Source organism: Sarcophilus harrisii, chromosome 1 (genome assembly GCF_902635505.1).
Source record: "Sarcophilus harrisii chromosome 1, mSarHar1.11, whole genome shotgun sequence".
NCBI lineage: Eukaryota > Metazoa > Chordata > Mammalia > Dasyuromorphia > Dasyuridae > Sarcophilus > Sarcophilus harrisii.
In genome coordinates this window covers 329,560,148-329,704,326 of record NC_045426.1, presented here as the reverse complement: position 1 = coordinate 329,704,326, position 144,179 = coordinate 329,560,148, and the positions used below count along the sequence as shown (strand labels likewise).

At 34.4% G+C, this 144,179-nt stretch overlaps 1 protein-coding gene and 1 long non-coding RNA gene across 2 annotated transcripts; one reads left to right on the top strand and one right to left on the bottom strand.

The window, feature by feature from the left end:
- Nucleotides 1–37,021: 37,021 nt before the first annotated feature.
- On the bottom strand, nucleotides 37,022–68,768 carry NR4A3 (nuclear receptor subfamily 4 group A member 3). The gene is given in 10 exon segments (XM_012543105.3): nucleotides 37,022–39,109; nucleotides 49,523–49,701; nucleotides 51,917–52,116; nucleotides 57,522–57,694; nucleotides 58,130–58,259; nucleotides 61,658–62,559; nucleotides 64,676–64,855; nucleotides 68,158–68,379; nucleotides 68,382–68,709; nucleotides 68,712–68,768. Coding segments are annotated over 10 exon segments (2,619 nt in total). The 5' UTR covers nucleotides 68,754–68,768; the 3' UTR covers nucleotides 37,022–38,846.
- Nucleotides 68,769–70,140: 1,372 nt separating this feature from the next.
- LOC116420469 lies at nucleotides 70,141–135,580 on the top strand. The gene is made up of 4 exons (XR_004230800.1): nucleotides 70,141–70,448; nucleotides 124,655–125,004; nucleotides 125,728–125,853; nucleotides 134,532–135,580. It is a non-coding gene; the product is annotated as an uncharacterized LOC116420469 (long non-coding RNA).
- Nucleotides 135,581–144,179: the final 8,599 nt, after the last annotated feature.

Genomic DNA, 144,179 nt, shown 5'->3' with positions numbered 1-144,179 from the left:
TTCCATCTTCAGTTTATGGAAACCCCTTATAGCTCACAAAACAGCCTTAATCTCCCACTGTTGAAATGATCAGGTCCATGTTATTTATACATCATAGGCACAGAGTTATTCATAACAAAAATTGCTTAAATTACAACATATTGTAGAAATTTTGGAATTTATAATGGAATGAAAGAAAGGAATACAGCAAGCTAAGGAAAGCAAAAGTTCAAAGTAGAAACAATAAGAAATCAAGAGCAAGAAAGAAGAGTGTGATTGAGGGATGAAGCCTCTGGCCCATGTTTCTTCCCTAACTAATCAAAATTGTTCAACTCTCCTGACACAGGTCAAGTATTAGGCAGTTCTGAGTTCAATTATTGCTATACTCTCTAAGCAACCAACTTGCAAAGCACAATTTCCTGTTTTCCTTTTGGGACTCATCTGATGTAGAGTAAATTTTGATCCAGCCTTTTACAGTAATGTACATGTTTACTTTTTAGATAAATTTCTTATCAACAATAATTATAGGAGACCCTATTTTTCAAGGAGCTCCTGGAGAGTCAGTTACCCATTTTCATATTGAAACTCTGGGGTTAGATATGATTCTAATATATTAGATGTCAAAACTATCCTTTTAGGGATCTCATAAAAATTCCATTGAAATTATTAAAGCTTAAAAACTGCCTGGTAACCTTGTATAGTAAAAAAAAAAAAAAAAAAAAAAAAAAGAAGAATACTGTTAACAAGTATTTTATAAAATAGAAACCTTTAGCAATCAGGCATTAAGAAATTATCTAATACACATCTTTTATTTTGTCATTAATGCTGCTTCTAATTTTTTCTTAAATTGTGAGCAGATTACCATGTTGTAAATAACAAAATATTAAAACTGAGCATGTATAAAGTTTAGTGTTGTGATCAAATGAAATTTATAACAAAATCAGATAATTATTTGGTGATGTGATCATTATTCTAATTAAGTCGTTGGAATTACTTTAATATTCAAACCAGGAACTTATAAGGCTATTTGGGGATGGGGATGGGCAGAAAAATGAGAGCACTAAATTGAAGAAAAATTTTCTCTGAGCCACTCTTTCTCTAAATTTAACATTCTGTTACCAAAAGGGATAGAGATAGCCAAGTATATACTGAGGATCAGGTGCAAGTCAGGATAGAGAGCCTGCTTACTCCTTGAATTTTGCTTCCATTAAGTAAGACTATTACATTCCCCTCTATTATCAGCACTTTCCTCACTCTATTGATGATAAAGACTAGCCTTTATAAAGAAAGCTGATAGGCTATAGACAAGAGAAGTAAAAAGCGTTTTATAAATGTTAATTGCTGTTGTAACTTCTTCCTCCAATGATGTATGGAGTGGAGGATCAGGAGAATCCTGCGATGATAGAAAAAGAGAATTTGTAAGTACTGATTTTTAATCTTACAAAATGGATAGGATTGGGATCTGTAAATTTTCTTTTTCTTTTGTCTTTTCTAGGGCTGCACTTATATAGTGGAATAAGCTGAGTGGCATAAAGCAAGGGAATGCTTGCTTGCTGCACTGAAATCTTTCCTGCATAATATTGACATTTCACCAATTAGAATAATCTAGATTAACATGTTAGCAATCTTGAAGGGTTAGGGAGTGTCATTTAATCACACAAAACTATAATTTGAAAAGAGCTTTAGATTTGGAAAATCCTAAACTGTTCCTTGACACAAAAGTCATCTTTTTAATACTAATATTTTTTCCTGTAGTGCTGGCTACAAACCATGAGACAAAATAATCTCCAAAAGAACCAGAATTTCAGGTGATCTTGATGTGGTATAGTTCCCAAGGAGGATGGAGCAAAAGCCTAAAGCTTCGGTAGTTCCACAAACATAACTGGCTGTTGGTCAACGATAACAAAGTTTCTGAGACAATAATGAGGTGCATACCAGACCACTCCTCAATTCCACCTTTAAGACCTCTCCTCAGTTCGATGCCACAAAATTAGCCTATCGGTGACATGAAGCACCTGATTTTTCTAACTTTTCTTATAAATAAATAATAAATATAAATCTTCTTGCTCCTGGTTTTTTGCTAACTTCTTTTGGAACTTAGCCCACTATTAGCAACATAATAAATCTTTGCCCCTTAACTTGGAAACAAACTGAGTTTGTGAATTCTTTTGCCATATCTGTGAAATCATCTTGAGGACCTAACATTGTTGGAGTGTCTCACATCTCAACATTAAGTGTAATTTGAAAAGAGCTTTAGATTTGAAAAATGCTAAGCTGCTCCCTGGAAACAAAAATCATCTTTTTAACACTGATATTTTCCCCTGTGATGCTGGCTACAAATCATGAAACAATATAATCTCCAGAGAACCAGAATTTTAGGTGACCTGAAGGACAATGAATGCATGGAGGTGTAACTTATAACCAATGAGGATTTTCATACAAAAAGTAGTCTAAAAGATATATAGAAAATAATTTTTGGAAAAGATAGGCTAAAGATATAATAAGAATGAAGGATAATGATGGGCATAAAAGTTTTGAATTTCTTTTGCACCCATGAAGTATTAAAAGACCTAGAAGAAGGTCTTTAGTACATTGGGTGATATTTTATGGGGTATTTATGGAAGGACTTGAATAAACTAATAGGAGAGATTGATGGCTACACCATTGCAGAAGTGCCCATATTGTGAAATTTTAGATCTGTTAAAGTACTGAGTGATTGAAATATTGGATTTGTATACTCGGGTGACATGAATTCAGATCTTAAATCTATCACCATGAGCCTGTGTTTTCATTTTTCTGGTCTCAGTTTCCTTTTTTGTAAAATGAGAGCACTTGAACTAGATGATCTCTAAGTTCTTTCTCATCCTGAATCTGTGGTCCTATGGTCTTTATCAAATTTGTAACAGCTAGCAGAGAACAAGAATAGTATTTTTGACTGATGTGGGGTAAAGGGGAGCAGGAGATGGTAGGGGAAAAAGGAGGTAACTTATAGGAGTGGTTCCTTGAGGGCAAGAACTATTCATTTTGTACATTTGTATTGCCACAGCTATTGCAGTCCCCATCATAGAATAGGTGATTAAATGTTTATTGATTAAATTTGGGAGCATGGATACCAGAGGGGCAAGATTAAGCTCAATGAAGTAGTCCAGTGGAAGGGCTATCAGTGGCCAAGATGTTTTACATGGGCCTTAGGGAAAAGAAGAAAATATCAGGACAAGAAAGCGGAGAAACAGAAAAAAAGGAGTTTGGTCTTTTAAACTTGATCTTTTGCCTAGAGCCAATTTTGTCCCCTTTCATTTTCTCAGAATTTCCTGTTCCCTGTCTACCCCCCTCCCTCCAAGTCATTTCATTTTTCTTGCTATCTTTCAATACTTGCTAATTCATGGCAAAGTGTCCCTAAATCCCCTCTCCTGGTCTGCCTGGAGATGTTGAAACAAAGGTCTAAAATCCTTGTACATGACCTTTCTCTCACTCTCAAAATTGAGGGAGAATCTTCATTCTTTATATACCCAAGATGTATTACTTGACCCCATTTAAGTTCTTTCACTTCTTTTCTCCATTTTGTAGCTACTACATTGAGTCATTTTTTTGGGTTTCAATTCAAAGCATTTAAAAAATTGCTTTTTATTTTTAACTTAAACACCAAAAAAGAGAGATCATTTCCATTTAAAAGTAGCACAGAAAGAGATTATATGTAAAACTATAAATTCTATGGCTTACTTAAAAAAAAACTAATAAATTCAACATGGCTCATACTTTCAAAGCTGTCCTATTTGTCTTTGTCCCCTTCTTTTATATACACTTAAATGCTTCAAGGACTTTTTTTCCTTTTCTTTTTTTTTGGGGCAGTACCATTGCTAATTTTATTTTCCTCTGTAAATTTCTCTTGTCTCCTCCCCACCCACACACACCAGCAACCATCCTGTAACAAGCATAGTCAAGCAAAACAATGCATACATTTGTTATATTCAAAAAATGTTAGAAGTTGTTAGAATCAATGTATTAAAATCATACCTGACCCCAAAATTTCAACGTGAAAATAACTGATTCTCCAGGAGCTCATCTCATTTTTCATCTTAAGGCCAGCATCTTTCTGTTAGGAGATAGATACCATGCTTTATCAATTATCCCTTTAAAGTCATGGTTGATCATTGCATTATTCAGAGTTCTTAAGTTTTTCAAACCAAATATATTTTAAGTAATAGGCACTGGGGTTGCAAAAGCAAAAGGAAATAGTTACTGCTTTTGTGGACCTTACATTCTTCTAATTAACCTGCTTAAAGAGTAACATGAAATGAATCCTTGTCAAGAGAGAATTTGTAGAACTCAAAAAAGAATTTAAAAATCAAATGAGAGACAATAGGGAAAAATTAAAAAAAAACTATCCAAGAAAAACAAGATTATAAAAAAAGTTAACCAACTAGAAAAGGTGATACAGAGTCTCAGAGATGAAAATAATTGTTTGAAAATTAGAATTGGGCAGGGGGAAGCCAGTGAAGCTATGAGAGACTAAGAAATTATAAAACAGATAATAAAGAATGAAAAAAATAGAACAGAATGTGAAACATTCTTATAAGAAAAATGATAGATCTGAAGAATAGATCAAGAAGAAAAAATATAAGAATATTTGGACTGCCTGAAATTTTTGATAAAAAAAAAAAAGAACCTTGACACAGTAATTCAAGAAAATTGTCTTAGAGTGATAGAATATGAGGGGAAAGTAGAAATAGAAAAAATCTACTGATCACCACCTCAATGAGATCCTTTATGGAAAACACATAGGAATATTTCCAAATTTTGAAATCCCTAGATCAAAGAGAAAAATTTTCAAGAAACAAGGAAAAAAAAAAACAAAACATTTCAAGTACATTGGAGCTACAATTAGACTTGTGCAACACTTAGCAACAACCTCAAAAAAAGCCTATAAGTCCTATAGTCTATCTACCAACAATCAAAAGAATCAGACCTGTGGCCAGAAATATCATATCCAGCAAGTTTATCTATGACATTGAATAAGAAAAATTGGACATTCAATGAACTTGCCTATTTTCAAGATTTTCTAGCAACTAAACCCAAAGTTAAAAGAAAATTTAACATATAAGTGCCAATATCAAAGATCAGTTTCAAAGAACTCAATATAGACATTCTTTATTTTTTTTAAACATGGGAAATGTATACTATAGATTTAAGATTAACCTCAACAATAGAGCAGCTCAAAAGAAAGACTTGGGGCTGAGTTATGGTAAGAATAATAATTATGCTATAAAAATGAAGTACAGAGGAAGAATAAATCCGGTGGCTTTAGAAGGAGGAGGAAGAGTCATAATTTTCTAAAAAGCTACTCACATAGGGAATGAGGTTTTAAGTTAAAAAAAATTATAGGTTCAAGATTATGGACAACCAGAGGGTATGTATACATTTGTGTTTAGATAATTAGAAGAAAGATATTCATATAAAGGGACCCTAGAGTGGCCTAGCCCAAACTCCATGCTGAATGCATAAGTATAAATTAATGAAACTCTATTAGTCACTTGAACAATGTATTCCACTGTATATTTTAAGTAAAGGATAATAAAATTTAAAATAGAAGTTATTTCTGATAACTTCAGGATAAAAAGAAAGAAGGGAAAAATCTTGCCTTAAAACTTCTTACAGGTAGCAGAAAATATCAGGAATCTATAGTAAAGGGAAGACATTTAAAAAATAAACCCTGATTAACATCATAAGAAGTGAAAAGCCATTACCTACAGCTTCAGGCTTTAAAGTTACCAAAGTAGACATTTAAATCTGAACACAGCATCTCAGATGTGATTTGTCTAGTGAAAGACTACAATGTTGCTGTTATAATTGCTACTGAACAATATTGGTATGACATCTGAGAAAGGGCTCATAACATTGTTCAGATCTCTGCCTAGTCATCATTCTGACTTTGTCCTAAGCAACTGAAATTTAGAGGGTACAAAACTTTAACATGTTCATTCCTTCAGCAACAAACAAGGTATGGCATCATAGTAATTATGATTAAGGTTAAAGAAAGTATTTATAATTTATTTAGTATTTTTAGCATATGTATTAGTTTATATATTTAGTAATTTTAAATAAGTTTGGGGAAAGAAACAACCCCAAAATCTAAGGGCATACTGAAGATCATTATACAATGCTGTTTAGGTATATAGCTATAAATGGATATTTTTGCCTTGTGGCACTTCTTCACTATATGTGACTGAAAGTGTTTTCAGGAAAACATTTCTTTTCATATCCAACCTATTCCTTTCTTTATCTGTAAAATGAGTGGGTAGAATTTAAGGATCTTCTAGTTCTAAAGATCATCATTTCTCTAAATCTTTTCCCATTTAAAGTAATATTGAGCTTTTTGAATTAAAGAGACCAGGCAAGATGGCCAAATTACTTTCTCTCCCATGGAAACTGGAAGGAAAGACATTTATTGCAGGAAAATATCATATGATGATTGTTATTCTTTTATTTTTAAAACCATTTAAATAAGCCTTGAGGTTGTCTCTTTTAGATAAAGCTAGTGTAGGTGCATCTGATCATGACCACACATGTATGAAATGTTTTCAACGTATATTGGTTAGACACTAAGTAAAAATCTGTAGAGATTTAAGGCACTAAGGGATCCTTCACTTTCTAGATGAGTAATTTTCAGTGCATTATGAATGTAATGTGGTTGAAAGATTATTGCCCTTTAGAAAACTGAATATGATTCTCCCTTTCATATCTGGGAGTGCATGTCACACAAACAAGCAGGAAAGAAATCCCTTTTTCTGAATTCTGCTGTGAGGTCTATAATAGGCTATACTTTGCAGAAGAAACATTGACCTGTAGCTTTGCTTGGCTAAACATGGCCGCTGAATTGGACAATTCCCATGATATTTCTCAGAATTTCAAAGGAAAATGACCTGGCACGGGGTTAGAATGGTTTCCTACTCTTTGGGAAATACACAGGAGTACACCAGGCTCTCTTTAGCCAGTGGGAAGTGAGAGTAGAGCATCCCTATGGAGGAAGGAGATAATCCATCTCCCTCCTCCTGAGTGATCCTTACCTGACCCAACATGAATTCCATCCATGGGTTTCTCTCCTCAGGCTGATGATAGCCCTGCCTTCATCTTGCCAGCTGGAGAATCAGATAGCTCGATATGTGCTAAATATACCCAATTAATTTGGGAGCTTCTTAGGCTTTGTGTAACTGATTGACATGAATGTTTTTCTCTGGAATTCTTCCCTAGTTTATACCCTTCACTACAGTGAAAGCAGCTGTAACTCCAGGGGTAAACTTCAGGTCATTGTTTGCAACTTCAAAAATAGAAATCATTAGTTGTAAAGGCATTGATAACTATGGACACACAGTGGGTAACAGCAAGCCCACGACTGTTGTATATCTTGAATGAATCAATGGGAACCAAATTCTTAATAAAAGGGACAGTCGTGGTCTTTGTTAGGAGATCCTCAAATAAATTCAACTATCACATATAATCTTAGCTAACAGTGTAAGTTAGCCACTATGTCACTTATTGGATTTAAAAAATACATTGACATTCCTTATATTAGGGACAAAGTTATGTATACCCAGAATAATTTCTTGTTTGTTACATAGGATTTTTGACTTGCTGATAGATCTGGGAAACTGTATCATTCTAGAAATATCGTCAGTGGCTTGTATCATATAATAATAAAACTGCTCAAATGAATTTGCAGATTTTCTTGTTTCCTGCAATCTTATAAGAAAACTGATGAGATTAAATTGGGGTGACCATTAATGTCTAAAGAGATGTACATGGCTAAACAAGAAATGTATTGTTTTCATTAATTATTTCTTTTCCTTTCTTTCCTAAATCTTTGACTTGGGCTAGGATCATATGGAGTAACAGAATTTGTATGAGGAATGAAAAAAAATTAATTCTAATTTAATGGAATACCTTTTAATGACAAATGAATGATAGAAAGAGTATATGTAGTTTGGCAATGTTGATGAACTTCAACAAATCTGACTGAGAAGTCTTTGGTCTAGTTCTTTTTATTAATATATAGGCACTAAGACTTTTGTGTCTTCCCAAGATGCAGTTAGGACTTGTTATATTGAAGTAGACAACTCATTATCTATCTTTTTTGGTGCTTAAAAGAATAAATTATCACATCAAATGCAAATAGGGATAATTTTGCTCTTTCTTTTCCAGGGCTTATTCCCTTAACTTCTTTTTTATGGTGTAATATTCCTACAATGAGCATTTTTAGTATTATCTTAAGTAAGAGTAGAGAAAGGGAGCATTCTTGCTTTAACCTCAATCTTAATGGGAAAGCAGCCAAGTATTCCCCACCCCCCCACGCCAATTATAAGTAGTACTAGCTATTTTTTTTTAATTAGGGGAATACTTTTCACCATGTTAAGAAAAAGCTCCATCAGGTTGACTCCAGTTAGTGTTTTTAACTTAAATGGATGCTGTATTTTGTTAAATATTTTCTAGTATCTGTTACAATCATATAGATTTTCTTGTTTTTATCAATAAAATTATTGATTTTGTTTATTTTTTATGTTGAAACATCCTTGCATGCATTCCTTATAAAATCTAGCATATTTTTAGGAACTAATTTTTGGATTCATTGTTGTAATTTACTGAAATTTTATTTAAAAGTTTTTGTACTTTAAAAAGTTTATTACATTAATGATACTCTTTGGAAGTGTCAAATCAATTGGAAAATGATTGAACAAATTGTTGTATATGATTGTGATGGAATAGTAGTGTGCTATAAGAAAGAAAGAGCAGGATGATCTTAGAAAAATCTGGAAAGACAGGGATTGATACAAAGTGGAATGAGCAGAATCAAGAGAACATTGTATATAGTAACAACAATATAGTATAATGATCAACTGTGAATGGTTTAGCTATTCTCATTAATACCGTGATCTAAGAAAATTGTTAGGGCTTGTGATAAAAAATGTTTTCCATCTCCAGAGGAAAAACTGATGAAGTTGAACTGAATGCAGATGAAAGCATATTTTTTTTCTTTGCTTTCTTTATTTTTGTTGTTGTTGGTCTGTGTTTTCTTTCACAACCTAACCAAGTAGAAATATATTTGACATGATTGCATATGTATAAGTTATTTCAAATCATTTGCCTTCTCAATGAAGGGAGAAACAAAGGGAGAGAGGAAGAGAATTTGAAATTCAAAATTAAAATTAAAAGGAATGTTAAAGATTTTTTCTGCATGTAACTGTGAGAAAACGTATGAAAAGAAAAAAAATTAAATTAAAATTAAACTTTCTCTTATTCTACCTCTTCTTTCTTCTTTCTCCCAGTGTATCCTTCTTTCTCACTCCTTCAATATTTTTGGAGGTCATTCCAACATAATCAATTCATATCCATACCATCTATCTATATCAAACTCCTTTAAACTGCCCTAACAATGATAAAGTTCTTAGGAGTTACATTATCATCTTTCCATATAGGAATGTAAACAGTTTAACTTTGTTGAGACCCTTATAATTTCTCTTATTTACCTTTTTATGATTCTTTTGAGTCTTTTATTTGAATGTCAAATGTTCTAGTTAGCTCTGGTCATTTCATTAGAAATGTCTGAAAGTCTTCTTTTCATTAAATATTTATTTTTTTTCTTTGAAGGATTATACCCAATTTTGATGGATGGGTTAATCTTGATTGTAATCCTAGCTCTTTTGATTTCTAGATTATCATATTACAAAATTTTAAATCCTCTAATGTGGAAGTCGTTAAATCTTGTATGATCCTGACTGAGGTTTCATATTTGAATTTCTAACTGGTACAGCATTTTCTTTTTGACTTGGGAATTTGGCTATAATATTCCTGGGAATTTTCATTTTGAGATCTCTTTCAAGAGGTGATCAGTAGATTCTTTTTTTCCTTACCTTTTCTTTTTTCGGCAGAGAAATAAGCCAGGAATATTTGCTTGGTTTGGAATGGAGAGAGGAAATAATTATCCTTTTCTGCCTTACGATACCAAATTAACATTTTTCCCTACAATTTTTCTTTCTCTTATTTTTGTAACAATTTGAAGATTAATAAAAGTCTTTCCCTTGACAAATCTCTTAAAGAAACACAATGTAGTGCATCTATTTTTTTTTTATTATTATAGCTTTTTATTTACAAGATATATGCATGGGTAATTTTTCAGTATTGACCCTTGCAAAACCTTCTGTTCCAACTTTTCCCCTCCTTCTCCCCAGACCCTCCCCCAGATGGCAGGTAGACCAATATATGTTAAATATGTTAAATACAATATACATATATTGTATTATACAATACAATATACATATACTTATCCATACATTTATTTTGCTGCACAAGAAGAATTGGACTTTGAAATAAGTTAAAATTAACCTGAGAAGGAAATCAAAAATGCAAGCAAGACAAAAACAGAGAGGTAGTGTAGAATAGTGGAAAAGACCTTGGACTTTGGAATCAAAGGACAAAGATTCGAATTCCAACCTCAGTCATTTACTATCTGTATAATTATATCATTAGTAAATCACTTAATCTCTCCTTATAGATAAGTTTCCTTATCTATAAAACGAGTGGATTGGACTAGATGGGATTTAAAGTCTCTCCAAATTTTAAATCTACAATCTTGATGTTTTAGATTTATCTAAAACATAATACATTTCATTCCAGGCCCTCATCTTCACTTTCTGTGTCTTTATGTTTTAGATTTACTTCTATATTCAAGAAACAATTCTGTTTTCCAATTCATTTTTCTATTTCCTCTTATTTTGGTCCTAAATTTAATCTGTTAACATCAATGATTATAATTGTCAAGTTTCTGTTTCCTCCTATTAGATTCTATAAGATTGATCAAAAAAAAAAATCAACATTTTGCCATTTACTTTATTTGCAACTATCTTATCCCATTCTTCTCCCACAATATCCATTCACTACCCAGATGGAGCCTCTTTGTCTATTTTTGTTTGCCTGTATTTCTCTTCATTTCTCTTTCCTTCTCTCCCTGCCTTTCTCTTTCTCTTCTCTTGCTTTTTTCTAGATTAGATCTTGCTTGCTATTTCTCAGTTTCTCCTAACATCAGTATCATTCTCAGAAACAACAATTCAGTTTTTCCCTTTTTTATTTTTTTTCCCTTTCCAACATTTTCTATGCTTTCACAGACTCTGCCCATACATTATGTGTTTTTTTTTAAATTCCCTTAATGACCCTCATACAAGATGAGAGTTGTAAATGGTAATAGCTTTGACTTATCTTTTACTTATGATGAGATTTTCAATGTTGGATGTAGTTAGCAAAGGACTTGATAAAAAATCAATCCCTGAGACAGGTAGGGAGAAGGCACTGATAGAGATCAGTTTAGTTCCATGGACCCACTCTCTGTGAAAATCCAAATTATGTGACACTTCTGAGACCAAATCTCTTTAAAGGTTTTGAGCAATCTCATCTTGCTATACCCTGTCAGAAATCCCATCATGTGCTGGAGGTTACATTTTCCCTATAAGATCTACTCATAGGCCATCCTATACCTGCTGCTTTCCTTTAGGTCAGCCTGCCATGGCACTTTGCCTCAGGTGTCTCTCCCCTTACCTTTTTCCCATGCCATGTTATATCTCCCCTAATTTCACTATACCTCCCAACCCCACTTCTCCTTATAGCTAACTAACTCTTTTAGAATGCTAAGATCCTTTCAGGATTTAGCTTTTTCCCAAGTTCATGGGGTGCTCCCTTTTTACTAGGTAATTGTTAGATCCACTGAGGAACGTGTCTTTCACATGCTCCCCACATTATTTCATATTTACTGTTCCCGGTGTCTATTGTATCCCTTCATTTTATTTGTAACCTCTTCCCTAAATAAACCTATCTTTTGCCAAAGAGAATGGCCATTGTGAATTCTTCACATGATCAAATCCCAACTTTTGATGCCTACTATCATCTATCTACATAATCCACATCATTTAGTCTATATAAGAATATGTGCTTGAATCTGCCCCCTTTTCTCCTACTTCTATTTTTTTTAAAGGAGATATTCATCTGTAGTACCTTATTCCCAGAAATATTAATTTATGGAGGTCAGTGTGGTATGGTGGAAGAAGTGTATCTTAGCCAGGTTCTAGTACCTTCAGTCATTTACCACCTACATGCCCCAAATGCAGGAAATGGGAGTGGTGGGGTTTGAACCAGACAAATACAAATTTTGTCCCTTTCTAAGGCAATGATAACTGCTACCTCTTTCCATTTCTCCATTCTCTTATAAAATTATTTTTGTTTTTCCTTCTGGGCTTTGCCCATAATATTCTCTCTTTTTTTCTCTTAACAATAACAAGGGGAGACTTCTAAATGATTGTAATCTTGTCTTCAGGATCAAAGATCTTGGACAGAATCTTAGAAATCTTCTACTCAAACCTCTTCATTTTATAGATGATAAAACTGTGATTCAGGGATGCCAGTGATTTGTTCAAGATTATACAAGTAATAAACATCAGAAGTGAGGTCCTCTGACTCCAGTCAGTGTGTTTTCTGGTAATATGCTGCTTAACACAGATAAGAATTATCTCAAAAATTCCCTCACTTCTTTCCATATTTTTGTTTATTTATTTAAATAATCTTTCTCTTGGTGCTGCTTTCTGGGAAATATTTCATTTTCTTAACTTCTCAACTCCTTCCCTCATCTAAAGTAGTTTTATTTGACACCTCTTTATAGGTTTTGGTCAGAAAATTCTTCCTTTATATTCTCAATGGGCATCAGATAAGTTGAAATTTCTAAAAGAAATTAGTTTTGTCTTCTTGTAGAATATAAACTTGTTTTATTACTCAGTGTAGATAGGTGATCTTTTGTTTGATAAATTTTAATATCAAAGGAAATGCCTAGATGACTTTTGGTTTTTAATAATACCATACAAAATTACAGATTTAGAGCTTGAAGGGGTTAGAGGTTATTTGCCTAATTCCCTCATTTTACATATGAGAAAACTGAAACCCTAAGAGATTATTGATTAACTGGAGGTCACATAGCTAGAAAGGCAGGGATTGAACCCAGATCTTTCTGACACCAAGACCAGTGCTCTATATCTCTATATACATATAATACACACACACACACACACACACACACACACACACACACACATATGACTTTTGGGAGGCTGGGGGCAGGGAGAACAGATATGATTTTATTGTTTTAGGGGACTTCTTGATGTGGAATTCAGTTCCCAATTTAGATAGATATCTGTCTCATAATTTATACTCTTAGCTATTTGGGGGCCCTAAGAGACTAAATCACTTGCCTAAGTTGACACAACTAGTTTATTTCACTTTAAAGCTAGCAAAACACCATATAAAAATTGTCTCATGGGATTATTTTTAGCAGGTATTATTCAAATTACATCTTCCTGATGAAAATCAATCTTTTTCATTGATTAAGTTAGCTTTTAAGGTATTATTTTGTGGGCACAAACCAATTTGCTTTTCAGAATATTATATTCTAGCTTTTTCTTTCATTTTTTAGTCAATAGTCAACCTTGCATAACTAAGACTGTCTTTTGTTCATTTGTCAAGGGCCTCCTTATGGCTATATTTAACATTTATTTTTTTTTTAGAATTCAAGTTTTAAAGTTTGGTATCTATATTTCTGTGTTAGTTGGAGATGAGTTTCTTTCTCATGATATTTTGCCATCTAACTGAATACTGATGAGTAGAAGAACTTATAGATTATCTTCAAGTATCTGCAACAAAACATGATCCAGAACAAGTAGAGCACCCTGTGGTCAGGACAAGAACTTTGATAAACACAATAACAAATCAAACTTTTTCCCCCTTCCTTTTCCTCCTCTCCTCTTACCTTTCCCTTCTTTCTCTCTTCTATCCTCTTCATTTTCCTCTCTCCTCCCTCCCTTCTTCCCTCCCTCCTTTTCTCTTCTTTTTTTTTTTAAATTTGGAGAGAAATTGGGGGGAGCAGAGGGAAGTAAGTACTATATACTTAGAAGGAAAAGTATGCTATATGTAACAGTCTTACAGTTTTATGTAAATCTTTTCTACTCTATTTTGTATATAGAAATGTTCATATTATTTGGTTAGATTTAAACATTTAAGTTTATATAATTAAATATACTATTTAAATTTAAAATATACTGTTTAAAAAGATGTATTAATCCTGTTCTCACAATGACGTCTTCTTTATGAAGAAAGTAGGTATGCTAGAAAAATAACATAGGCAGTTGGCATATATAGAAAGACTCATGTTCAAGTTTGATCTCAGATACTTACTAGCTGTGTGATCTTGAGAGAGTCATGTAATCTCTATTTGCTTCAGTTTCCTCATTTGTAAAATGGGGATAATAATAGCACTTACTTCCTAGGGATCCTATGAGGATCAAATGAGATATTTGTTACACTTAACATGAATAAAGGCTTGTTCTTCCTGAGACTTCTTAGTAGATAGTGTGCCAGGTCTGGAGTTAGGAAGACCTGAATTCAAATATGATCTCAGATACTTACTAGCTGTGTTATCTTGGGCAAGGCACTTAATCCCCATTTACCTCAGTAGCTCATTTGTAAAACAAGGACAAAAATAGCATCTACCTTCTAAGGTTGTAAATATCAAATGAGATCATAATTGTAAAGTGCTTAGCCCAGTGCCTGGTTTTAGTAAGCTCTATATAAATGTTAGCTATTATTTTTATTATTACTTTTCATTGTCTTCCCCTACAATCAACTTGGAAGTCACAGAGTAGAAGAGCATATGTCATTTTGATTGACAAATTTGACAAATCCTTGTCAAATTCTTCATAGAATTTCTCTATCTTTTTCCCCCTGTAGTTGTTGTTGTACAGGTTCCAGTTTTATTCATTAGATTCTATAAATTTTGAAGTTTCCAAAGCTTCATTCAGTGAAAATATATTTAATCTATTTTAAGGAGTTAAGTTTTGACCCTCTCATGGAGGAAGGACTGAGGAATATAATCTACATGCTTTTTGTTGGCTTGGGAAACCTATCTGTTCCTGTCTTTTCTTCATTGAAAAGCTTCTTAGAGGAAGTAATATTTTATCAGTCAGTTGATAAGCATTTATTAAACATCTGTTATTTATTGGGTACTATTCTAAATGATGGGGATACAAAGAAATACAAAAGACTGTCTCAAGGAGTTTAAATGATAATGGGAGAAACAACAAATAATAGGTGCTAGGGCATTCAAAGCCAGAGGATTTAGTATTTGATCGTGGAGTTTAGAGGGACCTTCTAGAATTTATTATGTAGGGGGCAGGTATGATACGGTCAGACTTGTGCTTTAGGAATATAATTTTAAAAGCATCTTAAAGGAAGAGAGAGACCCTACAGGATGCCTCTGTCTTTAACGACTGTTGGAAACCTGTTCCTCTTCTTCTCTTTATTATGTGAATTCTATGTCTCCTGCTCAGGGTCCACGACTCTAGTAGTTTACTTAGGACAGGATAATATTCTCCTCATTCCTCGTACAACAGCATCTTATTTCTATCAGGGAGATTCTAGTTTATGTGTGCTGTGACCTATCAGCATAAATGATATTGGGGGAAGGAGGAGGAGTCTGTAAATGTGGAGTTCCTGACATGTCAGGCAAGTCATTAAACTCTGATTGCCTTAATTTCCTCAACTGTAAAATGGAGCTAGTAATAGTAACTGTTTCACAGGGTTGTGATGATTAAATGAGTTAATATTTGTTTTAAAAAATTAGCAATTCTTGGCAAAGAGTAGGTACTTAATAAATGCTTATTCCCTTCCCTCCCACTTTTATTTTCTCTGCCCTGTTTACTTGGTACTGATGGGAGAAGTTACAAACTAGAGAAACCAAATCACTATGGCTCTCACTCGAATTGTTTTATTAATGTTGGTCTTTCTCCCCAATGAGGTAATAGTCTTTGAGGGTAGATGGAGATTGTATTTTATATAAATGAAGTGGTACTTAGTAAATACTTGCTGGTTGATTGATAAAGATAATTCCAGATTTCTTGGTTCCTTTGGGAACTATCTTATCTTTTTCTTAAAAATCAGGAAAAAAATTTCACTAATTATTTTTTTTTTCCTTTTTGTTTTTTGCTGAGGCAATTGGGGTTAAGTGATTTGCACAGGGTCACACAGCTAGGAAGTGTTAAGTATCTGAGACTGGATTTAAACTCAGGTCCTCCTGACTTCAGGGCTGGTTCTCTATCCACTGCACCATCTAGCTGCCCCTACTAATTGCTTCTTAATAAAAAAATAGAGATTAATTTTACACATTATGTATAATATTTATACATCCATATATATGTATATATATGTATATATTTTTTCCTTTTTAAATTTTTGACCAAAAGCTTATACCTTATCTCCTAAGTGTGAATTTTCATTCCCATGGTACTATTCTCAACCTGTCCATGCTGTCTTATTCTGTGTAAATTACCTAATGTCCTCTAGTAAAATTCTCCACAAGAGGTCAGCCAAATGTGCTGATAGTTTTCTTCTAGGTCTCTTGACATTATGTGAGCACCCAAAACACTAAGGACTAAATGTTTTTTAAGAAGAGTTTGATTTCCACTTTTTATAGCAAAATTTTTTGGTGTATGAGCTCTGACTTCATTACAGTTTTCATATGAAAAATAGTTGCACTTTCAGTTTATCACACATTGACTTCTATATTGGTGATTTATACTGAAGGATGTCATATAATTCTCCAAACTTATTTCATATAAATTTATGTTACAAACTTAACTGGACTTTCATTGCTATAGTTATACTTTTTATCTTTCCATGACTGATTATTCATATTCCCCAAGTCACTGATCCACGACTTCTTGGCTATTCTCAAAGTATTTCTGTGCCCTTCTTCTCCTTTTTAGCAGACTACATACACTACCATGGTTCCTACTTTTCTGGGAAAAAAAAAGAGGCTATCTCTATTATCTTATTTTTCGCTCTAATTTTGTATCTCAAAAACCTCTCATTATTATGCTCATTATCTCTTCCTTTGCTCCAGTTTTTGAGGAATAGGTGACCTTTTCTTCTTGGCCAACCCCTCTACTTGTGCTCTTGATTTCATTTCCTCTTGCCTTCTCCACCAGCTTGCCCTATCAATAGAAATAATAATAATAATAGTTTATATTTATATAGTCTTTCAAAGTTTGTAAAATGCTTTAAAAATATTTCACTTTATCCTCACAGCAATACTAGGAGCTTCTATTATTATTGTCTCTATATTACAGATGAAGAAACTGAGACAGACAGACTTGTTTATCCTGATTCCAATGCTCTATCTATTTTACCACTTAGCTGCCTCTAATTCATCATATCTTTCCTGTAATTTTTTTTTTTTTTTGGCTGAGGCAATTGGGGTTAAGTGTCTTGCCCAGGGTCACACAGCCAGGAAGTGTTAAGTGTCTGAGACCAGATTTGAATTTAGGTCCTCCTGACTTCAGGGCTGGTGTTCTATCCACTACACCAACTAACTGGCTGCCCCTCTTTCCTGTAATCATTAATCTCTCAATCTACTAGTTTATTTCAAACTGACTATTAACATGACCAAGTCTCTATATGTATGTATGTATATATATATATATATATATGCATGTGTGTGTATGTATATACACATATACTTTCCCTTGACTATCCTTTCAAACTAGAATTCTAAAGTTCTATCCAAATTTTACAGACAATTTGCTAGAAATATATTTTCTGTTTGTATTCAGGACTATATGGTAATTGATGTAAGCTATATGGCACCGTACCATATAGCTTACACCAATTACCATATGGTCCTCTCACAGAGTATGTCCCTCATTACCTTTTCCTCTCCTTCCTCACCTCTCCCTCTCCCCACTCAGCTTATAGTAATTTTTCATCTTCATTTGAAATGATAGAGAAGAGAGAATTCATTAGCCTGTGCCTTTTTATGTCTAATCAATTCCAGCTTAGGAGCTAATTAAGAGATTTTTCATCACCATATAGTAAAGAAGTTCAGCAAAACTAATCAACATATTGGAAAGTATTTGAAATTGTAAGCATTGTTTCATACCCATTGTCCCCTATCCCTGTAGAGAAATGAAAGTAAATGTCTCCTTATATCTCATTTTTGAGTCCAAACATTCATTATAATTTAGCAGCATTCAGTTTAGATTGTTATTCTTTCCATTCCTATTGTGATTGTATATATTGTTTTCCTGATTCTGATTAATTCATTTTGCATCAGTTCTTTTGTTCTTCTGGATCTTTCCTGAAGCATTACAATTGAATTATAAGCTTGTTTGGCCATTTCTCAATTGATAGGTGTCTCTTTTGTTTTCAGTTCTTTGTTATTACCAAAAGTGCTGCAATAAATATTTTTGTGTATATTAGGACTTTCTTTTTGTCATTTATATCTTTGAAAGCATATGTTTGGCGTCTCAAACTCTTCTTAACTCTTTGCAATCTGGCTTCTCATTACATCAACTTAAATTGAAAGTGCTTCCTTCAAGGGTATCAACTATTTTATAATTTTTATAATTTCTAAATACAATGGCTGTTTCTTAATAATAGCTAACGTTTGAATAGTACTTGAGGGCATACAAAGAAATCTACAAATATTACCTCATTTTATCTTCACATAAATGAAGAAATTGAGACTGAGAGAATTTAATGAGTATGTAAGGTTACATAACTTATAAATGTTTGAGTTAGGATTTGAACTCAGGTCTTCCTGACTTGAGGCCCAACACTCTATCCAATGTGCCACTGTCCACTAGTACTTATCTTTCTTGATGTCTCTGAAGTTCTGAACACTCTTAACTATCCTCTCCTCCTGGATACTCTCTCCTTCAGTTTTCATGACATTGATCTCTCCTCATTGTCATCCTCTTTTTTTTGACTCTAACTTTACTTGCCTTCACTGACTTTAAGGATTATCAATCATGTGGAACACTTTTATCTCACATACCATAGTTGTACTCCAAGAATCCATCCTGAACCTTCTATTTTTTTAATTAATTTTTTGATAGTTTTTTATTTTTTCAAATATATATGCAAAGATAGTTTTCAACATTCATCTTTGCAAAAACTTGTGTTCTAAATTTTTCTCTCTCCCTTCCTCTCTCCTTTGCCCCTTTCCAACACAGCAAGCAATCTGATATAGATTAAGCTTGTATATAGATTAAACACATATAATTCTTCTAAACATATTTCCATATTCACATCCTGGATCTTCTTCTGTTCTTATCTAATCAATTTTCATGGGTTCAGTTATCATTGAAATCAGAAAATATCCCTTGTCTATGTGTCCAATACTTATATCTTGAGTGCCACTTTGCTGCCTACTGGATATCTTTGTTTGCCTGGAGGTCTTTTAGTTACCTCCAAACCCAACACCAAACCCATCTTTCCTACCTTCTTTATTTTTGTAAAAACTTACAGATTTTCAAATTCAGATTAATTCCTATTTCTACATTCTTCCTTCCTCACTTCTTTCCATTCTATAGGCAATAAATTGCCAAATTTCATCAAGGACACATTGCTGTGGCACCTCTCACATCCAATCCTGCCTTATCTTCACATGCTATTGTTCTTAGCCAGTCTCTTAGCCTCTCTTGCCTGTACTATTGCAATCTCTTTCTAATTAGTCTTCTTGTTCCTAGGCTCTTCTCTCTTCAGTCCTCTACAAATCTACTAAAATAATTATTATAAAACTATACTCATCTACTTGTTTATTCCCTATACATGTTGCAGGTTTTCCCCTGTGCTTAAAATAATCTTCCATTTTATGTCTGCTTCTTGGAATTCCTAGCTTCTTTCAAGGCTTTAGCTCAAGTACTACATCCCATGAGATGATTTTCCAAATTCACCTAGTTGTTAATGTTCCCTGCAATTATTTTTCATTTAGTTTGTATATTTTATAATATCTGAATGTTGTAAATGCAATTATCTGAGAATTGGTAGGCTTGGTAGGATGGAAGCTTCTTGAAGAAAGAATTGTTTTGTTTTTGTCTTTTTCCAAGGTTTGACATAAGATCTTGTACATAGATTTTTTTTTTCCTGAGGCGATTGGGGTAAGTGACTTGCCTAGGATCACACACCTAGAACATGTTAAGTATGAGGTCAGATTTGAACTCAGTCAGGTCTTCCTGACTTCAGGGCTGGTACTCTATCCACTGCACCACCTACTGCCCCTGTACATAGATTTTTGAACTGAGCTGAAGAAACATCTTAGCAATTAATTCAGTGTAACAGTTTAACTCTATGTTCAGTGAATAGTGGTGCGTACCAATAGTTTCTGCTTAGGGAAAAAGTAATTTAGAGTAAGTGATCAGTCTAAGGGCCAGAAAGCGATTGTTGCTGAAAACCACCTACAAAATTCTAATATGGACATTGTGACTGATAAAAAAAAAGAATAAATAAAGGGCATGATACATAATCCACTGATTTTCACTATAATCACATTAATCAACATGAATTAATTATATCTGAAAATTGATGCTGTATTTAAGTCCTTAGACAATCCTTTCACTAAGCTTATTTTTGAATGCACAGCCAACAACGCCCATGTTGCAAAAAGTATCAGCATGATTTGTGGCAACTTTTGATTTACTAATGAAACTGCATAAAACATTTTAAAAAGCAATTACAGTTACCATTTGACGTTGATGTAAAGAAATCTCGTCAGCATTGTCCCTTATGTGTCAACTGTCACAGTTTTCTAAAAATTTTGAGGAGAAAAATAGGCATGCTCCACTATTTGCTAGTCTTGATTAGGGTTAATTCGATGTGTGTCTGCAAATAATAGTGTTTAATGCAATCTCTCTAATTACAGATAAAATGCATTTTCAGTCATGCTCATCACTGACAGCATTTTGGGATAAGTTAAACTGACAGATGCTTTCTAAAAGAGAGGGAAAAAAACACATTTTTCCCCCTATTGAAGTTTGGAACAATATGAAACTTGCCATTTTGTTCTAGATGAAGAATTCTAAATATTCACATTGCCTCTCACAGAATAATTCATAAAGGCATAGAGTTATGAGGAAAGTGCTTTGCCAGTTTTAAATCACTACATATATGTTTAGTACTATTCATAGTTTCCATGGAAGTCTGTAGGAAAGAGCAGTGGTGGACTAATTTTCTAGATAAAGGGGAATTTCCTTTTAAAGTGAGAGATTTCTAGAAAAGAAAAAGAAGTTAGCAGGAAGGGACACTGAAAAATGAATCAACATAAAAGTGAATACAATTGCTACAGATGTTAAGAGGGCAAGAATTTATAGAAGATAGATGTGTTCAATGTTCGCTTGTATTCAACTCTCTGAGACCCCATTTGGGGTTTTCTTGGCAAAATACTGGAGTGGTTTGACATTTCCTTCTCCAGTTCATTTTACAGATGAGAAAGTTGAGTTAAATAGGGTTAAGCAACTTGCTCAGGGTCACATAGCTGAGAAGTGTCTGAAGGCAGATTTGAATTCAAGAAAATAAGTCTTCCTGACTTCTGGTCTGGCACTCTATCTACTGCACCATCTAGCTGCCCAATTAATTTTTAAAAACAATTATTTACTAAGGTGGTAGAGTAAGAACAGTTGATATAAACCATTTCCCTGTCCTGCCTCCCACCCCCAACCACCTTCTCACCTCACAAGTCCAAAGAGAGTCTTGGAAAGTGGGTTCCAATTTTGCACGCATGTGGCAAAGGATTTTTTACAATTTCCAATAAATTTGCAACTCCCAATTATCAGAAATCTTTTTCTCCTCTTTATGGGGTCCTTTGAAGTTCCCCTTAGGAATGGCATAGCTTTCTACTGGGATCCTTAAAGACTCTGAAAGTGACCCTTCCCTTAGTGTGTCTAGTTTGTTTTCCTCGTGATCTGAACAAACATTCTCTAGATATTGCAAGCATGCCTATGCCTCAATTCCCCCTTAAATAATTCCCTTAAAGGGGGGTTAGTTGAAATTGCTCTCTCTAGACTGATTCACATTGTAAAGCCCTTTTCAACAGCTTTTTAAAAATTTGTTTTTATTTTAGGCCTTCTGGCCATGGCTAACACCTCCACCAAGCCCAGTATCCTTCTTGTGTAACATCATTTTATTTCATCCCAAAGATAGAGCTATTTTGCTCTTTCCAAATTTATTTTTGTACACAGTTTAATGCCTTTAATTGTTGGGTTAAATGGAACCATTTTCACCTAATAAAGGTATCAGATAGGCAGCTAGATGGCATAGTGGCTAAAACCCTACCCCTGAAGTTGAGAACCTGAGTTCAAATTTGGTTGATCAGATGTTTAACACAGTTGTGTGACCCTGGGCAAGTCACTTAAACCCAATTACCTCAAAAAAAAAAAAAAGAAAAAAGAAAGAAAATGATTACAATAAAGGTATCAGGATATAGATCATGTTATAAGTGGAAGTAGAGAGATTGGTTTAATAGACTCCCACCCCTACATTTGTAAAGCACTTTATAAAACTCAAAGTATTATATAAATGTTAGCTTGTATTATTATTGTAAGGCCAAATTTTCTATCACTGTTATAAGAAGATTTAGAAAGTGAGTGTGTACAAGTATGTACATGCTCACACTAGAACAGAAGAGAAATTTGTATGTATGTGGGAAAAATTGCATGTAAAATTTTTTTCTTTTTTGTTAAAACATGTATGTTGGTTTTTCATCTTATATATTGGGTAACGTAGAACATTTAATTTCCAAAAGTGATTATGAATGTCAAGGAAAAAATGTTAGAGTGAAATGATGATTGAATAGTGATACCTCTAAAAAATGTATTAGGATAATTAAACAGATATTTATGTACAAGATACTATGCTAAGCAGTGGGGACATATATGAAATTGCCCCTACCTTCAAAGAAAGAATTCACATTCTATTGAGGGAATATGAGATACATACAAGATAATTAAATATAATGTTATAAAAAAGAAAGGTTTTTAGACTGGAGTTGAGGGAGAGAATGATACTATTAATGGAATGAGGGTGAAGTGGGGTGAGAATGGTGGTTGTGAATAAGACAGGCTTCCTATGAGAAACTGGACCTGAGGTTGGTCTTTAAACAATTTAGGAATTCCAAGAAGTAGAAATGAAAGGGAATAATTTCCAAATGTGGGAATGATAGTACATGCAAAGACACAGAGCTAGGAGATATGTAGGCAGTTTAGTTGTAACACAGTGTATAGGAAGTAATATGAAATAAGCTTGGAAAGGTAAACTAAAGTCAGATTTGAAGATCTTAAATATCAGACAAAAACATTTATATTCTTTTTAGAATTAGCCCCTGAAGTTCCTTGAGAAGTTTTCTTAATTACATGTCTAATTCAATTGCTCCCCTATTTTATTTTATTGCTGTTTTCCTAGACTGCCAAGAAGGCCAACGATTCCTTCCAGAAGATGGAGCCAGTTTGGCTGTGGGAAGGGGTGTCAAAGAGAACTTAGACTAGAGAGAAGGAGTTTGGAAATGAAAGTACAAGTTTATGTTGGTGCCATATCTGCAGTGTTATGTTCAGTTTTGGGGGCCATATTTCAGGATGCTGTCATTTGCACAATAATATGAAGAAGAGAAAGATCTTATTGGTGAAGAGATTCCTCTAAGTATTTCTTGAAGAAATTAGGGATATTTATTTAGCCTGGAGGAGAGAAAAAGGAAGCTTTAAGTACTTGAAGAGTCATCAAATAGAACTGAGATTACACTTGTTTTGTTGATCCTCAGAAGGCAGATATGGAAGTGGTGGATGATAGATGGAGAGAGGAAGATTTAGAGTTGAAAAAGTTCCTAACAATTAGAAGAGAATGGGCAACCTGGAGAGATAGTTGAATCCTCATCACAGAAGGTTTGCAAGTAGCAGGTGGATTATCACTTGTCAGTGATAATATAACTGAAACCCATATTTGAAACAACCTGGATTTTCTCCTCTGCAATTTCAAATATGGAAAATAAAGGGCCTGGGAGTTGAATTGTCACGGACTTGTAATATAAGAGGAGGTACATATGATGGCACAATATTGTTACATTTTATTTCATTAAAAATCATCTTACTTTTTGTTGATAACTTTGCTTTTGCATAATTTCCCTTTCTAAATATATTTCCATCCTTTCCTTACTCAGGGGACCATTCCATTTTTAAAAATTTGTTTGTTTGTTTTTTGTTGTTTTTTTAAATTGAAAAATAAAGACAAAAAAAAAAAGCTGTTCAGCAAACAAATGAACAGTTAGTATGAATAACAATTTATGCAGGGTTTTTCTCTCCTGGTTTCCTATCTGGAGGCACCTAGGAGGTGCAGTGAATAGAGTGCTGGGACTGGTGTAAAGAAAACCTGAGCCCAAATTTGGTCCCAGAAACTTATTATCTGTGTGACCCTATACAACTCAATAGCTGTTTACCTCAGTTTCCTCATCTATAAAGTGGGGATAATAATAGCACCTATCTCACAGGATTGTTGTAAGGATCAAATGAAATAATATTTGTAAACTGTTTGGCATAGTACCTGGTACATAATAGATTCTATATAATTACTAGCTATTATTGTTGTTTCTATAGAAGAAAGCTTTAGTTTGGCTGTCCTACTAGGAAAGCAGGTATTGAACTGTGACAGAATACTCTGAATTATTTTACCTTTGAAACAAAAATGCTTGAGGGAGCTCTCCTGCCCCCAGCTTTCCAATATTGCCTTTGGCTATGCCTTTGAAACATCAGACATATAAAGATTATATAAAAAAGTTGTGATTTCAGGTTCACTCAATACATGGGAGTTTAAAAACTAACACTATTCTTTTCATTTAAACATTTAGTGTTTAAGTGTGAAGTAGTTCTTTGAAGTTATGCAAAGTATGAGAAAATAAATAACCTTTACCAATTGTGTACATGCACTAAATAAATCATGTTATAAATTATTGTTGCAATTATTTCTATTTCATACCCTCAACTAGACAAGACCAAACCTGGACTTATAAGGATCAAACAGGAGAGGTAGGAATCAGAAGTGTGCAGAACATTTTACATTGTGAGAACAATGTATGTAACAAAATGAAAAAACTTTAAAAGCCTTAAGAATTCTGATCAATGATGCAGTGACCAAACTTCGACAGAGAATTGATGGACTCAGTGTGTAGATTAAGATGCATACTTTTTGGACATGGTCAATATGGACATTAATTTTGCTCGATTTGTTTACAAGGGTTTTATTTTCAATGGTGGAGGTGAGGTGACAGAGAAAGAAAATTTTTGCTAATTAAAAAAATAAATCCACTTGTTCTACATACTTAATGTAGGCAATTTTTTTCAGTCCTTTGTCATTCCTGTTGGTAGCTTTAATGGTTGATGCTTCTGACACACTCTTGTAGCTTTTCCCTGTGTTTAAGGCTCAGTTGCTGATTCTTCAGAGAAAGGCTTAATATATTTATAACAGAATTTGCTTCTTTACAAGATACGATTTTTTAAAATGGGAATTTGCAGAATCCTAATCTTTTTTAACTTCAATACTTTTTCTCTGCTAGTTATTTCTTATTTATCCAGTATCTAACTTGTTTGTTACATGTTTATTGTCTTTCCCCTTTAGACTGAGTTCCTTAAAGAGCAAAGACTAATTTTTTTAACCTTTCTTTTTATCTTTTTTGTGAGACATCACACCTATAACTGCCGTCTCCCAACATTCCTGTTCTTCTTATATTCCATTCATCAATCACTATTCTGCAGGGAATGACTGGTATCTGAACTTCACTCTCTTACTCCTCAGAATCCCTTCTTATTGAATAAAGGAGAAAAAAAAAGAGTTAATGATCAAGACTATCTTGGACTTCTTACATTAAGAGGGGCATCTCTAGTAGATGGCTAGTAAAGTTTATGGTGTAGAGAATGGAACTTGTGCACCTATAGGAAATCTTCATGTTTTTGCATTTATGACAATAAAGCAGACTAACATCTTAGGAAGAAGGGCTCAGTATTGAAGGCTGGATTTGAATTCTGGTCTTCCTGACTCTAGGCCCAGTGCTCCCTCCATTATATCACCTCATTTGCCTCATGATGACTGAGATCCCATTTGAAATTATTATATTTCAATGTTTTAGAGAAAATAATTGTTTATAAACATATTTTTATTTAATAGGTTCTTTCATTGAGTTTCATTTGAAATATTATTTCAATACCTTTGCCAAGTTTTTTCCCTAATTTTGGAAGATGAGTATAATCTTCATTGAGTTGAGAAATAGGATGACCAGTCTTCTACTTGCTTTGACATGGGTTAGACAAGGCAGGTTTCAATTTGTCTAACAATCTACTTAAAGAGCAAACCACATTTATAATACAGTGTTCACAAAGCTGTCAAATTTGTTCCAAGTGTCTGAGTGAGCAATTTTCCTCTTAGTAGGGGAGATATATATTAAATCATACAAGATAAATCTTGTTCGGTTGTTCCAGTTGTGTCCAACTCTTCATGTCTCCATTTGAAATTTTCTTGGAAAAGATACTAGAGTAATTTGCCAATTTCCTTTTCTAGCTCATTTTGCAAATAAGAAACTGAGGTAAACAGGGCTAAGTGACTTCCCAGGATCACATAGCTAGTAAGTGTCTGAGGATGGATTTGAACTCAGGTCTTCCTGATTCCAGGCCCAGTGCTTTATCCACTGTACCAATTTTATTAGGGAGATGAATAATAATAATAATAACAATAATCAGAATAATAATTATATAGCCCTTTAACACTTACAAAATATTTTCCTTATAATAATCCTGAGGGAGGTAATTAAAGTATTACACCCAATTTACCAATGAACAAAATGAGGCTCAAAGAAATTAGATGACTTGTTCACAATCAGAAAGCTAATAAATGGTAGAGTCTAAATTCAATATTTGATTATTTTGGTTCCAAGACTAATACCCTTTCTTTTATGCCATTTTGCCTTCCCTCAAATTGGTAAAAGATTATTCTTGTTATATATGGAATAGGTATTTGGAAACTGACTATAAGATTTTAATTTATCTCAATGTGAATTTGCCTTTCCCAAAATTGCATTGTTATAAAACTGGATGAGAAAAGGATTTGGATCTAGGTGAATTAATTTTTTGAATTTGAAATCTCTCATAAACAGAGGATATTAAATCCAAAGAGAAATATTACTGTGAATGGTTAAGGGTCTTTGCATTTGATTTTGTATCTCACCATATTTTAAGACAGGATTTACTTCATTTATTTAATTCATTCATTCATCCATTTATTTGTTTGTTTGTTTGTTTTTGGTAACTGGCATGTGTTGACCCACATGGGGAAAAGTTAATATCCACTGGGGCTTTTGAACTTAGAGTTCAATAATTCAACTTATTGATTTGGTAACACCCTGGTGGATGGTGTTTAGAAGACTGTAGTTGTACAAATCTATTTTAAATAGGTTAAAAGGTAAAAAAGCAAGAGAAGTTTTTCTAGTAGGAGAACTGAAGAGTAGTTCCTTGTTGAAGAGTCAACTATACTTCTGATTATGGTCTATGATTTGGGAAGATAGATCTGAAAGAATCGAGTCAACCTGAGGAGTTGTCATTAACTGAGAAATCTGAAGGGAGATCATTTTCTGAGATAGAGTAGTTAGTGTTGTTGGTTGATAAGATATGTTGATTCTCTAGAAAGAATGAGATGTCCAACCAAGAGTTTACTAAGGAGAAAACTAGATGAAGAATAAATAGGGAAGTTTTTTTTGTTGAAAACATAATTAGATGAGGTTTGGGGTGGAAGTATGGGGGGGAAAATTAGTGTTTAGCCTAGTATTCATGAATTCATTTTGTTTTAAATCTGTTTTTAATGTGTCTTAAAATTACACATGATATCCTCTGATTTGTCTTTTGGAGGGACATGCAAAAAAGGTTCGTGAGATCCTCTTTATTTTCCTGGAACTCTTTCCTTCACGAAAGATCAGAAGCTATCATGGTGAAGATGTGACACTGATTCTTTTTTTTTTTTTTTTTCCTTTTTTGAGAGGGCTTAGAGACGTTAGTGCTTTACTATCAAAAAAGTAGGAAGAAATTGTCATTTGAAAAGTGGAATGACCTAACAAGGATATAAACAGATTTACCCAAAGGTACTCTTGGGGAATAATCTCTTTTTTTCCTTGAGTATTTTATTTTTCCAAATACATGTGAAGATAGATAGTTTTCAACATTCATTTTTGTAAGACTTTGTGTTCTAGTTTTTTCTCCCTTCCTATCCTCCCTCCTCCTTCCTCAAGACATCAAGCAATCCCATAAAAGCTAACCAAGTGTGATGGAAATTTTTTTCTAGTTCTTCATAACTTTTCAACAATATTCTAAGACCCTCCTTGACTGAAAGTTGACCAGTTTATCTATATTATTGCTAAATGCATATGGTATAGTGTCTAGAGAAGGCTTCAGAGTCAGGAAAACTTGGGTTCCAGTTGTGTCACTCCTCTGACACATTCATTGTGTGCCTGAGGTAATGTTTCAAGACTGAATTGGTTAGCTGTATCTGTGGAAGGAGTTTCCTCATTGAAAGTTCTCTTCTCCAATTAAATCACAGCCATGTACATCCTCCAATTCCTCCAAAAGTCTAGGAGCAGACCAGGATAAGTGGAATTCTAATAACTTAGATACTACTATGCCTTTCTCCAGAAAACCTTATTGAAATGTTCAAAACCATTTATTTATTTTCTAAAATTAAAATACTGAAAGGGATTGCATTAAGGGATAGATAGATGTGGTTATAGAATTCACATCTTTCTCATTTTATAGTTGGAATACACAAACTATTTGGGAAGCTTAGCTGATACTTGAATATTAAATAAATGCTTAGTAGTTTGGAGAGCATATTTTTTAAATTGTGCATGCCCTTGCATACACACCAAAAAGTTTTAGATATAAGAAACTGCTTTTTGCTAAAAACCTCTTATTCTTTTGAAAGGAAATTTTAGGTCTAAACTGCTAAATGCCACTTATGGGGAAGAGTAAGAGTGAAAAAAAAATAATTTTAAATGTGGAACTTCTGGATTTCTCCAAAATCACTTAACGTGATTGGACTGAGAGATCCATTTGGGGGGGATTTGCTTAAAAGAACTATTGTGGAACTAAGGAAAAACAAAATTTTAAAGAAGATACAATAATAAAGGTTCAGAAGAAGCAAACTGTTGATTAAGGTGCCAAACAATATATTCCATCAAAACTAAAAGCTGCCAGCAGGTGCTCAGGGGCCACAGAAGAGATGGAGTTATATTTCTATATGGGAAAGAGCTTTCTAATAGTTTAGAGTTCAGACAGTGCTAGAGAGAATCCTTTGAGTCAGAGACTCTAGTCTTTAAACAGTATTTTAATTTTGATACTATACAACCTACATTTATATAGTGCTTTATTTATACAATTTATATACACTTAGTTCTTCCATATCATGGGAGTTAGGAATGCAGTGCCCCTGCAATCTGGAAAATCCACATAAAAATTTTTGGCCCTCCCTTTATATCAGAGGAAAAGGGTAACTATGTTGACATTATACAATACTATACATATATTTTATGCATTCCAGAGTTTCTAAACTATTTCTGTGTCATCTGCAAACCTTTGCATGTTATCTGCAGCTTCTACAGAACTCCTCTCCAAATTTCCATTTAATTTCTTATGATGCTCTGTAACAGATCAAAATCATGCTGGGGGAAATTGTGATATAGAAGGGATAACTGTAGTGCTTTATTTATACAATGCTTTCTTCACAACAGCCCTGTGAAGCAGGTAGTAGAAATATTATCTTTTTTTTCAAACGAGGATCACAAAGGATAAAAGTGACTGACTCATGAAACTCACTTTAGAGGAAAGAGATAGTCACTGTCAAATTCAGCTGACTTATTCATCAGCTTCATGAAAAATCAGTTAAGTATCAGAATACCAGCCTGGCAATAAGAATATTATTAACTAAGACCTTAGAGTAAGCTGATTCCTAGAATTAATCTGGTTCCTGTTGTTGTTGTTTGTGCTTCATTTTTGAAGAGATCTTGCCATCAGGAAGATGATGTATGATATGCAAATGAGTTGGATTTAAGTAAGGGTGGGCTGTGTAAAAAGTCACCAGCCTTATCTTCTCCTCCAGAGCCAGATATAGCAAGATATAGACTAAGAACAACTGAGATGGCTCTGGATGCAGTGGGAGACTTTGGCCTTTTAAAGCTAAGATCTGTCGCAGGGGTTAGTTTTACTGAAGCAATACCCATTCAGTGATAGAGGTTAGGTAAGAAATGAAACAAAGAATGGTCTCTTTTACCTTGTTAAAAAAAACATCAGTGTAGGAGTGGAAGATCTTTAGGATTTCAAAACAGAAACAATTGCTATATACATTCACTTTGAGCTATCTGGGACCTATTGTTGGCCAATCAATATTGAGAGGCAGAGTGATTTGGGTTTAAGGCATGGTCCTTAAGAAAGAAATCTAGTCAGTAAACTTCAAGATATCATGTGAGATTTCAGCAATCAAAATTTACATTTCTTTGGGCAGAGTACCTTCTGGTAAGAATATGCTATCCCATGTGGACAGAAGGAGAGAAGAAAGGGAGAGGAATGTTGGAGAGAAGAAGGGAGGGACAAGGGAAAGAAGGGAAGAAAGAGCGAATTGTGTTTTCCTATTGGAACTAGCCAGTTGAGCAAATCTGATTCCTAGAATAATTATAAGGCTTTATTTCACTGGTTTTAATAATGATTTTCTTATGTTGTAATTTTGAACCTGATACTTGATACTGAGTTAGTTTCCTGAAGTGAGTTTTAAAACTTGAAATATTGTCCAACAGTATTAGAAATTTCTTAGAAGGGACTACTTACTTCCCAAGATACAGTTTCTTGAGTCTTGGAGACATCATCTCAGATAGATACTCAAGTAGATTCCATAGCTTAGGTTTCCTCACTGGTTTATATCCATTAGTTAGAGCTAAACAATTAAATTTCCTTTTGCCCACAGATACACTCAGACTGTCAGGGCCTCTAACAGGAACCTACCTTCCCAGATGAATGCACAATTTGAGCATTCTGTCCAGACATAGGTACATGGAAACCCAGGGATAGCTGCAAAACTCAAACAAATGGACAAATAAGGAATTCCCAAATGACTGCTAGAAGGGAGAATTCCCTGGAGGACATGGTTCTGGGTGAATTTCACCTCTGTTAAATACGGACATAATAATTTCTCTTGAAATATGCCAGAGAAAATTTAAATCAGTGTATCACCAGTGGAGGAGATAGTGACTGCTTTTATTGGGATTTATCCCTCTACCACTGATTGATTGCAGGGAGGAGAAGCAGTGAATGTGTGACATAAGCTAGAACATGTATGAGGAGTAATACATCTTTACTATATAGCCTCCTCCCTCCCTATGCTGACAGCTTTTCCTGTTTCATTATATAGTGGGCATGGTTTTAGTTGTCCTTGTCTTTTTCCTGCCTTCCATTTTGTGAGAATACCCTTTTGTGGACAGTATTTGATAGACTTTCTCCTCTGATTGATGAGTTCCTCCCTGGAACTTCCATTTGATAAATGCCAACCAAAGCTTATTTCAAAAGTTGCTCTGTCTATTATCCCTGGAGAACTTTTTTAAATTAAAATTTATTTTTATTATCAGAAACATATTTTTATCTTATTAGGGGAAAATAGACAAATTCTTTATAACTTCCCTATCTTGTTTCCTGTTCCCACACTTTTCTGCTATCTACCCACCTTTTCCCAATTAGGATGTAAGATTTGTAAGGATGAGTCCTGTCTTTCTTTTTGTTTGCATTTATATCTTTATTGCCTAGCATGATGTCTGGCACATAATACATAATAAAATCTCTCTTTCTCTTTCTCTTTTTTCTGTTTGTGTTTCTCTCTGTCTCTCCCTCCTTCCTTTCATCCTCCTTCTTCTTGTCTCTCTTTCTCCGTTCTTTCCCTCTCTCTTCACATTCATCTTTTTGTAATTCCTTTTTCTTCCAGCCCCATCTGGTGGGATTGGTTATAGCTTTTCATAGAGTTATTAACCAAAGGGAAAATATATATTTGTACTTTTCCTCATTGAAATCCTCACAACTATAATCTTTCCAAACTATTGAATACTATCATTTCACTTTGATCTTCCAGCATTTGAAGATCTCATGGGCATATTTTTCTCTGCATCATTATTCACACTGAATAGAATAATATCTCTTCTTATATTGTCCTGGAAATTTATCAGGGAGAACTAGTTTTAATTAGGATATTTTGAAGATTAGGTGGATTCTCCTTCACTTGGATAATATGAGTTCATGAGATACTATGTTTAAGTAGCTCATGATGGAGAATGATTCTGAGTATTAGTTGATCAGCACCCAGAAAGATAGTCATATAGGAAAGTGATAGTTATCTTAAAGAATAGTCTCTAGTTTTTTAGAGAGGCATTTTAATTCTCTATGTTTCTTTCCTCTGTTTCCTGGATATCCTAAGACTGTCTGGGCACATGCCTTTTGAATGTAACAAAGACTAGCATCTGTCTTGCATCTGGAAGAAGATACATACCGAGTCCAACCTAGGGGTGATCTTATAGTCAGGCTTAAATGAGGAAGTTTCTAATATGACATTCTTATTTTCAAACTGTCATCAGCAGGCAGTATCCACTTCTCTTAAAAATGGGGAGCACAGCATCACAGAAACTCTTTAATAGCTTAATTTATATATTATAGGAACTATGGAATGTTGCTTGTATAAGTTATACTCCTGATATTTTCTGTTAGTTTTTTTGTTAATTGGAACTCTCTGTCTAAAATCATTTCCAATGGTAGGACAAATATGGATGTACTATCTCTTTCAGAAACTGCTTTGTGGTTATTAGATCTAACGGGAGATTGACTAATGAAATTTAATGATAGTGATGGAATAATAATAGCCCAAGTTTATCAAGTATGTTCTATTTTACAAGCAATTTCCTTATACAACCCTTGTAAGATAAACATGTAAGGATTTTCCCTCCTATTTAAAAATAAGGAAACAAGTTCAGAAAGTTTGTGTTTATTGACCAGCTCTGGGAAGTTTCAGAGTGATGACTTAGCTCAGTTCTTTTGACTCCAAATCAGTGTATCTTCTAGATGGCAGTAGATCTATAGTTCTAAGTCTGAAACTACTTGAGGTCTCACAGTACTGATTGATAGTTGTTTTAGTAGCCTACTAACTCCATTTAGGTTTAGACTTCAATCACAATTTACTTTACTCTGCAGAATTCTCTTCACACTCTGTCCTTTCATGAGTTCTAATTCTGAATTCCTAATCAAATCAACTCTGATATTATTCCTGAATAGGATGTGTCAATTTGCTACCCCATGTCTGTACTCACGATTCTTATAATTTTCCTAAAACATAATATCCTTGTCTGTTTACCAGTATCCTTTATATGCTGTCTTCCCTGAGAATGTAAGCTTCTTGAGGATAGGCACTGTCTTTAGTTTTGTATTTATAGCCCTAGGACTTAGTACAGTGCTTTATACATGTTAATTTGTTTCAATAGTGTCTGACTCTTTATAATCATATTTGGGGTTTTCTTGGCAAAATTTTTGGAGTGATTTGTTATTTTCTTCCCCAGCTAATTTTACAGATGAGGAGACTGAGACAGTGTTAAGTCATGTACCCAGATTCATACAGCTAATAAGTGTCTGAGGTTGGATTTGCAGTTTTCTTGACTCCAAGTCCAGTATTACATTCACTGTGCCACCGAGGTGCCCATATTATATATGGCTTCATCTAAATCACTAATAAAAAAAATTAAACAAAACAGAGCCATATATAGAGCCCCATCCACTGAATATCTCACTTTAGGTTTGCAGCAATCCATTAGCCACCAATCCTTGGGTCCAGCCATTAGGCCAGTTCCAAATTACCCCATTATTATTATCCTGCTCATATTTCCTTATTTTGTCTATAATGACATTGTAAAAAAATTTGTAAAATGCCTTATTGAAATTGGGTTACACTACGAAATTTGTATATATAATATCCTTAGTGTTCACTTGATTTAACATAAGCTCTGCCAAAAAGGAAATTAGAGTAGCTTAGAAGTTCATTTTAATGAATCTATATCGACTCATCATTCACAAGGTTATTAGGAGGTTCTAATGAGTTAATGTTAAGTGCTGTACAAATGTCACCTATCATTACCATCATCCCAGTTTCCTTTTATAAATGTTTTTCCCTTTAATAATGCATGCTAGATTTTTGCCAGGAATCAAAATCAAAATCAAGCTCACTGGCTTGCACTTTACAGAATCTATTTTCTTTCTCTTTTTAAAAATCAGGACATTTACCAGTCTTTATCACTCTCATTCTCTGAGATTTTTTTTCAAAGATTACCACCAGCAACTTTGCAATCTCATCTGTAAATTCTTTCCATATCCTGGGATATAGATTTGTTTGTTCCCAGTATCAAGAAATCTTTGATACTAAAGCTAGGTGCTGTCTTTATTTCCTGATTCAGATTACCTAGATGTTAAAGAGTCCATTTAATTCTGGACAGATCCTCCTTAAAACTGGTTCTCCCTGTTAAAAAAAAAAAAATTATCTATACTTTCTAGTGAACAGTGAGAAGTAGAACCAAACTATGAGGAGAAAGCTATTCTGGAAAAGTAGAGCTGCCTAACAACTGTAGAAATGGTAACTGAAGCTATAAAATGAGATTATGTCACTAAGTATTCACGTGATGAACAAGAGTCTAAGTCAGAGCCCCAAGAGAGGTTAACATAGCAAGATCAGAAGCCTTAGGAGAATCTCTTTTAGAAAATCTCCCCATAAATGCTGTGTGTGTGTGCAGCATTCAAAGGAGCCCCAAGGGTAGAAGCGAAGGTCAGTGAAGGCTAATGGAACCTAAAATAGCCATACCAATGGCTAATAGACAACATACAAAAAATATGGATGAAAAGGTAGCATTCCTTCATGGTGAAGTCTGTGAAATACTGGAATGGGAGACTGAGGGCAGCTGTAGAATATGCTCCAGAGAGCCTTGAAATGAGAATAGTTTCTCATCTATTTCCAATGATTTAACCGTTGGTCAGTTTAACAGCAGTGCTGATGGGCCAGACAACCATTTAAGGTTTCTTTCAGTCTGTGTTCAATTTGTCCAATTAGTAATATATAACATTTTTCCTTTGTTGGCCTCAAACATCATTGATTTTTCCTTTTATGTTGTTCATATTTTAAAAGGTGAGGAAACTGAGGTATTGAAACAAAAGGGTGGAAAGCAATTATCAGATGTGATAATTTATCTGTCAGTCAACAGGCATTGCTTAGATATACCTTACTATATGAGATAGATGAGACCCTAAAGTATGCAAAAATTTTTATAGCTTTTCTTTTAATATATATATATATATATATATATATATATATATATATATAATGAACTAAATAGAGATATAGACTAGACCCGACATTTCCCTGGTGTAGATAACTCTAGTGAAGACATTTACTTTACCAAAGCAAGTTGGTGTCTCCTCTGAAACTTACAGTTTAAGAAATTGCTCAGAGCAATGAAGAAATAAAGTGTTTTGCTCCAGGTCTGACAGAAATGAGACTTGAACTCTGCTCTTCCTGATTTTGAGTCTATTTCTATCTGAAATGCCACTATTGCTTCTCAAGGAAGTAAATAATTAATGAGAAACCTCATTAATTCAGATTTTAGTAATTCAAATTAAGCTGGGTCTGAGTTTAGCTCTATACTCTATAAGAAGAAAAAAATTGCTAAGCAAAAAATAGAATAAGCAAGATTCCAGAGAGAATGTATATGTTATATAAGAAAGCAAATTTTTAGATTAGTAATATAAATTACCAACAATTGATGAGATAAAAACAAATAATTTTTATCTCCTAAAGACTTGTACTAGGAACATTTTGGTGGCCTGTTTCAAATTTCTATAAATGCTTGAAAAAAATTCCTTAAAAATATTATAATTCTGATATTTCACTGATGTAGATTTGTTTTCCTCCCAATTAGTCTTAATTAGTAAAGTTTAATATATTTAATTCAGAGTATATTTATTTTTTAGCATTGCAAAGCATGCTTCTCTCCTCAAAAAAAAATTGAGGCTTAAGTGCAAAAAAAATCTACAAATTATTTTTAAAAACTATCATGAGAATATTGAGAATAGTTATTCAAACACACATGGGGCCTCTGATAAAATGTACTTTGATTTAATAATTTTAATTTACATTGTTAATGTACAAGAGCATTTCTTTCAATCTACTGGTTAACAAACACAAACACACCTGCGTGCGCGCACACACACACACACACACACACACACACACAAATCACTGCTGTTAGAAGAGCAGAGAAACTTCTGAAACTGTGTCCTCTGAAAGAAAAGCAAGGCACTCTCCTTTAACAGCTGGCATATTCCTGATTTCAGCCTACTGAAGGCATGTTCACACTGAGAGAGCTCTAAAAAGGGGAAGACTCATCTGCTGTTTTTTTTTCCCTAGTGATCTCTCATTGATCATTCATTCTGCACAAACAAGTCTGTCAATATCAATAAAGATGAACGAGATGAGTTCAGAGGATATTGAAGTTAAAAATAATTGTGGAAGACTGAAGCATACTGGCCAGATTCAGCTCAGCATCAGGATCTGAACCCCAAACTGAAAAGCTTGTTTGCCCTTTACTTTTGGTGAACCCAGTTGGTATGAAATGATTATGAAGCTAGCATTTCACTCTGAATATTAATGATGTGTGTATGCAAAACTTTCCAATTCATTCAAATCCATTTTAAACTTAGTCTGACACTAAGAAACATTAGCTTTCCTGATATTTAATAATGTTTATTATGTTTGCATATAAGCTTAAAAGTTAATGCAAAAAACAACACTGTCCTAGAGATTTATCTTCAGGCAATCTGAAGATAGCAATAGTTATTTTCTAAATGTTATCTTCAGATAAGTTGAAAATATTAACTGTAATGATTTAAAAGTATGTTTTCCTAATGACCATGCTATAAGTCTTGATAATAACCTTTCATTAAAGTAAATACAAACATAATAAATGATTAAAATATCAGATGATTATGACAAATCATACAATGACTTGACATCCGGGTTACTCTTTGCAGCAAATAGGCAATTCATTTGGCATTTGTTTGATTGTATAATTTAATCTCCATATAAACAACATAGTTTTTTTTTTCTTTAAAAGAATAAAGCCAAAATTGTTTAAAGCTAACAAAAGCTACGGTGACATTAGGTTGACATTCAAAGTTTGTTCCTTAGCAAAACGATGAAAGAAATTTTGACTTGATATAGTGCATATAATATAAAGAATTTTAGGCTTAAAATCTTCAAATATTATTTGAATTTAGCAAAACATGAGCAAGATTGTAATATCAAAGTGCTAAACAGTAAGGACTGTCTTAAAAGTCACTGCAAATAAACCATAAAAGAACTGCATGTATAAGTGACATGTATTATACAAATGGTTAATTAATAAAAAGACACATTATAAATATATGTATATATAACTTGTCCTATGTATATATATATATATATTTATAGCTTTCTAATTGGTGTATCCAAGCCACTGTGAACACCCCACTTGATCACTCTGTAACACAGCTCCCAGGAGCTGGCAGTCACTGCAATAAATACAGGCAAAGCTATAACAATATACCATGCATACAAACGTTTATACAAAGAACACTATGCAACAAAGTATCTCATATTAATATGGCATCAACAGTATAAACATACAAAAAGGGAATACGAACACGGAATGTTTAATCGCAGCCCGCTCACTATGCCTTCCTAAGCACTTACATTCATACGATTTTTACAAGGCTTGCTTGTTCTTACAAATTGACTCAGGTCTATTTTTTTTTCTATTTTTTTTCTTTTTTTCTTTACTTTTTAAAACTAATTTGAAACCTAGATTAAATTATATTAAAAAACAAAACCAAAACAAAACTTACTATCCCTGATGCTCACCCTGTATGCTCCAATTACTACTTATATTTACTTCCTTATCTAGGGAACAAGTGCTCAAATGAATCACAAAATGTCCCTCTGTTTTTCAAGTATAGATGTTTTTTAGAAATTACACTAATGCAAGTCTGGGAAACCCTGGTTGTGTTAGTATGGTGGCTCCAAATCAGTTGTATGTGTTTGGTCTCAGGCTGCTGAATAGACTGTTTTGCAAATAAATAGACCTGTGATGCAGTGGTTGAACTCTATCATGAAGACAGATAAAAAACCTTGGCCTGAACAGCACAGTCTAATGTTTTAGGTCAATTAGGTGAAGCCTTTGTTGTAGAAATTAGTGCATGTAATTTAAAAAAAAAACAATTTCTTTTAAAGTTTCCTTATTAAAATAAATTAGTTAATAAACAAGACTTAGTAAGACAGCACTTTAAAAATGGCACTTGAATGTGGAAGCTAACAGCCATGATTATTTTTGCTCTATTTGAATTACATGAAATCTTTAATTTCACATAATTTTTAAAAAATGAACTTCTGTTTAGTTTGCACCACATATGTGCCCTTGATACAGGAAGTATATACTAAAGGTATCAATCACAAGACACATACTACTCTGGCAAACAACTGTTTGTTGTTCTTGTTTTAAATACAAAGCATCTACAACTTTATTTCCCATAAAGAGATTGAAAACAGTCATATTAACTTTTTTTTTTCCTGCTGGGATAGCATTGTCCAAAAGTGCTTTATTAGCAATTTCTTAGAAAACCCCAACAAATCGCACAAAAAAAGGACTATAAAACACAACCCAACACAATAAGAAGTTATGTCTTCTGGCGTAAGGTTTTGAGGAACTGTGCCAGTAAATAAGTCCTTTTTTTTTTTAAACACTGAACTTGCTTTTCTGTTAAGCAAGGGCAAAAATACTAGCTGTGATTAATAATCTGCTTTTCTGCTCAGAAAAACAGTGGTGATCCGTTGGTTAATTTCAAAATTCAGAAGGGTAGAGTGTCCAGAAACAGCCTGTCGATGATAGAAGGGGGAGGAACCAAATCTTCCAGTTTCAGGTAAAAGATACGCTGGAGTCCCAATGTGCAGAGAGAACGTAAGTCAGCAAGGGCACTCAGTACCTTAGGTTCTGTAGGCTCAAGAGGTTGTCCTTTAGTCTGGCAGCCAAATGCCAAATGATCATTCAGACTACTTCTAATCTTGTTGCATAGCTCTTCCACTTTCTTTGGTTCTTTTAACCCATGTCTTTCTGCAGAGAGAATAAAGAGATGAGTCAATCTCAGTAAATATCTGATCATGCCATTCTTCTGCTCAAAACCTTTTAATGTATCATTATCTTATAGATGAGTTAGGCTTATCCAGGGTCTCATAACTAGTTAGTAGCCAGAACCAGGTCTTCTGGTTCTTTCCATGGCTTTTTCCATTGTATTATTCCATTAGATGATGGAGAGACCAGATCATAAGCCTCTCACTAGTCTTTTATCCTTAACTCTTCTGGAACCCAGTAGTTAGGAGCTAGTAACAGGCATGCTCCTATTTTCAGGGGTGTATATAACAGGGAAAGATAAGTTCCTAGGATCCCAAAGTTGAAACTTTGGACACATTTCCCCAAAGTTCTATAATATTAGAAGTACTGTACAGGCATACCCTTCTTCATGGTGGTTGATTTTTAGAAAAAATAGAAAGTTAGGTAAAAGTTTATTAGGAAATAATAGGAAATTTAGGAAAAATTAGGAAAATAGGAAGTTTAGGTAAAACTGTTGTGATTGTGTTATTGTGATGGAGTAGGGAAGCAGTTAGTCCCATAGGAACAATGTTGTAAACTTTGGTGGAAATTTTGTGAGCTCACAGAACAGTTTGTTATTATAAAATGACATTGTTATGAAGATTGTTAGATGATATGTTGCCTGTTCTACGTTTTAGGCACACTATGAGTCAAATAGACTTTTATGAAATCATCTGGAAACCATCATTTATAATACATTTATAGGTAGCTGGGAGACACAGTGGATAGAGCACTATGCTTAGACATACAGGAAGAGCTGATTCAGATACTTAATATCTGTATGATCTTTGGCAAATCACTTAATCTCTGTTTACTTCAGCTTGTAAAATGGGTATAATAATAGCACTTACTTTTTAGGGTTGTTGTAGGGATCAAACAAGATATTTATAGAGCACCTGGAACATAGTAGATACTATATAATTGCTTGCTATTATTATTATCATTATTTTGAATATTGTTCCTATAGACAAATATATTCTCTGAAACCAATCTGGAAATGAATTTTTTGAATACAGCCAGTATTTCAATTGGGAGCTGCCCATAGTAATAAGCACAAAATAATGCCTGTATATTGCACTCAGATTATCGATGGTCAGATCTTGGTACCCTCTAGATTTCTTATTCTAAATTGCATTATTCTGCAATTAATAGAATTCAGCTAACTATATACATTTCTTCAGACACACAGCTTTGAAAATCTAAATGATGAAGCATACCCAAGATCTGCTTTATCTAGGTCTGCATAACCTAGGCCTTTGAAAATTTTGCTTTTCATTTATCATCTAAAGCTCCCACTACTCGACCTGTTAAAGGAAAACATGGAAAATATAAGTTTTGTTTATTTACTAAGTTATGATCCAGGTTGAAAGGAAACCGTAGAAATTTGAAACCAACCTGAGTTCAGGTTAGGGAGAGAGAAGGAAGAATTTCCATTAGTTGGCAGGCAGAAAAAGTGGAGCACCACTTGAGATTTTGAGGTACCCTGAAGGGCTCTGGTCTATTTCAGAGTAAATTTTCCTAATCTTTGAAATGGTTTAGAAAATATCCCAAATTTTTCCAGATTAAACTTGGTTAAATGATATGTGTGAATTCCAAACACATTTTCCCAAAGGATTGTTAGTGGAATCTTATTAGATTTTAACCTATAGAGCTTTCATCTCTTGGATAGATTCTTAATTTACAAATGACTCTGGAACAAATTTTTCTTTTCTTGAATTTACTGACAGTGCAAACAGGTAGCATGTACTGGCAATAGACCTAAGGACAGCCAGTTCTGGTTCTTTAGTAAATAGTTATTATGTCTTTGATCCAGAAAAATCTAAAGAATGATCTTCACATATTTTAGCCTTAAAGATATTATGTTTTGAGTTTTTAAAAATATGATTATGGATTAAGAACTGGCCTTGTGAATGTAGTGCTGGCTTTGGAGTCAGACTGACATTTGTTTAAATTATTTATGTGATTCTGGGCAAATTAATCTTTCTTTACCTCAGTTTCCTCATCTTTAAAATGGGAATAATAAAAGCATCTACCTTAGAAGGTTATTGTAAGGATCTGATAACATATATGAAGTGCTTTGCAAACTTTAAAAAGCACTGTATAAATGCTAGCTATTACATTATAGATAGGGCCACTAAGATGCAAAAAGGTTTTGAGATTTACAAAATGTTATATAGCTAGTAAGTCTGGAGGCTAGGATTTTGAATTTAGATTTCCTGAATTTAAGTCCAGTGCTTTTCATTCTGAACAAGGTAAAATATCGTCTCATTAATATCAAATTCAAATTCCATAAATAAGGGAGTTTGCAAAATTAGTCCAATAAGATTAACAATAACCAGAGATCAACCTTTTCACATAATAAAATACCCAACATTAAATGACAATTTCCTTATTATACAGTGCTCCCTTTTCTTGAATAGAATTCATGTTAATTATCAACATAAAGAAACTAAGCAATGTTTGAGGCCTAATTTAAGGTGCAAATTGATAATGAAATTCTGTAATTGAACCTTCTTATAGCCAAACTCACAGAAGGTGTTTGGGAGTTTTCCCTGCTTCCCTACCAGTTGTGAAAGCTCAATAACTATGGCAACCATTATTTATTCAGTGAATTCAAGTGGAGATCAATACTCACTGCCATCTCTATCAGTGCTGGGCCTGGAATTCCACAAGGAATTCACAAGATACTCTTATTAGAAACCAAAGACATCTCAACCATCCTTTGTTATTTTGATAACATGCTAGATCTGTTGCTTATTTTTAAAAAAGAGTTAAAAAAAAATCTAGAACTGTTTTCAGCTTCCAGTAAGAAATATAAAATACTGAAGATTTAACATGTTTTATAGCCTTCTCAAAGGTCAGTATTTTAGTTAAAGGACCCTTTCCTTGATGCTCTGTTAAATGGTCTTAGAAATATCACCTAGCATGAATAAGCTTGAGGAGAACAATTCATGCTATATTCTGGAGTTTGGGAGAGAGGGAAGTAGAGACAGAAGGATGTAAGACTGACAGTTGTTTAGAAATCCTTTTATTCATTTCACTGAACCTCTTTTTCATTCCCTGAAAAGCTGTTCCAAACAAATCTTTTTCTTTCTTTCTTCTCAAGCCCTAACCCCACCCTGCACAAAAAAATCTCACCTGCTACATTATAAGATAGAGGCCAAGTGATATAAGCTTACTCTGTTTCTCTCTTGTCCATTTTCAAATTCTCTACAGTATCATCCTCATTTTCCTTATTTATAAATGACAAATTCTTTCATATAAAAGTGCTTCCTTTCCATGTGCTTTTGATCACAATCCTACCTGCCTCCTCTGGGACTTTACTCCTTCAATCATTCCCTCTTCCTCACATCTTCAATTTCTGTCTCTATGCTCCTTTTCAATGCCTACACTATAATGTCTCATTTATATTAAAAATAAAGAAATTACTTTATCTTTGACCTTGTTCTCCTATCTTATTCTTCACATCCAAACTTCAAAGAGCTTTTTCATGAAACTCTTAATATGTACTCACAATCCCAACCCCTGTAGTATTCTACAACTATGTGACTAGTCTTCTTATCTTTAATTCTAAATGTTTTTTTCTTGGTCTTCATCATTCTTGACCTTTCTGCAACATTGCCCACCACTTCATTCTTTTTGCTCTCTCCTGTTTTGTTTTTTATGACATTGCATTCTTGTGGTTCTCCTCCTAATTCTCTGACTATTGCTTCCCAGTTTTCTTCATTGCCTACTCCTCTCTCTTACACCTTAATTTTCTCTGTCTCTTTCTCTTTCTCTCTCTTAGCAGTTTCCTGGTTCAGAGATTCTTAAGAATTGATTGGGACTCTCAGAGACCATTTAATTCAATTGTTTCCTCTACATAGATGATTCCTAAATCTGGATCCCTAGACTTGACTTTTCCTTTGGACTCCTAAACTTGACCTACTACCACATTTCCAAATGCCTACTGGACATTTTCACTTCACTTTATTTGACTGTACTTCAAACCAAATTTATTCCCTTGTTATCCAATAAGCCTTTCCTTATTCATCCTTATTCACTAACTTACACAGATTTGAATCCTGGAATCATTTTTCTCTCTTCTGTTTTCTTTAACAATTACTTCCATTAATTAACCTCCGTAATATCTTTTACCTTGATCCCTATTGCTACCATCCCAGTTCATACTCCTACACTGTTGCAAGAGTATCTTGAATGATTTATCTGCCACGGCCATGAAGCCTGGAAGAAAATACCCTAGGAATATAAGGAAGGTATCAGACAGTGTAATCAGATTCTTGACCAATAAATATGCGACATAGAATTCTCATAAACCAATTCTTACAATATTAGTATTCCTGTCTCTTGCACAAAGAGGATAGGTTAATATTATACACAGAAAGCACAATCATCTCATGCTTCCCTGATTGCTATTCCCAAAGGGAACACTGCATACAAAGAAGGAAGAAACATATGTACCCAGGTGCCTAGACCACTATAACCTTTAAAAAATAGGTAAAATGTTTATACCACCTAATGTACAGGAATTTTTTTTTCTGAGAACACTGCTGAGGTAAACTTATCACACTATGTTTATTAGATTCTTATTATTCATACTTTTCTTGTTAGTCTTATTCCTTGATTCTTATTTTTTATATACTTATCTTCTTTACTAAATTATACATTCTTTGAGGACAGGGAGTGATACATCCTTGTATCCTGTGTTGGATTGGAATGCAAATTTGAAAATAATTTTGAAATTCTATCATGAGTATATAAGCTAGTCTAAATGCCTATATTCTGTAGTAAAACATACTCCCAATTTTTTTTGGTATTTTATTCACAAATTCTAGATTTTCAATTCAATTCATCACACAGTTATTAAATATCTATTAGGTGCAAGAAATTGTGCTAAATAAAAATGAAAATGTCACAATTCTGCTCTACGCCACATTTCCAGATTTAGTTTACACTATCCCCTTATAAACTCTGATCCAAAATGACTATTTCAAAACAAGGCCAATTAACTTTCCTTTCTATCTTATGTCTGAAAATTTCTTTTTTTTCCTACTTATTAAAATTTTTTCCCTTTAAGCCTCCATGTGCCACTTTCTCTATTAAGCTTTCCCTGATCCCTCTCACTAAGTGATCCTTCCCCACTAAAATTTTTCTAGAACACTGTCTTGATCTCATGTTTGTAGTAACATAATTACTTGCTATATCATACTTGTGCATATTATATCCCTCTCTACTAGACTTAAAAAACTCTGCCTTCAAAGAGTCTACAATCTAGTTAGTCATGATTTTAATATAGAACATTTTAGTTATTTAACATTTATATATCTCATAAGAATGTTTAAATAATTAAATTGTGTTAGAATCATTGGATCATATACTCAGCATTGGAAGGCAGTTTAAGGCCAGATACTTCAGACTCCCATCCAGTGCAGTGCTCCCTTTTAATATTCTTAATAGATAGCTGTATATGATTCCTCTCTAACACTTACAGTGACAAGGGGCTCACTAACTCATAAGCAGGTCCATTTCAACTTAGGGTAATAAATCATTAAAAAGTACTTATTTTATATTAAAGCAAAATCTGCCTCCTCATTACTTATAATCTATTAATTATATCTCAGATAATGTAAAACTTAAATTTTACACAAATATATATATACACATTAGAAGTCTTAATGTTTGTTTTTATTTCATGTGTGTGGCATTTTGACTTAAATAGCAAATATTTGCTTTGTTTTGAACAATAGGTAAAGAGAATATATAGGATGTGAATCTACAGCCAAATTCAAATATCATATACAATTTATATAACTCTCCTATTTACCAACTAAACAGAAAAGTTTGAAATGTAATTATATATAAGTCCATGATCAATTGTAACTTGAGTTCTCTACAGCCTTTACTCTATAGGTTTTAACTTGAAGACTTTCTGTTTTTTAGATACATGTGAAATACTATGATGAAAAGATAGTCACTTTCAAAGAATTTTAAAAAATAGATATTAAAATGTTGATTAAAACTTGAGGGATTAAGTTGTTGTCTGTCATATTTCTTAAGATAATTGCATCCACCCTGTCAATCAATATAGGTCAATCAGTATAGAACAAAATAAATATTTGGTCTGATATATAGAAGACTAATCAATCATACTACAATACTTCACAATATCAGTAAGAAGTTTTCAAAGTCATTTAAAAGATGTGGTGAAATGTTAAACTGTTATCTAACTTTTCAAAGAGCTTTTCTATTTTTAAAAAAACTATTTTGGGTTCACATAAATAGTTTAACAATCTTAAAATACTGAATGATACTTCCATGACTCTGACCTTAAAAACCAATCCCTATGTTTGGTGTTGAACTAACTAATGCTGTAGTAGAAGTTAGAACACCTTAATTCTAGTCCCATTTTGTCACTAATGAGCTGTATGATACCTTAGGCCTCTTGGTCTCTCTTAAACTCAGTAACCTTATTTATAAAAGGACCTGGTTAGGTTAGATGATCTCTAAGGTTTTCTTCCAGTTCCAAAATTCTCTGATTCCATATAGTCAAAGAGTGATCAAATACCTTTTGATTCTGCTTTGGACCTGGGAAATATTGTGAACCTCTTGTGGAAAAAAGTATAAGAAAAAATTGTTGGAATCTTTACAAAGTGTTAAGCCATTGGAGTTGATTTGATCTTAGAAAGAGATATTTTGGGCCAGAACTTGAAACAAGGTACTAAGTGGAACTGATAGAACAATGCTTGTGTTCACACCTTTAGAGAGCTCATAAGTATCTAAGTACTCAATGGAGTTCACACATTTGGGAGAGTTCAGGGTTAGGGTTTTGCACTCTGGGAGATAACCTAGAATCCCTCTCCCTCCAGAAGGTGGAGTTAACCTTTGGGAGATCACATATATAGGGAGCTTTTGAAGCTTGAACTGACTTCTTCTTGTGGGACTGACTGGAGTTAGTTACTTGGGGAGTTACTAGAAACTCTGGGAGCTCGAAAGAGATTTACTTGGAGTCGGAGAGAGCTCTTGGAACCCACAAGCCCTATCTCTCTGCCTGGCTCCAAGAGATCTTGCAGCTTTGTCCTTGGCTTCAGCCTCTGCTTTCTTCAGCCTCCAGCCAGTACCCAAGTTGGAAGATGCAATGAATCTCTTGCCTCGAAGATAGGGCTTATAGGCTTTCTTCCAGAGTCTCTCTCTCCTAAGTCCCACAAGAACTAAGCCCAAGCTTCAAAAGCTCCCTATATATGTGATCTCCCAAAGGTTAACTCCGCCTTCTGGAGGGAGAGGGATTCTGGGTTATCTCCCAGAGTGCTCTCTGGCCATAAGGGAGGTGTGAATTCAGACTAAGCCCTACTAAGCCCTGCATCCTCCCACACGTGTGAACTCCATTGAGTACTTAAATATTTATGAGCTCTCTAAAGGTGTGAACACAAGCATTGTTCTATCAGTTCCACTTAGTACCTTGTTTCAAGTTCTGGCCCAGAATATCTCTTTCTAAGATCAAATCAACTCCAATGGCTTAACACTTTGTAAAGATTCCAACACTTAATGTTAAAATTCTAAACTCTGACTTCCTATTCTGCATCCTGTAACCTCCTTTCCTCCCATCTCTTTCTTTCATTCTCTCACTCAACAGTAAACCTGCTCTGGTTATTAAGAGAACTTAATAAGGTCTTCAGGCTTTTGATCCATTCTTTTCTTTCCTAGTCCATATTCTCCACTGATTTCACTTGCCTTTATTTCCACACTTGATTTCATTGTTTACCACTTGAATGAACTAACACCCTTAAATATCCTGTTTTCTCCTCTAGATTTTCTGCCTTTCCAAAATTTCTAATTCTCACTTTTGAGTAACCCCTACTATTGAATTCTTTTATTTTTGTTCTCACATCACTGAGTATTACTGGAGAAAGCTGTGAAATTGAACAAATTTCATCTATTCTACATTTGTGGGGCATAACTTCTGCTAATGCTTGGCAACTTTTTTTTTTTTTTTAAATTTTCTATCTCATTATCCACAGAGACTATTATAGACTATTATAGTTGGAAGGAGCCTCTGAGGTCACATAGTTTGACCTACACCTGAATAGGAATCCATTTATAACATTCCTGACAAGATGTTATCCAACTTCTGCTTAAAGCACTTGCTACCTATTGAGGCAACTTATAGATATCTTTGGATAACCCTAATTGCTAAAGAATGTATCTACTTCATAGAATTGTTTTGAAGGATCAAATAGGATAACTTATGCAAATGTTTTATAAATCTCAAAGAATAATCTAAACATAATGTATTATTGCAAATGTATCACTTTGCAAATTCCATCCACTTTTCTGAACTATGCCCGCCTTGGTCAGATGGAATGAATCTAATCTAATCTTTTTAGATATTAAATTTTTGACTGCATCTCTCATGTTCTAAGTATTTTTCTTTCTCCTCAAATCATCTTCTCTCTATTTCCAACACTTAGAGCAGCTAGTTTATCTCCCTACTTCAGTGAGGAAATTGTGACTTCTCAGCTGATCCCCTAACTTCTAAGAAATTTTTCAAGATAATTACTCTTTCCTTTTCTTCTACCTTCAGGAAGAGGCATACCAACTTTTTGCTATGGTGAATCCTTCTATTTGCATCCTTAAACCCATCCTATCCCATTTCCTCTATTTGGCATTCAAAACCATTCATAACCTAACTTCCTTCTATTTGTCCTTTCTTCTCACACATAATCCAGTGGCATTAGACTCAATTTTACAAACAAGATACTTCATCTCATGACTCCTGACATTTTCTCTAGCTGTCTCCCATGCTTGGAATAGGCTCTCTGCTTGTCACTACCCACTGCCTTGTCTGGCTTCCTTTAAGTCCCAACTAATCCCATTTACTATAGAAAGATTCTTCCAGACTCTCTTAATTCTTATTTCTGCATTTCTTTTTTTAAATAATTTCTTATCTTGTACATGATTCATTTATACATATTTATTTGCTTATTTTCTTCTCTATTAGATTGTGAACTCCTTGAGGGCAAGGACTGTCTTATTTTAGCACAGTGCCTAAGTACTTCATAAATTTTTATTGACTATTGAGTGACTGAATTGTTCCAGCAATCATCTCTTCTCTTTTCTCACACATTTATCTTTAATCTCTCTAGACCTGTCAGCAAACATGTTCAGTCTTCAAAATTCTTCAAGAATAATATTAATTAAAAAGAAAAACTTCTTGTTGATTTTTCTATTCCCATTCAATGGCTCCCCCCCCCTTTTCTTTTTTTTTTTCCTTTCAACATCAAACTTCTTTAAAAAGATGTCTACGTTCCAATTCCTCTATTCTTCCTTATCTATTCTGCTCTCCCCTTTAACCTTATAACATTATTTCCCTTCTTCCCACTTTATTGAAGTGAATCTCTTATATGCTACCAATGACTTTCATTCAATCTTCAGCCCCCTTAATCTCTTTGTAGCATCTGATACTTCTGACTACACACATCTTATGGATATTTTCTCTTTCTCTTGTTTTTAAAGGCACCATCCTCTTTGAATCATATTATTACTCTAAATATATTTCTCTCCTGCTATTTCTGATCATTTAAAGTATATCTTTCTCAAAGTTCTGCTCTCAGCTCTCTCTCAGTTACTTCTATTCTCTCCTATTTCAACTATCATATGAACATAAACGAAGTCTTCCTCTCCTTGAGTTCCAAATCAGAATCTGGAATTGCATACTATAGTGGAGATATTCCTGAATGTCCTACCAGCATCTCACTCTCAACATGTGCAATACTAAGTCCCATTATTTTTATCATAGTATTTATGTACATTATATTTCTCTATTTGTATTTTTTTTTATTAGTCTAGGGATCCTGTCTTATCTAAACTTCTCATTTCCCCCAAGTACTACTATAAATGGTGTTTAATAAAGATTTGTAGAATTGAAAAGATACAAAGTATCTAAAAGAAATCACATCTATTCAAACGTTTCCCTATCCTAAGAGGGGGACATGATACCAGGGGGTGAAGTCTGTGAACAGTAAAACTAAAAGGCAGAAATACTGTTTGTTTGAAACTAAAGATTATTGTATATGTATTAACTTATATCAGATTGCTTACTGTCTTGGGAAGGGGGGGAGAGGTAAGGGGAAGGAGAGAGAAAAGATTTGGGACACAAAATCTTACATAAATAAATGTTAGAAACTATCTTTATATGTATTTGGAAAAATAAAATATTAATGAGAAAAAAGTAGAAAAAAAATCCAAAGATTAACTCAATTTTTAACTATCTAAATCTGAATAATAAATAAATTCATATTTCTACCTGGTAAACTTTCTGTGACATGAAAAGCACTAAAAAAGTAGAATTGAAGAATTTAAAATTAATAAGAAAGTATGTACCTGTGATCATACTGAGAGCTGATAAGCATGCTAAGGCGGGGATGTCGAGGTTAAGGCTCTGCAAGTTTAAGGAAAAGTCTTTAATTGAGTCGAGCCATTCCCCAAATCCACGAAGGCACTGAAGTCTATGAAGCACAAGTCCATTGCAGAATACAAACTTATCTTCAGCTGTGTTAGATCTGAAATTGGAAGTAATTCAGGAGTATTTTTATAAATACACATATTATCATAAAATATATGCACTAAAATAGCCATACAGTGTCCTTTAGAATTTAACATGTCCAACATATGGAAGCACTCGTGTTTAACAATATGCTTCTTAGTCAGAGTAAGATTTCAACACACTTGGTTTCTTTACAACAGTCTTGTGAGGGTAAATAGTTGTCACTCTCCCAATCTCCATTGATTTTTTGCCTTATAAAAGAGGAAACTGAAGGGTCAGAGAAGAAGCATTGTAAGCTTTGCCATAATTACACAGCTAGTATCACCACCATGATACAAACTTATATCTTCTAATTCCATATCCCAAGGTCACCACAGCATACCATATTGCCTCTAACTACTAATGCTCATGTCCAAATGGGAGTAGGTTGGCCCAAAGACATAAAGGAAAAGAAAAATTTTATTCTATAGTAAATATTTTTCCAAGTGTTCATTAAAATATTATCTGGGAGAGTTTGGGGCAAGTTATTTAACCTCTCTGAACCTGTTTCCTAATCTGTAAAATTAGGGGGTTCAACTAGATAGATCATCTCTGAGAGCCCACTCATGACTTGTTGAAAAATAGTGATGTGTACTACCATGAAATTTATGAAAGATAATTTAAAAGCTGTATTTATAATAGCTTCTTTTTGCTTCTTAAAAAAGTTCAAGAATAAAGACATCATGTTATAGATACTAAAATATGTAAATGTATATAAATTGACTGTAAAAAAAAAATCAGTATAAGTGCCAGAATATAATCACACACTAAAAAATTGCTTATAAAATTTCTTTTCTTTTCCTTCTATGCTTTTCAGAGTGTTACTGCCTTGATCTGTTTTTTGTTTCTTTCTATTGCTATTTCTGTATTTTCCTGTTCTTTTTTTCTGATTCTGATTAAAAAAGAATTGTCCTCACCTTATAACTTGTTTTCTTTTATCTGAATATTTAATACTTTTCTTTTAGCTATATTTATATTATTTGAACTGTACTACTTGGTATGGTTTGGATCTCCAATTTAAAACAAATATAGGGAAGGTGAAAGGAATCATTATATAACACCTACTGTGACAGGCCCTGTGCTATACAAAAATTATCTTATTTAATAATTATAATTTGAAAATGATAGTTATATGTTATAATCACATATAATATGCTATAATTTTTATAATTATAACAATACATTATAATTATAATTACACACTCCCAGTGTGGAAGTTGTCTCCCAAATGCAGACCAAGAATTCTTGTGTAAACTATACTTTTTGAGAGCTGCTTGGATCACTAAGAAGTCAAATAAACTATGTTCACAAAGCAAATATGTGTCAGAGAGAGGCAAAGTTTTAAATCTGTCTCCCTGATTCCATGGCAGTCATAATGATGTTTACATTACCTCCTTCCCAGAGCTGTTAGGTAAAAAGCACTTTACATACCACAACATGGTATATAAATAACAATGACTATTGTGCTTTTAAAAAAATTGATATTTATTTGATCTAATCTACCTCCTATGTTATTTTTTTTTAAAGTGGACAAAAAACTCTCAGATTATAACTTTTTTAACCTCTCTAAGATAAAATGGATGGAAAGTAAGAGGTACTGCTTTATTCAAAATCTGTGATAAAATATTGGTGAATAAACATCTCCTGAAAATAGAGACAATAAATGAAAGACAATAAATGAAAAACAAAAGGAAGAAACATTAAAAGATATATTAAATACTAGAACTATTTAAGACCCTGAATGATTGAAAAAGGCTTCCTTTTCTTCATTAGTATCTGTAGCTAAATTTTATTGAATATAAAACTGAGTCAGAATCTTCAAATATTTTCTAGGAGCAAAATGCCTTGCATATAGTAATTGCTTAATAAAGATGACTTGACTTTGCATAATTCTATTAACCCTTTTAGGCCACTAAGTAGCATGTCTATTATGAGGTATACTGAAAACTATAAATTGTTATATGGTACTCTAGAGTCTTCAAAGAATTATATAGTTTCTTAATGCAATAAATTTGCTTAGGAAATAGGTGAGAAACTTTTATGTATGAGTTTCATTCATTCAGTTACTTGACAAAAATAACTTTGTTTCAAAAGAGCCAACTTTAAATCTTTCTAAAAAATGGAAAAAACTTTCAGGACATTTAAGAGAATTTAAGGTGAAAGGATGATAGGCAAGTAATAGAAGTCATTACCTGATGGAAAGTCTGAGAACAAACAGCTCCAAAAAGGCAGATTCTATTAGTAAAGTTTGATCTTCTTTAGGGAGATCCGTAAATCCTGGAATTTTTTCAGCCCAACTCCTAGACACATCTATCGAGGCTGTCAGAAGGTTATAGAATTGTTGTACATGTTCTGCATCAGTGCCTGCCGCAGCCTGATCACCCGAACAGTACTAGGATAAAAACCATAGATAGAAATGAAAATATCTGATGATTCATGATGAAAAAGACTCCTCCTATAGAACCCAACAGACATCTGTTGAATGAGATGAATATTAAAACCTTCACCAGTTAGTTATCCCTCCCTCTTCTTAGAGGTTCTATTTGTATCTTCAAATTTCCTGCTTCCCTTTGGAGATGCAAGTCATTAGAATAAGAATCCTGGTGAGGTAGGGATGAACCCAATCACAGGCAATCTTCCTACTATGTGGAAAGACAATAAATTTAACAAAACTTTGTATGATATGAAGTGAAGACTTATTGTTCTTACACACAAATATATAACACATTTATTTACATATTTTCATGGATTGGTGACACAGTGGATTAGTCCTAGGCCTACAGTCAGGAAGCTCTAAGTTGAATAGCCTCAGATACATATTAGCAATGTGACTTGGGCAGACCCCTTGATTTCAGTTGCCTCAGTTTCCTCATATGAAAATGAGAATCATAATATTACTCATTTTTCAGGGTTCTTGTGAGGATCAAATGAGAACATATGTAAATTGCTTTGTAGACCTTAAAGTGTTATACAGATGCTATTATTATAAATTACAAGGATGATGATGGTGGTGGTGATGATTAGATTTTCCTATCTTGTCCAGGCTGAAAACACAGGGGCTATTCCCAGACTTGTTCCCACTCTGATTGGCACAGAAATTTTGATCTGCTCTGTTTTTTCAACATGGGTCAGTTCACCTCTTCTTAGGTTGTTTATCATAATAATATGTCATATTAATGCTGAACTTAGTGCAAGCATCCAATTAGCTTAGCCTACTGCAGCTCAGAGGTATTCAAGTTGAAGAGGTCTACTAGCTTCAACCTCCCCAGAAGCAGGGATTATAGGCACATGTCCTATGCCTGACAATTGCATTTGTTATTACAATTATTATGTGTGATATTATAGCTAAAGGATATTTACATATCTAATTTTATCAATACCTTTGTTTTTAAGGATGTTAGTAAAAATATCAAAATTAAGTGGTTTTTATTTTAAATAAAAAAACCTGTTTACCCTTTGACCCATATTTTCCTTTCACAACTACATGGGAAAGGTCATATTAGATTTCCTACTACCCAGGGTTTTAGAATACAGTACTATTCATCCATTCAACTGTTTGGTGATTCAGCTCTGTTGTCAGAAGGATAAAATTGTTATTATTCAGATATTCTCTTTGGGAGAGGGAAAATAAGGTATTCATTTGAATCATAAGATTGTGTCTTTTCCTTTTACCAGGGAAGAACAAAATACCAATGAGTAGTTGGGATTGATATCATTGCTCTTGGGAGTCTCCCAGTCTTATTAAACTAGGACAGTAAAACTTCCTTGTTTACAGAGCTACTTAATTTACAAAAGGAGGAGGCTAAAGGCCTAAAAAAGTTTCCCACAGTTGAGAATTAAAAGCTGATGGAAATGTAATAATTAAAATTATTCTTAATATTTTATCATCTCTTCTGAGAAGCCCCTAAACTCTATTCCATTCTATCTAACTGTGTAAATGTTTTATTTCCTCACTAGAAATTAAGTTCTTTGAGAGCAGGATCTTTTTATATACATACATACATACATATATACACACACCCAGCATCTAGTAATAGGCCTTAGATCTGTGCTGGTTGTTTAATGCATATTCATTGAATTGACTTGAATACTAAACTGTTTGGAAACTTGATGGGCACATACGTAGAGATTAAAAGAATATTGTTCTCTACTAGATATAGATGTGTAAGGACACTGAAAATGATCTTAAATGTTACTAAGAGTAACTCACATTTATATAATACTTGCTCTTGAATTCTTGTGTTGATTTTTAAAGCTTATCTCTTTGTGACTTAAAACTTCCCTGACTCAGCTTCCTACAGGTTTTGGGGAACATGCTCATTTGCCAATATGAAAGACTTACATTTTGATATAAGAATATTAAAACTTAAAAATGTTTTAATCAACATATTTTCTCTTTCTCTTCTTATTTGATGGCAGAAATTATAGGCTTTAAGGTACAGAACAATTTACCTACCTGCTCAGCTTTCTCTATATCTCTAGTACCTAGTGCAGTATCTGAGACATAGTAGTCACTTACAAAACCATTTAAAGATAGAAAAGCCATAATATGAATGGATGTCATATGTCACATTATAATACATAGAAAATGAACAATAAAACGTATTTTAGATTTTAAAATAAAAAGGTTAAATAAAGCTTCATAGGTCTTTCACTTAGAATTAATGGGATGCAACTTATGATTAATCTTTCCAATGGAGTGAATTCTTTGATCAGAAGGAATAGATTAGTTATAAAGGGCAGTAGGATATTACTTTATATTATGAACATATAGGTTTGTAGGAATGTTTATAAGCCAAAGAATGAGAAATACATTAGAAAGCATTTGGGTAAGAAGTGCTTATTATATGATATTATGGTGTGTATGAGTCATAGACTGCTTAACCATATGGAAGAGCTATATAATGACTTTCTGTAATAGATCATGAAACTGATTTGGAGGCAAAATATACCTATGTTTGAAGGTTTTAACTATGTGGACATCTGTTTGGGGTCTTGTGCTGCTAGAAGCAAAGTAATTGACAAATTCCTGAAATCTTGATGATAAATTTCTTTTAAGAATGTAGAGTAAATGAAAAGGAGAACTGGTTTTATGGTTCATAATTTATCGATTAGAAGAAATGACAGAAAACCTCAAAAAAGTGATCAAGTCATATTAGCATTCCTAATAGAGACTAGCCCAAAAATACTTGTATTTTGAACTTTACTGGAGGACATATGTCAAAGAATTCAGAGATAAGAAAGGCAGAATCTCCTTGAACTGAACCTTTAAAAAAGAAGTTGGCTCAAAAGATTTGAAGATACTCTCAAGAAGAAAACTCTGATGTTGCAATTGCAAATGATCCTGATGAGAAAGAAAAAGAGGAAATTTTTATAATATGGCTACATAGAATCTCATTATTGAGATTAGATTTTAAAGATACAAATTATGGAACTTGATTGAGGATAAGTATCACAGACCTATAAGAATACCGCTAGGAAGGTTACTGAAGGCTCAGAATGACAAGACTAATAAAATATATAAGAAAAAAAAAAGGAATTTTTACTTTAACTGTGTTCGAGGTCAGAAGAGTAAGAAAATTCCCTATTGTTTGGGAATAGATAAGAAGACAGAGAAAAAATACAGTTATTAAACTTATATTACTTCTGGTTTCCCTAATCAAGGGATTATCCTAGAAATATCTAGGAAAGGAAAATGAGTCAGATTGGTCATGTTCCAGGAGTAAGGGAGAGAGAGCAAATAGACTGACGGCTTCACTGGTATCCACAGACTGTTAAGATACCTAGAGGAAAGCATCTTGTACACCGAGTGGAACATTCATAGGGCAGATTTATGGAAGAATGTGGACCAAAATCACATCACACAGGATAAGACTATATTGTAATTTTACAATATTAAAAGTAGTATCCACATTGATGGGAACTTGTATTTATTGCAATAGTTATTGCAATATTCTTAGGAGAATATTCTTAGAAGCAGAAGTCTCAAAAACTAAAGGGAGAGTGAAGACTAAGATAAGTGAGGTGATGACATGAAAGAATTTAAATGTCTTCAAGTCATTTCATCTGAGTGAATTATATCTCAGGGTCCTGAAGGACATTATGAATATGAATGCAGAACTGTGAGTGGTCTTTGAGGAATCCTAGAGAAAGAAAAAGTTGCTTCAGGTCTAGAGAAAGTAAAGCCAACTGATTTGCACATAGGAGAAGAAAATGGATTCTGTGAACTATAGGCCAGTAAACTTGTTGTTGATTCTTGGCAAAGTTCTAGAGTAGGTTGTTAAATATATGTTTGGTGAGCACTGAGAAAAAAAAAGTGTTGATCACTTTCAATCAGCATGGGTTCAGTTAAGAATAAGTCAAGTTAATCTAGTATGGTTTCCTTTTTTTTTTTTTTTTTTTAATAAGACATTTGATCAATGAAATTCTGTAGACACAATATGCTAGAATATCAGCAAAGCACTGGAAAAAGACTATCTGATATCTCTGCAGATAAGATGACAAAATAGGTGAGTGTGGGATTGGTTTGAGGGACCAGACCCAAAGAGTATTAATTAATGATCTGATGTTCAAAGTACAAAGAGCTCTCTAGTGATATATTGTAGAATTTAGTTTTCAGTCCTTTTCTTGTCTGTGGTGTTTTAGTGACTTGGATAAGGACACAAATAGGCTAATAAAATTTGTCAATGGCACAAAACTGGATAAGACTGTTTATAAATTGGATGATATAACCAGTATTTAAAAAGATTTTTGATATATTGGAATAAAATGCCATATAGAATAAGATAAAATTTAATAGGGATAAATAGAAAATGCTGAAAAGTACAAAAAAAATCAATCATACATGTACAGGGTAGGAGTGATATGATTAGGTAACATTTCATGTAAAAAATTGTCTTAAGGTCTTTAGTTTATTTGGAGTTCAATATGAATGGTGTGATGTGACAACCAAAAAAGCTAATGAAATTGTAGCCTGAAATATTAGAATTATAGTGTGCGAAACAAGGGATGTGATTTTTCCATTTTGTTCTGTCTTGTTCTGATCAGGCCATATCTAGAGCAGTTTGTTTCTGGTCACCTAGTTTTAGGAAGATCATTCACAGGTAAGAACATATCTGGGAAATGATGATCAAACCAATAAGGGACTTGAAGTAATATCATAGAAAGGAACTCAAAGGAAAAATTACTCAAAGGAACTGGGTGTAATTAGCCTGGAGTACAGATCTTCTTAATCTAGAGAGACATAATTGCTGTCTTCAAGTATTTGAAAGATTGGGATGTAGAAGACAGATTAGATTTATACTGTGTCATCTCAGGGGACAGAATGATGAACAGAATGTTAAAAGAGAAGAAGATTAGAGTTTGTTCTAAAGAAAAATTTCTAACAATTGCTATATATAAAAATAGAATGGGCCACTCTGGTAGGTTGTGAGTTTTTCATCATTGAGATCCTTAAGTAGTGTCTGGCAATGTGAATGAAAATATCTAGACTCTTTGGTCATGTTATAAAGGTAGGGGATTCTTAATCATATATAGGGCTTGGGCTAGATGAACTCTAAAGTAATTTCCAACTTTATGATTCTGTAAAATCTCCACCTTAAAAATTAATCTGTGCAGACTTTTGTTGATACAACAATCAGGTATTATCTAGCAGTTATGTGGACTGCACATCTTTGGTACTGACTACTTATAATGACACTTATCACATTGATAAATTACAAATTGAATATTTGGAATTACTGAAATAGAGAGATACCCTGTTCCTTTACTTGAGATCAGAGTTTTATAAAAACTTACTCTGGAATAATCCAGGTCTCTGGAAGTTGAATCCGTTAAAGCACGAACAAGGGCATTCATCACACTGACTGGAGGAGGAGGTGGAGAGGGCTGGGAAGGTTCCTGCTGTAAAGGGCTCTTTGGTTTGGAAGGCAGCCGACCTCTCCTTCCTTTGAGACTATCAGTACGGACAACTGATTTCAAGAGAATAAAAAATTTTGACCTTCAAAGACATTCATAAATCATAAGAATCAAGACATATTTTAAATGATTTTAAAAATCATTCATGTGAATTGTCTTCTATAAATAGCAGTGGATTCTAAATGTTCACTCCATTCATAGCTGAGTTAGCTAAAATAAGCTTTATAAAAGACATTTTCTACCCATAGCAATAATAAAATATTGATGAAAACCGATTTTATAAAGATTGCCATATTTGTTTACATATATCAATTGATTTTAGAAAAATAGAATGACAAAATATTAAAAAATGCAAATATATGTTAGTAACAAAACATTTGGGAGCATAAGTAATTCAGGAATTTCACTACTATAGTATTAAATGGAGATTTAAAAAATACTTCCAGAGAAAGTAGCTTTTATTAATAAAAAGAACACATCTTTCTTACCTTCTTTAACCATGCCGACATTGAGACACTTCTGAAATCTACAGTATTGACATCGGTTTCGACGTCTTTTGTCTACTGGACAATTTTTATTTGCGAGGCAAACGTATTTTGCATTTTTCTGCACTGTTCTCTGACAAAATACAATATAGAGATAGTTAACTAATAGTTTCTTGAAAGAGCTAGGACCTGACAAGATGTATTTTAATTACAATGTGAAAAGTGACAGTGCAATTCGTATAATTAGATAAATTTAATTTCCTAACATGCTAGCCTGCAGGAAAAACAATTTTATTAGTGTTAGCTGCTGACAATGAAAATCATCTGGGATTGTTGTGAAGCAAGTCTCAGGAGACAGTCAACTTTGAATGATAAAATAATATTTGAAATTACCAGGTCAATGCATCATACCTTTATGGATTAGATTATCTTTACTTGTAAAATCCCCTTAGGAACAATTTTCTTCTTGCTTCATTCCCCCTGATTGTTGTTGGCCTTATTAGAATTCCTTATTAAAATTCTTTGGAATGTACTTGATTTGCTGTTTATTGTGAGTACAACATCATGGTAACTGGTATGTTAGTGATTGGAGGTAGAATAATAAAAATGGGGCCAAATTAATTTAAAATATATAAAAATTTTACCACATTACCATAAAATATTATTTAGCTTATATTATCTTCATTGATGTTAGAAAACTACAATAAAAATTTACATTTTAAGATACAAAAACATATTAGTTAAAAGTCCTTCACTAAAGTTCGTGTTTCAATGTTTCATCTTGCTATGTCATTGAATTATTATTATCTCTAGCTTACCAAGTTAGAAAGGCTTCAGATAGCGCCTACAAATGAATTGTATGTCTATTATCTTTATACTAGTTTAGCTGAGTTTGGAATGTCTGGCCACAGCAAACTCAGGAAGATTGTCTGCTAAGGCAGGCATGGGTTTGTGATGAGTTTCATTGGTGTAAATACCCACAACCATGATGTGAATGACTTTTAAAAGTATTTGAAGAAGAAACAGTGGAGATAAAGCTATTTGTAACAAATTTAACTGCTCTTAAAAAAATCCTCTTTAACTCAGAAGAGAAAGGGAATATTACAATTTGATATTTTTTTGTCCATTAATATTTGAAACAAAAACTTTTCTTACAATCAAGTATTTATAGAAAAATTCTATCAATGTCATCTTAAATAACCAATTGGTTTGTTATTTCACCTTTAGCAGGCTTAGACAAAGAACTATGCTATTTTCATCCAGTTTCTGAGTTTTTCTTTTTTCTTTTGGTTCTGAATCTGTGATTTCATCAGTGTGAAGAATTTTCTGGTATGCAAATTCCTTTTACTAGGCAATTTACTCTTCATTTTAGAGAGTTGCCTATGGGCAGTAGTAAGATATTGTGACTTGTTCAGGGTCATACAACTAGTATATGTCAGAGGGAAGACTTGAATCCAGGTTTTTGGGACTTCAAGGCCTAATCCTTTCTCTCTTTCTATTTTTTTCCTAAATATTTTAGCAAAGGCACTTAAAAAAAAATCCTTTTATACTCCAATATTAAAAACAATACTGTCCTTAACAAGAAAGTTATGTAAACTGATTAATCATTTATAATATTAGTACTCTGTCTAAAGTTGCTCTACCCATCATCACAATACTATAACTTAACACATTGTAATTAAGCTACTACAATACTCACAGATGTACTCATAACTCAGCTAATGACTTATTGATAATATTCATTATAACATAATTGCCTCCTGTAATATTATCTTATCTATGATGTTCTTCTCTCTCAACCAAATAAGGAGTCAGGCAGAATATGCCTTTAATTAAAATTAAAATTTGCAAATGACTACAAATGTAGGATTAAATACAAAATAAAGTGGAGAATGAAAAATGATTTAATGTATCAGAGCACTATAAAAAACAAATCCAGGCAGTCTGGGATAAATAGTTTTCTTGTCCAAATTTTCAGTATGTAACCTGTTTTTTTGTTCTAAGACTTCAAACTTCTAACAAGGTTACTCAAAAAAACTAAGTTCTAACAAGATAAATGTTAAACAAAGACAATGTAAATTTCACCTACATGACTGAATATTCTCAATTGCAAAAGTTTAAATTCAATATTAACTCTGACACATATACCTGTGTGTGTCTTCCCAAGTTCCTTTTTAATAATACTTTGAATAAAGCACTTATACTACAGAATAAGCTGATTTGGGGATTGGTAAATGTATTCAAAGGTAACAGTATCTAGCTACTAAATGGTGTTTATCAAAATGAAAATGTAGCCCTTTCTAAAATTATGCTTCCTTCAATAGCATATGCCAATTGAATTCCAGTGGCATTTTATTTCAAGTACCTTATATATTTCCCCCCAGTAACCTAAAACATTTCCTGCATTTGTATGGGTATGCAGAGTTTAAGAAGCAGGAGAGATCATTATGGTTCAATAATTGAATTCCCATCATTAACTGCACTTCATGTCACATTTAAAAAAAATTCAATTTAATGGTGGAAGATCACTGGGTAAAATATGCTTCCATTTCTTTAATTAACAGATTATTTTTGGCTGGCTTGTTTATTTTCTGTATAGATTTTTTTCCCCAAAGTAAAATAGCTGGTATGAAAGGCGGGTTATTGGTAGGACACAGTGAAGATTTCTACTTTGGAATGTATTGCCTTTTAGGTATCTCCATCATCTTTCAACCATTCAAGGTTGATTATGTTTGTAGATTATCCATTCCTTTCTTAATTTTCATTATTTTTCTCCTGCTGCTCATCACCTGGCCTATTATTTATTCTTTAGCAGTTGTAACCAAAAAAAGGCATAAAATGGGAAAAGCCAAATCAAAGGCATACAATTGCTTGAAAATTAGCTCTGGCAAATCCTTCATAATAAAAGGGTTTTAAAGCAAATGGCTCAAATGGAATTTCTGTTTTAATTGTAGAATTCATTTATCCAAGTAAGCTCTGTGAACTGTTATAAGGCATGTTTAGTTCTGCACACTGCTTACTCAAATCACTTTCTGTCCTTCATTTTAATGCTAGTTTCCATTCACCTAGCCTTATCTCTTAGCTGTCCTTCCCCACCTTCCAAAACAACATTCAGCAAAACATTGAGTGAATGAATGTGTGGATTAGAATTCTTGTGAAGATATAAAGGAGGGAGATGAGGAATCAGGTATGCACAGGGTTGTCTGTGTGTTTTGTTAGAGAGAAGGCAGAATAATTAAGTGTTCTACCAAGTCTATGAATGAACAGCTAAGTGCAAGACTGAGAGGTTGAATGAGTCAGTTTCTCCTACAGTCTAAACTAATCCCCTAAATTGTAAAGTAGGCATCTTTACAAATGCATTCAGGCAGCTGCCCCTTGCCATTTCTAATTTACACCTAGATAGTTACCTTATCTACCAGGATTATGAAAGTCATGAATAACATAGATTCATGGACTTGGATTGAACTGTAGGATGGAAGGAGCCTAACAGGGAGACTGGGGGAAAGAAGAAAAGGGAATAAAGATACTCACCTTGAAGAAACCCTTGCAGCCCTCGCAGGTGCGCACACCGTAGTGCTGGCACGCTGCATTGTCCCCACACACAGCACAAGTGCCTTCACCGGAGGAGGAGCTCCTACTGGGAGGTGAAGGAAGGCTGGGACTCTCTCCTAGCAGGCTGGACCCGGCTGAGGCAGCAGCAGCAGTAGGTGTCAGACTCAGCTGGGGGAAAGCCAAGGGAGCAGGCCTCTTGGCTATTGGCAGCCCATAAGGGTGGCCCTCCATGGGGGCTGGCTGGCCACTAGCAGCAGCCCGGTCCGCGGCTCCTAAGAGGAGATCATAACAGAGGTGATGGCCTCCCACTGGGCTGGGAGTCGGAGGGTGAGGTGGCGAGGGCTTGAAGTGGATCAGAGGGAAGCGAGTTTTCATTGGGGCATTTATCAGGTGACTTGTTGCGAGGCAAGTCTGGGTGGCCTGCAGCTGATGTGTCTCGTCCCACATGGACGTTTGCGGCGTGGGGAAGCTGGGCGTGGTTGGGGTGGAAGGGGGAGACGGCTTGAAGTACATAGAGGTACTGGGCATCACTTCCTCTTCTGAGGAGGAGGAAGGCGGCGGAATGGACGAATGGTGGTGATAACTGTGCCCCCGGGAATCTTCCATCTTGATCTGGGGCCGGGGACCCGACGGCTGCATTTGGTACAGGCAAGAGGGCTTACACTCGTAACTCCCGGAATAACCCTCCATGAAGGTACTGAAGCTGGGCAGGGAAGTGGTGGCTGTGGCTGTGATTTCAGTACTGCTTAAGTCCATATTCAGTTTGGTGTAGTCGGGGTTCATGATCTCCGAGGTGTATTCCGAGCCATAAGCGTATGTCTGCGCAGCATAACTAGAACCAGGAGGCGAAGGACTATATTGAGCTTGCACGCAGGGCATATCTGCAAAGAAGAAGCAAAAGCCCTCAGAAACATGTGAACTCTCCCTAAAGTAATTAATTAGCAAGATCGATTGCTGTCCCTCCCTCCCCAATTTCTGAATAGGTCTTCTTCCCTCCTCTTTTTCAGATACTCGGCGAATCCGAGGCTTGTTGCCTTTAGCAGCCAACAAAACCCAACCTTCCCCTACGTCCGCCCTCTCCCCCCCCCCCCCCCCCCAGCCAGAAAAAAAAAAAAAAAAATCCCACATTGGCCGTGCTTTGTCAAAGGGCATACCAGTCGGGCAGTGTCCTCTGAAGTCAAACCCCACGCTTGAACACAGTTAATGCCTGAGCCTTCCGCCAGGAGTTACTGGTTAAAACCCAGAAGCTTTTGCTAGAATACTCTACTGAAAATTAACTGAAGCGGCTTATTTGACAACCAAGACCTTGGCTGGGCAACTAACAGACTAGTAAATTTGTATCTTGTTTGTTTATTTTTGGAAGGAAGAGGCCACTTCATTCACCTAGCCACAGACCATTTGCTCATAAGAAACTGTCCAGCATCAGACTTAGTACTCATTGGGAACAATGACATATTTATGAGTTAGAACATAGGAGGTAAATCCACTTTAGAGTCACTTCCCCTCCTCCTATTCCCCTTTCCAATAGCTTTACTAAGTTTGAGGCAACTCTATTCGACCTGTCCCTTGCCGTATCCCCTCCTCCCTTCCTTCCCCTAAACAACCATCAACTTCAGTCTTTTAGGTAAGGGGTTAGAACATAGGCCCAGAAAATGGATTCTGGGCACTTTGCTCCATCTGCAAATAGACACTTCAACAACTGCAACAAAATGCTCATCCCAAGGATGTTCTGTGTCTTAGATTATAATATATATATATATATATATATATATATGATTTTTAAGTATATATGTTTTTATCCCTAACCAAAATTATATTTGTGACTAAAACAATCAACATTTATCAAATTCCCACCCCTCCCTCATTTAAATGAAATATTATGGAGAGAGTGGAGGGATGGGGGGAGTGAGTGGGGAATGAAAGGCAGGGAAGAGAAGTTAAGCAGTCACAGAATTAGGATCTAGTTCCCTATCAATTTCAACCAAGACTGCTGAAACAGTTATTGGCACAAAGTGTTCTTAGTGTACTTAACCTTCTAAATAGATAGCAATTTGAGACTTCCCTTTGATATAACTTTGAGTAACAATATTTTACTTAACTATAAGTCTAAATAGCCCATCTCTTTGCTTTATGGTTATTTAGATACAGCAGCTTGTAGTAACTTGTTTTCCTTGAAAAAGGAAGGCCAGGTGATATGATCATATATATATATATATATATATATATATATATATATATATGAATGAATGACTTAAAAAAAGTTATTTGCTTTTTCCTTTGACAACCTTATCTTACCCATATTTCCAAATCTCACTGATTTATTATCCATCTTTACTTCCAAAATGTAGAGAAGAGATGATTGCTTGGCGTCATTTGGAATCAGAAGAACTGTTTTCTTAGCTGCTAGGATTGTTGAAATTAAAGACTAATAATCACTGTTTAAATGTTTGAAAGAAGAGAAAATAATAATATAAGGGATGAATAGAGCCCTCTTTTTTTTTTTTTTTAAAAAGTTCTCAATTAGACTATCCTATCTTTTATGAAACTCCTCTACTGTCCATTACATGACCTTTAATAATAACAAAGTGGCTTTCAGTAGAGATAAATGGGAATTCTGTGGTTTGTAGAAATAAAATTATTTATATTAAAGGATGATGCCATACCCCTTAAATGCCAAAGAAATGCCCCCCATTTTAACACTAAAACGAATATATGGAAACTTAAGAAGGATAATAATTTGTGAGTTTGTCTGTGATTTTCTCAGAAAAAAAATGATTCAGAGAAATGTATAGCTTAGCCCCGAGCCCCATTAATAGAATATTCAGAGCTTCATCGACATGATTAAGCCATGAGATCCTGGTTAAGGCAAACCTTCTTTCTCATAGATATCGGGCCTGGAAGCCAAGGAGGAATGATTTAGCCAGCTCATTCTGGTTTTATCTCCCTTCCCCATCCACCAGGGGAAGAAGAATTTAGGGCCTTGGGCAGCAGGGTTACCTGGAGGGAATCTTGTGCGCTGAATGTTGGGGCTGGTGGTCTCTCCGGAGGAGGCTACAGACAGGGGCTGAGGAGGGGGCGTTGGGCCCAACGGGGTGGCGGCTGTGAAGCTGCTGTGGTCGTCAGTGGTTCCAGTCTGAGAGCTGGCGCTGGGCTGGCGGCGCTCTTCCGAACTGGGTTCTGTCAGCATTAGGCATCGCAGGGGAGAGAGTAAAGTTCACAGTGAGACCAGCTGGGTCTTCAGCTGGGCAATGAAACCAGTCAGACGCTAAGGAATTGACATTAAGAGTGACATCTTCCGACTTCGACGCTGCAGTGGTGTTGGGCTAGATTTTTGTCTGGTTGGTTGGTTATTTGGTTATTTGGCAAGGGAAAATAAAGGGGAAGGAGATAGGTACAGGGAATAATGAAAATGCCATGTAACTATCAATAATTATTCTAAGGACAATAATAAGAGAGATATTTCCTCATTTTCCAGCATTAAAGAATAGGCTAATACCTTTCTGGAGAGAAGGCAACACACGGAAAAAAGTAATAACTAAACTTACTGTGTCCATACTGCTTATATCTCTGATATCAGGACACTGTCTTTGAAAATCCCGAATAATTTCATCAACCAGAAACACTTCTCAACATTATTCAAAATTTCAAAAAAAAAAAAAATCAACTTGGGGGATACACATACATATATTTGAAAGGAATGAAAATATATTCGGAATTCTAACAGAACTGGTGGATCAATGAACGTAAATATGCAGAATGAAGATTTTTTCCTCTATTCTGTCAAGGAATACAAATTTACAAGTGCAGAGGAGGTGCACATTTTTCGTAACGAATGCAAGACTACTCCAGGGAATTGGAAAACTGTTTGCTTTTTAGTCTAAATGCTAATAGATCTTCATTTCTATTACCAGAGTTTAACTTTCCAGAGGTAAGGCAAATAAAAACAAAAGACAATTAGACATTTGCTGACAACGAGACTTTCTGTCAATCTGTTTTTGAAGTCTACTTGTATGCTACCTCACACATCTGTCCCTCAACCACTCTTTCCTCTTTAATTCCACTGTCAGTATTTTTAGTGGACAATTTTTTTCTGGCTCCTTTAGCTTTTATTAGGGGCTCCTCGAAGTTACCTACACAAAAAGCAGCGCCTTTCCAGCGCCTGTCTGGGTTCTTGGTTTGGCAAGCCACAACCTTCGGCTTGCAGCGCCCCCTTCCACTGGACGAATTTAAGATTTCGCTTTTGAACTTGGAGCAAAAAATTTCGATAGTTACATAATCTGGAGGGAGACTCAGAAAACTTTCATTTCCTATTTAGAAGTACGGGCACTGTATTGTGTCTGGGAAGAAACACTTTAGCAGCAAATTTAAACTTCTTTACTCCAGCGAAGTTACGGCCGCAGCACCAGTGACTGGGAAAGTGGGGATTCCTTAGCCATCTCCCACCTCTCCAGTCCCCTCTGGTTCTTTAGTATGGTAGACCTGAAACCTTCAGTTCTGTTCCACATTTAAGTGGTAACGCATCTCATTTTGTATTGAACTCCTCACATTTATTATTATTAATGCTTATCTTTGCTATGAGCTCTCAAAGTCTCTCGTCCCCCCAGTTCACCAACTGATGAAACCTGATGGGCGTATCTCCGAATGGTTTCTAACCGGGGAGACACTTTTGGAACGTTGCTGTGCCATTCCGTTACCACTGAGTTTCACCACGGTCTCAGCTGGGGAGGTGAGAGGTTCATCTCTGTGCTCCGAGGTTTGGTTTCTTTCTTGTTCTCGGGGTTAGCCCCTCTGGTGAACGAGGTTGCTTTGCTCTCTAAGCTGAGCGCCCTAGGGCTCTTCTCCGCCCCCAAAGCCTCTGGTTACCTAGAAACACTCTCTGCGCCTTTAAACACGTAACACTCCTCCTGATTGCAGCCGCCAGAGCCTGGAGCACAGAGCCTCGGGGGCTGTAAATTAGGAAGGGATAACTACTCCTGTCAAAGACGCTTTCTTCCTTATATTCAGACTCTAGTGGCACCCCCGGGTTTCCCTCCCCTTTGCAACTTTTGGAAGAAATCATGAAACACAGCTTTGTGGCTAGGGTCCTCAGTGGAGTTTCCAACCCCCTAGTCCATTGGTGGCAAGTAGGAAAGAGAATTTCTAGAAACGTACTCCTGAGGTTGAGAGTGGGGATAGAAGTGAGGATGGGGATAAAGGATAGTAAAATCGGAGGTTAGGGTAGATTTATTCTGAATATCTCATCAAACTACAATAACTTTAGCACACTACTGCTAACAATTACATTTAAGCTCAATTTCCGAGTCAGGCAGATTTTATTTCTTCCAGCTTTTTGCTTTCTATGAAAAGTTTCACATTAGCCGAGATAAATGAGCATTCATTGGCTCTAATGGGAAGTATTTATTTCCTGCTATATTTCAGTAAGGGAGGAGGTGCGAAAAAGATTTCAAATAGTCAAGGCATTTACAACTTCTTATTGACTTGGAGCACTAATAAATGTTATTCTTTGGAAATATTACTGGAAAACTGGAAGAAAAATATACACCTACTATTTGCATCCTAACAATACCTTTTCTAATACGTCCATAAGACATCTTTTAGGAGGTACTTTCTACGTTTCTGTAACTTCTACAGAGAACTTCAGTCGTTTAATGACTTTGTTCTACTCCTCCAGAGCCACGAGCTATTTCAATTAACAATTTTTTTTTTTAAAATGGAAAAGTAATTTCTACATCAAACCAAGACTGAGAGAAGAAGGAAACCACATACACGTGCTGGGTGACTAAAGTTGGTAATTACAATTTATTACCTCCAAAAGAGAAAGAGTAAATGTGAGAAGAGCAGATGAAGGACAGACGTGCTTAGAGAAGCCCCCGTCTCATTTCATTACAATATGCCACATTCCAACAATTACCTCTGTGCTCCTCTGAGCTGCTTCTGTAGTTCCCGCAGTCGCTGCCCCCAGTTATTTTCCTCTCTCAGTCCAAATTCAATCAACCTGCCCTGTAGTTTCCATTAGGTACTACTAACTTGTACCAACAAAATCACCTATTTTCAAGCCTACTTAAAGAAGGAAAATTACTGCCATTCATCACCGGAGCTGCAACTCCCGGCCGCCGCCGCCGCCGCCGCCGCCGCCGCCGCCGCCGAGAGCATCATTTCCATGACAACAACCAGAGCCTGAAAATACCCTGAATAATATCGCAGGAGTTGCTATTGCACAAATCCTGGTCCTCCTCTTTGTTAAAGAAAAAGCCTCTCCAAAAGGGGCAGGAAATCACACGAACTCCTAATAACCCAGCGGGACTCCTAGGGGGTAAAAGTTTCAGATTAGAGCTCTCGGGACTGCTTACAAAACGACTCACTTGCGGGGAGCGAAGAGGAGAAAACCACAAAAAGTTGTCAAAATCAGTAGCTACCAGAGAGCCCTCCGAACAACTTTTAGCAACTCCCCTAAATAGCTCTGCGAATCTCATACGTACTTGGCTGCTGTGGCGGTTCCGTCTTTATATCGAGTTTATAGAGGACTGCCCCGAAATCTTCATGGGGGAGTAGTAGCCGAGGTCCCGGAAGGGCTGACTTGTACAAACTGAGGAACTCCCAGAGACTGCGGACTCGCAGGAGATGCTGCGATCCCAACTCATGGGAAAGCACGGAAGAGGAGCTCAGTGGGCGCCCTGGCTCCTGCTGCTCCTGAGCCAGGAATAAGGAATAAACCCAGGGAAAAATGCAGCCGCGCCGCTGCTGCCGCTGCCGTAGCCTCTGTTATTCCCGCTGCAGTTTCCGCTGCTCCTGTCAGGGTGACAATGTGAGCCGGAGGCGGGGTTCGCCGGCGCGGCTGTGCACCGAAAAGCTCTGTCGGAGAGGTGTGTGAGCGTGTGGAGTGTGTATGCAGTGTGTGAGCGTGTGGAGTGTGTATGCAGTGTGCGCTTCTGGGTGTGTGTATCTGGGGATGAGAGTGTGTATGTGTCAGCGTGTGTGCGTTTGTGTGAGGAGAGGGAGAGGTGCTGCAAGCTGGGGGGAGGCAGGAGACTCTGCTCTCCCGGCTGCGCGCTCGCTTGCTCTCTCCGAACGTCATTTATGCCACAGGAGCCCTAGCGGCCTCTCCATAGAGCTCCTGGAATGCGAGACGTCAATGGTGACGCCATGGGACGCTCACGTCACCCTCCTCCTCCCCTCCCCTCACCCCGGCCGGTTCCGCGTGTGTGAGTAAGGGAGTGTGTGTGTGTGTGTGTGTGTGTGTGTGTGTGTGTGAGAGAGAGAGAGAGAGAGAGAGGGCTCACGCGCGTATTCCAGTCACTCGCTGTTTTACAATGGAAGCCTAGCACAGCTGCTTGTCACTCTGAGAGATCTTAGTCGGTGGCTGCCAACCTCTGCAGAACACGTTCGCTTTTTGGACTCTGTCAGAAGATCGCTCGTCTTTGCTTCTAGGCAGAGACTGTCAGCGTAGGTTGCTTGGGTTGGGGCGGAATAAAGGTAGAGAAGACGTGTTGACACGACTCCAGGACTGCCCAGAGTGTCCAGGAAACCTGGTGAAAAGGGGAACAATGCTTCATAAAGTGAAGGATTTGCCATCCAGTTTCACTGAGAGATCCTACCTAGCAGTGGATGATGCACAGGGGTTGGTCACTATAGTTAAATGGCCCTTTTGTTGTGAAGCTTCGTCCTCATTTAATGACTTCTTTGGAAGTTATTTACTATCTTATTGTATTATTTACTCTCCAGCCCTCAGCAAAAAGGGTTAATTAGCAATCCTTTCTCCAGACTCTGGTGCGTATTTTGCACAGTGTGAGGGTTACAGTCAGGGTGAGGTTTTATTTCATTACAGTACGTTATTTCTTGTCTAGCCGTTAGCATTAAAATCATTGAAAACACAAGCACAGAACACGTATGATTTAACTGAGCTGGTATCTTGTTTCACACACACACACACACACACACACCCCCAGACCACTTCAAAAACGGAACACATAGCTGACACTTGTTTTTTGCATATTGGAAATGAGTTTCTTCTGTTTGTCCCCAAATTAGAACATTGTGATACGATTTGTAGCAGTTATTCGTTTGAGAATTTGGTATGGATATATAGTCCCACTGTGTTATGGAATTACGTACAAATAGCTATTGACCCAGTGAATGTGAGACTCTTCCCTCCATCCCTATCCCCTGGAAATTGTTTTGAGAATGAATTTCTCGCTGAGAAAAATACACCAAGTGTCCCGAGATTGGACTCCGACTGTTCAATATTCAAACAATCTTTTGGACCAAATGCTGTGGATCGTGGTTGTCTAGGTAAGTCCGCACACTCGGTGACCATCCCCGTGGTTCCCTGCTTGAATGAGAGTTGAAATTACATCTCTTTAACATGTCACCATTTTAGCCTGAGAAACGGAGGCAGCATATTTCATTTCAGGACTCCTTCAGACAAGATTCGGGAGGGGACAGGAACCTGGAAATACATACATACATATATGTATATATTCCAGCCTCCTCGCCCTCTTCTTTCTTTTCTCAAACTGGGAGGGCAGCCGGGGAGTCTAGTGTGGGAGAAAGCTCGGAAGGCAGCCCAGTACCGTGGAACGCCGCCCTCTTTCTCGCTGCTACCAATCCGGGGACTGGTGGAGGGCGCTGCTACATTGTATCTATTCAAAGGGAGTCGGACCGAGAGCAGCTAGGCGCTGACGCACGGGAGGCGCGTGATTGACGCAGGCGAGGTTTCTAAATTTAGCAGTTGGCCCGGGCCCTGCCGCCGCCGCGCGCCGGAGATAGCGGAGTAGGTTCCCCTCCGTCACCCCCCTCCCCCCAGCTCCCTCCTCACTTGCTCCATTCAGGCGCGGGCCGGGCTGTGATCCGGCCGAACCAAATATAGCAGTGGGCAGTTATTTTTAGACCCGTGGGCCTCGGCGCGCGCTCCCTGCCCTTCCCCTCCCCCCCTAGGCCCGTTCACTCCTGATGAGAACCCACAGGGAGGGGGCGCCCTGACCCCGGCCCTGAGGGCCTCGGGAGCTCCCCGGAGGTGTGTGTGTGTGTGTGTGTGGAGGTGGGGTGGGGAGAGGCGTACGCGCCCGGCGACATTCGCCATTTTTGTCAATCTGGTCCAGTGACCCGGGCTTATGGGCGCCCGGATATTTGTACGCGCACACGCACACGCACACGCACACATTGTGAGTGGGAATCTGTGTGAGGCCCCGCGGGAGGAGGTGGGGCGCAGGCGGGACTCCGGGATGGCCCGAGGTGGCGGCTCGTGGGGGCGGAGCCGCAGCCGCAGCAGCAGCCGCAGCCGCAGCAGCAGCAGCTACCCGGGCTGCCGCCGCCTCTTCCTGACAGTTTGGGGATACCCCCTGGCCGGACGTCACGGAGGAGCCGAGGAGGTGGCGGTGGCGGCCCGGGGCTCATCCTGCCCTGACATCACGGGTGCAGCAGCGGCTGCGCGACTGCTCCTCCTTTGTAGCTTCCCCCCTTTCCCTCCCCCCCCTTGTTGAGTAACTGCTTTGTTAACTGAAAATACCATGACGGGCCAGTGGGATCACTAACTAGCTCCAGACCTCAAAGAAAGTTAGGGAGGCTGTCAGGCAAGATCGGGGAGACTCCCCCACGCAGGCTCTGATGGTATCTGGTGGGTGGATATGTGGAGAAGCATCTGACAATTTCCACGTATTTTTCTTACCTAACTGCACCCTAAAGAGGTTTAAAAATACTTTTATTTCCATGCCCTCCTCCCCTTCCGAAGGATCAAAATCCATTTCTGAAAAAAAAAATAGGCAAAATTGAGATGTGCATGCAGAATTCCTAAAATGATGTGAAAAAGTCTCGGGGAAAAGATTTTTCGACTGATTTATTAATTGGCGAAAGTTTTCAGATGTTAACCATACAACTTATTGTGTATCTAATTTATATTTTAATATATTTAACATCTACTGGTCATCCTGCCATCTAGGGGAGGGGGTGGGGGGGGTAAGAGGTAAAAAATTGGAACAAGAGGTTTGGCAGTTGTTAATGCTGTAAAGTTACCCATGCATATATCCTGTAAATAAAAGGCTATTAAATAAAAAAAAAAAGATGTTAACCATACAAATTAGTATAGAGAAGAGAATTGTGTAAGTAGAAGGGGCCTCAGCATATAATCAGATTAGCTTACTTTAATTAAATTAAAAATGAATATTTATAACCCTTTATTTTACAGAGTAATCGACATAACAGTTTGTAGTGTGAAGTTTCTTTACATATTATCTTAGTTGATCTTTAGTGTAATCCTTTGTAGTTATTGTCATCCACATTTAATTGTTGAGAAAATAATTCAGAGGGTGACTTGCCTGTGATCAAGAATTAGTAAGTGCTAGACTGGATTCCAACCTAGTTTTCACTTGCCTCCAAACCCAGTTTTCTTTCAAGTATGAAAAAAAAAAAAATCCTTGCCTACTTAGGCTGTTGTCAAACTTTTATTGTCATATTTTGATAGGATTGTGCCACCTGAAATAAGGCTATTCTTACTTCCGAATACTTATTCTATCATTCCAATAAATTCCAAAATTGCATGTTATTTGTCACTTATTTCTTTCATATTTCTCTTAGCATAAGTAACTCAGGGTAAGATTTTCTCATTGGGTGGTTGGGTTACTACTTTCTGTAGGATGATAGTAATTGTTTTATGTTCACTGTATCTTAGGTACATCAAGTTACTTATTTTGCTCCATGACTCTTCACTTGTGACTTGTCTGATTCAGTTCATTCAGTTGGCAACTCCTTAGCTCATTGTGCTTCTTAAAAGGAAACCTAGTTAGATATGAGAGATTCCAGTAATAATTGAGAAGTTGGATTAATTTGCAAGTATAGATAGTATTGGAACTAAGACTTCTTAGAGATGATTATTTAATTTCCCTTATATCCCTAAATTCATATGATGCCCAATTGTTTGATCTTTAGGCATGGTCAGCATTTATAATGTATCTGCTCTGTGCGGGATATTGTGACAAATTCTGGGGAAGATGAAAATATTAAATAAAACAGTCTCTGCCATCCCTGATATCCACAATTTAGTTGGGGAGATGAAACACCTTTGAAAAAAGCTGTTAAATAAGTGTATGGAAAGATTCACATCAAGTTCTATATGAACACCAGAAAGGTGAAAGATAATTTGTGAAGGGGGAAGGAGGACCAATTCTTTCATGAAGTAGTTTGCATTTGATTGGCCTTAAAGAACAAATAGAATATAACTAAAATGGAGTTTTAATGAAAGCATTCTAGATTATCAGGAAATAATGTGATCAAAGATGTATAAGAGTTTGGAGAGCTTGAGATGTGGTAGGGGGACAGGGAGTAGTCCATATTAATTAAATTATATTTTACTACCCCTCCTATTTCCCCCCTTTAGAAAACCTGAATACATTTTAAAATATTTTGTGAAACTGAAAATGATGTAAGGTAGAAATGCTTAAACAATTTATGTCTTGGGGGAAAAGATTTCTTTAAAAAAAAAATAAGGCTTGGATTGTTAGGTTAAAATGTTTTAACTTAGTTCAGTAGGAAACCAGTGAGGGATTTTGAGTGACTCAGATTTTATTGGACTTTTATTTTTTAATCATAATTTTATCATAATCCTGTGAGATTAGATCTGTTCTTGAAGCTACTTGAAATGAAAATAAATTCTTATTAATTCTTTCCAGTAAACATCTGATGTTTTATGCTTTTTAAAAGTAGATTTTTTTTTTAGTAATTGTATGTGTGTGTAAAATATGGTTATGTTATCAATAAGTAAATGTTACTCTATCTAAACACATGCTGAATTATATATTTTGATTAAACCATAGAGGGATAGAAACTGGACCTAAAAACTCCCAGGTAAAGAAACTTTCTGCTAATGTAAGATGGTATCTTCTTTGCAAGTTAAAGTCTTAAAAGAATTGCCTAGTGCTGTGGTGGTAAACTCAAATAAAAACAGATACTAGTGGAACCATATGTTAATATTTTTATTTACATTGTAATGGATTTTTAATTATTTTGTTAAACAGTTCCCAATTACATTTTAATCAGATTCCAATAGTTTGACAGCCCCGGCCTAGGTCTCTGAGAATTAAGTTCACCTATCCAGGGTCACATAGCCAGTAGATTTTAAGAGAATATATTGATTGAAAATTTCTTTGGCTTCTCTTCTTGGGCATTCTCTACCATTCTCTACCATTCTCTACCATTATGACAATTCTGCTTCTTCAGTGAAGTATATAATACATATATAGTAAACTATATTTTTAAAAAATCAGATATGAAATATAACAAATATTTATATATATGACATTTTGAAAATTCACAAGACAATTGGTTATTATATAATTTGCAGAATTAGCTGATTATTTTCCTGCTTTTGTGTTTTTTTATTTTTCTTGCACAGGTAAAACAAAATTTTATTTATTAAAATGTTCAGTATAGGATATTCAACAGAGCAAGAACATCTGAATTTTGAAACTATAGCTGCTTCAATGTATATTTCTTTCTTGGTCAGCATAGAGAAAGCAAAGGAAGCAATTGTGATAATCTCTAGAAACAAATTATAGTAATCTTAAAAACTATGATTTGTTGGATTTGTGGTACCTTCTGCTTTATTTTGGTTTTATAGGCTAGTCATATATAATAAAGTATGTCTTTTCCTGAGAAAATAACCAGAAGAATGTAATTTTGTTTGAGTTGGTACTTATTTTAATAAAAAATGAATTTTGAAATCACTATAAGTGCTTTTTTTTATATAGCAGTGATGAAGAATCACTTTATTCTTCATCAAGAACTGGAAAAGATCTTAGAGATCATGTAGTTCAGTTCCCTCATCTTCCAGATGATAAAACTGAGGCCCTATTAAGTGACTTTTCTTAAGTTATACCATTTTTTAAGAAATGGAAACAGGATTGAAACTGGAGTCTTCTGACTCCAGATCTATCACTCTTTCCATTATACTCCAGGACCTCTGTTGATACCGTATACAGAGTAGTGAGTCAGAGAGGGAAGTTTCTTTAATGAAGAAAATTGACTGGATAAACAAAGGCCAATATGAGTTCATCTTTTGATATTCTCTGCCACTTAATGCCTGTTTCTTTTTTTTTTTTTTGACTATATTAACTTTCTTTCTTTCTTTTTTTTTTTTTTTTTTTAAATTTAATAGCCTTTTATTTACAGGATATATGCATGGGTAACTTTACAGGATTAACAATTAAACCTCTTATTAATTTTCCCTTCCCCCCCCTCCCTAGATGCAGGATAAGTAGATTTAAATACATTAAAATATAAATTGCACTAAGTATACATGACCAAAGTTATTTTGCTGTACAAAAGAAATCAGATTAAAATATTGTACAATTAGCGGAAGGAAATCAAAAATCATATTATAAATATAGGGATTGGGAATTCAATGTTGGTTTTATCATCTCCCAGAGTTCTTTTCTGGGCATAGCTGTTCAGTTCATTCTGCTCCTTTAAAATGATTTGGTTGATTCGTTGCTGAGGATGGCCTGGTCCATCAGAACTGGTCATCATATTTTTGTTGAAGTTAAATGATCCCTGGTCCCTCATTTCATCCATCATTCGTGTAAGTCTCCCAGGCCTTTCTGAAATCATCCTTTGGTCATTTCTTAAGAACAGTAATATTCCATTATTCATATACCAAATTTATTAATTCTCCAACTGATGGACATCCATTCAGTTTCAGTTTTACCCTCAAAGGGCGCCCAAAAATTCGTGCACATGGTCCCTTTCCCTTTCTTTATAATCTCTTTGGGATATAAGCCCAGTAGTAACACTGCTGGATCAAAGGGTATGCACAGTTTGATAACTTTTTGAGCATAGTTCCAAACTACTCTCCAAAATGGTTGGACTTAATGCCTGTTTCACTCAAAAGACAGTTATTTAGGACCAAATTTTATAAGTTATCTATGTCCGTAAGTAAATATGTCTTTAAAGATGAAAATAGGAAAGGAGAAACTGTTTCAGGAGAGGGTTTTTCTGGTGTCATTGTAACTGTATTACCTAAAATAGAGATGTCAAATTTCCAGTGATCCACAAAACTTCTAAGTGCAGCCTGAACCAGATTAAAATATAATTGGAATATGTTTAACAAAATAAATAAAAATGCAATACAATATAGATTCTTTCTTCCCTTTTTCCCTTTCTTTCCCCCCCCCCCCCCCTTTTTCCCCCCCCCCCCTTTTCCTTTCTTTTTCCCCCCCCCCCCCCCCCTTTCCCCCCCTTCCTTTCCCCCCCCCCCTTTTTTTCCCCCCCCCCCCCCCTTTTCCCCTTCCTTTCTTTTTTTTTTCCCTTCCCCTTTCTTTTTCCCCCTTTCTTTTTTCCCCCCCCTTTTTTCCTTTTTTCTTTTTCCCCCCCTCCCCCCCCCCCTTCCTTCCTTCCTTCCTTCCTTCCCCTTCTTCTTCTTCCTTCCTTCTTTTCCCCTTCCTTTTTTCTTTCCTTTCTTTTTTCCTTTCTTTCTTTTCCTTTTTCCCCCCCCCCCCTTTCCCCCCCTTTCCTTTTTCCTTTCTTTTTTCTTTCTTTCTTTCTTTTCTTTCTTTCCTTTTTTAGGCAGTTGAGGGTTAGGACCCCAGAGTCCACAAACCTGGGAAATTAAGTTGGGATAATTTGAACTCAGGTCCTCCTGACTTCAGGGCTAGTGCTCTATCCACTGTATCATCTAGCTGCCCCTAATTTTTAGTTTTCTAAGCCAATATACTGCTGTTTCTATTTGAGTTTGATACCATTGATTTAATACATGATTTTTTGTTATACCTTGTATGACTTTTACCTTATAAAACATATACATAAATATTAATAACTCTAACAGTCTTGGATTTCATAAATTTTCAAATTAATCCAAATATACTGTTACCATGACACTTTGGAAAAGTAAGTGGGATTTCTTCATCTAGACTTTTGGTTCTCTTTTTATTCTGATTCTCTTTTCTCCTTATTCTCATTTACTTGAAATGTGTACAGAGAGCTAAGAGCTAAGAATGAAAAGCCCAGATTACTTGTAAATTTTCTGTGTTTTTATCTAAGGACTTAAGAAAATTTGGCCCAAATTTTTTTAATTTGTTTTACAATTTTGAATTTCCATTCCTTCAAACAAACAATGAAATTAGGAAAAATCTTGAGGACAAAGATCCATGGGGTTGCAATTATTAAGTTTAAAGGGACTTTTTGAGGGAAATTAAGAATTCATTGAAATTTGAAAAATTAGAATTGTTTATTTTCAGTTTTGTGTTTTATGCTAAGGAAACACTGAAATGATTAAACAACCAGATAAAATGAAGTGTCAATATCAGTTGTTAAATTATGAAAAATTGGTAATATCAATTTTATTATGAAATAGTTTTTCATTTTAATGAGTAACAGCTAAGAAGGATACATATTAGGATACTATAGAACTAAAGATGAATGAGATCTTACCTTTTTATTTTATAGATGAGAAAATTGAGAGTTGGGAGAGGACATCACAAGCAGATGTTTAACCCATATATTCTGATTACAGAGCCAAGTTTCTTTCCACTGTGTCTCTTTCTAGAGACTTTCTAGAATGCTTTATGTAGCAAACTAAAGAATTTTGACTTTAATTAATAGGAAATGGGAAAGGCATCATTTAATTAATTCACGAATGAATCAATTTATCTTTTAAAGCAGGGAAAAGATTTGATTCCATGATTAGAGGTGTAGGTTAGGAAAATTGACTTGATCACTGAATGAATCAAAGGAGAGGAGGAACTGAGCATGGGGAACCATGGCATAGATACTATTGCAATAGCCAAACTGAGAGAGAATGGAGGCCTGAACAAGGGTAATAACTGTGGGAATAGAAAGGAAGAGAGAGAGAAGAGAGATTTCAAATGTAGACTCTACAAGACTTAGTGACTATAGAGTGGATGTGAGTGATCAAAAGCCACAGGTGAATCTTGGAGGATGGTAGTACTATTAATAGAAATAAAGATGTTAAGAAGAGAAGCTTATTATGGAACAAGATTATAAATTTTGAACTTATTAGTGGGATAGCATGGGATAGATACATAGGATTAGAATAATGGTTATGAATGTGGATTGTAGACCCGTTGGAGTTAGCATAGTTATTGCAGGGCATCCACAAATTCACATTCAAATCATGTCAAAAAAGGCTTATTAAGTGCTCTGGGAGCGCAAGGACTATTTCATTTTTTTCTCCCCTCTAGTTCCATGTCCTAGACACAGTAAGGGGCTTAATATATACCAGTTTAAGTCCAAGCTAGTACCTGGAGGCCTCAGGATTATCCAGAGTCAGGATAAATTATAGTCCTTGATCTTTAGGGGGAGAAGTGAAGGAGACAAACTGCCACCAGGCTTGCCATCAACTTTTCTCCTCCTCATCCTGCTGCAAAGTAAGTTCTCACCTCTCTCACCTCACCCTCTAATCCTTGCCTACAATTATTTTAACATCAAACATTGAGCCAGCACCAGTGGTGAGAAGAGCCATTTTTCCAAACATATGCTAATAATCATTATCTCATATCAAATAGATAATTAGCCTTAAGTGATTGATTGTCAGATTCAAGTACAACTTATATGGTTTCAGCCCTTTACACCAGTTGAATTTAAATGCTTGCAATGTACAAGACACCTAGCTATTGATGATATGAAGACAAAAATAAAACATTTTCTACTCTCATAATGTATAAGTATACAACATGTATAGAGATAAAGAAATAAAAAGTAATAGACTACTAATTACTAATATTTGCAGTCAAAGAAGGCTTCATGAAGGAGGCAGCATTTGATCTGAGTCTTAAATGAAGATAAGGATGGGGTTATTTATATCTGTACCTATGAAAAGAGATATGTAACAGGCATAGAATATAGATAGTGGTTTATATGAATGCACAAAGGCAGGAAATATAACATCAAGTTTATGGAGAAGATACATTTGTCTAGAATGTAGATAAATGTACTATGTCTATTAAGTAATAATATCCATGCATTTTAAAATCTATAAAATATTATGTAGATGTGATTAATAATAATAATTAAAAGTATTACAGAATTTGTAATAGCTTTTTGTCATTGTGTGTATTCTCAGTCAGTGAATAACTGCAAAACTACTGTATTATTATATAGGGGGTATTTGTATGTGAAAAATTGGGAGTTTCTGTATTGGAAATAAGAGATCAGGACAACAGACCAAGATTCGAAAATCATTCACACAGAAGATAGTTGAAGCCAGGTAAATGGATGAAGTTGCTAAGGGAGAATAATATAGGCAGAATAAAAGAAAGTCAAAGATAGAAATTTGGGCAATATTTCTCTTTTAAGGTTGCAGGAAGAAGGTACAGATAACAAAGACAAAGTGAACAGAGGGATAAGAGAAAAACAAGTATAGTGCAGAATAATAGACCCAAGGGAGAAGTTAAGGTTATGACTGATAAAAAGCAATTAGGAAATTGTTGGTGAACTTTGGGAGAATGGTTTTAATACAATGGGAGTGGTAAAACAGTAAAGATATGAATGGATTATTAGGCATCTTGTATAGAATTAGAGAAGTCTGGCAGCCAAAGGTATGATAGAAAAGTATATATACTTCAACAGGATAGAAAATATTGTGGTAATTGCATTATTTTCCAAGGAAGACACACTTTAATTTTCAGTTGTTTCTTTGTAACATTGAATCTCTCCTAATTTGGTTGTTAGCAGATCCCAGAGATGAAGTAAATGGTTTAATGATATAAATGGTCCACTTGAAATGCTTGAAATCATGTGTGTGGAACTGGAAATAGCTGAGCAAAGTTGTGCCATATTAGCAATTTAATTCTCATAATTATGGTAAAAGTAGGTGGTACAGTTAAGTCAAAGGTTAAAGATTTTTTTTTAAATCAGCATAGTGATCTGTGCTTGAGCCAGAGTATACTAATAACTAATAATAATAACCAATACCATTCTATTGGATTTTGCCCCGCATGATATGAAGTTGACTACATAAGACTATGTACAATGAAATTACTGGAGACAGTTAAATAAGCAGGTCTACAGCTCTCTACCTGCCAACAAGTTCCTATCATTTGATCTTGTTGCCTGTGAAATGTCATCAAGAGTTGTAAGTGGGAATAATGTACTCTGTCAATGATAGCTGTTATGATTCAGATTTACTTGTGCCTTTATTACTTTTTTACAGTCCCCTTTGTGCTGTTCCATTCAATTAGGGTTTGAATAAATTTAGGCTTTGGTTTGAAATACTTCCTTATGAAAAAGTTTATTGAACACCATTCTTTGATATGAAGTTAAATAAAGTAAATGCAATTAGAATGTTGATAAGATACTTACAAATGTAGATAGATATATTATTTATTGTTATATGATAAGCCAATACATAGTAGAAATTCCAACTGGTAGAAATGTAGTTGAGAGAAATAAGTGGGTATTCTAAAAAAAATAACAGAGGTTAGTAAGGGATTAGTTGTATTTATGTATTCAGTTTAGTTTATTGCCTTGCATATAATAAATGCTTTTTAGATTTTTATTGATTGAAATATATTGAGAATTTGAATTAGAAACTGAGCCACCTACAATGTGGAATTATTTCAAGATCATATACATAGTAAGTTTGGGACACTTTATGGAAAATGAATACAATGGTATTGTGTTTGAAGTTTGACAGTAGTCACACAAAAACCCCCCCTGCAAACAGTTGTCCTCTAAAACCAGAATCTCCAAATATACTTACTCCCTGTAAGATGGATTAGCATCATATTTCTGTCCCATTTTAATAGATCATCAGAATATGTATTTACATAGGAAAGCAGACTCCTTTCCATTCTCTGATCTGATTTTAATAGACTTTTATTTGGTGATGGTGGTCAGGAGAAGGAAGAACGGCACATATACTGTATATGTTAAAATACTATGAATGCTTAAGAAATTAAGACATCACATTAAATTATTTTTTCTCATACTGTCATGAGAAATGTGTATGTGCTAGTTTACCATCATTCCACAAAATGAATAGAAGCTGATGGTCAGAAATTTGAACATTTAAATCTTTGAACTAATGCTGTAATATTTTAACATACTTTCTACCAAAAATAAATATACTTATGATTACACTGACACCTATATTGAAATAACATGCTTTTGTGAAATGCAAGCATCATCATCAACATCATTATTATCATCATAATGATAGTTATATAGGGTAACTAGGTGGCACGGTGAATAGAGTAACAGGTCAAGAATTGGAAAAAACATCTTCCTGAGTTCAAATATGATCTCAGATAAATGTGTGGCCTGGGAAAATGACTTAACCCTGTTTGCTTCAATTAGTTGCTTCATTTGTAAAATGAACTAAAGAAAGAAATGGCAAATTACTTCAGCATCTTTGCCAAGAAAACCTCCCAAATTGGATATGACTGAATGACAATTTCTTTAAGATTTACAAAATGCTTTTAAAGTATTTTATTTTATTTTTACAATAACCTAAGAGCATAGGTGTTGTTATCTTCATTATGCAAAGAAACTCAGATAGATTAAATGACTTGTCCAGGGTCACACAGCTACTAAATATTTGAGGCTGGTTTTGAACTCAGGTTTTTCTGACTCTAGATTAGGGGTCCTCAAACTTTTTAAATAGGGGGCCAGTTCACTGTCCCTCAGACTGCTGGAGGGCCAGACTATAGTAAAAACAAAAAGTATGAACAAATTCCTATGCACGCTGCATATATCTTATTTTGAGATGAAGAAACAAAACGGGAACAAATACAGTATTTAAAATGAAGTAAAGTTAAATCAACAAACTTACCAGTATTTCAATGGGAACTATGGGCCTGCTTTTGACTAATGAGATGGTCAATGTCTAGTTCCATATTTGTCACTACTAGTTGTAACAAGTGTTGCAAGTGTGCATCCGTTTGTCTTGATCTGGTTGGAGATTTCAAATGTTTCATTCTAGAAAAAGTCTGTTCACAGACATAAGTGCTGCCAAAGATGGTTGCCATTTTGAGTGCATGGTTCCTGAGATGAGGATATGCCTCAGAGGGGAGAGATGCATAGAAATTATGAAGGCTGCTTGATTTGAATGCGTGTTTCAGAGAGTCACAATTCTGCAGTTTAGCCAGTTCCATAGAAAATTGTATCCACATTTTCACTGTCAATAGAAAATGGGTTATGGAAAAGCTGTATGTCCTGTTCATGGAGATGAAGCTCGTTAAATCTAAATTGGAACTCCTTTTGCAATTTTTCCAGTAAATCCACACATGTTTTGTTTGGGAATGCAATCACTGGTTTTTCCACTAACAGATTTTGAGTTGTGGGGAGATGGCAGAAGTTTTCCTCGTTCACTTGTTTGATGAGAAGGCCCAATTTTACTTCAAATGCTTTGACATGTGATTGCATATCACAGATGAGCTTCCCCTTTCCTTGAAGTTGCATATTGAAATTGTTGAGTAGCTCTGTTACATCTGTCAGAAAGGCAAGATGCCATTTCCATTCTGCATCATTGAACTCTGGTACTTCTTTGTTTTTTGAAAGCAAAAAAATCTGTGGAAGTAAGTCATAGAAATATTTCAAAACTCTTCCTTGACTCATCAATGGACTTCTGTATGATATAGAACATTTTCATACTCAACATTTAGCTCAGACAGAAATTCCTGAAATTGTCTGTGATTTAGTGCATTAGCTCTAATGAAGTTAACACACGATACCACAATTTTCATAACAGAGTCCCACTTCAGTGATTTACTACACAGCGCTTGTTGTTGGATGAGGCAGTGTATGGCTATTGGATGAGAATGGTTATGTTTGTCCATCTCTTGGTTAATGCGAGCAATTACTCCTTTCTTAGACCCCTACCATGCTAGGAGCACCATCAGTTGTCACGCTGACTAGTTTAGCCCAGTCCAACTTCAAACCATTCATAGTTTGCCAAACCTTTTCATAAATATCCTCTCCTGTAGTTGTTCCTTTGATACTTTGCAGTGCAACAAGCTCTTCTATGACTTCAAAATAATCATTTGACCCACGAATAAAAAGTTGAAGTTGTGTAGAATCACAAACATCATTGTTTTCATCGAGTGCCAAGGAAAAATATGAAATTTTTTAAATGGAGGTTTGCAAATGCTGATGCAGATTGTCTCCCATTTCTTTAATCCTCTGTGTAATTGTAGGTCCTGAAAGACTCACTGTACTAAATAAATTGGCCTTCTCTGGACACATCTCTTTGTCAACAGAAAGAAGGTATTCTTTAACAAATTCTCCCTCCACAAATGGTCTGCCAGTGCATGCTATTAGCTTGGCAACTTGAAAACTTGCTCGCAGTGATGAAATATTTAGCTGCTTCTGCTTCACAAAAGTATTTTGCTGAGTTGTCAATGTATTTTTCAGTTTTAATATTTTATCTTTTCTCACTTCTCCAACCAAACAATCATATTTATCTTTATGTTGAGTTTCATAGTGTCGATGCAAATTATATTCTTTGAACAGAGACACTGTATTCTGGCATATCAGACATACAGCTCTTTCCTGGTACTGCATGAAAAAGTAATCCTAAGTCCACTGTTCTTTGAATATCCTACACGCCGAGTCAATTTTTCTTTTTCTTGACATCACTATTTCCTAGGGATTCCAAATTGCTATTAGTAAAATACTAATATGTATATATATACAGCGCTACAAAAACAATATACCAGCAATAACTGCCCACACAGAGACATATAGCTTGCAATGCCCAACTTCCTCCAAGCTGCCTCTACGCTATGATGCTTCTGTTTCCCACACTCTCTCTCCTGCTCTTCCTGCTCCTGCTTCTGACCTTTACTGCTTCAATGGCCATGACATGCGCAGCATGCATTGTACATCCCCTGCGCCTGTCTGTGTGGTGGCTGCCATTACTGTATAAGGCCGTGGGCCATCAGTTCTCCGTCTTCTGCATCTCTCTCCCTTCCCCACACCACACACCCTGGGCCTGGGAACTCACCTCACCTCGGTATCACCTCACACTCTGTTTCTGCTGCCTCAGCCCAGTGCCGGAAGTGTGCATTACTAACACGAGTTTAGGTCCAGCGTCACTTCTGGTCTGATTTTGCCATAACCTGGCAGGCCGCATAAACATCCTCAGTGGGCCGCATCTGGCCTGCGGGCCGTAGTTTGAGGACCTCTGCTCTAGATCTTATATTCCATTTTCTGTGCCATCTAACTGCCTCTTTACTTCTTCTTTTATTTATAGGAATGCATTTTCATAGTTAAGCAGCTCATATCAGCTAGTATCTGAACAGAGAAAAAAGTTAGTTTAGATTCTTTTCTAACATCATGAAATTTTTTTTTTTTAAATAACAGTTTTGGCAGCTATTACAGTTCTCATGCTACTCAGCTTAAACTTTTAGCTCAGTATTGAATAATCTAGTTGAGATATTTGCTTGACTATATTAGAAGTGCCCACTTCTAATGAGGCTTATTCAATTCAGATTCATAGAATTAGAGATAGAAGAAACCTTGAAGCTTCTATGACTTAACCCATTACTTTATATAGGAAAATCCTCTCCCTGACTCAATTCTCAAATGAATCTAATTATCTTATCCATTTGGGAATTCCATCTAACGATTACATCCCTATCTATCCTGTATGATACTAATATATGTCTTCCCCAAAGTTTTAACATAGTCCAGCCAAAATGCTGGAGGTCTTTCTCTGTTTCTTTTGATACTGCTAGTTGAACTCTGGTCATTCACTTATCATCCTTTGCTTTTGACTAGCCTATCATGTCTTTCCACTAAGCAATTCCATGATGACAATTTTTAAAATTCCTGCTTATAGTCCTGTTCTTTCCTTCCTCCCCTCCTCCCTTCCTCCCTTCCTCCCTTTCTTGTTTCCTTCCTTCCTTCTCTGTAGTTATTTTCATGGTGGGATTTTTGTAGATACTATTGATATTGCATTGCATTATGGACATATGTCTCATGAAATAATAAATAATGAAATAATGGGGTATACGATAAAACCCGCTTTGCTAATTCTTCCTATTACTTACTTAGTGTATGTTTTAGCTATCTTTCCATCTAACTTCAGCTACCTCCTTAATTTTGGTTTTTGTTTGTAGCAAAAATGAATGGCAAAACCGAATTAGCTTTTCCAAAAATAAGTCTACTTGGTTATTATACAAGGTTCCTGCATTTAGAAGTTTATTTACAGTCTAAAAACTGGTTCTTGGTGTCCTCTGCACCCTTTATTTACCACTCTGCCTTCACTCTTACTGAAGAAATAGAAGGAACTTCAGAATTGAGAGCCATTTTTCATTTTCCCCATTTCACAGATTGCAAAAAAGTTTGCAAGGGCCAAAAAAGTTTGATTATCAGGTTGTCACCCAACTAGCTATGATTAACTAGATTTGCCCTTAAAAAATAATTTTGGTCTATTTCCTAGACCATATTCAAAGCTTTCTATCATTATAGACCTTGCTGGAGCTGGTATAACTTTCAAGAACATAAGAGTCAAGGGAGTAGCTAAGTGGCACAGTGGATAGAGCTCTGAAGTCAGAAGGACCTGAGTTCAAATCCTATCTCAGATACTTAACACTTCCTAGATGTGTGACCCTGGGCAAGTTACTTAACCCCAACTGCCTCAGGAAAAAAAAAAAAGAAGAAGAGGAGGAGGAGGAGGAGGAAGAAGAACATAGAGTCACCTTTATATCAAGATAAGGTATTGGAATGGATGTTGTCCCTGACAATTGATTGACAGTCAGCCTTTGTGTGACTATCTCTAGTGATGAGGGAGTTATGTTCTATTTTTAAATACCTCTGACTATTAGAAGTCTTCCTTATATTGAGCCTGAGTCCATTGTCTTGTATCTTAGAGTCAATCCTAAAATCTTAGAATTAGAAAAGATCTTAGAGATCATCTGCTATAGTCCAATCATACTTGAATAGATTCTAGACTTATCTCTAATGAAGCCTCTATTTTACCATTTCATTATTCCACAGAACGACCTATTCCATTTTTAGACAACTTTAATTGTTAGAAATTTCTTCCTTATATTAAGCCAAAACTTGCATCCTATTGTTCTTGTATCTACTGGTCTTAATGTTATCCTCTGGTACCTCAACAGAATAACTCTTTCATATTATAGTACTTCAGGTATTCGAAGATAGCTTGTCATATACTCGTTAAGCCATAATAAACCCTTCCAATTTACTTATTTGACAATATGTATTTGCTTGCTCTTATGTTAATATTCTCTAGCTTGTTAATATCCTTACTAGAACATGAAACCCAGAAACAGAACTTTGGGATCACTTAAAGTTCAAGATCAAATGTATGTTTATCTATTAGTTAATTTATACTGACTAAAAAATTCCTCTTCTTATTGTTCACCTATTTGTGGACACAATAGTTCCCCATTCCCTGCCATTTAGTGTATTTGAAACAAAATCTGTAGTTGATTTATCTCTGACACCCTTGTTCTGATTCAGGCAAATTCTATTCCTTCCCAGGTCTACACTACCCCTATTTCCACCCTTGTTTCCTCCCTATTCCATTGTGCTTTTCAGAACCCCCATTTTGTTAAATTCTTGTCCACCAGTCTTGAACTTTTTCAATACTCCTTCTACCTTACTTTAATTGAAACTTGGCTTTCTTCCAGGGACACTATTTCCTTACAGCTCTTTCCATTGGACTTAATTATCATAGGAATGGAAGAATATCATAGCTATGCATTACTGCTGCCAGACCATTTCTCTATTGCCATCCCTCAGTATGAATATCCCTCTTCCTAAAGTCCATATATTTTGTTTCCACTGTCCTTTTTCTGTCTTGGTGCTTTCCTCTAAGAACTTCCAGATAATTAGATAAATTTGAATTGGTTTATGACCTTTCTATTTACCCTATTGCCTATTATCCTCTGAGTCTCAGTATTCATCAGTTTAGTATCCATTAACTTCTTCAACTCCAGTAATTTCCTTGTCTGCTCCTCTTCAGGTATATACTAACATGTATTCATACCTTATATTTGAACTCTGAGAACAGTGTTACAACTAAAATTCTAAATTTCAGAATTTCAGTCTCTTATCATTATCCTTTATCTTTCACTTCTCCCATTGGATATTCTTATTCACAGTAAAACTCTTGTTTGACTTTATCATTACCTTCTGTCCTCCAATTCTATCTCCTTTTTATAGTTTCATTGTCTTCCATATTCAGTCATTTTTCTGATTCATTAACTATTTGTTTCTGACTTGCCATTCCCAATCTACTAATCTACAATCCTTGGTAATCCCTTTAATATAATTCCATAAGTGTTCTACTCTATTCTTATTTGCTTCCTATTTCATTCATTATATTAACTATTCTAGACAGTTTTCCTCTCTCAAACCCCTGAAATTACTGCCAGATAGACCATATTATAACTAATAACCTACCCTTATTTCACAGAGAAAAATTTAGGCATCTGATGAGAATCTCTTCATTCTTAAAATGAATTCCTGAAAACTTCCTAGCATCATCAGTGATTTTCTCCTTATCTCCTGTCTCAGAAATGATAATTCTTCTATTCTTTAAGTTCTTGCTGTTGTAATTTTGTCTTCTTAAGTTTTCTCATTTTCTCCCCAATCATTGTTTCCTTCCCATCTCTTTATTCCTCAAATACCTTTATACCTCAAATACCTCAAATACTTTTTTTGTACCTTTTATGTGCTTATCATATCTATTTTCTATTTTAATTATTTGTGAATTTTGTTACATTCTTTTGCTAGATTGTGATTTGCATAAGGATAGAAACTAAGTCATAGCCAAGCTTTGTACTTTCCCTAGCATGCTAGGGAAGCTATCATAGCCATCTTATTAAGATTTGCTTAATAAGTAGTTTTTAAAATTAAACTTTAAAAAATTCTCCAGATGTAATCAAAGCAGAACAGAGAATAGTATGATTATTACAGCCTTCTTTTAGAAACTATTCTGTTAATTCAGCTTGATTTATTTGCTTTATTGGGTAACATGTTAATATGAACAGATAATGAAATTATACTACATTAAAACTTTTGATTCTTTATCTTTTTATAAAGATTTATAAAGACTTAATTTCAAGGAGTATTTCTGGGTATATAAAAAGAAGTTGTAAATTAATGAAGTTAAAAAAAAGACAGATTTGTCTTTTGCAGTTGGGCAGTGGATGTCATTCTTTACACCTTTCAGGTAAGGCACCTGAGACTGTTCTGGGACTGGACGTCATTAATGAAGGTGATATTAACACTATAGGATTCTCCTTTGGGCAACTTCACCTCTTGAATTTTTCCAGTCACTGAGCCATAGATGAAGTGCATTGGCTTGGCTAGCCCAGTAGTATTCAGTGCCAGAAGCAGGAATACTGTGGCCGAGGTCATTGCTGGCAGCATGGGCTCTAAAGAGTTTAGAGTTGATTATTTTTCAAATGAACTACTGTCTAGCCAGGTTTGAGTCATCTTATGCTTGTGTTATTGGTTTTTCTGAACCTAAATATGGGATTTGTTTTCATCCTTTTTAGATTTCTTTTTAATCACAGGTGATAACATACTAATTGTATTGACACTTCAGAACACTATGAAATCATTATAGCAGAGGTGTCAAACATGCAACTCATATAGCCTCAAAACTCTCAAGTGCAGCCAAACTAGATTAAAATGAAACTTGAAAATATTTGATAAAATAAATAAAACACAATAAAACATACATAACATTAAATTAATATGCAAGCCACAGGGATTCTTATGTATAGATTAGTGGCCCTTCATTTCTATTTGAGATTTTCTTTTTCTTTTTCTTTTTTTTTTAATTTAAAATACTTTAAAGATATATTTATTTTTTCAAACCATGGATAGTGTTTTTATTTTTTTCCCAGTAGATAGTATTTCTATGTGAAATTAAGAGTTCTAAAATTTCTCCCTCTCTCTCTCCCTGCTTCCTAAGACAGCAAGCAATTTCATACAAGTTATATATGTACAATCATGTGAAACATATATTCATGTTAGCCATGTTGTGTAAAGAAGAAACAGAACAAAAGAACCATGAAAAAAATAAAATGAAAATAGTATGCTTCAATTTTTATTCAAAATCCATCAGTTTTTTCTATGGATGTGAATAGTATTTTCATCATAAGCCTTTTATTTGAGTTTGATGCCATTGCTCTTCCGTAAAACTTACAGCACTGCAAAAAATAAAATAAAAATAAAAAGATAAATTTAAACAGTCACATTGAAAAGCAAAAAAAGCTGATTGGGTAGGTAGACCAGTGAATTAATTCATCAAAACATCTATCTAGCAAGTGCTCAGCAGTAAGATAGTAAGATATATATATATATATATATATATATATATATATATAGTAAGATAGTAGGGTAAGAAGGTTGGACAAGATTGTATTTAGGAAATGGCATCTTCAGTGATTACAGAATAGCAAAATTTTAGAATTAGAAGGTATCAGAGGATACCTTGCTCTATCCAATCCTGAACAAGCATCCTTTCTATAATGAGATATGATAGTTAGAGTTAAACTTGGAATTAGGAAGATTGGAGTTGAAATCCTGTCTCAGATATACTAATTGTGTGACCTTGAGACACCCAATTCCTCTTGACCTTAGTTTTCTTCTCTGTAAAATACTAGACTTTATGACATCTAAAATTACTTTCAGCTCTAAAGCTATGCTTTAATGTACCAACAAAGCCTTTGGTGAGAAGAAAGCTATTAGCAACTGAGATAGTCTATTCCACTTACATATATTAACTCACTTGATTCTCACAATCCCATGAAGTGGGTAAAACATAGATTACATTCATTCAACAAATATTTTTCTGTTCTTAAGCAGATGAATTGAATATTTCACATTTCTTCTTGAAATGTCTTCCAAATTAGTTATTGTTCTTTATTATTATTTTTTTCTCTGAGACAATGGCATCCAAAATAATAATTAAAAAAACTCCAACAGTTGCCTTAATGTCTGTGTGTCTCTGTCTCTCTGTCTCTTTAGCTCTTTCTGTCTCTGTTTCTTTCTTTCTCTGTCTCTCTTTCTCTGTCTGTCTCTCTGTCTCTCTGTCTCTCTGTTTCTCTCTCTGTCTCTCTCTCTTTCTCTCTCTCTGACTCTCTTTCTCTCTGTCTCTCTGGGTCTCTATATATCTATTAGCCAGCTAGCTGGAGGGAGAAACAACAGGTCTGGGAAGTTCACAAACCGCATAACCAGATCTTTTGATATTTGAAATTGACCCTTCTTTAAATGGAATGGCATGCCTTGTCTGGGATCCTAAGTGAAGTGAGCCTACAATTTGGGAGAAAATCTTACCCTAGAAAAGACAGTAGTTTGGTTATAAAATTGGAGTGGTGAATACGCTTAATAATGTGTTTGTATATATTTTGTTCTTGTGTAATATAACTAGTATTTCAGTCACTAAGTGCCAGCATTGTGTTAATACAGTACAGAACACATGGATCTTGGGATAAGGGTTTGTAGTTTAAAATGAAGTTAGATATCGCCAAGGATCTTTGGTCCTTCCTTCAGAAGGATTTCATTTAAGAAATAGATACCTTTATTTAAGGGTCAAGATTTTAAAGATAAACAAAAGTGCAACGAAATATGTAGCTATAATATAGTACTTATCTGAATACAGGTGATTATGTGATTTGGTGATCTTAAAGTTTTTATTAAGGGCTTACTATGCATTAGGCACTGGTTTAAATTGTGGAGATACATCTATTATTTATGGCAATGCTCCTTTCTTTTTCCCCTTTCTTTCACACAATCCCCTTACTTCTTCTGTAAGTAATCTATATCAAGAGAGCATTTAAAAAAGCAATTTTTTGAGCATTTGCTATATGTAAGATACTGTGGGAAAAGCAAAGATGACTGGTTCTTGCCTTTAAAGGAGACTATAGTCTCCTTATATAGTAAGGAAAAACAAATATAGAAATAACTACAACATATGTCAGATTTAGAGAAGTCCTATAAAAGAGGTACAGAAAAAGTGCTGTAGGATTTTCAGGGGGGGGGCAGGGAGGGAAGGAGAGAGAGAGAGAGAGAGAGAGAGAGAGAGAGAGAGAGAGAGAGAGAGAGAGAGAGAGAGGTGATATTTGAGTGTGGTCATGAAAGATAACTAATAAAATATTTTAATAGTGCTTTTTGGATAACAGAACACCTTCACATATATGATTTCCTTTGGTATGCAAACTCCATGAGGCAAGTAGAACAATTATATTCATTTTACAAATGAGACAATTGCAGCTCAGAGATGTAGGGCACTTTTCCTCAGAGGTGGTAAGCGCACACATAGATGAGTAAATTGCAGAACTAGAACTATAACTGGATCTTGTGATTAGAATGTACCTTTCTAAATGGATAGCTAGTGGATAGATTTCTGGGACTGCAAGACTATGATCTGGGGATGCTATTTTAACCTCTATTTGTCTTAGTTTCCTCAGTTGTAAAATGGGGATAATAATAGCACCTACCTCTCAGGGTTGTGAAAATAAGAGATAATTTTTGGAAAGCATATAGTACAGCACTTGGCACCCAGTAGGTGATTGATAAATGTTTATTTTCTTCCTTTCTTCCTTATCCCAGTACTCTTTTTACCTTATCACATCTCCTTTCAGTATCAGAATTCACCAGATGGAGATGGGAGGAAAGGTGCTGCAGGTTGAAAAAAACGGTAAAAACATTGAGGTAGGAAAACATATTTTTAGGAAATATTATGTAGCATAGTTTGAAATTTAGTATACCTTTAGAGGAGTAAGGGGGAGGTGCAACCAGAAAGATAGTTTGGAACTAGAGAACAAAGGGCCTCAAAGGCCAGATTAAGGAGTTTGGCAATAGGAGAGACATCAAAGTTTCTTAAGAGGATATGAGAAAAGAAAAATCAGAAACTGACAATATTAATGGTAATTGTAAGATTTTTAACTAGAAAACAGCTTGAGAATAAAGCCTATACAGCTTGATCAAAGGAATTATTATCTAAGCTAAAGTATCTGAAGTCTTAATAGACAATTCAAGGGCTTCTTCCATCATATTTAGATTGTATTTTCTTAGTCCAGTCAAATACAACTCAACATATTAGGTTGAAAAAACCTAATAAAAAATTTCACCTCATTTTTGAAGTAGTATAGGACACTATTCTGGGTAGAAGGGTTAGTCTTTGGATGAAATTTTGAAAAAGATGAATTATGTGTTTTGTACCTTTTTACCTTACTCTGTTTCTCTTGCCCAGGTACCAAATGTGCTTGTGTGCTGCCTCTTGTTGCCCATTTCCCCATTTTAGCACTTTATCCAACCCAAGTCTGTCTTCTATCAAAATATTTCATACTATAAAATGTCTTCAAAGTAAAGCTCCTTCCCTCAGTGAAAGTGTAGTTGGCTAATTCCCAGGAGAAAAACCATCATATTAAAATGATTGATAATAAGGTATGAACAATCATTTGATAATCCCTAACTCTTTCTATGGTATTTGTATTTTTAAAAGAAAATACTTTTAAATTGAAATATATCTTAAAAACAATTACTCTTCAGATTTTGAAGACAACTGTTTTTTCTATATGTGGCAATGAAATTATTTTAGGTTGGTTGAATTTCAGGGAATGTAAAAAAATGAAATGAAAAATTTCAAAAAGTATGGAGGGGAGATATTTTTGGGTAATTCTAAGGACATAAAAATCCCATGGCCTTATACCTGGGATATGTTTTGTAAAGGTCTTATCTATAGGATTCTGTCAATGCTGTAATTAGTGACAATATGTTGGTTTACCAAAATGGCATACTGTGACAAGTCTAGTTGTTATGTATCCCCTACTCCTTTGGTAGTTTCCCAACTTTTAGACTTAAGTAGGACTCATATTGGAAGAAGGTGTACAAACCCCATGAGTAAAGAATATCATTTACATTTTTCCTTTCTTAGCTTATGGAGCATCAGTTACTCTATCTTCCCACTTTTCTTGGAATGAGGTATTCTCCTTATGCTCTTCAATCTTGCTCATAACCCACCCCAGCACATGCACGCATGCTCAAGCACGCGCACGCGCACACACACACACACACACACACACACACAAATCTTTTCAAGAATCTAAGTCTAGTTTCATTCTCTCTGATTCTAGCAATATAGGAACAAATACAAGCTGACGGTGAGAGAAGAGAAGAGCACAAAATAATTTGCTTCTTTTCCATGCTACCGTTTTCCTCAATTTGGCCTTTTATCTCTTCTCTTCTTTTGCATAGGACGGAGACTTCTACATTTGAAAAACCTTAATGGTATCCCTCTATCTTTCTTTACATACAGTGAGCATTATAAAAGGACATTACCTTACTTTAAAAATTATTTAATGGGTGGGTTTAAAATGATTTAAGGCTCTGTAAAGTGTGTGTGTGTGTTTTTTAATTTACTTGATTCCCCAATTTAATTAGTATTTAGTGACCACTGTCTGCTATATATTGTGATAAACGCTAGGGATTAAAAGATAGTGACAAAATTCCTTAAGGTGCTTGAGGTGCTTATGTTCTTTTGGGTAGAAACAACATGTACCTATATAAATGAAATTTTAAAATATGCAAAATAAATATAAAATTGGGTGTGATGATGTAAGAGAAAGCATTGACAATTGAAAGAATCAGGAAAGACTACTTGCATGAGGTGGCACTTGTGAGTAGTCTTGAAGGGACCTAGGAACATAAGAGGCAGAGAGAAGAGGGAAAGTCTACCATGCATGATAGGAATTGGGGACAATTGTGCATAGGCATGGAGTTGGAAAATTGAATAGCACGTATTTTTTTTTTTTTTGCATTGGAGTTGATCAGTGTTTGCAACTAAAACAGTTGGTGATCTAGGGGTTTGAGATTTATGTGTAAGATGTCAGTAGGATGATGAGTTACTGATGAAACAGGGAAGAAAATTTCACTATGAGCTTCTGTACAGTGGCTTTTTCCATCAAGAAGGTCAATTGGACTTATATATATGGAGTATCTTAAATCAGTCTAGAAAGATAAATTGGAATTAAAGCATAAAGACCTTTAAATGCTAAACAAGAGAAGCTTATTTTTATTCTAGAGGCTATGGAGAATAACTAAAGTTTTTCAACTAAAAAGATTATATCATCAGATTTGTGCTTTATTAAGATTATTTTGACAGCTGTGTAAAGAATAGAAGATGTGAAAAGAAAAGAAAAGAAAAGTCAGAAAGTTCATTTAGGAGACTTATAATATGGTCCATATGAGAAGTGATAAATGCCTGAACTAAAATAGTGGCCATTTGTGTATCCAAAAAAAGAGTTGGCTGTGAAGGATAATTTGGAAGTAGAGTCAACAAGCCTTAGCAGCTAACTGGGTGAATAAGAGTGAAGGTTTTGAATCTGTGTTATTGGAAGGCTATTTAAGTGCTTCTCTAGTCAGAAGTGTCAAACTTCAGCCTTGTGGGAGTACCAGAACCATATTAAAATTGGGAAATGTTAAGTAAAAGTAGTAAAATTGCAATATAGATAATGTTAATTTCTGGTTTTTTAAGTTAGCATGCAACCCACAGGGATGTGTTTCTATTTGCTATTACTCTGGAAGACCTTTAGGCCCTTTCCACCAATTGTGATGTGTAATAGGAGCAACATCTACCAAGATAACGATGTTATTGTCATATAGGCTAGATTAATTTTTTCCTAAAAAGGCAATAAACTGATTAAAAGGCCTAAGTGTTCCAGTGGAATAAAGCTTGAACCATATATGTAGTTTCTTAGAAGCTTGATGACACGATAAGCCCAGCAACTGAATAGTTGTTGTTTCTCGGACTTGATGGATTCCCTTTTGCTATGAGTCAACATACCTTCCTGACCACAAAGACTTCCAAATGAAGGCTGATCTAACTGAATCATTGTATTTTTGCTGGGTATCTTTCTCATGCTCTTTTAAAACAAACTTCATTTTACATAATATTACACAGGCTATATATGTTTCATTTCAGTCCAATTGTGGACTTGAGACTTCAGACTCGTCTGAGTTAAACCTGTTCTAGAAGAGAGGTACAATTCTGGAAATATTGCTAATTTATTCTGTGTTCCTTTCTGCATTGGGGTAGTAAACAATGAACAGTTGAACCTTATTTGATGAGTAAGGTCGCCCATATTGGAAGAGAAAAATCCCTGCTACCTTGTTGGAACTGCCTAAAAGACAAGACAACAATGACTAAAGTCTTTATAAGTCAAAGTATCCCAAAATGAGACCATTAGGTAAATTGTCATTTATACAACAAAGGATTGAGAGAGAGCCACTGGAAAGTAGTTTCTTAAACAAATTCCATAAGGAGTGGTTAACTAGGTGGAAAAATGGGGAACAAATAAATTATGGTATATATATATCACAGAAGGAGTTAGTTATACAATGCCAAACCCATCCATGGATCCACATGAAACCCTTTTTGGGTTATATGATATGGTATAAAAACTCTACCTCTTTCTCATCACTTTTATAAATTTATGAAATTGTGATGTCAGCAATGAATTATGATGATTCAGACCAGATGTTCTGGATGTGATCTTGTGAATAAATAAAACAAATAAATAATTGTTTTAAGTAGATGGCTATCCTCTATCCTTAATATAATGGAAGCTAGAAATTCATGAAGCATATATTTGGGCTTGTATAAGTTGATAGGTATTTTGATGTATTGAGAATGTCCACATGCTAGGTTTGCAATGTAGTTTTGCATTCATTTCTCTCTCATTTTGATACAAAATGTAAATTGCAATCAGTTGTTCCTTCTGAGCTTGTGTGACTTATCCATGTTTTCCTATAACTTCTCCTTAGTTGATGATGATAGTCATTCTTTGAATTTTTGACGTTGTATGAATATTCATGGAACATCTTTTTCATTCTAATATTCTTCCACTGGAGAGTACACTTGTAGGTCAGGGAATATCATAGTCTCCAAAGAAGCAAGTTTTGGTTCACTCAGAAAGCAGACATGAGGATCATAGGATCAGAGGTTTAGAGCTGGAAGAGAAGTTAAAGATCATCTGGTTGACACACCTCATTTTATAGAGAAGAAGGTAGAGGCTAAGGAATGATGAATGAATTACTTGTCTTGTATTACATAGTAAATAATAATATACAATACACAATAAGTGAAAAAGTTGAAAACCAAAAACATATCTGATTCTGAACTCATCACCCTGTCCACTGTACTGTACTTAATTGTAGTGATGAAAATTAGATTAGATTGATTACAGTTATATGAGTGAGATGAGTTAGTGTAAGGCCCCACTCTAAGACATTAAAAATATTTTGGAAGTTTTGCTGTTTACCAGACTGTGCTGGGCAGACATTAGTCTGAGTTTAGAGTCTGAGTGAGGCACTAGATTAATGAAAGCAATAATAAGTAGGCTGCTCTTTATATATTTCATGTCATTTTGAGGTCATGGAGTTCTAGCTAGTGTACTTCCAAAGGCTACTGGAAATAGAGGGGAGTGGGTCAGATGTACTTTGAGTTATTCTAATGACTTTTCTTTTCGGTGAAAAGTTGGGTCAACCACTAGAGATGCCCATTGATTGCCTCTTCTGATATTGGGTCTGGATTAGGTCCAAGCTGAGATTCTCTCCTACAGCCATGGCTGAGGTTTTTAAAGTCTCTCTTTGCATTGGAGTTGATCAGTGATCAACTAAAACAGTTGGTGATCTAGGGGCTTGAGATTTATGTGTAAGATATGTCAGTAGGATGATTAGTTACTGATGGAAGGGGGAAGAAAATTTCACTGCAAGCTCCTGTACAGTGGCTCTTTTTATTTATCCTGGTAGTCATATTTAGTATTTAGTAGGTAATTATTAGAGTATCAACTGATTTGTCTGCAGTATAAGGACAATTAAAAAAAATAAAATTTTCACTTTGAAGATATCATCTGAGTCCACATCTCCTCTGGATGAGTAGACTTTGCTTTGTTGGTTAGAGTGGGGTTAGATTATACAGTGATCCAGATATGGATGTGGGGTTTAGGAAGCCAATTTTACAAGCAGAGACGACCTTTGATTTGCAAGTATTGCGGGATTGGAAATGGTAGGGAAGTCAGGAACTTTTCTCAGAATAGTTTGTCTTCAGGGACTTCATCTTGCCCCTCCAGGATAATTTAGGAGTGTCTTGTTAATATGAATGTGATACAGAAGTGTAAATATTATTGTTTCTGTTTTATAGATTAAGAAACAGGCTTTGAGAGGGTAAGTAACTTAGGCATCATGGAATCATGATTTAGATTTAGAATTTTAAGGAACTTTTGCAGTCATATAGTACAACCTCTTTATCAGATGAGGAAAATGAGGTTATTGATTAAATGACTAGCACAGGATCATTGAGTTAATAAGTGTTCATTGCTAATCCAGTACCCTATCCACTGTACTTCTTTTTCAAGTCATGCAGCTGTTGAATTTGGGAGACAAAATTCTAAATTAAGTCTCCTTGCTCCAAGTTTATTAGTCTTCTCATTATACTGTGTTGCCTTTCAGATTCTTACTGAATACCTTGTAAAGAATTGACTAAATTATAAGCTGCATGAAGGAAGGGATTGTATTTTATCCAAAGTATCTCTTGTAGTAGTTAGCACAGTATTTCACACAAAAAAGTGCTTAAAGAATGTTGAATTAAAAGAGCCAGTATAGTCCAATGCTACTTTTCTATCCATTGACAAAGCTGCTTAATAGCAAGTTGTTGGCTTAAGGCATAAGCATTTATTAAGTGCTTCCTAAGTGCCAGGTACTGGGCTAAGCACTGCAGTGCAGTGCAGGCAAAAGACTGTGGCTGTGTGAAAATAGATGAGTGTAGATGAGTTATGAGCACAAAATTTGGTAACCAATTTGAGATATTAGGTGAACATCAGTATTTGAGGATGACAACGAAGTTGGAAAACTTAGGGTAGATGGTCCCATTGATATGTATAGAGAAGATTGGGGAAGGGATGGGTTTTTTGGGAAAGATAATAAGTTATCTTTCAGTCATGTTATATTTAAAATAATTATAGGAGGTTCATTTCTAACCTGTTTTGATGATATGGAGTTGGAGCTAAGTAGGAAAAATAGGGCTGATTATATAGATGAATAAAGGAGAAGAAACAGATGTAAGAGAGATTGTAGAGGTAGAAAGATAGTAACTAAATTTGAGAGGTGAAGGAAATGGAAGAATCAGAGATAATATGATACTTCAACCAAGTTTATATTACATAAAATTAGAGGGATCAATTAGTTGAGTTGATCTTAGGAACTTCCTTTAAAACTGTTTAAAATTATTTTTATAACTTATTTTTTAATTCAAGTAATTTTTACTCTACCTAGCCTTCATGTTTTGACCTTATTGCTCATGTGCTTATTATTGTACTGCATTCTTTGTAATATTTAAAGTCAGTGCATTTAAAATTTATTGATTCTTTGTGTTCTAGAATATGACTATTTTTTTTAATATTACAAACATATTTGAAAAAAAGCCTTACTTTTATTATTTATTTTTTCCTTATAGCTTTCAAATCCACTTTCTTAATATTCTATTCAAGTTTGTAACTTCTTCATTTATCTTTTTGCTTGCTTTATCATAGTCTATTAAAATCTACTACTATTATTATTTTCTATTCTACAATTGCATTCTCTTCTGAAAAGGCCTACTATGTTTCAGGCATTGCGTTAAATCACATTTAGTAATTACAATCCAGAATGTAAAAAATATTCAGAGGGAAAAATGCTTTTTTCTTTTATTCATTTAGTTTTTTTAATATTTAAAACGTTTTTCTTGTTAGAAAATAATGAAATTTTAATATTTTACTAACTTTAATCCTATCCTAACCTTAAGACAAACATACTTACATATAAACACATATATCTACAATACACAAAGTTCAATTATTTTGCAATAATGACTCTACTTATTTTGCAAAAAATTTACTTATATGCTCTCTCCCCTCTGTGGTATATGTATTCTTAGATTGCCTTGTCCCCTTAGTTTCCAATTCTTTGACATTGCAATAAGAGCTGCTGTATTTTTGTACATATGAGTTTTTTCTTGTTCTTTGATCTTTTTTGAGTGTCGCTTTAGTAGTAGTATCACTGGGTCAAAAGGTAGGTACAGTATAGTTCTAAACTACTTTTCAGAATTTGCCTTTCTCTGCCAGCTTCTTAGCATAATGTATTACATATAGCAAACACTTATAAATGCATGTTGACTGGTTATCTATTTGACTATTATTTTTTGGTCATTCTTTTTCTCATTCGATTTTGTATTTCAAAATTTTCTCCCCTTTTCCCTTGCCTTCAGTCTCCTGAAGACAGCAAGTAATCTGATATCTCATTCTTCATCTTTTATAACATAATTCATTCTGTCCTCATATTCCCATCTTAGGTTTATCTGTACCATTTTGTTTTATAAAAACTACTATTGCTATTGTTTTGTTATCCTCCCATTGGTAACTACATTGAAGTAGTTACGGTTACAAAGAAGCTAATGATTTCAATAGTTACTAATGATGTACCCAAATCTCTGTATTCTTCCTGTTCAATAGTTTGTAATGTATTGTGTCACCACAAGTTAATAGACATTTAATACACAATCAGTGCCTACTTTTTCTAATTCTTGCTTGCTTTGCAGAAAATAACTTGTGAGCCAATTCCAGCTGTTCTATCAATAACTTTTGGATATTTATAGTCTTTATAGCAGTTTTTATACATGATTTATTTCTGCTTATGTCTGATAATCATAATTCTTTTCAATATCCGACACAAATATTAATGCACTTTTTATTTGAAGATTTCTCCTGATAGGAAACTCACTGTTTTGTAAGGTAATTCATTGTAAGTGATATATGCCTAAGGTAATACAGATAGCAATTAGTTTAACAGCGTTGTTCTCTGCTTAGTTCTCAGACTATGTAACAGTATTCTTACTATTGTATTATTCTGCCCTTAAAGAATTCTTTCTAATTCTGGAATTATCATTCAGACACACATTAACCATCAAAAGTGAGTAATGATAGGAGGATTTGATAAGCCTTAATAGAGATTGAATAGATATAGATTGTTAAGATTGCTTAATCTTCTAGTTTTATACACATTCCTCTATAAAATATAATTCACTAATACAAATCTTTCTTTCCTGAAGCTAGTAATAAGCTTCTTCACTTCTGTTAATTCCTGTAATCTCTATTTTTGTTTTCTAGAGCACGAGTTTCTGTTTCTTTATGATGTAAAGTTATCATAACTTCATACCTGGTTCATTGATTTAGAAGTTCACAATCTTTTCTCCTTCAATTAATTGTATACATTATGTTCTTTTGTTGATCATGGCCTTGAGTTCCTTTTGTTTTCTTGAACTCCTTTTCTTTCTGGCTTTCATCTTTGATTATTTTTCCTATATTGTTTAGGAATTTTTCCTCGTCTCAAATAAGTCAGAACACAAAAGTGATGTTTTTCATGCTCTTTCACATTTTCCTCAAGTAAAGAGATATTCTTGCATTTAACATATTGATAGACAGTGAATGATTCTGGAAGGAAATCAAAGATAGCACAATTCCAGATAACTTGTAACACATCCTTTGATTTCCATACCTAAAGTGAAACTAGTCTTTTATGGCACCACTTGATTTTCTTCAGTGGATTTTTTTTTTTTTTGCATTTGGTCAATTGTATTTCCCTTTTCCAAGCATTTGACTCTCTCTTGTATACCTCTCATTTCTTTTCTCATTTTTTCTTCTACCTCTCTTATTGTCCTTTTAAAATCTTTTATCAGCACTTCAAGCTCTTTGGGCTTGAGACCAATCCATATTACTCTTTGAGACTTCCTCTGTGGACATTTTGTCCTTGTCTGAGTTGGTGTTTTGGTCTTCCTTGTCACCATAGTAGCTTTTATGGTCAAGATTCTTTTCTGTTTCTTGCACGTTTTCTTTTTGTATTCCCCCCCCCTCCCCTTTTTTTTTTTTTTTTTTTTTTTTTTAAACTTTTATGGTTGAGCTCTGCTCCTGGGATAAAGAAGGAGTGGTCCGTCCTAAGTTTCCCATGCATCTCTGAGCCTTGGCTTTGAGCACAGGTTCCCCTTATGTTTGCAGGGGATAGCTTTGCCTGCTCTTTCCAGGAAACAGTCTGGTTTCCAAGAATCTGCCTTCAGAGCCGGGATTGGAAGCTGTCTGCTTTGCTATTGAGCCATGACTGAGGGTCTCACTTGCTGATCTGCTGTGATTAAGACCCTCTCACTGGCTTTCCCAGACTCTGTCTAAACTGGAATAAACACCCCTTTTCACCCCAATGAGACAGACTGACCTTTCTTGAAGTTTCTCCAATCCATCTTGAGCTGGAGAGTGGTTTTATTCCATCAGACTGTTCAGAAGTTGATTTCATGTGGTTTTCAAGGGAAACTGGGAGAGCTTAAGCAGCTTCCTGGCTTCATTCCATTCTCTTGACTCCACCCCTGGATGTTTTTGGCTCCCTTGTGGCACCCATTTGAAAATGTCACTGCTTTCATAATAGATTGCTAGTTTGTTTATTAGTTGCTGCAGGTACCTAGTAGTTCCATGGCTCTTTGACTTTAGTCTAAAGCATTCAATATTCTTTCTCCTGTTAATTTTCCATAATATGAGCAACAAACATACAAACCAATTGCTAGAATATTCTGAAAAAAAAAAAAAAAACCTTTTATCTTCCTTTCTGTTTGCTAAGCCTCCTGATGGCAACTTCTAGTCAGTCAGTCAGCAAGCAACAAGTCAAAAAGCATTTCTTTTCTTACTATGTGCCAGATACTGCTCTAGAAAAGACAAAAGCATAATCCTTATCTTCAAGGAAATCATTCTAATAAGGCAGACCACATGCAAATAATTATGTATGTACAAAATATATAAATGGAAGGCAATCTCAGATGGAAGGCATTAGCAGGGAGGGGTGGATTTGGAGGGGACTGGGGAAAAAAACCTTATAAGAAAAATGGGATTTGAACTGAGGGCTGAAGGAAGCCAAATAAGTCAGAAGGCAGAGATACAAGGGGAGAAGCATTCAAAGGAAGGATAACTATTTACAAAGGCCCAAAGTTGGGAGATGTTATGTTGTGGTGTTAGGAACAGCAAGTAGTCTAATATAATTACATGAAGAAGGGAGTAAAGAAAAAGACATAGTCTTTAAATGATAAGCAAAAGGCTTTGTATTTAAATGACAGATAATAGGGAGCCCTAGGTAACAATGAGGAACATCACTATGGCAGCACTAAATGGAGGTTGGATTGGAGTGAAAAAAGACTTTAATTAGGGAGACCAATTAGATTGTTATTATAATAATTAAAGCAAAGGAAGATGAGGGTCTGAGCTGGGGTGATAGCTGAGTGGGGAGGAGATGTGTGAATTAGAACTGTGATTGTAGAAATAAGATTTAATAACAGGTTAGATGTGTGGAGTAAATGAAAGCAAGAAGTCAAGGATGGTATTGAGATTGTGAACCTGTTGAAGCCTATAAGACATCCAATTTGAGAAGTATAAAAGGGAATTGGTGATAGGGCTGGATCTCAGGAGGAAGATTGGAATGTATATGTAAATCTAGAAATCATCTTCACAGAAATAAGAATTAAATTCATTAAAACTGATGAGATAGCCCAAGGCAGTGGTATGGGGGGAGAAAAGAAGAGTACCTAGGACAGAACCTTTGCAAACAGCCACAGTCAGAAGACATGATGTGGATGAAGAGCCAACAAAATATTTCCACATTTTATTTTCATGATTTTGTGTTTGTATATTTTCATTTTTATGAAATTTTTATTGATATACTTTGTTTTTATATAATTTTATTTTCAAGTATATCCTTCCCAAAAGTTATTTATTTTAACAAAAAATTTAAAAAGTAATTCAGCAAAACAAAAACACATCAGCCAAGTTTGATAGCATATATAATATTACACACATTGTTCCCCACCTCTTTCTTTTACATGGAAGCCTTTAATTTGTTTTGTTGTTATTGTTCTTTCCATTTACATTGTCATTATGTTTATTATTTTCCTGATTCTACATGCTTCACTTTGTATCATTTCACGTTGTATAACAATTTTCATAGGACAAGTTTGAATTCTTCACAAATTGGCTTTTTATAAACCTCTTTGAGAGAGATAGCAATCATCTTGCTGTTGGTAAAATGTAGAGAAATTTTTCAGTAGAATGAAGAGATTTGAAATCACAAACTTCTTTGATTTTCCTAAACATTTAGTGTTATAAAACCTTGAAATATGTAAGTTAGTATAAAATTCCTTGAATTCTTTTGGCCTTAAAGAATTTTCTGGTTATCACAAACCTTTTTTTTTTTTTTTTTTTTTTTTTTTTTTAAACTAAGAGAGCATTGTAATTGCTGCCAATGATAGGGCAACCAGAGGGTTTGGCAGCTTGTGGGTGGGAGTTTCAAGGTTTGGGGATTTGGCAGGAGTTAGATTGGACTGTTGGTGTAGGAGGGTAGAACTGAGTATTGATGATGGTCTTTGTCTTCTCTAAATCATAATTACATCAAATGAGTTAATTCAATTTATGGCTGAATCTACGCAAGTGTGATGAGAAAAGGACAAAACTGGTTCTATTGAGTAAGAAACATTTATGGCAATTAAGGGCACAAGCTGGAACTGATGCTACTTTAAGCATTTGGATAATCTTGTGGGAAAAAATATATTCTCTGTTCTTGATATTACAAAGCAATAAATACTGATAATTTCTATCTGTGGATGTAATGTCTTTTTCCTTTGCGTAGGGGCACAAATTTTATTCCTGTCAAAAACAATCTAATTAGATGAGTTCTGAAAATAGGCATAAAAATCAAGAGCATGTTTTAATAAAAAGCAAAGAAATTGCACATGAAGTGAGTGAACTGGTTTGAGACTATAATACATAGTTGGCTTGATTCCTCTTGATTTATCTACATGATAGAATTTTGTATCTGGTTCCTGAGAATACCAGCTTCATTGCTTTTTCTGTATTGATCAATCAAAAATTAACAATTATTAAGTACCTAATACATGCTAAAAGCTTGGTATATAAAAAAGGCAGCAAAACAATTCCTGTTCTCAAAAAGGTTATAATTTACCTAGGGAAGACAGCATATGTGTGCATAATTATATGCAAAATAGATAAAAGGTCATTTTTTGGTGAAGGCACCATCTGCTAGGAGGATCAGGAAAGGCTTCTTGTAAAAGAAGATTGTTCCTAAGCTGAGCCTTGAAGGAAATTATGGATTTTAAGAGGTGAAGGTAAGAAAGGAAAGCTGTCAGGGATTGGGGACAGCCAGTTCAAAGATGCCAAGTTGGGAAATGGAGTGCCCTGTGTGAGCAACAGTAAAAACACCAGTTTGGTTGGATCATAATGTATATGTATATGTGTATAAAGGTTGGAAATGTAGGTGGGTACCAGATTGTAAGAGGCTTTGAATGCCAAACAGAAGAGTTTATATTGGTTCCCAGAGTTACTGGAGTTTATTGAATTGAGTAATAACATGTTCAGATCTGTGGTTTAGGAAACCACAGATTTAGGTTTAGGTTTTTGACAGCTTTTGGAAGATTGATTGGAATAGGGCAAGATTAATTAGATTTATTTTTCAATAGTCATGATGATGGGTGATGAGGACTTGAACTAAGGTGGTAGCCATGAGAGAGGAGAGATGAGAGAGATATTGTGGAGATAGAAATAACAATTTGGAAGCTGATTGGATGTGTGGAGTGATCAAGAATGAAAAGTCAGAGATGACATTGAGATTGTAAACCTGGGTGACTTGGAGGAATGATAGTGCTCCTGATAGAAGGACTTATTAAGAAGTAGACTATGGTTTATTTTGGGAGGGGATACGTGTAAAAATATGTATATATACACTATATATATATATATACACATATATATGTGTATATATATATATATATACACATATATATATGTAATATCTACAAGTAAATACCAATTCAGTCTTTGGTTTTGATTCACAAAAATGTGGTGGACCATTCTATAGTAATAGAATACTATGAATACTAAGTTGTCTTAGAAAACTGGAGAAGTCAGTATCTATCACTTTTAACTTTCATTTGTATTTGAAAATTGCTTGATAAGATTCTAAGAAGATCTCCTTCAACATAATATCTGTGATTTCCTAGCAGTAGATGGACTTTCAGGATGTTAGGTGTACAGAATTATTTATGCAGGATTTTCTTCTTCTTTCTTTTTTTAAAAAGCTTTTTATTTTCAGAACATATTGCATAGTTTTCAGCAGTCACCCTTGCAAAACTTTGTGTTCCAATTTTTCTTCCTCCTTTCCCTAAATGTCAAGTAATGCAATATATATTAAACATGTGCAATTCTTCCATATATAGTTTCACAATCGCTACACAAAAAAATCAGATCAAAAAGGAAAAAAAAATGAGAATAAAACAAAAAGCAAGTAAACAACAATAAAAAACGTGAAAATGCTATGTTGTGATCCACACTCAGTCCCAGTCTTCTTTCTGGGGTGCAGATAGTTCTCCAACATAAGACCATTGGAACTAGTCTGAATCACCTCATTGTTGAAAAGAGCCATGCCCATCAGAATTGATCATCACATAATCTTTCTGTGTATAATGTTCTCTTGATTCTACTAACTTTACTTAGCATTAGTTCATGAAAGTCTCTCCAGACTTTTCTGAAATCATCCTGCTGATCATTTTTTATAGAACAATAATATTCCGTAATATTCATATACTATAACTTATTCATCCATTCTCCAACTGAAGGGTATACACTCAGTTTCCAGTTCCTTGCCACTACAAAAAGGGCTGCTACAAACATTTTTGCATATGTGAATCCTTTTCCCTTTTGTATGATCTCTTTGGGATACAAATCTAGTAGAGACATTGCTGGATCAAAGGGCATAAACAGTTTGATAGCTCTTTGGGCATAGTTCCACATTGCTCTCTAGAATGACCGGATCAGTTCATAACTCTACCAACAATATATTAGTATTCCAGTTTTTCCACACTCCCTCCAATATTCATCATTATCTTTTCCTGTTATTTTAGCCACTCTGAAAGATGTGTAGTGGTGCTTCAGAGTTGTCTTAATTTGCATTTCTCTAATCTATAGTGATTTTGAGCATTTTTTTCATATGACTAGAAATGGTTTTAATTTCTTCATCTGAAAATTGTCCAGGCAGGATTTTCTTTACTCATTGAAAAAGGTTCAGTTTTTACCCAGTTGTTGATTGTGAGTTCCAAATTATTTGATTCCTTCTAGAGCTACACACATGTCATTATCTCCCAACAGTGCCTTTCAAATAGTTGACACTAAACAAAAATTGATTTTTACATATATTTAAATCTAACATGGATCCAAGTATGTGTCTTAAAAGAGCATTAGATTAGATCAGGGTGGTTGACTTTTTTTTTTTTTTTTTTTTTTTGTATGTTAGGGGCCCTTTTTTTGACAGTCTGAAACCTAATAGTATTGTGGTTTATTGCCTATATTCATAACTGAAGGAATTGCTAAATTTCAGCTAGAAGTAAGCAAAACTAAAGATGTCAAATTTTCCCATTTAAATCTACAGATGCCTTGAAATCTTCCCATAATTCTATTAATCTATGGACCCCATGTTAAGAATCTCTAAGCTGTTTATCTCTAAAGTCTCTTCTACCTCTAAAATGTTACAATTTTATGAAAAGAGAACAACTTCATCTTAATTTAGTCTTGTGTGACATAGCTAGTATCATGCAATAAGATTTGGGCAGCAATAGAGTTGGGCAGCCCAAGGGTTCTGGCAAGGTCCATAGGAGGATTGTAATGGGAGGGAGGGAGGGAGGGAGGGAGGGAGGGAGAGAGAGAGAGAGAGAGAGAGAGAGAGAGAGAGAGAGAGAGAGAGAGAGAGAGAGAGAGAGAGAGAAGGCAGATAAAAAGTTGAGTACTAGAGGAATAAGCAGTTATATAATTGCCTTCAGGTAAAAGCTTAAATCTAAAAATAGACATCATTAATCATTATCTAGAATAAGAGACTATATTCGAATTTGGGCAGGATTTTTGAGTAATAATTGTTGAATACCTGGAGTTTTTAATAGCTTAAAAAAACTGGGAATCTTACATACTTCCATTCCTGAGCTAGCAAAAGTCTCAGACTTCAGGCAGACCAGGTGACTCCTTGCTGGTAATTGTATCACATATTGCTAAAGCAGTGAAGTAACAGAATATGTGACAGGGGAATTTCTAATAATAATACCCTGTTGAATTGGGGCTCTCTTTACTTTTTATTGCCATTGGTCAATATCTCTCATGTATATATATATATATATATATATATATATATATATATGAGAGAGAGAGAGAGAGAGCGCACATTAAGGCTGACAAAAAATACATTTATCCATTATCTCATTGTATATAACAGCCCTCTGGGATAAGTAGTATAAGTATTATCTCAGAATCACAAACTTTGAGAATTGGAAGGATTTTAGTGACCATCCAGTCCAAATGTTACACAAAATGAACCACCACTGTAACATCCAATAACTGATTGTCATCTTCTGTTCGAAGATCTCTACATAGGGAGAACCCACCACTTCTGAGGCAGTCCATTCCACTTTAAGGCAAGTGTAATTGTTAAGAATTTTTTTTTAACCAAAACAATGCCTAAATTGACCACTTTATAATTTCTACCCGTTATTATTGGTTCTACTTCATGGAATCACAATGGAATGTATCTAATTTCTTATCCACACATTAGCCCTTCAAATATTGAAGACAACTTTTATGTTCCCTTGAATCTTCTGGGCTGGGTTAAATATGCTCAATTCCTTTTGTCATTCCTCATGTGACATAATAGTTGCCTTCCCTGAGGGAGGGGGTGGAGGGAGGGAGGGGAAAAATCGGAACAGAAGTGAGTTCAAGGGATAATGTTGTAAAAAATTACCCTGGCATGGGTTCTGTCAATAAAAAGTTATTAAAAAAAAATCGTTGCCTTTCTCTGGACAGTCTTTAGTTTATTGGTATTATGTTTAAATCTTGGGAGCTAATACTTAATACAAAAGTCCAGATGAGATCTAATGAGGGCATATCATCTCTACTTTTGAAAGCCTGTGTTAATACAACCCAAGAATGCAATAGTTTTCTTTGACTGTTATATCATGCTGCTGACTCATGGAGATTGTAATCCATGAAACACTTCATGGATTCAAATCTTTTTCAGAAAAACTGCTTTCCATTCATGCCTCCCTCATCTTATAAACTGTGGAGTTGATTTTTTTTTTATCAGTGGTAGGAAGAACATTAACCACTCTGGGCAGACTAGACTAGTTCCTTTGCCTAAGAGGTATTGAAACCAGGTATTATTTGGCTAAGAAGACTTAAAGGCCCAGTCCATTGAAATAGGTGCCAGGTTTCCTGAGCACAAAAGAGCCAGGGAATGTGTCAGGCCTTATCAGTGAACTACCATGTGAAAAATAAAAAGGAAAGCTATGCTCATCTGAATTGATGCTATATTTTTAATGGTCATCATTTTTCAGATCTGAATATCATTCTTATATGTATAAATAAAGTTAGCTAATAAATAGAGTTCCATGCCTGGAATCAAGGACACCTTAATTCAAATCCAGCTTTAGACACTTACTAGCTATGTGACTGTAGGCAAGTTATTTTAACCCAATTTTTCTTAGTTTCCTCATCTATAAACTGAATTGGAGAAGGAAATGAAGTGATTTGCTTCAGTAACTTTGCTAAGAAAATCCCAGATAAGGTTATGAAGAGTTGGACATAAGGGAAACAACTGAATAATAACAAAAATGAATAAGTAAGTCTCCCTTTGTTAACTTAGATGCTTCACTAGTATCTTATTTCATTCTAGTTAGAGATGTCTGAGGGACAGGCCTGCCTGATCAGACATTTCAGAATCTAAGTATAAGACTTTACAATTATACCTATTGAATTTTATCTCTAGCCTGTCAAGTTACTTTTGAGTCTTGACTTTGTCATTACTGTTACCTGTCCCATAGCCTTGTTTCATCTGCAGATTAGATAAAAAGGATAATTATACCTTTATTCAAGTCATATATAAAAATATTAAGTAGGACCAAGCACCAATCCCTGGGATACTTCACTGGAGACCTTCTGTCATGCTAACATTGAATAATTAGCAACAAAATCTTTAAAGCCAGCTATGTGATCAGTTTTGAATCTGTCTTATTATTGTCTAGTTCATATCTTTATCTTGTAGTCTAGGTGAGTGTCCCTCACTTCTCTATTCCACTTAATGTAACTTAGAAGATGCTAAGAAAAAAAAACAAAAACTAGGTTGCTCAGTGGTTAGTGCTGGGCCTGGAATCAGGAATACTTAAATTCAAATCAGGCCTAAGACACTGTCTAGCAAGTGTCCTGAGCAAGTCATGTAACTTCTGCCTTAATCCACTGGAAAAGGAAATGGCAAACCAATATCTTTACCAAGAAAACCTCATACAGTGTCATAAAGAATCAGATTCTAATGAAATGACTGAACAACATTTAAAAAAAAGATGCTTTAAGTCTCAATATATTTATCAAATGAGAAATCCTTTTTGATTGAATTACAGTATCAATCAATCAAAGATGTAAATTAGGTGAAGATAAATCTTTAATCAAATATTTGACTGTAACCTCTCTGCTGACCTCCAATTATGTACCTCCAACTGCCCACCAGATTTCTCAAATCAAAAGTTTTATAGGTATCTTAACCACCACATGTCCAAAACCAGTAATTTATCTGTCTCGCAAATCTTTCCTTCTTTCTAATTTCTTTCACTGTTGATGGTACTTCAATCCATTTAGTCACCCATGCTTGCAAACCAGGGATCATCCTTAACTCTTCCTCTCACCCTTCATATTCAAGTCTATAAATTGTATCTTTATTATATCTCTCACATATGGCCCTTTCTCTTCTCTGACATTGGCAGTATGCTGGTGTAAGATCTCATCACCTCATTCCTGGACTATTTTTTTTTTTTTTAAAGTATTTTATTTTTCCAAATACATGCTAAAATAGCTTTCAACCTTGCAAAATCTTGTGTTCCAAAATTTTCTCCCTCTCTTGCTTCTCTCTCCCCCATCCCCAAGACAGCAGGCAATATTATATAGGTTAAATGTGTGCAATTCTTCTAAGCATATTTTCACATTCATCGTACTGAGAAAAAAAAAGCAGACTAAAAGGGGGAAAAATGTGAAACAAAAAGAAAAAAGAACTAAGAAAACTTAATAGCAACAGCAAAAAAGATGAAAATACTATGCTTTGAGTCATATTCAGTCTTTATAATTCTCTCTCTGAATGCAAATGACTCTTTCCATCATAAATCTATTGGAATTGCCTTGAAATCATTTCATTGTTGAAGAGTCAAGTCCATTCTAGTTGATCATTTCATAATCTTGTTATTGTGTACAATATTCTCTAAGTTCTGCTCTTTTCACTTAGTATCAGTTCATGAAAGTCTTTCTAGGCTTTTCTGAAATCATCCTGCTCATTATTTCTTATAGAACAATAATATTCCTTTACATTCATATACTTATTCAGCCGTTCCCAATTGAGGGGCATCCACTCAATTTCTAGTTCCTTGTTACTACAAAAAAGTCATGCCCAGACTATTATAACTAATTTGCTGGTTGGTCTCTCTCCCACTCCAGTTCAGTCTTTGCTTAGTTGTCAAAATAACCTTTTTACATCTTGGGTCTGACGATGTCATCTTCTTCTTCTTTCTCAATACTCCATGGTTCCCTATCACTTCCAGTATCAATTCTCAAAGTCTCTATTTTGGATTCAAAGCTCTTCATAACCATCTTTTTCCTCCCCCAACCTTTCCAGTGTTCATCACTTTATACTTCATCCCTCCCAAGTGCTTTTTGATCCAGCAGCACTAGGTACCCTTTTGTTATTTATTCCTTATACAAGACACTTCATCTCTAGAATGTAAATAGCAATTGTTTCTGTTTTGTTCAGAGAGCCTGAGGCTCTTCCCCTATTAGATTTGATTTTTTAAAAAATTAGGTTAAAAAGATCATTCTCTGCCTCATTTCTTATCTACTTTTAATTACTGAAAAGGTGTTGCCTCAGTCAAACTGAGACTTAGCTTAGCTTAGTTTAGCTTTTAGATTAAAAAAGCCAAGGTTTCCCACTGCACCCAGGACCATCTCCAATAATCCTGATCTATATCTAGCTATGGACTTAATGGCTCTGGAGGAGAGAGTGAGGCTGTTGACTTTGCACTAGCCCTCCCTCACTTAAATCCACTTTACTTGCATATCCTGAGATCCCCTCCTTCATATCAAGAACAAAGAACAAACAACAGTAATCATCTCCAGATTAGATATTTCACTGGCTTTCCTCCATGGCTGGAATGCTTTTCTTTCTCATCTCCATCTTGGGGATTTCCTGGCTTTCTAAAAGGAATCCCAAATCTCCCTTCATTCTAGTTCCTTTCCTCTGTTGCTTGTTTTCAATTTATAATTAGTTTGTGAATAATTCTTTTCATATTGTCTCCTTTATTATACTGTGAGCTGTTTGAATGCAGGGACTGCCTTTTGCCTTTTTTTGTATCTCCATTGTTTAGCACAATGACATGAATATTCCACAAAGGAAGAAAAGGACTTTCAGTAACCATAAATTGAGACCCACATATCTTCTTTCCTTTTATATTTTGCCATCTTACTTTAAGTTTGTGCTCACTCTCCCTATAGATTCTATAGGCATTTATAGGAAAATATGCTATAGACTCTTGAGGAATACTTTTGTAACAGCCTGTCTTGTTATACTTACTAGTAAATACTTTTTTTTTCTCTAAAAGATAATTAATTTTGGTAATCAATAGGTAAAATAATGAATGGGAGATTATGAATAATCTATCATATTAGGAAAAAAAAATCCAACCCTTCAAGGTTACCCCTAGAAACCTGAGGATGCATTTCAGTATGCTAGTGTAATGATAAGGAAGTATTGAGGAAGAAGTCCCAGAAAGTGCTACATTATGTAGGCAATATTTAGGATAATTTTTGGTCCTTTGCATTTGTAAAGAACTATTAGGAAGATTGTCTGTCCAGGACTTTTCTAATTGGATACTCTAGTGTTCAGGATGAAATTAAATGATATACTAAGGATATGTATTGGAATTACTTGAAAAAATTATATATTTCTCTGGGAAAGTGAAAATATTCAGGAATTTCTTGAGGAGTTTCTATACTAGAGGGCAGTAGAAAAGGGTTAATATGAGAGTCAAGAAGGCATGTCATACTTTTTCCCATTTGTTTCTCCCCCAGAGAATGGAAAAATATTTAAGATAGGTATTTAGAAGGAGAATATGCCAAAGGATAACTTTATGTATTTTAAAGGCTAGAAGATTAGAATTGCTATTGGAACTGGTAGTTGGAGAACTACCAGTGGAGTGTTTTTACTATATTTAAACTGCATTTTTGAATTGTCTTTTTCTTTTCTTTTCGGTATAATATTCTATCACTTTCCAACATTGTGCAAAGGTACATGAGTTGCCTCTCCTTCATCTCATATCCCCCTTTCCTCACTGAATACTAATTTCTTTTCCTTTAAGAACACTTCATTTATCATAACAATCTAGAAAGTGGAGAAGAGTTCTTCATATCCCTTTACATTCTCCTCCAGATGGGAGATTAGCCTATACTTCTATCACATATAATAATCTATAATAGAAATACAAACACAGAATACTTAATGCAAATTTCTGCACATTTTCCCTCCTCTCTTTAATGGTTACTGATTTTTGAAAAGTATAATGGTTGAGATTTTCAGCCTTTTTTTTCCCCCACAAAAGAAGAAATGGCTGTTAAGTGATTTTCTTATTACAGAACTAATAAGTGTGAGAGGCAGCAATCAAAATCAGGTTTTTTGCTGTCTAAATCCAGACTCTTTGCATTATATCATCTTGCCCTTCCAGTTTGCTCATTTTCTAGTAAGAGGCTCTTCTTGTGCTTGTATCAGTACACCATATTCATTACACTGTAACCCATCTTTGCTTCTTGGATAATGTCACTCTTCCTCCATATTCACAAATACTCTATTCAGGAAATTTAGCATGGTTCAAGATAGATTTGCAACTGAAATAAAAATCTTACTATTGACTCCAAAGATGAGGGGATTTTTTTCAATGGACCAATTAGCTAATAAGAATATATTCAGATAATTTCTATTTATATTCTTTTCTAAAGCCTCCTCTTGATAGTACAGTGATACCATTCTAACATAAGCCCTAGATTGTCAGCCCATGGTTTTATTATTAACAAAGTAGTACTGCCATTAATAAAAGGGTATGTGGCGCTTCCCCACTAAGTCTGACCAATATCAGTACTTGTTTATATTCTATCCCTTTAAAGAGTATACCTCTTACTGCATTATTCCCAATTTCTCCCACAACGTTGCTATTGACAGGAAGCACAAGCACATCATGTTCAATCTCTAGCAGGGGAGAGGGGTTTCTTTAACTTCATTACTGCCATGTCTAGGGCTTTTGGGGTTGTTCCCATGGCAATTCAATTTCTCTCACAAATAAAATTCCTTCAGTACCAGCCTTGCCAACTAGATATAGTGATGCAAGTTTAATCTCCTTAGTAGTTAAAGTTATTTTTACACAAAAGCTAATGAATACAATGATATAGCCAACTGTTCACATCTCAGATTAAATTTTCTTTCTACAGGCTTTGTCTTCCCTGGGTAACAATGAGGAAAGCACAATCCTTGACCCTCTGTCTTTCATTATGTTCCTCAAGATTTCATAATTATTGGCGGTGTTTTCCCAACAATTTTCTTTATCATTCCATGTGCAGAATGAATGATTCTTAATATGAGATTGAATGTGTTACAGATGTGGAAACATTTTCAACAAATTTTATTGCACATACAAACATACAAACACACATATATACACTATATATGATAATGTGCATATCGTTCTATATATATAATAGCTCTTTATATTGATATTAGATAGTTTTTCTCTATAGTGTAGGGCCATTCCCTGAATGCTAATTTATACCAAACTTTGAGGTAGTAACAACAAATTTCAGCACTATCAGAGTGGTGTTCTATCACATCCTAGAGTCACTATCACATTTTTTGGGACATAACAGAACATGGTTTTTAGAATTGGGAGACCTGAGTTCAAGTCCCTTCTGCTACTAATCATTTGTATGGCCGTGGGTAAATCACTTACCCTCTCTGGGCCTCTGTTCTTTACTTGTTCAGTGAAGAAACTGGACAAATGAGCTCTAAAGTGACTTCTTGTTTTAACTGTGCTACTACTTGACTCTGGGGCTATGAAAACAAGTACTGCTGTTACTGCATTAGAATCAAGCATATGAATGATATCCCAGAAGATTGGCTTTGGTGGAAAAAATGAGAATTATGATGTTGGAAATCTCAGCTACTGCTACTGTCAAAAGACCATCTTGACCTCCATATGAATCATAGGCAGTTCTAGGGTAAGGTAATCATGGCTATTCTTCAGGAGGCCATATAATTTCATCTTCATTTCAATTTAAACCAATATTTATATAATGCTTACTTTGGGAAAAACACTGAGGTATTTCAAGATGAGTAAAATATAGCCCTTGATTTTGTGACACATATACTTTCTGGTTCTTCTACTGTTTTGGCTATTCCTTTTCATTTCCCTTTTTCTTTCTTCTTCTAACTCCTAAATGTCGCATTCCTCAGTGTTCCCTTAGAATTCCAGAATATTAGAATATCAAAATCAGTGGTTACAGTTCCAGGATATTCTGAAGTTAGGGTTATGTAGGATATTGACATCTTGAAATTCTTATTCAGAAGCACCTAAACTTACTGTTGGAATCCCAGAATCAGATGTTAGGAGAGACTTTTAACTTGGATTTGTGAACTTGTTTTTAAATTTTTAAAAAATATTTAAATATAATTGTTTTTTCAATTCCTATGTATTTTTTTTTGAAGAAAATCATTCTGAGAAAGAGTTCATATAGTTCATCAAACTGCAAAGGGGTTCATGACACAAAAATGTTAAAAACCACAATCTAAATCACCCTGCTATTTTAAAGATGAGGAAGTTAAGACTACTGAAATAAAATGACCCACTAAGACGTTATATTAGGGATTTAGGACATTCTCACTGGAATGTGGAAACTTGCATATGTAGCTTCAATTAAAATGAACAGCAAGTATAGGACCAAATTTATATACTTATGGGATAGAAAAATCTTTATAAACCCCTGAGAATTCTTAACTTTTTTATGCTTCATGAACACCTTTATCAGTCTGGTGAAGCTTACATTCTCATAATTATTTAAACGAAATATTCAAAAAGGATGAAAAGAGAAACCAATTATCTTGAAATACAGTTATGAAAATACTTTTAAAGAAAGTTCACAAGCTAACCCCAGGCCTTTTCCATGCCTTACTTTAAATTTACAGGACATTAACATTGATGTTTATATATATATAGTAGTATTATATCAGCATTAATTTCTTCATAAAAAACTAACTTAATTTTATATATGTACACATATATGAAATATGTGATTATATGATTTGGGGGTATAAATTGTGTATGGTATGGCCATATTAATTTTTTATTATAGCTTTTTATTTACAAGATATATGCATGGGTAATTTTTCAGCATTGATAATTACAAGACCTTTTGTTCCAACTTTTCTCCTCCTTCTCCCGACCCCTTCCCCTAGATGGCAAATTGACCAAATCTGTTAAATATGTTAAAGTATAAGTTAAATACAATATATGTATACATGTCCATACAGTTATTTTCCTGTACAAAAAGAATCAGAATTTGAAATAGTGTACAATCAAAAAATGCAGATGGACAAAAATAAAGGGATTGGGAATTCTATGTAGTGGTTCATACTCAATTCCCAGAGTTCTTTCCCTGGGTGTAGCTGGTTCAGTTCATTATTGCTCCATTGGAACTGCTTTGGTTCGTCTCATTGTTGATGAGGGCCACGTTCATCAGAATTGATCATCATATAGTATTGTTGTTGAAGTATATAATGATCTCCTGGTCCTGCTTATTTCACTCAGCATCAGTTCATGTAAGTCTCTCCATGCCTTTCTGAAATCATCCTGCTGGTCATTTCTTACAGAACAATAATATTCCATAATATTCATATACCACAATTTATTCAACCATTCTCCAATTGATAGGCATCCACTCAGTTTCCAGTTTCTGGTCACTACAAAGAGGACGGCCCAAACATTCTTGCACCTACAGGTCCCTTTCCCTTCTTTAAAATCTCTTTGGGATATAAGCCCAGTAGGAATACTGCTGGATCAAAGGGTATGCATAGTTTGATAACTTTTTGAGCATAGTTCCAAATCGCTCTCCAGAATGGCTGGATCTGTTCACAACTCCACCAATAATGTATCATTGTCCCAGTTTTCCCACATCCCCTCCAATATTCCGCATTATCTTTTCCTGTCATTCTAGCCAATCTGACAGGTGTGTAGTGGTATCTCAGAGTTGTCTTAATTTGCATTTCTCTGATTAATAATGACTTGGAGTATCTTTTCATATGGCTAGAAATAGTTTCAATTACTTCATCTGATAATTGTCTGTCCTTGGTCATATTAATTTTTTAAAAGTTTATTTAAAATTCAACTTTTTTTTCTAAAAAACCTGAAAAAACATATAATAGAAAAACTAGAAGCCTTCTATAAACTACATGTAGTATTTATTTCTTGTACTAAGTCCAGATGGATTTGTATGATATATCAATATTAAATTTTAAAAAGTTAAGTAAACATTTTCCAAAAAAAAAATTTTTTTTTTGTTAACAAGTCAAGTTCACGTAGCCTAGTCCCCTGAAGTCTGGGCTCCTGTTTCTGCCATGACATTGCTTCTCCTCGTTTCTCTTTTTCCTCTGTAATCTTTTCTTATGTTCAAGTGGAAAAGCTCCTTAGTCCTGTTTGGGAAGAAAAACTTAGCTGGATTTAATAATCTGTGAAATGAGGCAATTTTTAGATCTGGGGAGATGCCCAGACCATTCCTGTAGTTTTGGTAAAGCCACAGGAACAGCAACAAAAACATTCTCTAGTTCTTAAGAAAGAGAATCAATGCAATGAATGTTTATTAAGCGCTGTGCAAGGTACTAGGGTACAAAGATGAAAAAATAAATGATAAGGCTGTGTCATTTATTTTTTCATCTTTGCATCCTAGTCAAGGTTCCCAAGGAGTTTACATTCTGCTGGGGTGAGAGTGGGGGGCATAGAACATGTAGAGAGAGGTAAATGCAAAGTAATTTCAGGAGGGACAGGGCCACTGACAATCAGGAAGATCAGCAGAGACTTACTCAGAGTCTGATGTGGGAAAGATTCCTTTCTTTGTGATTTTCCAATCCTCCCCCCCCCCCCCCCCACAGTTAATGTAATTACATTTTGACTTACAATCCTGGTCCCTTTGAGTTCCAATTGAAAATCCAGACCTGTCCCAGCCCCACCTGGATCTGAGCCAACTTTGGGGCGACACCCAAAAAGCCCCTCTAGCTAAATCTCCTATTATAAAAGGACCATGCTGGGAACCCCCTCTTTGCAGAGATCCCAAACATGCTAGCCATGTGAAGACCCTTTGTCCACTGGATCCTCTCTCTGCCAGTAGACCTCAACTAAACCCTAATTTCATTTAAGTATCCCAAATCTAGACCTCATCAAGTCCAGTGGGTATTATGTATAAAATAAGCTCTTTATTCACTACGTTATGCCTTATTACATATAGTATCTATCTAATAAAGGTAAATTTAATTTAATTGAATAAAAACCTTTCCTTTTTTTATCAAATCTAAATCTTCCCCTCTTCTTTATCTTCCATCCATTTTGTCTTCTTAGACAAAGCAAAAGAAATTTCTTTTGCACAATAGCTCTTCAACTATTTAAAGGCAGCTGAAATGCCCCTTTCATCTTTCTATCTCTAGGCTAAATATCTTCAATTCCCTCAGCTAATACATACATATATATATATTTATGAATATATATATATATATATATATATATATATATATTCAAGTCTTTTTGGATTTAACCCATCATTTTAGTTGTTGAATTCTTTATGCTGTCATTCAATATGTTAGTGATCCCTCCCAACTTTGTTTCATCTAAAATTTTGATAAATATGCTATTTGTGGCTTCTTCAAAGTCATTAAAAAATGTTGATAAAAAATAAGATAAAGTAATTAAACCCTATGAGACTCTATCAAATAGTTCTTCCTGGTGAATATAGATCCCTTACTCTTTGAAGTTTTGAAGTCACCTAATTGTACTCTCATTCAGTCTCCAAATTGTCTGTAAGGATACCATAGGAAATATATTTATCAGTAAGAGGTCAGAGAAATCAGTTTTGGCAGGAAGAAATAGGCAGGTATTCAGCCTGAGAAGGACTCACATTCTTGAAGACAGAAAGCATGGAATAATAGAAAGTACAATGTAATTGGATTTAAGATTAGTTTGATTGCTAGCTCTGTTGATGACTACTTTAGTAAAATTAGGCAAAATTCTTAACTTCTTTGTCCTTGGTTTCTTAGATAACCTCAAAGGTGCCTTCCAGATCTTAGATCTGTGAACCAAAGGTGAGAAACTGAGCTAAGTGACTGGTCAGTACTGGGATAGATGCTTACATAAAATGCCTCTGGGCAATGTGGAATGAGGAGCTTTAGGTCAAAAAAATCTGTGTAACCAAAAGTGAAGATTTAGGTGAGATGTCTCAATGTTAAGCAGAAGATCAGTAGAGGAGACTGGTACTGAATCAAGAGTTAGAAGATGAAGATTCCATATTTAAAACAATAGAACTTTAGAATTGGAAGAGACATTAAAAATAATCTATTTCAGTCTGCCTATTTTCCCAATTAGGACACCTATGACTAACAAATCCAAATTATTTGTTGAGAGTCAGTTCATTTAATGGCAGAACTGGAACTCTGGAGTCTGGAACTTAGATTTCTTCATTTCTAGTGTAATATTCTCTCCACTGATACCTCACTTTCCCCCCAGGGCAAGAAAGAGAAGAATATAGAAGAATATCTGCCTCAAAATGTTCCCACTTGCTTGTCAATAACCTTAGGCATCTCTGATTCAATATATCTAACATGGAAATTCTTATCTTTTCCACTAAACCTGTTCTTCTCTAAAACTTCCCTATATCTTTGAGAGAACCACTGTTACTCCAGTCATACAAAGTTATCCTTAGCTCTCTTTCCACAAGTATTGAAGATTAATTCTCTTAGTGTTTTTCTTGATAGCAAAGTAATTGAAACTAAAATCAATTAATAAGAATATTATTAATGACATTAAGTAAAGATATATAATATTATGAATATATTTATGATACTTGTTCTATGATTTTCCAAATATATATGCATATATAGATAAATTATCTATATATGCATACATATATGAGAAGGGAAATATAACCATATATAAGTATATTTTTAGTATTTTTATATTGTACATAAATACAAAGTCAAAATTATCTTGATTCCATTCCTGGTTGTAAATGTGTTTTATTTTTGGCAGGCAATTTGCAAAAAATGAGTCAGAAAAGGAAGTGAGAATCATAATCTTAAACTTTGACCAGAAATTTTATTTCTGCTTAGGGTTGTTGTAATTCTTACATAATGCACATACAAAGCCTTAAATGTTTATTAGCTGTGTCTGGTGCTACTTTTTTTTTTTTTTTTTTTTTTTAAGTAGAATAACAACAGTAATAACTAACAACCCCATAACTTCCATGTCTCTCTAATTATATGTAAACTTGTTTAAGATCATCAAGTACGATGACTCATCCTGGCTCCAAGGTGCTATGCTAAGAACTGCAATGCTTACAGGATTTTTGTTCTCTATTTAAGATGCTTATTTTTGCTTTGGTAATTTTTCTATTTTAAAATAGACTTTAGATCTCTCAACTACAGTCATTATATAAGAAATAATAAATGATTGCATACATATGTCTATTTTTAAAAATGTACCCTTCATGATATAAGTAGCACATTATTATATTTAAAAAATATCTTCCTCTATTAAATATTGTTATCACCATTGTCTTCATCATCAGTTAATATAAAATGAGTATTCATGTGATGCCTAGCACAGTATAGGTGCAGTAGAATTTAGAGTATAGCTTATTGACAACTCCTGTCCTTAAAAAGAAATCAGAGAATAGATGAGTCATGATTGACTTAGCCCCCTCTAGAGACTGTCCAAAATTTACATGTTTCAATTCTCTCCCTGCCAAAGTCAGTAAAATCTTCCTCTTCCTTCAAGATGTCAATTACTCTATGAATCCTCTCTAGATGCCCCCTCCCCTTAAAAATAATTACTTCTTTCTCAAATTTTTCATAGCACTTTGCTTGGGTCTCTTTCATTTATACTTAATGTACCTCTCCATTTTATCCTAATTATTTTTGTATTTGGTGTCATCTTTCCTCCTTCCTTCCTCTCCATTAGATGGAAAACTCTTTAAAATCATGGTTTATGCTATATGTATCTTTGTAAAAACTTTAACTTTCTACAATGCTTAGAACTTGGTATATGCTTAATAAATATTTTGAATCGAGTTGTTATTTTATTGCTTCTCCCTTTACAAAATTTCTCATGCCCATTCCCTTCTTCACTCCCAACACAATTACCTGAAATTCAAATTTGTATAATTTCTCATTTGGAAAATAATAATAATTGTTGGCATTTTTATAATGATTTAAGTCTGTAATGTGCTTCAGACAGGTTCATTTTATATTGACATTGACTATTGATATCCAGTTGGTGACTGCCTAGAGGTAGAGGTTCATTCTTTTCTGATACATTTACACAGCTACCTGATTGAAATTCCTAAAGCACAGGTATGATGGTGACAAAGCTACAAGTGCTCTTAGTTGTGTCTAGCATAAAATACAAACTTTTCTGTTTGGCATTTAGAGTCATCCACAATCTGTCTTCAGCCTACCCTTCTAGGCTTATTACACATTACTCTCCTTTGCACTGTGTTCCAGCCAAAGAACCCCACTTGCTAATTGCTAGTACACAATATTCCATCTCAAAGCTCAGCTCCAGTGCCTCCTCCAGAACCAGGCCTATCTTGAATTTCCAGTGGCTAGTTCCCACCATTTTTTACTGACCCCCAAATTGCTTTGTATTTACTTATTATTTGTTTCCCTTTTACTTATCTGTGTTTCTATTGTTTTCTTTCTAATTGAATGTGAGTATCTTGAGGACAAGAACTGGTTGTTGTTGTTTTTAAATATCTCCAGGATTTAATACTGTATATAACAGAGATAGGCACTTAAATGCATGTTGATTCAATAAATTGCACTTTGTATTATCTTTTATATCTGAAATAATGTTATAAATGGTAGTTTCCTAGATTAGTTTACCAAGTCTATTAAACTGCCTAATCTTACACCTATTTAACCCCTGAGACACCTGAGGTACTGCATTTTTGCAATGAATAAAAATTGGAAATCATACTGTCACAGATATAAAATATTAGAGCACCAGGACAGCTAGATGGCTCAGTAGACAGAGCATGACCCTGGAGTGAGGAGGGCCTGAGTTCAAATGTAGTCTCAGACAACTGATACTAGCTATGTAACAGGGCAAATCACTTAACTCTGATTGCCTTGCCAAAAAAAGTATTAGAGTTTCTAGCTCTAGTAGATTCTTGGGATAAGCTAGACTTGATTGTGAAACAAGTCTCTGTAAAATACCATTAGTTTTTTATTTTAGTAGGTGGGGATAAAAGGAAGAGAGAAAGGCAATGAGGGAGGGAACATTAGACCAATGAATAATGATATGAGACACCAGTGAAAGTAACTTAAATATCTACAGGTATCCTTTTGTTAAAATATTCCATCTAAAAACAGTTTGGAGATATTTCTAAATGGCTATTAAGCTGTGCATACCCTTTGATTCAGGAGTATTTTTTATTGGGCTTATATCCCAAAGAGATCATGAAAAAAGGAAAAGGATCCACAGATCCTTTTTGCAGAAATGTTTTTGGCAACCCTTTTTGTGATGACAAGGGACTGGAAACTGAGTGGATGCCCATCAGTTAGAGAATGGCTGAATAAGTTATGGTATATGAATGTTATAGAATATTATTGTTCTATAAGAAATGACCAGCAGGATGATTTCAGAAAGGCCTGGAGAGACTAACATGAACTGATGCTAAGAGAAGTGAGTAGAACCAGGAGAACATTGTACGCAGCAACAAGATTACGTGATGATCAACTGTGATAGACTTGGCTCTTTTAAACAAAGAGGTAATTTGAAGCCATATCCAATAGATTTTTGATGGAGAGAGCCATCTGAACCTAGAAAAAGGATTATGAAGACTGAATGTGAATCGCAGCATAGATTTTCACATTTTTGTTGTTGTTTGCTTACTTTTTTTTCCCTCTTTCTCATTTTTTCCCCTTTTGATCTGATTTTTCTTGTGCAGCATCATAAATGTGAAAATATGTATAGAAAAACTGCATATGTTTAACCTATATTGGAATACTTGCTGTCTAGAGGAGGGGGCTGGGGAAAGGGAAGGAGAAAAATTTGGAACGCAAAGTTTTGCAAGGGTACATGTTGAAAACTATGTATGCATGTTTTGAAAATAAAAAAAAGATATTCCATTCATTTTTTATTCACATGTCCTGGCATTCCTATGCACTTTTCATATTCCTTTTACTTATCAAATCTTAGATTACACAGTGCAACTGACAGCAAGTGGGAGTGAGGGGAAGGCTTACTCCAGGTTTTCCTAAATTGGATGGAGCCCATAGACAGACCAAGTTTTCATTTTGGATAGGGGCCTTGGAGTAGTAAGAATGGGAAAATGGAATGGTGAGATTTCCTTTGCAAATTCTTCACAATCTTTTCTGAGTCACTTATCCTGCACCCTAGGCCCTGGGCCCAAATCCTGGATTTTTAAAGACTTGACCTGATCAGAGGTACTTTCTCCTTTCCAAAGTACTACCTATTCTTTTACACCTGGGGAAGCAGGTGTAGAAAACTTGAAGCTTAATGATATTTATCAACACACTTACCTCAAGTGATGTAATGGACAGGGCACGGGATTTTGAGTCAGGAAGTCTTGGTTATGAATTCTGTTTCAGATATTTACTAGTGGCATGATCCTGAGCAAATCTGATTAGGATCAAATGAGATTTTATGTATGTGTTTAGGTGGACTGACCAATTAATTCACAATCCTTAGAGCACATGATGTATTCCCTTTCTCCTGTTTAATTGTGAGTTCCACTAGGAAACTTGTCTTTTCCACTTAATTGCTAAAATCCTTTTCCCTGCTCTCCCAAATCTATTTTATATTTACCATTCCTGTTGTGGTATCTCTTTATTTTGTCTGCAACTTCTCCTCATAAATAAACCTACCTTTTGTCAAAGAGAATAGCCAGTGTGAATTCTTCACATAATTGAACCCCAACATTTAGTGCTTTAACATCAGTCTCATCAATTGGTACTGAATCTCAAACATATCAACAATTCTTTAGCTTTAGTCAGGTTGATTCAATGCTTAGGTACCTGGTGCAGGTTATCCTTTAGGTTTGACTTCACTCCAAACTAGGCTGCTACTGTTACTGAATGATTGCTGAGGAGAAACTTTGTTATTTTGTTCATTCTATTTCTAATATACATTCACTTAAAATTCATACAAAAACAGACAAAAGAAACCATATACTATGTATTCCCAGCCACATGGTTTATGGTGGGAGAATAATACTGCTAGTAGAGGCCACTACCACTTCTATACATTCCAATTCTCCCACTATGTACTAGCTTATGGTAGTTTTTACCTCACTCCCAACAAGAGATGAGAAGAGTTCATTTGTTTGAGTCTTTTATATTCACATTTAATTTCTGCTCAGCAGAAAATTAAAATAATTCTCATCACTATCCTGACAAGAAACAGAATAAATATATATTTTCTGAGGTAAAGAGAGAAGAGGCTCCATTGTCCCTTGTTTCCAGAATCAGGCACACCAAAACTTCATGTAGATTAGCAGCAATCAAACCTTTTCTGCAGACTCTTAAGATTTGGGCCCTCATTGGTCAATTCCCTTATTGAATATACAGGGCACTTTACAAACATCAAAGCACTATATAGACATATATATACATATATATATATATATATATATATATATATATATATATTTTTTTTTTTTTTTTGCTGAAGCACTTGGGTTTAAGTGACTTGCCCAAGGTCACACAATTAAGAAATATTAAGTATCACAAGATTTGAACTCAGGTCCTCCTGACTTCAGGACTAGTGCTCTATCCACTGCACCACCTAGCTGCCCCAGACATATCTTGTTTTATTGTGCTTTGCTTTATTGTACTTTATAGGTTGTGTGTGTGTGTATGTGTGTGTATGTATGTGTTTTAAAAGTGGAAGGTTTATAGTAACCCTATGCTGAACAGAGCTATTGGCACCATTTTCCCAGCTGCATATGCTAACATCGTTTCTTAAAGTCATATTTAGGTAATCCTTTCAAAATTTCATATTTTAAAATTATTACTATATTTATTACAGTGATCTGTAATCAGTAATCTTTGATGTTACTGTTGTAATTGTTTTGGGGTGCCACAAACCATGACCTTATAAGACAATAAACTTTATCAGTAAATGTTATGTGTCTTTTGACTTTTCCACTAGCTAGCTTTCTCCTCAGCTTTCCTATTTCCTGAGACACAATAATGTTAAAATTAAGCCAATTAATAACTCTCATAGCTTCTAAGTGAAAGAAGAGTCAATCAATGGGGCAGACTTTTTTGTTGTGTTTTTTTAAAGAAGTTGTCACAGACACCTCAACCTTTCAGCAACCACCATTCTATCAGTAAATAATCATTAACATTGAGGCAAGTCTCTCTACCTGCAAAAAGATTGACTTGCTGAAAACTCATATGATGTTTAACATGTTTTAGGTACACTATTGCACACTTAACATACTATAGCACAATGTAAATATAACTTTCATATGCAACCAAAAAATTCGGGTGATGTGACTTGTTCCATTGTTTGGTTTATTGCAGTGGTCTGGAATGGAACCTCTAATATCTCTGAGATATACTATATGGCATAAAGTGAAGAAGAATTACAAAACCTCTTGATGAGGATGAAAGAGAAGAGCATAAAAGCTAGCTTGAAACTTAACATTAAAAAAAACCCAAAACTAAGATCTTGGCAACTGATTCCATCACTTCCTGGCAAATAAAAGGAGAAAAAAATGGAAGCAGCATCAGATTTTAAATTCTTGGGCTCAAAGATCACTGCAGATGGCAACTGCAGCCATGAAAGTAAAAGATGCTTACTCCTTGGAAAGAAAGCTGTGGAAAATCTGGACAGCATACTAAAAAGTGGAGACATCATCTTTCTGACAAAGGTCTGTATAGTCAATGCTATGGTTTTTCCATTTGCAATGTATGACTGTAAGAGTTGGACTATAAGGAATGCTAAATGTTGCAAAATTGCCACTTTGAAATTGTGGTGCTGGAGAAGATTTTGGAGAGTCCCTTGGACATCAGGGAGATCAAACCATTAAAGAAATTAACTCAGGTTATTCAATAGGAAATCAAATAATGAAGCTGAAGCCTAAATACTTTGACCATATTATGAGAAGATGGGACTCACTGGAAAAAACTTTGATATTGGGAAAGATTGAAAGCAGAAGGAAAAGAGGATGACAGAAAGTGAGATGGATAGATAGTGTCATGGAAACAATGAACATGGAGATATAGTGGAGGGTAAAAGGGCCTGGTGTGCCATCGTGGGTCATGGAGTCATGAGGAATAGGACATGATTGAACAAAAACAGCAACATGTTTGTATATAAATATTAGTTACTATTATCTAGTTAGATTCCAGGGAGATGCCTACTTGAATGAAGCAGACCTGAGAAAAAGAGACATTTCCTTCTTCTCTGAATTATGCCAACACAACCAAACCAACCTCTATCATTTGAGTTAATTTTCATTTCCAATTTTATCATCTTTCCCTAAAATGATTTTCTTTTCTCCCCTCAGGATCTTTAATTTTTTGGTCTGATATTTGTTACTAAATTCTTCAACTACTTTTTCATGATTGTATTATACTGGCCTATATTACAGGTGTCCTTTCATGTCTAGGAATGCCATTGGAGGAGAAAAACAAACAGAAAGAAAAGTCTGGAAGCAACAGAGTCTTTTGCTTGCCTTGTTTATAATATTATTTGAGATGTTGCACTACAGCTCCAGGTAATTATAGTTTGAGTTTGCAAAGAACCTTCCTTGCTCTCTAGTTCACTTTCTCTTTTACTAGCTTTTGACTTGCTGGCATGTGGTAAGACGTGAACGCTGGTTCTGGGAATATTTATTGGTTTCTAAAAAGCCTATTTCTGTCCTTAATGGGGTCTAGTTAGTGGCTGGTATATTGGATATTTATAAGGTTAAAAAGGAGTTGTTAATGATTTAATATTTTCCCATAGATCTTGAAGAATTATATTATCTTCAGCTGGGTGGGACACTAGAGTGAGGAAGACCTGGTCCAAATCTGTACTCTGCACTTACTTGCTGTGTCACCCTGGGGACAATAGCAGTACCTACTTTGTAGTGTTGTAAGGATCAAATGAAATAATAATTGTAAAACTCTTAGCATGCTATCAGTGAGTTGTGTTCAACTCCTCTTGGCCCCATTTAGGGTTTTCTTGGCAAAGACACTGGAGTGGCTTCCCATTTCCTTTTCTGGCTTATTTTACAGATGAGGAAACTAAGGCAAATAGGATTTTGTTACTTTCCTAGGGTTGCGTAGCTAATAAGTATCTGAAGCCAGATCTGAATTCAGAAAGATGACTCTTCCTGCCTCCAGGTCCTATACTCTGCACCACTTAGCTGCCCTAAAGTTCTTAGTGTAGAGCCTGGCATATAGTAGACATCATATAAATGCTTATGCCCTCTTTCCCTTCATTGTCCCCCCAAATTCCTTGTTCCTTTGTGGAACTGACCCATGGATTACAGTATCATAAGATTAGAGATTTCAAATATATTTGCTTGTTCTTCCATCCAGGGATCATTCTTAATTCACCAGAAATCTTATTGTTTGGTAGATCTGGAGCATTCTATCTATGTTCCTACCCAATCTGTCCACATTTTACTTTCTCTCCAATCAATAATCTAGATGTTACAGGGTAAAGATAGTTTTTCTCATCTCAAACAAATGAATAATTCAGCTCCACATGCAATTGCAATTTCTGAAGTATACAAATGACAAAACTATTACGAATAGTCTAGTTTTACATATATATAACACATATCATATATAACTTTAAAATAAGATATATTTTAAATGGTTTATCAGAAATACTATTAGAAAGTTTTTTTCATTAAGTATATATTTGCCTCTTTGTAATTTCCACACATTGATAATAATTTGGCTCTCTGAGACCATATATACCCAGCTAGGTGATGACTTTTTCAAAGTAGAAAAGTAGGTAGGCTATACAAGTTAATTTCAATGATGTCATTGTTGGTTGAAACACTTTAGACTGTTTTAGAAAATCACATTCTTGTTAAAAAAAAAACAAAGACTTGTCACCATTGAGAATTTTTCAAAGAAGGTGATAGAAGTACTGAAAGCAGTTTCCAAAGAAGAGAAATGATGAGAGGCAGCATGATGAACGGAAAGAGTACTGATTTTAGAATATTTTGGCTGTGGTCCCAATCTTGAGGTTTTGATCTGTATGATACTGAGCAAGCCTATTAACCTGAGTTTGCTTATCTGTAAAATGAAAGGGTTGGATTAGATGGCCTGTGAGGTCACTTCTATAGTGTGGTTTCAATGAAACTGAGACCTGATAAAGACCTTAGCTTAAAAAGGTCAAGGTCTCCCACTACATCCAGAGCCATTTTAGTCGTATTGATCTATATATTGCCACTGGACCTGGATGGCTCTGGAGGAGAAAGTGAGGTAGATGACCTCGCTTTAATCCAGTTCACTTGCATGTCATGGCATCATCTGTCTGATGTCATGGTTCTCCTCAAGAATGAAGGACAAACAATCACCACTACCACAATACTATCTTGAGATCTATGAGTCTCTAAATATTTTGAGCAATGGTATTCATCGTTAGAATGAAATAATAAACTTCCAAGGAAACTATTTTGAAATAGATAGCACTTAATTGGTATCTTGTTTCTGGTCTACATTTTCTTTCAGAATCAGCTTGAAAGTCATTAGTAAGCAGATTCAATAGTTCTTGGCCAACACATGTCAAGTGCCCCAATGTCAGCTGAATTATGTTGTACTATATTAGGTAACATGAAGAGTTACTTCACTTTTCCCTTTCTATCCTTCTCAAAATGAAAACAAACCATGTTTCTCTTGAGGAGCATCTAAGTGAGTAAGCAGAAAGGCATTTCTTAGAATTCCATGTTTGCCTCATGATAATTTTCAAAGCTGGATGACTTTTAAGAATGAAAAAACTTGCATCTATTGGGCAATTGAGATTTTTCTTCCTTTTTTCAGATTGCTTCCTTTTGGCAATGGTTGTGCCCAGAATCAGTGGCAATATCAACACAGTGTCAATTTGGGAGAATTTTAGTTATATCTGTTGGCCCACCTCCGACTGAATTTCTTCTAGGTGGCATAATTCACAGTTATACTTCTGTTGATGATGCATACTATTGAAGAATGTCAAGACATATATTAAGTTTGATTGCAAGCTTTGTCTACTGTCTTGAAACAAAATGGTCACTGATAAAATTTTTCTATCAGTAGTTTTTAAAAAACAGTTTTCAGTTAAATTTTTTGTATGTGGGAAGAAGTTAAAAAGACATGTGATTTTACTTTAATGAGATCTGAAGCCCACAGAATTCTTAGTCTAAGAGAAATAAGGACAACCACATAAGAAAAACTGAGAATGTTTGGAAGATTTAGAGATCATTCATTACTTTAAGTAGATATTGTAATACCTTAATGTATTTGTGGTTTCATTGTTATGAGCACTCTTTGTAACACTACAGATAACTACCTCTACATTTCATTCAATGTGAAGCTTGTTTCTTTTCTCTTCTAAATCTAGTAGAGATATTATATAAATTCTGAACTTAGATAAAAGATAAATTAGAGGAAGACTGCCCCCAAAAGTTCTTCCTTCCTATAAAAATATAGAATTCTTAAGAAGCAAATTCTTATATTGTATTTAAAATATTTTCTTCCCACAAAACATTTTTTCAAGAGCCAATTTATTCTGTAAAGTAAGGTATTCTTATACATAACTTTCCAGAGATAGATAAATGCATTTCAGGGATGATTAAAGTTCATTACTATCCTTCAAATTCACCTCATCCCCAGTAAGGATCTTTCTAGTATACTTTTACACTAAGCCAGTGACCCCAATACTTTTGTAGTGAGGTACTCTGGAAAGATTCATGAAAGAAGTAAAAAAAAAGTTAGGTGTCTCTTTTAGGGAGAGAAAGATCATGAGAGGTTTCATAGAGAAGTTGGAGTCCATTTTGTGAGCAAAGACATGGAGATGGGAGAGTAGTGAAACCATTATTTAATGTGGAAGGGACTTCAGAGGTTATTTAGTCCAGTTTCTTTATTTTATAGGTGAGGAAGCTAAGGTCCAAATAAGATAATTTGCCCCAAATCAGACATAAGTTACAGAGGTAGATATTAACCCAACTTTTGAAGAGTCAGTCCTCTTCATCATATATTCATTCTTGCAATAAAAACAAAAGTTTTCTGATTTTCTCCAATATTAATGATGTACTTTATTTTTGTTCACTAATAATAATAATGACTCACATTTATATAGATTTTTAAGATTTGTTAAATGTTTTCCTCACAGAAACCTTTGTTAGGTAGTATATTTTCATTTTACGGCGAAGAAATGAAAGCAGAGAGTAATCAGATCATTTGTCTAAAGTCTCATACTTTGATCTATAAGATGTTATTTTTATCTTAAATAGTTATAAAAAATATAAATAGAGCTTGTCATGTAATCTAAAATGGAGTTATTATATTTGAATATTTTTATATACCATAAATGATATTTACATAGGGTTTTAGAATCTGTAGAGCACTTTACATTATTTCATTTGAGTCTTACAACAATCCTATGAAGCATGTATTAAAAGTAATATTATCTCTATTTACCAATGAGAAAACTGTGTTCATAGTAAGTAATTTACCTATTGTAATTGAGCTAATGTCAGGGATAGGTTTTGAACATTTATTTATTTCACAATGAAATATGGTTATATCTAAGAAACATAAAAACTACACAACAAAAATAATAGTCTCTTTGTATTAAGCAAATAGAATATGAGGTCAGTGAGTCACAGGAAATGATTCAGTTTTTTTTTCCCTCTAAACTATAAATGTTATGTTTTATGTAAGAATTTTTATATAAATGTTTAATAGTTTTGTGGATAAATATTTTAATGACCAATGTATGGAATATATAATTGCCAATTAACTCACCATCTGAGAGATTAGTCTGCCATACTGCCTATTTAAGAATGAAATTTCAGTTTTTATTTTGAAAGTTCTGGTTATTGAGGGTAATTAAAAAAGAATAGAAGTAATAGTACAATGAATTGATACATAAGAATTGGCTGTGGATCTTTTAATGATTTCAAAAAGTATCTAATTTAACAATTTTTGTTTCTTTGGAATGAATCTTCCAATATCTTACTAGTGAGAGTTGGTATTCTCTCAGCCTTCAAGACAGCTCTCATATATTGCAAAGAGCTTTTCCTAGAGGATTTCTCTATTTCAGATTCAATTTTAAGTCTTAATCACACTGTAATTTTATTCAACTATCATTGAATATTCATCATATTATACTTTTTATAAATGATTACATATAGTTATGAAGAACAAATCATAATTATAATAATAAACTGATATTTTTATTGTCTTAAAGTTTGTTAAGTGCTTTGTGCACATTATTTCATTTGAGCCTCTTAGTAATTCTGTAAGATAGGAATTGCAATTTATATTGTCCCCATTCTACAGCTAAAGAAATTGAAGCTTAGAGAAATTACTTGATTGCCAAGACTATGCTGCTGTGTGGCAGGATTCACACCCAGACTTTCCAGATTCCAAGTCTCAACATTGTACTTCTGACTTCCAAATAAAAAATAAAATAAAAACTGCATATCTAATAGGATACCGCATCTATGTATATGACTTGAAATAGCATCAATCTGTAATTGACTGATAATTTCAGAGATACTTTTTAAATTAATTGACTTTAAAATGAACAATTCCACTAAGAAGGTCAAAGTCTCATTTTTTTTTTGTGTCCTCTAAGACAGTATCCTCTGTAACAAAATCACAAGATATAAAACAGAAAAAAAAAACCCTCAGGTAATTACGAAGGTCAATTCTATTTATCAGAAGAGGTACTGTGCATTAATATTCTTTACTAAATTCCTATTATGTGATAAGGATTGTCTAATCTCATAGTATCAAAAATAGGGACATTTATTATAGCATTCTTTTTTCATCTTTGACTAGATCTTATCCCAAAAGTAAATTTTTCTTTTACTTTAAATCTGTAATCTAAGATTTGCTGCTTCCTTAATTTAATTCCTAATTCAAAATTATTACATGTTACTAAATTTGTATTTTTTATCATAGAAAATTATTTTCTAAGAATTCATGAGCTCATGTTAAGTGAAGTAAGCAGAACCTATGCACAGTAACAGCAACATTGTGTGATGACCAACTTAGATAGATTTTGCTCTTCTCATCTATACAATGATCTAAGACAATTCCTTTTTAAAAAATTTTCTCATCTAATGATGAGATCACTTTCTTTTTATTATTATTATTATTATAGCTTTTCATTTACAAGATATATGCATGGGTAATTTTTCAGCATTGACAGTTGCAAAACCTTTTGTTCCAATTTTTCCCCTCTTTTCCCCCAATCCCCTTGCCCAGATGGCAGGTAGACCAATACATGTTAAATATGTTAAAGTATATGTTAAATACAATATATGTATACATGTCCATATAGTTATTTTGTTGCACAAAAAGAATCAGACTTTGAAATAGTGTACAATTAACCTGTGAAGGAAATAAAAAATGAAGGTGGACAAAAATAGAGGGATTGAAGATTCTATGTGGTGATTCACACTCATTTCCTAGAGTTCTTTTGCTGGGTGTGTATCTGGTTCAATTCATTACTGATTTATTGGAGCTGATTTGTTTCATCTCATTGTTGAAGAGGGCCACATCCATCAGAATTGATCATCATATAGTGTTGTTGTTGAAGTACGTAACGATTTTCTGGTCCTGCTCATTTCACTCAACATCAGTTCATGTAAGTCTCTCCAGGCCTTTCTGAAATCATCCTGCTGGTCATTTCTTACAATCTAAGACAATTCCAAAAGCTGTATTGTGGAAAATACTATCCACATCAGAGAAAGAACTCTGGAGTCTGAAGATAGATCGAAGCATATATTTTTGCTTTTTTTGGCTTTTTCCCTTTGGTTCTGATTCTTTTTTTTTTTTCACAACATGACTAATGTGGAAATACATTTAATATTGGTTTACATGTATAACCTATATCAGATTGCTTGGTCTTTTGGAGTGGGAGGCAGGGAGAAAAAAATGGAAGCTAAAATCTTATAAAAGTAAACTTTGAAAACTATCTTTACATGTAATTGAAAAACATAAATACTATTAAGTAGAAAAAAGAAAATTATTTTCTATTCTCTATTAGTTATTTTAGATGCTACTGTCTTTTATGACACTGATTTTCCCCTCTCAAGTATTTCTAAAATCATCCTCTGATGTATTCATCATGGCATGAAAGTGGTACTAGGTTTTGAAATCTTTGTCAAAGGAACATTTATCATATCCCACTAATGTAAAAAAAATCTTCAAGTACAGGCTTGATGATGAATTGTATGTCTATAGTCCTAGGAACAATCTGTTAAGCTAGAATAGACTCATCAACATAGAACTGGCTGTGAGATGATGAATTTTGTATCAACAGCAATTGCTCTATCAAAGTATGGATTGAACCATACTTTGAATAGGTGTAGAGAAGGCTTACACAGGTAAAATTGCAGGTCCTTAATTACTATAGTATTTATAAAATGTTCCAGAGGACCAAAGCCAAATTTTATGAGTCATAATAAGAATACTTGATTAAAAGAAAACTAAATATTATACATGTTTCTATGAAATAATGCCTTTTTTCTACTTGCAATTTAAGTGCTTATATATAGGATACAAAATACATCTAAGACCTTTGCCATTTTCAGAGTAGAGACTCCAAATGGATGTTCTTTCCAAAATTTTGGCTAAATGTCAACTTGCCTTAACAATATCCTATTTAATTTATATCTTCCTTATGTTTTAATCTGTGAACATTCCTGGAATGTTAGTGGTATGAAAAATGATTGCCTCCTATGCAAGAAATATGTATGCTTGTGTTGCATTACAAATAAAGTCCTAATTGTTTCTCTTCTTATTTAACAGAATGTTGTTATCTTGAGGGTAAAAATGATCTCGACACATTGAGAGAAAGTTTTTAATTTCTTTTAAGAATTTGTTGAATTCTGGATTTGAGGGAAAGACTTTTCTTTGAATGGGAACAGGGCAAGTATATGATAATTACTCTGTCTCCCTCAGATTCATATTCCACTCCCTCTCCAGAATGAAGGGGGCTCATCTTGTCTGTGTTCATGTGGCCCTTCCCACCATTGTCCCCTAAGTATTATTAGTTATCTATCCCTGGAGCTTTTCCTGCTGTCTTAAGCCTAGCCTGAGAATAGGATCTGGACCACAACTGTTTAGGTGGTAAAGAGAAAAGGAGAGCAAGAAAGTTTTCTGCTTTGTTTCTACTATCCATCTAATATTGAATTTGCTATCAGGAGAATTGCATTTAAATCCTAATTCTGCCACTTGATGTATGATTTTTTTTAATTAAAAAAATTTTATTTATTATTTCCTCACAATTACATGGAAAAACAATTATTTTCATTTTTAAAATTTTGAGTCCTGAATTCTTTTTCCTTTTCCCTCCCTCCTTTGAGAAGTCAAGCAATTTGATATAGATTACTGTATTATCTTTAATAAGTTGATTTATTTCTCTTGGCCCTTGTTTCTTCTTCTATAAATCAAGGGAATCAGAGTAGTTGATCTCTAAAGTCTTTTTCAGTTTAAAAAAAATCTATGTTTTGTGTGTATAGAGACATTAATTCCATCATACATAAAAAGGATTGTGCTATTCCAAGGCAAAACTTGAAGATATTTAAGGCATTAAACATCTGATTATGTGATTAAGATTATTTAATTTAGGGAAAATAAAACCTGAGGGATATAGCTTTCTTAAAATAGAAGAATTTTTAGGTTTTAGTAAAGATAAGGGTATTAAAAAAAGAAATCAATAATCAGTTTCTTTTGATAGCTTGAATTCTGAACATAGAAATTGACTCTAGGAACAATGTATTGACAAATAGGCATTCCATTTTTTTCCTCATAAGTGCTATTGTGAAAGTTGATGAAATTAATATTCATTCTTCAAGATTTTAATAATCATTCCCTGGGTATTTCTGATAGTGGTTTGGAAAAGGGTAGTACTCATTCTTAGGAACTTCAACTCATTATTTGCTGTTTTTCATTTTCAAAGGAAAAAGAAAGAGATCTTTTTAGACAGGAAACCCAATTGGAAACCTAGTCCTGGGAGAAGAATTGGTAATAGAGAAAAGAAGTTTAAGTGAGCCTGGTCTTATGATTTACTGGAGGGAAGAGTGATATCCCAGCAAGCTCAAGATGATAAGGTGTCTTTCTAGTGCTATGTATTGTAGGAAATGATGAATTTGTGAGGTTTTGATATTTACTTGGAAAAGGGAATTATTTAAGACAGTATTAGTATTACATTGGTTAAGTGTTATAATTTTTATTCTAGATCTCATTCGATGCAAAATGAGACTTGTCATGAAGAAATATACAAAATGGTAAAATGAAGGTGGGAATCATGTGAAGGTAATTAAGTAAAAATGAACAGAATGGTACAGCTTAAAAGATTTGTTTATCACAAAGAAGGGTCTTCATGGTAAGATTAAAAAATTGTAAAAGAGATAAGCAGACCAACAGAAGCATAACGAACAAACTTGTAGAAAGTGAAACAAGACTTTTATTGAAATCAACCAGTGATTAGGAACTATGCTTCATTTGATGTGTAAGCAATAAACAGCAAATTTATTATTCTCTGTCTACTTAAACTTTCCCCCCAGATAATAATATTGGTTTATAATTCTCAAATAATTACCACACTTCCAATTTCCCCTCTTCATAAGCATATTAAATATTCTTAACATGCTGACTTTAAATGAACTCTTTCTCCTTAAATTAATTTATCAGTATACTCAGGTCATCACTACATTTGTCTGGGAAAGCGGCAGAATCCAGTTTTAATTTTTTTCATGTTATCCAGGCTCCTTTTTCCTTTGGTAAAATCCTTATCTTTTTCTCATGAGGACCAATTTCTTTTCTCTATAATATTTAGATAATTGCCCATTGCCATTTTTCCTGACACTGGTTTTTTATATTATACTTTTTTTTTTCTTTCCCCTTTCACTGCTTGCATGAGCAAATGCATGTGAGCATGCATGAATGTGCGCATACACACACACCTTATACAAATTTTATCTTGTCTTTTGCCTACATATTAAACTATATTTTTACTAAAATTATTAAAAGGCAGCTGAGATAGCATAGTAAATAGAATGCTGGAGTTAGTCAAGAATTATACAAATAGAGGGACTAAAACATTCATACCCTTTGAACTAGTGAGTCATTTACTAGATTTATACCCCAGGGAAGCCATTGATAAGAAAAAAGTCCCTATTTATGACACAATATTTATAGTAGCAATTTTTATAATAGCTAATAAGAGTTGGATACAGAGTTGATGTCTATCAATTGGAGAATGACTAAACTTATGGTACATAAATATAATGGAATATTACTATGCTGTAAGATATAAAATAAAATAAATGTTAAATACAAAGAAGCATGGAAAAAAAATCTAACTTCTTAGTTCAAATTCTGCCTCACACACTAGCTGTATGCCTCACTTGACCTCTCAACCTCAGTTTAGTATTCAAGATTTATAAACTATGTGTTGTTATCCAAGATATACAAACTCTCATTTATATACCTCTTGGGAATATAGAGACTTTCATTTTTGTCTATTCATAGTGCCTGGCACATAATAAGTGCTTAAAAATGCTTAGTGAGTGAAGGCAGATTGGTATTATGTGACTGTTGGCATTTCATACTGTGCTTCTACTCCTTGCTGTCCATTGTTGTTCTTTCTTTCCTACTCCAAAAATCATTCTCTTTGAAAGACCATGCAAAATCAAAATAAGTTTCAGCCTTTCCACTATTGCTCATTATCAATTTCATGTGTACCCAGCAAAAATCTTGTCACTTTTCTGGCTTCTTTTACCTCTAACTATTCTAAGCTTTTATTTCCATTGTCATTTCATTCTCGGCTGAAGCTCTCTTGACACTGTGCTACGTTTTAACGTTATATTTATGTAATATATTTATATTATGTTTATATTCGTTTCTTGCACGGGCTTCCATTTTCTATACATTAAAAAATTCAAGTTAAGTTCTGTATATATGTATATTTAGTTTTTTTTTTTAATTAAGTTGCTCTTTTTTTCTTCATTGTAATAATTTCTGGTTTTGCCTTAAGGAATTTTATTCTCGAGAACTTTTCATTCCTTTGTGCCTGATTTTCTCTGCAAAATATTGGCCCATTAATTCTTAAATATTCTTCTCCTGAAATCTAGTTTCATAAATTTAGAGTAATCAATTAATAAATATTTAAGAAGTTACTACTGTGTACCAGACACTGTGCCGGTGATATAAGTGCAAAGAATGAAGTAGTATTACTTATATGTTCTATTTTCCTTTAGTCTGTCATAAACAATGTAATGGAGTACTTGCTTACCCTTGGATTTTTATCATCATCCTTTCAAAAAAAATTTACCTTGTTGATCAGAATTATGCTCACAATATTAGTTCTCTTAGTTATTTCCTCCACCTTTTAATTATCATTAAGTCAAGCTAATATTTTTTTCATTATGAGTATACCTTGGACATACTGTGGATTCAGTTGCAGACCACTGCAATAAAATAATAAATTAAATCACATGAAGTTTTTGGTTTCCCAGTGCATATAAAAGTTATTTTCATACTAATACTGTAGTTTATTAAGTGTACAATAGTATTATGTTTGAAAAAAATATAAACTTTATGTTATATAATTTATTTGATTTATTTATTGATAAAGTGATTTATTTATTGATAAAATGATTTATTTGTTGATAAAATAACCATTACCTGAGCTTTCAGTGAGTAGAGGGTCTTGCTTTAATGCTGATAGCTGCTGACTGATGAAAGTGGTGTTTGCTAAGGGTTGAGGATGCTGTGGCAATTTTTCTTAAAATAAGACAATTATGAAGTTTGCCGCATCAACTGATTTTTCCTTCACTTGAACACTCAGAGGATATCGGAAGGTTTTTGTTTGACCTAATTTCCATATTGTTGTGTCTCAGGAATAGGGATGCCCAAGGAAGAGGAGAAAGATGAGAACTATATTGGTGGATGTAGTCAGAACACATACAACATTGATTAATTAAGTTCTCTATTTTATTTGGATATGATTTGGAGTATCCCAAAACAATTAAAATAGTAACACAACACATATGATAATAATTGAAAAGTTTGAAATATTGAGAGAATTACCATAAATGTGATGGAGACATGAAGTGAACATATGTAGTTGGAAAAAATGGTGATGACAAACTTGTTTGATGGAGGGTTCCCACAAACTTCTGACTTGTACTGTACTTCACAGCAAAAAAGCAAAGTACAATAAAATGAGGTATGCCAGTATATATTTGGATAGTTGATCTTTTTATCATTTAAGTTTCATACTTGCATGCTAGGGTTTATAATTTGTTCCCCAAGTTCAACATTAGCTTCTTTCTACCCAGGTAGTTTACATATTATTACATATTAGTAACAATATTATTTCTATTTCTGCTTCCTCTAGTTCATCCAGTCCTGTACTTTAAGATCTTTCTAAGATAATATATTCAACATGTTCTTTTAACATTCTAAAATAAAATTCCTTTTATGAATATTTTAATTTTTTCCCCTTTAAGTATCCAAATTAACCTAAAGTTTAATTTTCTTGATCTTTTTTCTTTATGCAATGTTTTTAGGATTATTTCATTAGTGCTGTGACATTTTGAACTTAGTACTTAAATTTATTCTCATATCAGGGTTCTAATATTTTGTTGGTGTGGAAACTCCCTTCATCTTTACCAAATTGCAACTAGTCCATTAATTAGTAGAAAACTAGTGTGACTTTATAATTACTTTGCTAGTAAATGTTGCAAGTAGGATTTGAACTAAGGTCCTCCTGACTAAAAGTCCAGCACACTTTGGACTATGTCATAGTGCTTCTTGCTTTAAATTAAAATAAAATAAATATTATTTTATTTTCAGTTCCAGATTTTCTTCTTCTATACCCATTGAGAAGGCCAAAACCCATTATAAATATTTATGGTCATGCAAAACAATTTCCCTTGTTAGCTGTCTAAAAATTTAAAGAAGAGAGAAAGAGAAGAAAATATTCTTCAATCAGTACTCCATCTCTCTATCTAGGGATCATCAAGGAGAACCATTTAATTTGTAATCTCCTTCTTAGTCCTAGTGGGAGAAGAAGAATGAGAGGGGAAGCTTTGCTGACCACAGTGGACCATAAAGATTCGTTATCTATTTATTATTCAGACTGCTTCTGCTTCTGCTGTTGTACTGTTTTGGGGATCTTTGCTTTTCTTCCAGTTACCTTTTTCTATTCCTCCTTTGGTTTGCCTTTGCCCTGGATGACATCAATAAGCATCTCCATTTGCATTTTTTTTTTTTTTCATTTCTTTCTCCACACCAATCTGTTAGGCAACTGATTATGGCAAGGGCAACATTCATAACAGAAGAGATCTTTCCTTCTCCCTCTCTACCTTAGGGCCATAGTTAGCCACCTTCAGTGGTCTCTTTTCATTATTATTTATTTCTCCCACTTCTCAGCATTTTGCTCTTATCAAGTGTAAGGCATTGTGCTAAACACTGGGGATACATACAAACAAGCTAAAAAAACAAAATAAACAGAACCAGTTCCTCCTCTCAAAGAACTCAGAGTTTAATCAGAGAGAGGAGAATAAATAACTTTGTACAAATAAGCTGTGTACAGGATAAATTGGAGATGATAGAGGGAAGGCATTAGCATTAAAGGGGATTGTGAAAGGTTTCTTATAAGAGGTGAGATTTTAGTGGAAAATGAAGAAAGCCAGGGAAGGTAAGAAGTAGACATGAGGAGAGAGAATGTTCTAGGCCTAAAGGAGAGTCCAGAGTCTAGAGATGGAGTGTTTTGTTCTAGGAACAGCAAAGAGATTAGTGTCACTGGATTAATTGCAGATGGTAGAGAAAGAGTCTAGAGATGGAGTGTTTTGTTCTAGGAACATCAAAGAGATTAGTGTCATTGGATTAATTGCAGATGTTAGAGAACAAGGTGTGAGAAGACTAGAAAGGGGGAATAGAGACAGATTATAAAAGATTTTAAAAGCCAAACAAAGGATTTTATATTTGATCCTGGAAATGATAGCCACTTGATTTTATGGTAAAGGTCCAATCACATCACTGGAATTTATACTCTGGTGACATGATAGGACCTTTGCTTTAGGAAGATAAATTTGACAGTTAAACAGTATGGAGGATGAATTTGTTTGGGGAGAGACTTGAGGTAAATGTTGCCTAATATTTCCTTTTCTTCTGTAAGCCTAGAGCAGTAAATGATAGTAACTATTGTGTTTTTTCTCTAGATATTTTTAATTTCATAAAAATTATTTTTCTCTTTTCTTAGTACTATTTTTTATTTGTTCTTTTGGGAAAGGGGTAGGAATTTGATAACATAGCCCATTTCTTGTATTCTTTAACCTCTCTTGTGATAATATAGCCTATTTCTTGAGTTCTATATCCTCTATTTTCTAGTCTCTAGTTTTGTGATTTTCCTTTCACATGATTTATAAACTGGAGCAAATAATTTCCAGGATTGAATTCCAGGACTCAGTCTTATGCTACTAGAGAGTATTGGGTTGGGCTAGATCTCAGTTTCCCAGCCAAGGGAACCCCATTCTGATGTGCACAGAAGACAGATGAAGAAAATTCATGCAACTGGGAGATGGAATATACAGATATTTCCACTTCACTCCAGTTGAAATAATTCTTAAATTCCATGAGTCCAAAATGAAATTTATTTCATCTTCTTCTCTTCCCCCAAACTGGCATTCCATTTTAACTTCTTCACCATCTTCCTGAAGTAGAAAACCTCAGACTTTGATTCTTCACTGGCATTCTACCTTAACTTCTTCACCATCTTCCTAGTCACTGAAATAGAAAACCTCAGACTTTGATTCTTCATTTCTCCCCTCAAACATAGAATAAATTGTTTAATCATTTTGATATTTCTATGATATTGCCTCCAAAATGTTTCCTCTTGACTCATGCCTTCAGTAAGCCCATTTCCTTATACTACTTTATTAACTGGCTTTCCAGCTTCAAGTTCATTTATCACAACATTGCTAAAAAAGTTTTCCTACTGTACAAGTATAATTGTTTCATTCTCTGCTTAAAAACACTCATTATCTTATGTACCCATACGATAAAATGTAAACTCCTTCAGGTTATTTCTTTTTATATATCTATTTTAATAGATTGATTATATTAAAATTTTTATTTTCAGTTCCAAATTATCTTCTACCTTCCACGCTTTCCCCCCTCAATTGAGAAGACAAGAAATTTTATACCCATTATGTACATGAAGATTTGCAAAACATAACTTCCATATTAGCCATGTTGTAAAAAAGAGACAAGAAAAATAAACAAAGAAAAAATATGCTTCAGTCTACTCTCAGAGTCTATTAATTCACTATCTGGGGATGGATAGTATTTTTCATCAGGAATCCTTTGGAATTATCATAGGTCATTGTATTGATCAGAATAACTCTTTCACCGATGATTATTCTTATAGTATTGCTGTTATCATGTGCAATGTTCTCCTAGTTCTGCTCATTTTACTTTGCATCAGTTAAGTCTTCCAGATTTTTCTGAAACTGTTCTTTTCATCATTTAGAACACAAAAGTATTCTATCACAATCCCACTACAAAAAGAACTGCTGTGATTATTTTTTGTAAATATGGGTCTTTTTCCTTTTATCTCTTTGAAGTGTAGATCTGCTAGTGGTATTGGTGGAGCAAAGAATTGCCTGCCTTGGTTTTGTTTGTGCAAATCCTTTAACATAAAGGTTTTAATGAAGAGTGCTTTATTTTTTGTGTTTATATAGAACCTAGATATATCTTGTCAGATAGACTCCTGAGTATTTTGTATTGTCTGCAAGTATTTTAACTTGAATGTCTCCTTGTTTTTTTCTGCTGGATTTTCTTGGTGATTAATAGAAATGATGGTATATGGGGATTTATTTTATATTCTGCAACTTTGTTAAAGTTGTTAATTGTTTTGATTAGTTTTTTTAGTTGATTCTTTATAGTTAAGTATACCATCATATTATCTGCAAAAAATGATAATTTTGTTTCCTTCTTACCTATGTTTATTCCTTTAATTTCTTTTTCTTGTCTCATTATTATAGTTAGTATTTTAATAGAATACTGAATAACAGTGGTAATAAGGAATATCCTTTTTCACCTTGTTCTTATTTGGAAAGTTTATAGTTTATCTACATTACAAATAACACTTGCTTTTGGTTTTAGATAGATACTATTTATTTTAAGGAAAGCTACATTTATTCATGCTTTTCAATATTTTTTTGATAGGAATGGATGTTGTATTTTATCAAAACCTTTTTCTGCATCAATTTATATAATTATATGATTTTTGTTATTTCTGTTTTTGATATGGTCAGTTATATTTATACTCTTCCTAATATTGAACTAGCACTATACTCCTGGTATAAATTCAACCTGGTCATAGTGTATATAGTATTGGTGATATATTGCTGTAATCTGATTGCTAGTATTTTATTGAAGAAATTTGTATCTATATACATTAGGGAAATTTGCCTCTAGTTTAATTTCTCCAATTTTGTTCTCCTGGACTTTTTGTTCTCTATTTTTATGGCTCCCTGACCGTATTTGTGTCATAGAAGGAACTTTTTAGAACTCTTTTACCCACTTTTTCAAATAGCTTATAGAGCATAGAATTGATTATCCCTTAAATGCTTGGTAGAATTTCCTTGTAAATCTAGCAGGTCCAGTGTTTTTTTTTTTTTTTCTTTTTTTTTTCCCTTAGGGAGATCATTGATGGCTTGCTCAGTTTCTTTTTCTGGGATATGATTATTTAAATACTTTGTTTTTTCTATTAGTCTGAGCAATTTATATTTTTGTACACATTCATTAATTTCATATAAATTTTATTTTGATTGACATAAAGTTGGGCAAAATAACTCTTAGTAATTTCTTAAATTTCATGTTTACTGGGTGAATAGTCATTCTTTCCATTTATAATGCTGGTAATTTGGTTTCTTCTTTCTTTTAAAAAAATCAAATTAGTCATTGATTTATCTATTTTATTTTCTTTCTCATAAAATCAACTCCTCATTTTATTAGTTCAATGGTTTTCTTTTAATTTTATTTATTTCTGTCTCAGTTTTTAGGATTCTAGTTTGGCATTTAATTGGAGATTTTTAATTTGTTCATTTTCTTTTTTTTTTTTTTTAGTTGTATGTGCAACTTATTAATCTGTTCTTTATTTTTTTGATGTAGGCTTTAGAGACTTGAATCTTCCCCTAAGTGTTGCTTTGGCTGCCTCCCATAAATTGTAGTATGTTGTCTTATTGTTGTCATTTTCTTTAATGAAATTGTTTATTGCTTCTACGATTTGTTCTTTGACTCACTCATTCTGTAGGATTAAATTATTTGGTGTCCATTAACTTTTCACCTGTGTTTCCACAGCCCTTAATTGAATATAATTTTTACTGTTTGTGGCCTGAAAAGGATACATTTAATATTTCAGATTTTCTGCATTTCATTATGAGATTCTTAATGCACTAGTATATGGTCAATTTTTGTGAAGCTGCCATGTATACATACTCCTTTCTTTCAGTTTTCTCCAGAGGTCTATCATAACTAACTTTTCTAAAATTTCTGTTCATTTCCTTAGCTTTTTTCTCATTTATTTTATGATTAGATTTATCTAGTTCTGAAAGGGTCTCAGTGTCCCTTACTACTATAGTTTTACTCTCTGTTTTCTCCTATAACTCACTGAACTTTTTCTTTAGGAATTTGGATGCTGTGGCATATGGTGCATATATGTTTAACACTGATATAAATTGTCTACAATACTTTTTAGTAAACTCTAGTTTCCGTATCTCTTTTAATTAGGTCTATTTTTGCTTTTGCTCTGTTCAAAATCATGACTGTTATCTTTGTCTTTTTTTTTTTCAGTTAAAGCATAACAAATTCTACTCTAGCCATTTATTTTAACTCTGTGTGTATCTTTCTGTGTTTCTTGGTAAATAAGATAGTTTTGGATTCTGATTTCTAATTCATTCTTCTATCCTCTTCTGTTTTATGGGTGAGTTCATGCCATTCATGTTCACAGTTATGATTTCTAATTGTGTTTTCTCCTTCCTCCCATTCTCTTCTACATATTTTTCTCTTTTTCATCCTAGCCTTCCCACCTTGGAAATCTGTTTTGTTCCTGACCACTGCATCTTTTAATCTTAGTAAATACTTTCCTCCTTTCCTACCTCCCCTCTTCTCTATTCCCCTTCCCTCTCTCCTTTCCTTCCCTTCCTTTCTTTTCTCTTTTTCTTTTCTTTCTCTTCTTTTTTTCTTTCCTTTTTTCTTTCCTGCAAGATGGGTAGGAGGCTCCAAAGTTGAAATCTGCAGTAAATTTTACTTTACATAGAAATGAACAGTCATAGAGTTGAATTAAGGGAAGGTCTATAATTAAATTCATTTGTCTTTTCCTTACATTGAAGGTGGGTGGAGGAAAATAGGGAAATCTGGGATCCTTTTTGCAATGAAAAGTAGAAGTTGTGGAAGTTTCTTGGAGAAAAAGTTTGAATGAATGATCCTTAGAAATGCTAATCCATGTAACTAGTTATTTTGAGGAAGGGGGTGGGAGTTTAAGAATTGATTTCCAAAAGATATGTAGCAGAAAAAGATCTTAGAGGCTTTGTATTCAATTCCCTTCATTTTATAAATAAGGAAACTAAATCCTGTAAAGGTGACTCAATCAAAATCATATAGGTAGGAAGTAGTAAAGCTGGGATTTGAATTCAAATTCTTTGACTCCAAATCCAACCTACTTTTAATTTCATCTTCCCTACAGATGTTTTTTATGCAAATATATTATTTCCCTGGTTTTGACCCAATTGTATTCATTTTAATTATGATGTATATGTTTTAGAGATATCTATTGAGATAGAGAAGAAATTGCCGAGGGTGAGAGGTATTT